This window comes from Theropithecus gelada, chromosome 6 (assembly GCF_003255815.1).
Source record: "Theropithecus gelada isolate Dixy chromosome 6, Tgel_1.0, whole genome shotgun sequence".
NCBI classification, from domain to species: Eukaryota; Metazoa; Chordata; class Mammalia; order Primates; family Cercopithecidae; genus Theropithecus; species Theropithecus gelada.
The window spans coordinates 52586868-52719446 of record NC_037673.1 but is presented as its reverse complement, the minus strand read 5'-3'; the positions used below and the strand labels follow the sequence as shown (position 1 = coordinate 52719446).

Below are 132579 nucleotides of genomic sequence, written 5' to 3'. Positions count from 1 at the left end.
GCAGTGTCGCGATCTCGGCTCACTGCAAGCTCCGCCTCCCAGGTTCAGGCCATTCTCCTGCCTCAGCCTCCGAGTAGCTGGGACTACAGGCGCCCGCCACCACGCCCGGCTAGTTTTTTGTATTTTTAGTAGAGACGGGGTTTCACCATGTTAGCCAGGATGGTCTCGATCTCCTGACCTCGTGATCCGCCCGCCTCGGCCTCCCAAAGTGCTGGGATTACAGGCTTGAGCCACCGCGCCCGGCCTCATCCCCAGTCCTTAATCCAAGACAGGTTTAACAGTTGGATTTGGGGAAAATGGTTCCAATTGGATGCTGAAGTCCACAGAACATTCCACAGTTTAATTCATTTGTTCTGCCCTGGCAGAGTTTATGACAGTTCACAGCAGTCCCAACAAAGTCAAGTGAAATGACCCATTGCATGTGTGAAGTGTCTTCCCAACTCCTTCCACTTTAGACCCATCAGCTAGCCAAATGAGTGAAATTTCATTTTTAGTCATGTCACTTATTTCTCGAAATTCTTCAAGCCATTCCCAGAAAGGCTTGGCATGATTTAAGATTCCAACAATCCCTGGAAAAGGTAAGCATCAGTAAGGGAAAAAAAGGATATATGATCTGATAGGTTTTTTTTAAGACTATGTTGACCTTTACAGAACAAGGGCCTTTGGTCAAAGAAAAATAGAAAAGAAACTAGATTCTTCTCAGCTGTCAGAGAAAGAATTTACATAGTCTTGGGAAGCTCACTGGAACATGTTAGGAAGGCCTAAAATGGAGATGCCAAAGACATAAACTGCCAAACTCTAGATGTGATGTAAACACTGTTTATGATGTAAAACAATACTGTATCTCATCAGTATTCTGTAAGACTTTTTGATGCTGGTGCTTTCTTGACTTTACACAAGTGTCAAAAGAAGCTGTTCATAGAACTAGATCATAAACTGTTACCTGACACTACAATTGTAAGACATCAATTGTAAAATGCATCCTGCTTTCAGAGGTGTTAAAATGTGAGAAAATGTGCCTCCTAGAATAGATGAGAGTAGTTTTGGGCCTTGACAGTAGAAGTGATTTCCTACTTGAGGAGTCCAGTTCCTGGCAAAAAAAAAAAAAAAAAAAGCAAAAAACCTGTGTGATTTTGCAGGCCTGATCATAGTCAATTACAAACACTTTATCTGACAGGCCTCACGGGTGAAAGTTGCTCTCTCCACTGCCAGTGCACTGCAGTCTCTGGAAGTCGTTACAGTCCCCTGGCCCACCATGACCTTACATGTAACTGCATTCCTGGCTAAGCTGCCTCCATTTAGAGGTATCCTTATCGGGAAAACTCAAAGACCATTTGCTCCCCCCGACTCACTGCTTAGTACTTTTGCACTCCTAACCCTTCCCTCTGCCTCCTGCTAGGCCTTGGGCCTATAAAACTGCCCAAGCCTTTTGTTTGGAGCTCTCAGACAGTGACACGACTCCTCTCTCTGTGCTGGTCTACTTGACTTTCAACTAGTGGGCCATTCCATGGGGACTGCGAGAGGAATGGAATGCAGCAGGTGCTTTCTCTGGTTTAGACTCTTGTTTATACTATTGCAATAACTGATGAAAAGCTGGACTGTCACTTTCATTTTGAATGTCCTTTAATCCAGTATTCCAACAACACCTGGCAGTTCAGCACTCTCTCTCCAGTTGAGCCACGCTCCTGACACTACTCAAGAGAATGCAGTAAAGCAATCTGAGCACAAAGCATGGAACAGTCAGAGGTTCTTATGTTTATTACCCAGGATTTCTATGGTATTCTTGTTTTCTGTGTACTCAAGCAAATGTTGAGCAACTGCCACTTATCAATCACTGAGTTGGATGTGCTAGATGTGATGAAACTCAATACTCAAATGGGAAACAATTCACAGCATTGTAGATACATAGTATTTGGATGACAAAATATTTGGTTCTTACTATGAGTGAGAAAGAAATTCAGGGAAGGGAGGGATCAATGTGAACTATAGTAATCAAGGAAAGCTTTGTGAAAGAAGGTCGACTTGAGTAAAGCATTGAACTAGTAAAATTTGGGTAGTACAAAAGACATCTGGCCTTTAGGGCAGAAGAATCCCATTCTCAAAGAACAGAGTGATTTTTTCACACTTAGGATATTTTGCAAGTTATATTTTCAAAATTAGATGTGCATGCCCCTATAACAATAAAATTGTTTCCTCTGCAGAGTGACATGGAATATGGAATGGGGCATAATTATTTTCAAAATTTCAACCTTAATTGTTTTGACTACATTCATGTTTAGTTTATAATGCCCAAATGCAAACCAATGGATTACAGAAACGACAGCTTAAAATTTTCCTCCACGATTGGTTAGCTAACCATTATGTGGCAATTAACATGCAATTTGACCAGAATTGCCAGCCATTGGGCTAGAAAGAGGCATTCTCCAAAAAAAGGTATAGCCATTCTGATCTAAGTATCTGTACTTTGCATGCTTATCAGGAATAAGTTTTTGAAATAAAGGTTTAACTTTGGAAGTCTGGCTTCCCTCCAGCTATCCAATTAAATTAGCTTATTTATTAAGCACCACTTTCAATTCTATTTTAGACATTTTAAAACTACGTAAATATTTTCAATTCACAAACATTTTTTGAGCACTTTCGCAATGCCAGGTAGAAGTCCCTGCCTTCCCAGAGCTTACAGTCTAAACTCAATCTAGACTCTAGAGTTGTAGTGTCAATGTGGTAGCCACTAGCCCCATGTGGCTATTAAGCACTTGAAACATGGCTAGTGCAATAAGAAATTGAATTTTAATTTTATTTAATGTTTCTTAATCTAAATTTAAATTTAAAAACTGAGACTTGATTCAGCTGTTGGAAAACTTTCAAGTATGTCTGGACAACTTGGGTGTGTGAATCTACTCTATAACTACACATTTCATACACTCTAAATACAGATCAAATATTTCCAATGATAACTTAGCATCCAAATTGAGATGTAAGTGTAGGCAAAATATGTACTAGATTTCAAAGATTTAGTACATAAATGTAAAATACCTCAATAATCATTACATTGACTACATGTTGAAATGACAGTATTTGGGATATATCGACTACATATATGGCTCACATTATATTTTTACAGGACAGCTCTAGAGTAACAATTTGCCCAAGAAAAGCTTAGACAACACAAGGCCACTTTATTACAAGCATAAGAATTGGAGAAGCTCTAGTGCACCTCAACTCATGATCATTTTCTTTCTGTTCCCCTTTTACCTTCTTCTTCCTCTCCTTCCTCTAACAATGATGTGCACTGAACTCTTAAGAGCTAGAAAGATTGCTGACCCAAGGTTTAAATGGTTTACAGTAATTTCTCATAGGTAGAGGATTTTAATACAAAAGAACAGTATAATGACTTGGCAACTCAAATATAGGAGTATATTAGTAGCCCAGTGGAAAAAAAGGTGTGAAAGAAACAGCTTTGCTTTTCCCCATGGACTGTCTTAGAAGTCATTTTCTAATAAGTCACTAAAACTACTTAATCACTTTTTTAAAGTTTTAAAATCCTAAGTTCTGGATTATTTATGAAAGATGAAATATATTATTCCAAATTGCATTTATTTTATAAATATCAGATACTAGATTTTAAAAATCATCATGAATGGAGAAGAGCTTTCAGCCAAGCATTCTCTACCATCACAGAATGGATTTCAGTTATCACTATCTTTACTTCCATGGTCACTCTCCTTCATGGTGCAGAAAGTGGAGAATGGGAAGGTGTCTTATTTAAGAACTCCTAGCAGTTTACACAGATTCCTTGAAATGTGAAGATCAAGAAGTCTCAATTTACTCAATTTACTACAGAAATCCATTGACCATCCTGGACAACAACCCATTTCATCAGATTTGGCAAAAACTGCTAGCTGATTCCCAGCTTTCTGAGCACACAGATAAGGCTACATTTCCCAGTCTCTCTTACAGTTACATGTGACTAAGTTTTTAACAGTGGAATCTGAGATGTATATGCTTATTTCTTTGCCTGACCCATAAAAATGTTCCACAAGTCCACCTTGTCTCTCTCCTCCCCAACTCCTTCCCTTTCTCTGGCTTGACGAAGAGAAGCATAAAGATCTTGGAAGCCATACCAGACTGCAGAGCCACAGGATGGAAGGAACCTGGATTCTTAAGTAACTACTGGGAATGACACCTATCTACCGGGAATACCCTTTTTGGACAGTCAGGTGAGCAAGAAACATACTTCTATTTTGTTAAGCCACTGAAGTTTTGGGGTTGTAACAGCAGCAAGTGTCACCCTAAAGATATAATGAGCAATCCAAAGGACTGTAATGTAGCCTAAGGATAAACTATTTTCACAACTGTTGGTATCACCACTGAACAGCAAGACAGTACCCCATCCTTTGATCCCAATGATATAGGAGTTAAAAAAATTATTTAGGCAGACAGTGAGGGTAAGGAAGTCCTTGATCAGGTTTCCCTTTTAATAAAAAGCAGCCCCCAAATCATTTCTTTTCTAACAAAAAGCAGCCTGTAAAATTGAGCTGCAGACGTGGAGAAGCAAGCTGGAAGTTTGCATGGGTGAAAGCTGGCAGCTGTGACAATAGGAAAAGGCTACCCAGAGGCTAGGCATGTTCAACACGGCGGCTCCATCTTCCCTTTTCTTTGTCAGCCATATGTACAGTAAGGAGCAGACAACATGGCACCAGCCAGGTAGAAAATCTGTTCGCATAATAAAAGATTAGAGTGGGGTGGCCAGCTTCTTTGATTACTATATAAACATCACACCTGGTTCAACCAATCTTTGGGCCCTATGTAAATCAGACACTGCCTCCTCAAGCCAGACTATAAAATCCTGTGTACTTCACTATGGGACCAGAAGACCCACTCTGGCATCCCTCTCTCTCTGTAAAAGAGAGAGCTATTCTCTTTTCTCTTTTGCTTATTAAACTTTCCGCTCCTAAATCCACTCCTTGTGTGGCTGCATCTTTGATTTTCTTGGCATGAGACAACGAATCTCAGGCATTACCCCAGACAAACAACACCGCTTCACCACCTTTTCTCCTCCCCTTTTATGTGACTGGACAGACATGTAAACAAGTGAAGAAAGAAGGAAACTGCCAATGAGCATATGAAAAGGTGCCCAACATCACTAATCATCAGGGAAATATAAATTAAAACCACAGTAAATGGATAGAATTAAAAACAGCAGTAACACCTAGTAATGGTGAAGATGTGGAGCAAACAGAACACTCTTATAATGCTGGTGGCTATAGTAAATGGTACAACCATTCTGGAAAACTCTTTGGCTGTTTCTAATAAAAAGTTATACCCTACGTTCCAGCAATTCCACTCCTAAGTATATGCCCAGAAAAATGAGTCCTTGTGTTGACCAAAAGACTTGTAGTAAAATATTTGTAGGAGCTTTGTTCAAAATCTGGAAACAATCCAAATGCCTGTCAATAGGAGACTACAAAAACAATTTGTAGTTATTCAAATGACACAATAAAAAGAAACTATTACACAAAACAACATGGCTGAATCTCACGGCTATTATATTGAACAAAAGAAGCCACATATAAAAGACAGATACTCTATGATTCCATGTAAATGACATTCAAGAACAGGCAAACCCAATTCATGGTGATAAAAATCAAAATAGTGCTCTGGGCCAGGAAGTTGACTGTAAAGGGGCAAGAGGAAACTGTCCAGGGTGATAGAAATGTTTCACATCTTGATTTAAGTGATGGTTACAAGGAGCATACATAGGTAAACATTCAAGCTGTACATTTAAGATTTGGGCATTTTATTGTAGGCAAATTTTATTTCAAATTTAAAAAATTAACTTTCCTAAGATCACACAATTAGTAATGGGATTCAAACTTTGGTTAATCTGAGTCATTTCACCAGAGTAGATTTCATTTTCCTAGTGAATTACATACACAGATGAGAAAACTACAGGTTTGTTACTATTTAAATAAGTGATAGCATTATTCTCAGTACATATTTATAGTATCCACACTATGATAAACTGAACTTATTTTGGCACGTATACCTTCTAAATTCTACTCCAAATGATAGTGTTTTCTTTGTGGCATCATAGCAACAGTAATTCTGTTTATAAAATTGAAATAATTATTGGAACCAAGCTTTCCACCTACCCAGATGACTGCTAGCCCAATAAAATATCTCAGCTGAAGAACAAACATGTTAAGATGAAATTGCCAGAACTTGTAACTGCAACAGTTAACTGGCATGAACACATTGGGAAGTATTCTTAGCTGATTGGCATAAGTGGATTATCATGAATAAATCTCCCGTGATGGCACACTTGATGAAACAATTGCTAGAGGAGGTATATAATAAGATGCCAAGATGGTCAATTAACAAGTATCACTCTTGCTGTATGATATCCCAAGGGCAAATTATATCATAATAGAGATTCAACCACTAGAGTTGGCAAAGTGATCACTGACTTCTCAAGAATCAACTCTCTAAAATCGACAAAGCAGTTATTGTAATACCAGAGTAAGACCTGAGCATTAAAATCCAAGTGCACCAGCATTCAGCTATGATACCGAGCCTCTTAATACGATACCGATACAGGGCTGCCTCTTAAAAATACTTTATGTAACTGTATGGACTTTGTGACTTCATCAGATGGAGATGTGGGGGAAAAAAATCTAGTTACTGTCTTCCTTTTACACATAAGCAAATCAAAGCCTAAAGCAGGTCATTGATACGCTAGGTACCACACAAGTCGGCAAATACAGCCAATGTTAAAGCTACTCCATAGTTGGAGTAACCTTACCTTGTTATATAGAAGCAGCTTCTCCTGCTACCCATAATTTTAAAAAATATTTTAAAGTGCTTTGATTTCTGTTGAGAATTCTTCAATCTCCCACATGGTAAGCCTCATCCCAAAACTAAAATTAAAACCAAGTTAAAATATCCAAGATGGTGGGATCGTAAGTTCCTATGTTCAGAAGGAGAGGGAAAAGACTTTTGTTTCTGAAAAAAGAATCCCACAGAAATATGAGACTCTACATCCAGAAAACTCTGATGGAGACAAAAGAAATCTTTCAACTCCTACAGAAAAAATATATTCCAGATGACCTACTTTGATGATTTGATAAACATCCCCCAAATTAGAGCAAAACAATTAACGGATCACTTAGGTAAAGATCTAAGAACTGGGACAAATCTCATTGGCTCACTTCAATGTCCAGCGTCAGTGTCTCCACACGCCAATCCCTGTTCCCCTGTCCCCTTCTGACAAGGAATCCCTCACGGCACCATCTGTCTCTAGAGCAGGGGTCAATGTGCAGTTCTCGGCTCCTTTGAGTGGGTCTGTTAATGGATTTCAAGGAGGTCAAAGGTTAAAGCCCCTGCAATTTTATGCAAAACTTGATTCTATAATTTATGTGATCCAAAGAGATCAGAACTGCTATTCTAAAGTGAAAGCCCGAGGAAAACCCGCGGGGCCAGCGCAGCTGCGCCGCGCCCCACCGTGCCACTCACCTGGGTGTGGCCAGCCCGGGCTCCCGGGGCAGGAACCGCTCCGTGACTCTCAGCTCAGTCCCCCATCCTACCCGGCCAACCTCTCGCTCCGCCCCTGGGAAGCCTCCCGCCGCTGGCTGGGAGACAGTCAGGACCCCCAGGTCAGGGCCGCCCGTGGGAGCCCGCCTCCGCGAGCTCGGGACGCGCGGGCGGAAGCAGCTTCGACGCGGCTCTTCACACACAGCCAGCCACCAGCCCACCCGCCCTGCGGCGTTCTCCCGGCCAGGGCCCCAGGACATAGGAGACTCCCTTCTGGATTGTTTCATGCTGGAGGTACTAGGTTCGCGCTTCGGTGTGGAACGGGGAATCTAAATCCTACAGTGAGCATAAGCACATACTGGCAAGTCGAAGTTTTTAGAAAATGCTTTAGAAAACGAAATACCACACTATTTTCAATACACTAAAAAAATCGATGAAGGCCACACCAATCAAAATGAAAAAAATGACTGCTCCCAAGTTAGGGCACTAACGAGAGAGAACTACGTAAACCAGCACAAGTGTGAAGCTATGGGGAAGGTGCGAGGAGAAAACTGAGCACTGCTGCTGTCCTATATAATAAAAATGTTATCAAGGCCAGGCACTGTGGCATGTACCTGTGATCTAGCACTTTTGGAGGCCAGGAGTTCGATATCAGCCTGGCCAACACAGCAAGACCCTGTCTCTATTAAATAAATAGGGGAAAATGTTCTCAGTGCAAACAATGAAATTAGAAAAGACATATCTACTCCACCCCCAAGATCCCAGGGACTGGTGGAGTAAGTAGGTTATCCATCCTGTGTGAAATCAGGTACCCCCTGACATTCCTTCCCCACTATATCAACATTATTCCCAAACTCTCACATATGTAGCTGGTGTTTACGATTCCACATTTTGAGCTTCCTTTTAGCTAAGGCCACAGTCTTTCACTCCTATTAAAATGCAAAGAATTCAAGGAAAAGTTAAGCCTTATCAGTGACGTCTCAACCTCTGCCTTCTCTTGAGAGCAGACCTTGAAATAATTAGAAAAAGGGCACTAGATTCTAAGGGCTGAGGGGAAAAGTACAAAAATGGAAGAACTTGCAGAATCTGATGAAAGCTGATCTTGAGTTGCATTAAATATACCAAAAGGACCCTTACAGTGGTTAAACTTACATGATTTTTTGACTTTATGATGGTGTAAAAGCAATATGCATTCAGCACAAATCGTACTGTGAATTTTGCTCTTTTCCCAGGCTAGTGGTATGTGGTAGATGGAGACTGTGATGCTGGGCGGCAGCCGCCAGACACAGCTTTTAGCCAGCCACAAGACCGCGAGGGTAAACCACCCAAACTCTACTGCGTTCTGTGTGGATGCCCAAGTACTTATTCTTGAGCCTCACCAGAAGAGGAATTGATTGCCCTGTCACCAGGGCATCCCTGTCATCCAGCAATTTTAGATGTTTCAAACATTCTTCAGCCCAGTGTGCTTTCAGTTGTGTACATTAATGGTGAGTGCCCACATACAACCAGTTTTTCACTTTCAGTACAGTATTCAATAAATGAGATATTCAACACATCTATGAAATAGGCTTTGTATAGATGAATTTGCCCAACTTTAGGCTAAGTGTTGTCAGCACGTTTAAGGCAGGCTAAGCTATGATGTTCAGCAGGTTTAGGTGTATTTAATGGATTTTTGGCTTACTGCTATCTTCGACTTACAGTGGGTTTATCCGGATGTAACTCCATTGTAAATTGAGGAGCATGTGTATATACAACATATAAAATGATTAAGGCTTAAGATTTCTGACACCAAGCAGAAGAAAAACAAACGATCAACATAAGACATGATTTCTTAGGTGAAATTCCAGGAATTTAAAAAGTACTAATGAAGCAGAAAATTCACTATTATTAAGCAACATTTAAACATATATAGACCGGGCGAGCTCTGGAGAATTAAAAACAATTGCTAATTAAAGGGTTGAAAGTAAAAAATATATACTAGAATACAAAAGATGAAAAAAACAGGAAAGATACAATAGAGAATTCAGCAGTTCTAGAATCTAATAGAAACTCCAAAAACAGAGAACAGAGAAAACTTGGGGAAAAAAAATTATCAAATACAAAAAACACTCCTAGAGACCAAGAAAAAAAAAAAAGACAATTTTCAAAGCACCCTGAGTACCACACAAAATTAAACGTCCCATTCATCGTAAAATTGAAGACGACCAATATCTTTTGGGATCTTTTAAGAAAATTAACATTGAACCTGGGAAGGTAATAGGAAAAAGGCATGATTTGTCTCCCAGAAAAACAAAAAAACACTTGGGTAAACAAATTGCTCAAAAAGTGTGTGATCCAAATTCAAAGCAAATTGGTATGTGGAATGGCTTTGAGCAGTTTTCATTTGACCCTGACACTTCCCATTCTCTCCGCAGACACAGAAGTCATAAAATTAGGAAGATAGTAAAGGTGAGGCAATCAAGACTGTTAATTGGCCCATCCAGTGAACAGTATTTATATAAACTCTGGCTTTAGATTTTCAATTTTAGAATCTGTGGATATAAGGGAGACTTTATGGTAACAGAAAATGCAAATGTTAACTTGGGATATGTGAATGTGCAGTTTACAGATGTTATGACATACAAATAGAGGACAGGAAAAGGTGCCTTTAAAATCATCTCACACAGTATACTTCTAAGGCGAGTCAGAGATTTGAGTTAAATCTTTATGTATCAACATCAACAGATGTCTGAAGTTGGTGAGATAAAAATACAGGTTGAGCATCCCTAATCCAAAAATTCAAAATTCCAAGTGCTCCTAAACCTGAAACCTTGAGCACCAAATGTGATGCCACAGATTGTCCACATGGGTGACAGAGATAGTGACACCTTAGTTTTGGGATGGCTCAAGGTACACAAACTTTGTTTCATGCACAAAATTACTTAAAATATCAAAAATTATCTTCAAGTTGTACATGAGGTATAATGAAACAAATGAATTTCATGTTTAGGCTTGGGGCCCATCTCCAAGATCTCTCATTATATATTATGCAAATATTCCAAAATCAAAAAAAAATCTGACATCTGAAATATTGCTGGTCCCAAGCATTTCAGATAAGGGATACTCAACCTGTATATGATGGCCGTGAACAGAAATGGTTAATAGTTGATTGTTGGATGTGGAATGGCAATTTGGAAGGGGAGGGGCAGAAGAATATTGCTTTCTATTACAAATGCTTCTATGGCATTTTATTTTCTAATTTATGCATGTTACTTTGATAACTTCTAAAGAGATGATTCAAACCTATACCTACAAATGAGGAGAGTAATTAAACATAGGGACATTTACAGTTCATCTGTAATGGTGGTAGACGTATGATACATTTCCTTTCCTTTTTTGTATTTGATTCAGTAACACTACTAGGTAATCTGACAAATCAAGCAAAAGCTGAAAAGGAATCAGTTCAGAAGGAGCAATCTGTTTAAAAAAAAAAAAAAAGCAATGAAAAAAATGAGACAAGACTGGCCTATACTCTTCCTAAATGAAACTAGAAAATTAAGACACACAGATATTACAAATAACAATCTAAACACCTTCATTCATTTAGCCTTTCCCAGAAGTGAGATAACAGAATAAAACTGAAATATGTCCTGTATTTTTATTAACTGAACTTTTTTTGAGTTTCTATGTTCTTTGCATTCTTCTATTAGTATATCCACATATACAGAACATTGATAACCACTGTGGTCACAGTAGTATTTTTCCTTGTCTATTTTTCACTATTTTTCATGTAGGCAACTAATCCTTCCTTGAGTGATCAAATCAGATTCCTTTTTGATTTCTGTTCCTTAAAGTCAACCCTTCAAAGGGTTAATATTTAACTATTAGTTTTAATATTTTATAATTCACATGAAGTTAATTTTGAATACGGCATGAGGCAGCCATCTACCCAGTTATCCTAACACACTATCTGTTGATATGCCTTCCTTTTTCATATGTGATGCCTCATTTATTAACTAAATTCCTATAACAAGATATACATCAGGGACATGTCACTTTGGATTGTTTAGGTGAACGGTAACAATACCAATCATTTTTGTTGCCCCAGTATCTACACCTCACTGGGTCTTAAATATTTGGGTTCATTCATTTAACAATTTATTAAGAACTTCGGGCTGGGCGCGGTGGCTCATGCCTGTAATCCCAGCACTTTGAGAGGCTGAGGAGGGCAGATCACGAGGTCAGGAGTTCGAGACCAGGCTGGCCAACATAGTGAAACCTGTCTCTACTAAAAATTAGCTGGGCACAGTGGCGCGTGTCTGTAATCCCAACTACTCAGGAGAGGCTGAGGCAGGAGAATTGATTGAACCCGAGAGGCGGAGGTTGCAGTGAGCCACAATCACGCCATTGCACTCCAGCCTTAGCAACAAGAGCAAGACGCCATCTCAAAAAAAAAAAAAAAAAAAAAAAAAAAAAAAGAAACTTCATCTATTCTAGGCATAGCAAGTTCAAGATATATAATGGAAAATGAAGAAAGACAGGGTTCTTTCATCAATCTTAAAATATGAATCGAAAATTTATGGAAAGAGTAAGCAGCGTTGTTTTTTGTTGATAAATGGGTTTGAGTCCTAAGATTAATTTTCATTGCCACATCTGTACAGTAATGTATTTTATAATTAATATTTAATTTATGTAAGACTTTGTTCACTGCATTGGTTACACAAGACACAAAAAAACAGTTTCAAAAATACAGGAGTGTGGGCTAGGATGTGCAACAAAGAAAAATTTAAAGTGCTGATGGAAAACTTAAGGGAAAAGTGTTTCATCCTTTATTTCAAGGAAAGATTGTATATTATAAAAACAAACATTGTTATGCCATTGAGTACAAAGCTCCCATCACAAGCATTTAACCATTTTCATCATGCATCTGATGATCTAAAAATCAAAATCACTTTGAAAGGCTTAAGTATTCTACTGTTTCTTAAAGATTATGTTATCACATTATAGTGACACACTACTGTTTTAAAGACTCAAGTAAAAATGAGACCCAGTAATTTTTAACCAAAAGTGTATCATACCCTATTTACTTGTTTTATAAGATCAATAAACACTATAGTAAGACTTGGCATTTAAACATTAAACATGTCTAAGCCCCCTGAAGAATATACCAGAAATAAGAAAGACATTTAGAATGCTTTAATATTTCTAGTTAACACCGTTTGAATCAGTAACTGCATTGTTGTAAGTTTTAGCATCTCACATAACTAGTCAGTAAGGATTTTTTTTTAAGTGTAGGAGTGAGAATACAAGGACAGGAGCTATGAGAATGTCACGTTTTATACTTCTGTTAAAAACTCAAAAATCAAAACTATTTTCTTCTCTGCATCAAAACCACAGACTTGAAGGATGTTTTGGCTTTAATCCCATGACTCATCATCTACTGGGTTGGGAGCTTGTGAAGAAGAAAACCCAGCTGTGTTCAAACTGCTCTTGCCCTGGTAATTATTTAAAAAAAAAAAAAAAAGAAACAAACATTTAATTTTATGACAGCTTTAAAGTTACATCACTCAGACTGAGAGCAAGGACTCAAAGTATCTATCATGTCTTCCCCAAATACACAAAGAACTTTATTCTCACTAAATCTGATTCACCTGAAAAAAGGCTCATGTCAAACCAGGAAGTCTAAATTGCACAAAATGTTTCAATAAAAATATTTGTTAAGTCAATAGTTTTTGACAAGTGGGGAAAACTTAATGCACTACACTCAATGAATCAGCATAAATATTTAATTAGCATGTTCATTGTTTCTATATAAAGGTGGTGCTCAGTCTATAAAAACCTGACATACCAGAAAAGACTTGTAGCCTCATGGCTGGCCACAGTGGCTCATGCCTGTAATCTCAGCACTTGGAGGCTGAAGCAGGTGGATCACTTGAGGCCAGGAGTTTGAGACCAGCCTGGCCAACATGGTGAAATCCTCTATTACACACACACACACACCCCCCCCAGCTGAGCATGGTGGCACATGCCTTTAATCCCAGATACACTGGAGGCTGAGGCACGAGAATTGCTTGAACCTGGGAGGCGGAGGTTGCAGTGAGCCAAGATCATGCCACTGCACTCCAGCCTGGACAACAGAGCCAGACACTATCTCAAAAAAAAAAAAAAAAAAAAAAAGAGAAAATAAAAGGCTTGTAACCCCAATAGGTCCTGTATTTTATATTAATTATTAATGTCAGAATTCAAAAATAATTCCATCAGAAATTTAAAAGATTCCAAATTAAAATTTAAAATCTGGGAAAGGAGACTGTTTAGGCATAAATCTCAAAGTTAATTCCTGACCTTTAAAACCAAAAATATGTATATACATAAAATGTTGATGAAATAATAAAGTAGCTACCTTCCAGGCTTGATTATTAAATATTATAGTTACACCTCACAATATTAAGCACAACATTTACAAAGAGTAACCAGAAGGTAAGTTCTGAATTTTTCCCTTCTACTAACCTTTCTAGTATCAACTGATGCAAACACGTTTCCTCTTGTACTACCGCTGAAGCCAGGAATGTATGTACTAAAGGCAATTTCTTCCAACCATGCAGGAACATCCTGTTGAGCCTTTAAAAAAAATTGACTTCATATGCAACATAAAGTCTTAAAGATTGGAAAAGTTTACTTGTTATATATATATGCATAAAATGTCTACTTTCAACAACGAAGTAAGAAAACTACCCATTCCATTTTAAAAGTTTAACTTACATCTGTCAATACTTTTACTAGAGGCTGTGCTAAGTGGTTATCCGATTCAAGATCAAAAAAGGAAATAGCTCTGCCAGTATTCCCACAACGACCAGTACGCCCAATTCGATGAACATATTCATCAATGGTAGACGGAAGATCAAAATTGATAACATGTTGCACATTTTCAATATCCAGCCCTCTGGCAGCTACTGAAGTAGCAACAAGAACTGGGCACTTCCCACAGCGAAAATCTCCAAGAGCTTGCTCCCGCTCTCTCTGTTCCCGATCACTTGAAAGAAAAGAAAGCATGTTATTAGAACAACTCTTAAAATCATTAAAGTGAATCATTAAAGTTCAACATACAAATTTCTTTTTAGTAATAGTAAGAATAGCAGCATTTGGCTGGGCACGGTGGCTCACACCTGTAATCCCAGCACTTTGGGAGGCTGAAGCAGGTGGATCACAAGGTCAGGAGATCTAGACCAGCCTGGCCAACATGGTGAAACCCCATCTCTATTAAAGATACAAAAAATTAGCTGGGCGTGGTGGCATGCACCTGTAATCCCAGCTACTCGGGAGGCTGAGGCAGGAGAATCACTTGAACCTGGAGGGGCAGAGGTTACAGTGAGCCGAGATCGTGCCATTGCACTCCAGCCTGGGCAACTGGGCGAGACTCCATCTCAAAAAAAAAAAAAAAAAAAAAAAAAAGAATAGCAGCATTTAACATTAACGTTCACTTCTTATATACCAAGTAGTATACTAATTCCTTCCAAGCTACCATTTTATTTAATCCTCACAATAATACTTTGAGTTGCAAAAATTATCTCCATTTGCAAATGAGGTAAAGTAACAACTAATATGTAGAGACAGAATACAAACTCAAGTCTGACAAAAATCAAATCCTATTATAATCTCTATGCTTTATAGCCTTAACATAAAATATACAACTACTTGATTAGAAGGCTTGCTTAAAAATATATTTTTAAAGTATAATTTCAGAATACCATATACTATGCAATATTTTAGGATCTACTAATAAAGTGCCAATAAAACTGTATTAATATGACATTTTAAAGCACTCCAATTTTAAAAAGTCCTAAGAAAGATTACATTTAGCAAAGGAAAAACTTGATATGGGGCCAGAGATCCTTAAGTGATATCTCTTGAGAAGTTTCCACTTCTTATGTTGAGGCTATCTAAGGCAGACCTTTATCTTACCCACCACAACCGCTTAGTTCTAAAAACTAAGAATGAAGACGAAAAATACTAGTTTAGTACTCCTGGGTATTACCCTTTTCCTCATATAAAGGACAATAACAGTTTATATCTGAGAGAATTCTGAATCCCAATCCTAGGATTGTATCATATTAGTTATATAAACTGATGTTTCTTAAATACCAAATAGAAGTCATTCCCCTAATAAGAAATTATATTCATCTACTCACCCATGAATACTTGTAGTTGATATTTTTTCTTGACAAAGAAAAGTTGCAATAAAATCTGCTTTTTTCTTAGTTTCAACAAAGACCATAGTTCTTTCATCCCCTACAAGACAAATGAAATTATTAATAGTCAAACTTCAAAATCAGGAAATGAAAAATAAAGCAGGGGTAGGAGGCAGTGCTTGAACAGGAAACTTTGTCCGCCACTGTATTTATTACCAGCACCACAGCCGGACCTGGTACATGAGAGGGACTCTAATTCTAGAATGGATGTCAAAGACACAAGGACTGTTTTCCTAGTTTAGGGATTTAAAAAATTAGCTCGTCCTTCCTCCTCCCAGGCCAACACAAGAAGTAGAACCTTAGGGAAAGGTAAGTCATATCTGCCTGCCAACTCTTAGTAGTATAAAATCGTCTTAGTCCTTTCCTCCCCTCCATTTCCCTCACTCTATAAATGATTTTTGCTCTCTGCCTCTCAAGATAATCCAATCTTTCATTCTCCTGTGATTGCCCGAGGTGTTTACAATAGTGGCATCTGACCTGGGGCTGCTTAATTCTATATAAACAGTGTTCCAAATATTATCTCTAATTCAAATCCCTTCATTCCCAAAATATTTTACAGATTAAAAAATTAAATGACAGCCTTATCCCAGGGTCTTAACTTGTTAAGGAATGTTTGTTTCTTAAAATATTTAACCAGTAGAAATTCAAGCATGGGCCGGAGATTTTCCCACACAGGGAATTTCCCTATAAAATGTTAGAGAAGAAAGATAATTTATAGCTTTAAAGCATATACAAATGTATTAGTGTTCATAATCACTCTCCCCATTTCTCTGTCAGCTCACATCATTTATTCAGCAAATATTGAGTGCCTACTAGATGCCTGTCAACGTTTCTGTTGGATATACAGAAATAAAAGCCCCTGCTTTCACTATGGGGAGGCAAATACATATTATGCATTTAGTACTAAAAAGGAAAAAATCAGTAAGATAAAAGGTCCAGAGATGATTACTTTAGATACTTTAAGATAGGCTTATTAGACAGGCCTACTTTAGATATCCCAATTAGATGGTATCTTAGTAAAGATTTAATAAAGATAGTGAACTGTGCAGGTATCTAGGAAAAGAGCTTAAGGAAGAGGGAAAGACAAGTCTAAGCCTCTGAGAAATGGGTGTTCTTATACTCATCAAACAGAAAAGAGATTCTAATGTGGTCTCCACATCCTGGGCAGAGGGAACAGCAAGTACAAAGGCCATGAAGCAGAAGTCTACCTGGTATATATGAGGAAGAGTAATGGGCCAAGTGTGGCTGGAGTAGGGAAAGCAATAGGAGATAAAGTCAGAGAGGTAATGGAGGCCATATCATAAAGGGCCTTTATGGCTACTGAAAGAACGTTTTTACTCTAAGAAGGGAAAACATGGGGTTTCGAGCAGAGAAGTAACATGATCTGATCTTTAACTGAGGATTTAAAGGATTCTACATATAATTTGATGGTACAAGAGGATTTTGCTAACAGAAGAGACGTATAGTTTGAGAAAGAAATCAAGAGTGACTCCAACATTTTCTGTTTGAGCAACTGGAAAAATGGAACTAACATTAACTGATATAGGAAGACTACAGGAAAAAATCATTTAGAGATGATATTTAAGCTTTAGATATCTATTAGATGACCAAGTAGCAAAATCAAAATGCTAACTGGTTCCCATAACAATGAGTTAAATCTTTGAATCGTGGTCCTTTTACATTTATTTCAGAATGATGATTTTATGTTTTATTAAAAATTCTGTTTCAACAGTTCCAGAGGTCATCCAACAAGATGCCCAAGGCTAAAACGGATTCATCTGACAGAGCCACATACATAGCACTGCTGAGCAGCTCAAGCCCTGGTCTTGTCTTTCCTTGGTTCCCAGTGTGAACTGCAAGTAGCAATAAAAATTTAACTCTGCTGATTCTATTTCTCTAGTTTTTCCCTACCAATTTTGTATTTGTTCTAGGTCAGACAATGAGCTGTTTCCCATTGGTGGCAGCAATGACTGCAAATTTAGCTTTATAAGACTATCTGATGATCTCTTTTGGGTGAAAAATGATAGAGAATCAATTCTGTTGGTCTATTTCTGTGTGTATTTGCCCCGTGAGCCAAAATCAACTAAGAATATAAAGAATTCTAGCTTTAGTTACTTGATCATAAATTTTTGTATTTCTGTGTTCACTCCTGATATGTGGCTGACGTGGTGGAACTGAGGCTATAAGTTATCTATGTGCCTGTAATTCAGAAAGGGTTTTATCATTATGTGAAATCAGTTGTGAATATCCTACGGAAGTGTTTTTTTTTTTGTTTTTTTTTGGTTTTTTTTGAGATGGAGTCTCGCTCTGTCACCCAGGCTGGAGTGCAGTGGCGCAATCTCGGCTCACTACAAGCTCTGCCTCCGGGATTCACGCCATTCTTCTGACTCAGCCTCCCGAGTAGCTGGGACTACAGGCGCCCACCACCACGCCCGGCTTATTTCTTTTGTATTTTTAGTAGAGACAGGTTTCACCATGTTAGCCAGAATGGTCTCTCTCAGTCTCCTGACCTTGTGATCCTCCCACCTCAGCCTCTCAAAGTGCTGGGACTACAGGCGTGAGCCACTGCGCCCAGCCCCTATAGAAGTATTAACACATTAAATTACAAAGTCTCTTAAAGGAAGTCTATTCAAATTTGTTTATAAAGATGAACAGAAGAGAAATGTTATCGAGGTAAATATTCCTAAAATATCAGAAAGTAAAGAAATTGAACTTGTAATGCTCTAAACTTTTGAAAAATATAAACTATGTTAAACTTTTGAAAAAACTTATTACAAGAATCAGAAACATTTGAAGAATCCAAGTTCACATAATTAAGTGAAATCTTTGGTAAATGAGACTAACACCTTTGCTTTAACAAGAAAAAAAAAAATCTTTTCCCCATTATCAGTGTTAAATTTAACACACTTATTTTACTTGGGTTTGTTTTTCCTAATGTATAGAGGTTTACCAGTGAAATAAGCTAGTATTATTCCTCCACGATGTTTAAGAGTATGAAAATGGAAATCTGTGTTCAACTAAATTTAGTCATTTATTCAATAGTATTTATGTTTTGAAAAATATCATCTTGAAGGTAATTTCCAAAATCTTCAGGTAACTGAAAACAGTAGACAATGCTTGTGTATGACATCTCCCAGTTTCCCATCTCCCTGCTCCCAATTTCCTTTATGAAATAGAAGTTACTATAATTAAAAGCTATAATTAACATAAGTGGTTGCAACTACGCCAGGAATAACAGTGACAGAAATAAAAACTGTAATTGCTTTTGTTTCAAGGAAAAAAAGTAGTTTAGTGGCTTTTAAACATTTTGGTCTCTGTCACCTTTAAACTCACAAAACATTGACAATCCTGGAGTTTTTTGTGTGTGTTTTGGTATTAAAAATTAACACCTAGATAACCTTTAAATAATTATTTGAACAATATTTGAATATTAAAATAATTCTTAGAATAATCATGAGGCCGGGCGCGGTGGCTCAAGCCTGTAATCCCAGCACTTTGGGAGGCCGAGACGGGCGGATCACGAGGTCGGGAGATCGAGACCATCCTGGCTAATATGGTGAAACCCCATCTCCACTAAAAAAAAAAATACAAAAAACTAGCCGGGCAAGGTGGCGGGCGCCTGTAGTCCCAGGTACTCGGGAGGCTGAGCCAGGAGAATGGCGGGAACCCGGGAGGCAGAGCTTGCAGTGAGCTGAGATCCGGCCACTGCACTCCAGCCTGGGCGACAGAGCGAGACTCCGTCTCAAAAAAAAAAAAAAAAAAAAAAAAAGAATAATCATGAAAATTATTTTTACCTTGCAGACCCCATTAGAGGATCTTAGAGAATCTGAGGGAGACACATTTTGTCCTAAAATGTCAGTTTGTTCCAGAACATTGAAAAAGCACAATGAAAGATAAAACTTGGAAACTGAATTTTATCTGCTTTGATTTATAACACTTGGGTCAAAATAAGCTATAAAAGGTGTTAATATTTTAGCAAAGGTCACTCAGTTTTGATGGAATTACTTTCTTGATTTACTGTTTAATGCTTTCACTTATAATATGAGGAGTTTTTTTTTCCTCAGAGCCATTACACTGGAGAAAAAGTTATTCTTTACCCTCCTTGTAATCAGCCTAGATCGCAGAGATTCTGTTGACTTTATTAGGTCTGATTGTTTAAAAAAAAAAAAAAAAAAAAAAGACTAAAGGGGAAAAAAAGAAGAAAAAAAGACTAAAGAGAGAAGGTTCCCTATTTATGAAAGAGCTGTGGTTATTTACAACCATGTTAATTTCTATGTTCACTTCTAAATGTTTTATTGTCACTTCAATTAAATTGATAACCAAATAGTTTCTCTCATACCCACGAATCCTACAATCAAATATTCAACTCTCCTCTGACAACTCCTTCTGTCTTTTTAAGATCAAATTATAAATTTAGAAGAAGAAATTCACCTAGAAAACTTTTGAGATTTCTCAGAGAGAGCCCCAAGAAAAGCACAAAGGTTTATTATTTCACCTTATAAAACAAGGGATTCTAGAAATTACTATTTTTTAAATGTATTACTATTTAAGAGTTGTATGGTAAGAGTTGTCAAACCAGAAAAGACTACACTTTTCCAAGATTAAAGAGAATACGTAAAATATTAATACATATTAATACAGGTTCAGCATTCCTAACTTGAAAATCCAAAATCCCAAACTTTTTGAGTACTGACATGATGCTCAAAGGAAATGCTCACTGGAGCATTTCAGAGTTTTGGATTAGGGATGATCAAGTGACAAACATACTGCAAATATTCCAAAAGTTAATAAAAAAAAAAAATCTGAAACATGGCCAGGTGTGGTGGCTCACACCTGTAATTCCAGCACTTTGAGAGGCCAAGGCAGGCGGATCACCTGAGGTCAGGAGTTCGAGATCAGCCTGGCGTGGTGAAACCCGATCTCTACTAAAAATACAAAAATTAGCTGGGCGTGGCGGCAGGTGCCTGAAATCTCAGCTACTCAGGAAGCTGAGGCAGGAGAATCGCTTCAACCCAGGAGGCAGAGGTTGCTGTGAGCCAAGATAATGCAGTCGCACTCTAACCTGAGAGACAAGAGTGAAACTCCATCTCCAAAAAAAAAAAAAAAATCTGAAACACTTCTGGTCTCAACCATTTTGGATAAGGGATATTCCGCCTGTATTTTTTTTTTTTTAAATGTATGCTTTATGGGAGTCCCTCATGATTTGTAAATTCCCTCACCATCCAAAGTATGTTTTTACCCTCAGGAGAAACACTGTTCAAAATTCTATAAAGTAACTCTATGGAGTTTCCCTATCTTTATCAAAGTCCTGAAGGTATGTTGCCTGATGCAACAGTACAGTGCTGCCCGTTATAATTTCACTTTTTAAAACGTCTATAACCTTACTTCTTTCCTAACTTGAATCTAGCATCTTCTCCAGTGGTTCTTCACTAGAGATGTACGTCAGACTTACACATGGCATTCTGTAAAAATATAAATGTCTGGACCCTATTTCTACATCTACAGGTGAACTCAGTTCCCATTTTGTCTTTCATTGTGCTTTTTCAATGTTCTGGAACAAACTGACACTTCATGACAAAGTAAGTCTTTCCCAGAGTCTCCAAGATCCTCTAAAGAGGTCTGCGAGGTAAAAACAATTTTCATAATTATACTACTAGGTCTATTTACTTTATATTCTTGATATGAAAAATTACATCTGTCCATTTTCATAAACAGGTTTCTTCTTTGAAAATAGGCTTAATCAGATGTTTTGCCTAGTATTTTTTTGAATGGCTTTATTACCTTTATTTTGCATGTCATAGAAAAAATTTTATCAGTAGCATTATTCTTATTATGAACCCTCCTCAGACCCTTGATATTTAACAATTACTGGTAACAAATTTACCATGATCATTAAATCTGTCATCTTCAGACAGCTTTTGTCTTCTTTAGATGCTTGCCCAAAGGCTGTGCTGTAAGCTATATAGATCAGAGTCTATATCCTAAAAGAGAGACTCCAAGCCTTGTGAAGTACTATTAATACTTCAAAGAACAGAGTCTTGGGTACAAGGTTCTGAAGTTGACTGCTTTGACAACTTTTAGACCCTATCACTGGACTGAGTGAGATTTCCAGGACTAGACAGAATCATGCAAGCTGATCCCTAACATATACAATGAAGAATTACATAAGGACTGAATGAGCTGATGGAGAAAATCTCTCTGTGGTCATGTGTTGGCAATACTGTTAATATTATTTTAATATTCTATTTTCTGGATATAAGAAGAAGCTTTTTGTCCTCTTAAGCTAGCTGTCATCTACACATTTTAGTAGACTGCTTTTGTAAACTAAAATCAAACATTCTAAAATCGTATCTGACCTTGCATCTCACTGACACCCCATCCCAACCCAAATTCAGATTTCTTAACTAAGTCTCCTTACTTTTCATGGTAGTTATCTGCAACAGTTAAATTAATCTGTCTGCCTCCTTTAACCAAGATATAAGTGGACAAGTTACCTGTGCAACTGACATCTCACCTGGATTTCATATTTGAAAACGGCATAGTAGGTACAACCAGATACTTTTTTTAAGGAACGAAGGTTGGCTTTCCTTATGGAATCAGTGCCTACGAAGACCTCCCATATAAGCTGGCCTGGTGCTTGTCTTACACGGCCCAGTCTTGGAGATCTTAAGGAAAGCCAGACACTTCCTGACAGGACATGAACCACAGGAAATATGGGGGACCTTTAGTAGAGTGAAATTCACTCCAATGTATACCTACTGCAGGTGAAACCTAGTAGAAAGAGTTTCTGAGACTTAGTTTCCTATCCCTTAGATAGCAAATAATCAAGGATTTTTAAAGTTCAATCTGACATTCCTTATGAAAACTTCCAGACAAAAGTTAATTTTGTGACTTTAGTAAAAGTCAATACTGCACAGCTCTAGATTTGCAAAACAAACTGAAGGAGGCCTATTTATTGTTAATGAACAATCTTGCTGCACCCATGCCAATAAGCAAGCCAAACACAAGACCAAACTTCTTGTCATCAAGACTCTCTCTGAGATTATTATGGTCATGAGGTAGATATAGGCTGTCAGAAAACATTATGGAAGAATTTGAATTAAGCAAAAAAGATCGCTGTCTAGCACACTCTTTGTGCCTTCTATAGTCTTTTTCATAACTGTTGCAATTGACAGCAATGCCAATGATTCTCAGTAAAAATGCAAATAAAGTTTTCCCCTGAAATGTAATTGATTATTGCATTTGAATAATGACCAGTTTTACATCTATCTCTTAAGTTAATTTTAGCATTCCTAATTGCCTAAACCAGGGGTGTCCAATCTTTTGGCTTCCCTGGGCCACATTAGGAGAATTGTCTTCGGTCACACATAAAATATGCTAACACTACTGATAGCTGATGAGCTAAAAAACAACAACAAAACAAACAAACAAACAAAAAAACTCATCATGTTTTAAGAAAGGTTATGAATTTGCATTGAACCACATTCAAAGCTCTCCTGGGCTGCATATGGCCTGTGGGCTGTGGGTTGGACAAGCTTGGCCTAAACATACATATATTTTTTGAATTCTCCTTTTGACTAGCTGTAACATCTTACTGGTTCCTTTGGTAACTAAAGAGCTCAATAAATTCTTTGATCCATGTTGACTTAAAATTATGAAAAAGGCAGTTTGGCTATACTACTCTAAAATAAACCTATATATTTAAAGGCAAAAGGAAAAAAATAGCATAATTAAGTGAAAGAGTAGAAAAAGAGATAAATTATATGAACAAAAATTTGTATAATTTGATGATATACTGGATGGATATTACATGCAAAGTTAAAAAGATATCAACTATGAACACTAAACCAAAAAAATACTTCACAGCTTAAATAATACAGAAGTATATCAATAGTGCTCATATATAATACATTGACCTTTTCTCAAGGGCAAACCAGTACTTCTGAAAAACTCTCCTTTTGGATTATTTGCAAAATAAACTTTATCCCACAAACTCATATATAAAAAAATCTTGGCCGGGCGCAGTGGCTCATGCCTGTAATCCCAGCACTTTGGAAGGCCGAGGTGGGCAGATCACGAGGTCAGGAGATCAAGACCATCCTGGCTAACACGGTGAAACCTTATCTCTACTAAAAATACAAAAAAATTAGCCGGGCATGGTGGTGGGTGCCTCTCTATCCCAGCTACTAGGGAGGCTGAGGCAGGAGAATCGCTTGAACCTAGGAGGCGGAGGTTGCAGTGAGCTGAGATCATGCTACTGCACTCCAGCCTGGGCGACAGAGCGAGACTCCATCTCAGAAAAAAAAAAAAAAATCTTAAGGTGCCTATATTAGAAATACGTTCTAACTTCAGCAAACCATATAGTGCTCATCTCTTCTGCATTAGCAGCATCGACTTATGGTGGGCAAGTTACTTGACCTCTCTATATTTGTTTCTTCATCCCCAAAACGGGGATCATGACAAAATCTACTTCATAAGGTTGTTTTGGGAATTAAATGAGCTAACACATGTACAATAATTAGAATGGTATGTGGCCCATAGCTATTATTATTTTTATATGCTATCAGTGTATATTATGAAACACTTGATGAAGCCAACCAATAAAATTTCTCAAACTCAAGATGAGTATTTGGTTTTTAAAAGTTTTTATAAAACTCAGCACAAACTAAAGACTAGAAGCCTGTAAGTGCTTTTAAAGTCACCTTTCCATTTTTTCTTCTTGCTCATTATTGGAAATTAAAAGATGAGCCACCTTCACACTCCTCTGTCTCAACACTGACATTCAAGCTGAAATGCAAGTACTAAAATGGAGGGTGTGGATGGGGAAAGTATAACATATAAGTAGATCTAGCCTGTGAGGTAATCAGAAGGTATTAAAATGAACATATTTAAAATTTTTGTTTCCAGTCTCAAAATAAGGCTATCTTAAACAACCAAACTAAAAAAACAAGACTTCAAAAATAAAAATTGGGCCAGGAATGGCAGCTTACGCCTGTAATTCCAGCACTTTGGAAGGCCAGTGTGAGTGGATCACTTGAGCCCAGGAGTTCAAAACCAGCCTGGGCAACACGGTAAAAACCCCATGTCTACAAAAACTAAAAAACTGGCTGGGCATGGTGGTGCATGCCTGTAGTCCCAGCTACTCAGGAGACTGACGTGGGAGAACTGCTTAAGCCTGGGAGCTTGAGGCTGCAATGAGCCGTGGTCATGCTACTGCACTCCAGCCCTGGCAATAAAACAAGGCTCCACCTCAAAAAAATAAAAATAATAAAAAGTAAAATTGGGGTGAGTACAGTGGCTCATGGCTGTAACCTCAGCACTTTGGGAGGACAAGGTAGGAGGATCGAGGCCAACAGTTCAAGACCAGCCTGGTCAACAGTGAGACCTCTATCTCTACAAAAAAATAATAAAGAATTAGCCAGGCATGGTGGTGCATGCCTATAGTCCTAGCTACTTGGGAAGCTGAGGTGGGAGGATTGCTTGAGGCCAGGAGTTTGAGGCTGCCGTGAACTATGACTACACAATTATTTCAGGCCAGGCAACAAAGTGAGACCACGTCTCTAAAAAGATAATAAAATAAAAATAAAAATTGATTAGGGGAGTAGAGGAGAAAAAAAATTTCCCACAGATATTGCGAAGGAAGACAACTAGATCTTAAGCCCCTTTTAGCTAAAAAGTTATTCAAATCTATGAATTTGGGAAGCCTTAGGAAGCAAGAACTAGGAACCAGAAACAGAAAAACAATCTGCTTTTGATGGAGTAATAGTGTGATGTAAACATGTGTCACTACTAAGCCTTTCTAGTTTCCTAAAACAAAAAATAGATATACTTCTGGTGGAATAGTTAAAACGCAGTCTCAAATCCTTCCTATTTTCAAACTTAATGGTGGAGAAAGGCCTGTATTTTTATATAATTTACCCAGAAAACTGAATCATAAAATTTTTTATAAAAGAGCTTTAGAGGGAGAGGGAATTCAAACAAACTTATTAAAAGTCAGACCAAACAATTCTTTAGTGATTTTTTAAAATTATTCATTAAAAAATACCATGACAAAAAATGTATCAACATAAGATACCTATGTTTCGTAGAATTTCAACAAGTTTTTCTCTTTTTGAGAACTGGCCAACTTGGAGAACGGTCTGCTGAACATCTCTACATGCTCCACCCACTTGTCCAACAGCAACAAACAGATAATTCGACTTTAAAAACTCTGCAGCCAACCTTGAAAAACAAAAGATTATTCTTTAACTTATCCTCTTCTCCATTAATATCCATAATATCCACTGAATTCCTGTAGGTGTTATCTCAATATTAATCAGACAGCAGATTACGACAGCTATAAGATGGTTGGTTACTTATATCACCCAAGTACTATTTTGAAAGATCAGTATAAAATATTAGGATTTTGCAAAATACATAACTACTAGAGAAAAAGTTTGTCACAGTATGTATATGGTAATTACAAGTGGATTTGCTATCCATGCAAAACTATATAAAATATGTGTATAACACTTAAAAAAAGCATGAACTAAAAGAAATACACTGCAATAAGCAGGAATTATTTTTTAGTAAAAACTGAAATGTAAGCCTAAGGCACAAATTCTGTTCTCCACTCATTGTTTTTATGTATGCTATTATTAGTTGTTTTCTGAAAATATTACCTATTAAATTACTCTACTTCAAATGAATGATTTCAAGCAAATCCAGATCTTAGGTCAGTGCTCTCTCTGTCGTGACACACATAGAAAGTAGTATTTGCAAGGCACAATTGGGCAAAACAAGTGAGACATGATGAAAGGCCCAGGGACATAGTGGAATCAGGATAGGTGTGCCTGCCCCAAAGGTTAAGGGTATCAATATCTTGACACATAGTTAACTCACTATCAGCATGCAACTGAGAAGTCTTGCTTTAGATCACATAGAAACATGGGGGAGTGGACAAAGTTGCTAATGAGAAAGATGAGTTTTTAGGGATAAATGGGGAGGTTCAAATCTCTCTTCAATGCTTCTCCCTCCTATGTAGCAGTCCCTTATTTACCAGCTGGCTCCTTCATGAAAATAGCTCAAATTCAGCATATCCAGAATCTTAATAAATCACTGCTTCTTCTTTCTCCTTACTTCATCTCTTATCATAAAAGCAAAGCTTTTTTTTTTGCCTTCTTTTAGAGTCACTCTCTCACCCAGGCACAAAAGTTAAAATCATCTGAAATTCTCCATCATTCTTTTCATTCACTAAAACTACAGAGTGTTTTGTGTCATGTGTACAAGGTACTGGGAGTAGAAAGATGAACATTAGCCTATGAGGTGATCACATCAAGTAGGAAAGATATATTTAAAAACCTACAATTTTAGTGTTAGAATAATGTTTACTGAACACTATGTTCCAAGAAATGTACAAAGTGACTTAAATAGTTTCTTTCACAAGATACACTGGCAGGAAATGGATGAAATGATTTAGAAAAAGCCTCAAGTTTGAGGCGGGGCACAGTGGCTCATGCCTATAATCCTAGCACTTTGGAAGGCCAAGGCGTGTGGATCACTTGAGTCCAGGAGTTTGAGACCATTCTGGCCAACATGGTGAAACCCCAAATCTACAAAAAATAAAAAATTAGCCAGGTACGTATGCGCACACCTGTAGTCCCAGCTACCCAGAAGGCTGAGGTGGGCCTAGGATGGCTTGAGTCAGGGAGGTCGAGGTGGCAGTGAACCATGATTGTGCCTCTGAACTCCAGCCTGGGCAACAAGAGTGAGACCTTATCTCAAAAAAAAAAAAAAAAAAAACAACAGTCTTCAAGTTTGAAGCTTCATCTAGGGAAGCAGCAGGCAAGAATGTGGAACACTAACGATTGGGGAAAGGCATTCTATGCAGAAGGAAAGAAGAAACAAGCACAAATAATGAGAAAAGTAAAATTCAGCTTTCTCAGCCAAGAGGAAATAGCTCTAGTAGACTAGAAACACATGACTCCAGGTAAGAAAGTAGCAGGTAAGCCTGAGATTATCATGTGCTAAAGAGTTTAAAAATCAGTCTATGAAGATGGAAAGATATGGGAAGGTTTATTTTAAATAAATGTCTAAAAGAATCAGATTTTATTTTGGCATTGCCACTAATGCAGAAGTGACACTAGAAGCAGGGAGACAGGTTAAAAAGCCACTTCCAGTGAGCAGGGCAAAACTGATAAGGACCTAAATTAAGGTGGGAAATAGAGAAGAAGCTAACAGATATGAAATATTTGAGAGATTACTGCTGTAATGGTTAATACTTGGTGTCAACTTGACTGGATTGAGGGATGCCTAGATGGTCAGTGAAAAACTGTTTCTGGATGTGTCTCTGAGGGTGCTACCAGAGGAGACTGACATTTCAGTTGGTAGACTGGGAGAAGAAAGCCCACCCTAAATGTGGGTGGACACCACCCAGTTGGCTACCGGCACAGTTACAACTGAAAATAGGCCATGAGTGACTAAGAAAAACACCCAATGTTTCTGGAATTCGAATTCAAACAGAAAAACAATTCCAGGAAAAAAAAAAAAAAAAAAAACCCCCCCCGCCCCCGCGCATACGAACCCTGACCAATCAGAGTGAGACACCTTGCTCAGGCCATGACTAGCCCCAATCATCTTGCGCCTCAAGCTTTGTTTGAATTTCGCGCCTAAAGCTTTGTCTAGGTTTCGCGCCTCAGAAGTTGCCTTTATAAGCGGCCTGTAACCAGCACTCGGGGTCCCTTGGCCATCCTGATGCACGGGGGACCCTAGTGCACTAGAAATAAAAGCGTCTCTCCGCTGTGATCTCGGAGTTGAGTGGTCTCTCGCGGCGACCCCTGCCCAAAGTGGAACTTTAACTTAGGTTCCAACATCTGGGGGCTCGTCCGGGATTTGGGGTCATCCGGGGACCCCCGACCTGTCTGGCGGAGACCCGAACGGCCCGGGCCACCGACTGCTGACCGGACGGACAGACTCTATCAGGTACTTTCGTTTTCATTCTGTCTTGCTGGCTTATTCTGGGGAGTACTCCGCCTGAGTAATTAAGTGGGAAAGGGGGACAGACGTGTCCGGCACCTTCCCACTTACGCCCCGGGGGACGCCCTGGCGGTTGTCTGGAGGAAGGCTGACGACTCCGTCAGCCTCCTCAAATCTGAAGGCAGGTCCTCCCTGCCGTCTGAATCCTTTGTGAAACTGTGGCGCCTTTCTTTGGCCGCGCAGCTCCTCTGTATCTGTTTGGTCTCTGTTTATGTTGTTGTCATTTTGTTCGTGTGTGTGTACAAGCCTCTGGACAGAACTATGGGACAGACACTGACGACTCCTCTATCCTTGACCCTAACCCACTTTTCTGACGTTCGAACACGAGCCCACAATCTCTCTGTGGAAGTCCGTAAGGGACGATGGAAAACCTTTTGTTTGTCTGAATGGCCCACCCTCCACGGCGGGTGGCCCCGAGACGGAACTTTTGACCTATCGATTATTTTACAGGTTAAGGCAAAGGTTATGGACCCTGGACCACACGGCCACCCTGACCAGGTGGCCTATATAATTACCTGGGAAGATCTAGTCCGAAACCCCCCTTCTTGGGTGAAACCCTTCCTCCCCTCCACCCTCCCTTCCCAGTCAACTCTCCTGGCCTTAGAGGCCCCAAAGAATCGGACTCCGGACCCGCATAAGCCAGTCCTCTCAGACGAGGCTCAGGGAGACCTTCTCCTCCTTGACCCTCTACCTCCCTCACCTCACAATCCCCTCCTAAGGCCTCCTCCTTACACTTCGCCCTCACTCCCTGCCATATCCCCTGTTTCCCCCTCTACCCCCTCAGCCCCCACTCTCTCTCCGGTTTCTTCCTCTACCCCTCCTCTGACCCCATCTCCCTCTCCAGCCCCACCCGAACTAACCCCTAGGATGCTGCCCCTGACGCCCCGCCTCTGCCGGGCTGGGGACCCAGACGGCCCCGCCACCTGGCAATCCTCCCTCTTTCCCCTCCGCACCGTCAACCGCACGATCCAGTACTGGCCCTTTTCAGCCTCAGATCTTTATAACTGGAAGACCCACAACCCCTCCTTCTCCCAAGATCCCCAGGCCCTAACCTCGCTGATAGAATCCATTCTCCTCACCCACCAACCTACCTGGGATGACTGCCAGCAACTTTTGCAGGTTCTTCTAACTACTGAAGAAAGGCAACGGGTCCTCCTAGAGGCCCGGAAAAATGTGCCGGGACCAGGAGGACTCCCAACCCAACTCCCCAATGAAATAGACGAGGGATTTCCCCTCACCCGCCCGGACTGGGACTATGAAACAGCACCAGGTAGGGAGAGTCTCCGAATCTATCGCCAGGCTCTGTTGGCGGGTCTCAAAGGGGCAGGAAAGCGCCCCACCAATTTGGCCAAGGTAAGGACTATTACTCAGGAAAGGGACAAAAGCCCGGCCGCCTTTATGGAAAGGCTTCTGGAAGGGTTCCGAATGTACACTCCGTTTGATCCAGAGGCTCTGGAACATAAGGCCACTGTGGCTATGTCGTTCATAGATCAGGCAGCATCAGATATAAAAGGAAAACTCCAAAGATTAGATGGGATTCAGACCTATGGATTACAAGAATTAGTTAGGGAGGCGGAAAAAGTATATAATAAAAGGGAAACTCCCGAGGAAAGGGAAGCCAGATTAGCGAAAGAACAGGAGGAACGAGAGGATCGTAGAGATCGAAAGAGAGATAAGCACTTAACAAAAATCCTGGCGGCAGTAGTGACAGAGAAAGGGCCAGGAAGAGAGGAGGAAAGGCGGAGGCGGCCGAAAGTAGAAAAGGACCAGTGTGCTTATCGCAAGGAACGGGGACATTGGATTAAAGACTGTCCCAAACGTCCTAAGGACCGGAAGAAACCTGTCCCCGTCCTCGCCTTGGGTGAGGACAGCGATTAGAGGTGTCAGGGCTCTGGAGCCCCCCCCGAGCCCCGTCTAACTCTCTCTGTAGGGGGGCACCCCACCACCTTCCTGATGGACACAGGGGCTCAACATTCTGTTTTGACAAAGGCAAATGGGCCCCTGTCTTCTTGCACCTCCTGGGTCCAGGGGGCAACAGGAGGGAAACTGCACAAATGGACCAACCACCAGACAGTCAATCTTGGAAAAGAGCCAAGAACTTTTTGCCTTTGAGTGGAAAGATCCTGAGAAAGGAATCTCGGGCCAATTAACCTGGACCCGGCTTCCCCAAGGGTTCAAGAACTCTCCCACTCTCTTCGACGAGGCTCTCCACCAAGACCTGACTGACTTCCGAACCCAGCAACCAGGAGTGACCCTGCTCCAGTATGTGGATGACCTCCTCCTGGCTGCACCCACCAAGGAGGCTTGTATGCAAGGCACTAGGCACCTGCTCCAAACACTTGGAGAAAAAGGATATCGGGCTTCCACCAAGAAGGCGCAAATTTGTCAGACAAAGGTAACCTATCTGGGGTATGTCCTAAGTGAAGGGAAAAGATGGCTCACCCCTGGGCAGATAGAGGCTGTGGCTCACATTCCGCCACCTCGAACTCCCAGAGAGGTACGTGAGTTCCTGGGAACAGCCGGGTTCTGCCGCCTGTGGATACCTGGTTTTGCTGAATTGGCCGCCCCCCTCTATGCACTCACCAAGGGGAACACTCCCTTCACCTGGCTGGCCGAGCATCAATTAGCTTTCAAGACCCTAAAGAAAGCACTCCTCTCTGCCCCAGCTCTTGGGTTATCGCATACATCAAAGCCCTTTACCCTCTTTTTAGATGAAAGGCAAGAGATTGCCAAAGGGGTCCTAACCCAGAAATTAGGGCCCTGGAAAAGACCGGTGGCGTACCTATCTAAGAAACTGGACCCTGTAGCGGCTGGATGGCCCCCATGTCTCCGCATCATGGCGGCCACTGCTGTGCTAGTCAAAGACTCTGCCAAGCTAACCCTTGGACAGCCGCTAACTGTGATTACCCCACATGCTCTAGAGGCCATAGTGCGGCAGCCCCCAGACCGATGGATTACCAACGCACGCCTGACCCACTACCAGGCCCTCCTACTGGACACGGACCGCGTCCGATTTGGCCCTCCGGTCACCCTAAATCCTGCTACACTGCTACCGGTACCAGAAGACCAACCGAGCTCCCACAATTGTCGGCAGGTGTTGGCAGAGACCCACGGGACGCAGGAAGACCTTAAGGATCAAGAACTCCCAGACGCGGACCACACTTGGTACACAGACGGTAGCAGCTATCTCGACTCAGGTATTCGGAGGGCGGGAGCGGCGGTAGTGGATGGCAACACCACCATATGGGCACAAGCACTACCCCCTGGCATGTCTGCGCAAAAGGCTGAATTAATAGCATTGACAAAGGCCCTAGAGCTGTCAAAAGGGAAAAAGGCTAATATTTATACAGACAGTCAATATGCTTTTGCAACAGCCCACACCCATGGAAGTATTTATGAGAGACAGGGTCTTCTAACCTCAGAAGGAAAAGAGATCAAGAACAAGGCCGAAATAGTTGCCTTATTAAAAGCCCTCTTCCTTCCTCGGGAAGTGGCCATAATCCACTGTCCCGGACATCAAAAAGGGCATGATCCAGTCGCAGTGGGAAACAGGCAGGCAGACCAAGCGGCCAAGCAAGCCGCCGTGGCAGAGGCACTAACTCTAGTCTCCGAAACCGACAAAGCCGGTCAGATAGCCATTAGGTACACCTACACCTCAGAGGACCAGGAAGAAGCGAGAGCCATGGGAGCCACGGAGAACAAAGACACTAAAAATTGGGAAAAAGAAAGGAAGACGGTCCTCCCTCAAAAAGAGGCCATGGCTATGATCCAACAAATGCACGCCTGGACACATTTAGGCAGCCGAAAGCTGAGATTGTTAATTGAAAAAACTGACTTTCTAATCCCTAGAGCCGGCGCTCTGATAGAACAGGTGACGTCTGCCTGTAAGGTCTGCCAACAAGTAAACGCTGGAGCTACTCGAGTGCCAGCAGGGATACGAGCCCGTGGCAGTCGCCCAGGGGCTTATTGGGAAATAGACTTCACTGAAGTAAAACCTCACTATGCGGGGTATAAGTATTTACTAGTGTTTGTAGATACCTTTTCAGGATGGGTAGAAGCCTACCCCACCCGACAAGAAACGGCACACGTAGTGACCAAGAAAATTCTAGAAGAAATTTTTCCTAGATTTGGACTTCCCAAGGTAATTGGGTCAGACAACGGGCCGGCCTTCGTTTCTCAGGTAAGTCAGGGGCTAGCCAGGATACTGGGGATTAATTGGAAATTGCATTGTGCTTATAGACCCCAGAGCTCAGGACAGGTAGAAAGGATGAATAGAACTTTAAAAGAGACCCTCACTAAATTGACCTTAGAGACTGGCCTAAAAGATTGGAGACGCCTCCTATCTCTAGCCCTCTTAAGAGCCCGAAATACACCTAACCACTTTGGGCTCACTCCCTATGAAATCCTCTACGGAGGACCTCCCCCTTTGTCAACCCTGCTTGACTCCTTCTCCCCTTCCAACCCTAAGACTGACCTGCAGGCTCGGCTGAAAGGACTACAGGCAGTACAGGCCCAAATCTGGGCCCCCTTGGCAGAACTGTACCGGCCGGGACATCCACAAACCAGCCACTCCTTCCAGGTGGGAGACTCTGTCTATGTCAGACGGCACCGTTCACAGGGACTGGAACCCCGATGGAAAGGACCCTACGTCGTTCTCCTGACCACACCCACGGCCATAAAGGTCGACGGAATCGCTGCTTGGGTCCATGCATCCCACGCCAAGGCCGCCCCGGAGACGCCCGAACCAACGCCGCCGGGGTCATGGAGACTCCGTCGCTCCGAAGACCCGCTCAAGATAAGACTCTCTCGCACCTAACCCCTTGCTTACCACTGGTCCTCCTTCCCTGCATCGCTTGTAGCAATCCCCATCAACCATATCAATTAACCTGGAAAGTAACTAATTTTGAAACTCATGAAGTCCTAAATGAGACTTCGCAAATTGCTCCTATAGGCACTTGGTTCCCTGACCTCTATTTCAACTTAGATAAAATAGCAATGGTAGATGACATGGAAGGGGGAGAATGGAGAAAACAGGCAAGAAGGGTGTCCATAAGCCGGAACGGGTTCTATGCCTGTCCCGGATTCCGGACAGGGCCAATGAAAAAGACCTGGGGAGAAATAACCTCTCTATACTGCTATAGTTGGTCCTGTGTAACCACTAATGATGGAGAATGGAAATGGGCCACGAAACCTTGGTACATAACCATGTCCTATGTCCAGCCCTGTACCAGAACTCAGTATTCGGCTAATTGCAATTTAATCCGCATCAAATTTGAAGATGCAGCAAGGTCTGACCCCCGCTGGACATCAGGGCTAATATGGGGCCTATATTTATACCAAAGGCCACTGTTTGGACTCCCTATCCAACTTAAACTAACAGTTAGCCCAGTCACACCTCCTGTCGCAGTAGGGCCAAACCAGGTTATATCAGAGGTGAAGCCTCCCCAGCCGAGAGCCCCGACTGCCACACCACCGCCCCTAAGATCCATCTCCCCCAGACATCCACCCTCGCTCCTAAAGGACACCCGCTTGCCCCCCGCCCCGGAATTGGATAATAGGCTCTTTAACCTCGTTAAGGGCGCCTATCTCGCCTTGAATCAGACAAGGCCAGAATCCACCTCCTCTTGCTGGCTATGCCTAGCGACGGGCCCCCCTTATTATGAAGGCATTGCCTCTGCTAATAACTTCACTAATTCCACTAATCCTACTGAATGTGCATGGGAACAGCACTAGAAACTCACCCTAGCTGAAGTATCCGGGTCAGGAACCTGTGTAGGCCAAGTGCCCACTAGTCACCAGCATCTCTGTAATGTAACCCTGACAGTACCTAGCACAAATCACTATTTAGTCCCCTCCGGGGCGGACTGGTGGGCCTGCAACACCGGACTTACCCCCTGTGTATCCACAGCTGTCTTCAACAGCAGCACAGATTACTGTGTGTTGGTGCAGCTTGTTCCCCGAGTATATTATCACACTGGGGACTCCTTTGAACTCCGGTATGAGCAGAAAGCTCTTACTAGAACTAGGAGAGAGCCCGTTTCTCTCACCCTCGCCGTCATGCTAGGATTAGGAGTGGCAACCGGGGTTGGGACGGGGACAGCAGCATTAGTGCATGGCAATTACCATCTGCAACAACTCAGGGTAGCTATAGATGAGGATCTTAGGGCCATAGAACACTCTATTACGAAGCTTGAAGAGTCTCTAACTTCCCTGTCTGAAGTTGTACTGCAAAACCGGCGAGGACTAGAAATTGTTTTTCTGAAAGAAGGCGGGCTCTGTGCGGCCCTCAAAGAACAGTGTTGCTTTTACGCTGATCATTCAGGAATAGTTAAAGACTCTATGGCAAAGCTCAGAGAAAGATTATACAAATGACAAAAAGAAAGAGAGTCTCAACAAAGTTGGTTTGAAAGTTGGTACAACCAGTCCCCTTGGTTTAGTACCTTAATCTCCACCATCTTAGGTCCCCTGATCTTACTCATGCTCATCCTGACTTTCGGACCGTGCATACTCAACCGCCTGCTCACCCTAATCAGAGACAGATTAAATATAGTATATGCTATGGTCCTGACCCAACAATACTGGGCACTCAGAACTGAAGAAGAGGCTCAAGATTGAGTCTCTGGGTCACAGAAAGAGGAGGGAATGAAAATAGGCCATGAGTGACTAAGAAAAACACCCAATGTTTCTAGAATTCGAATTCAAACAGAAAAACAATTCCAGGAAAAACAAACAAACAAACAACCCCCCCCCCCCCCCCCCCGCGCATACGAACCCTGACCAATCAGAGTGAGACACCTTGCTCAGGCCATGACTAGCCCCAATCATCTCGCGCCTCAAGCTTTGTTTGAATTTCGCGCCTAAAGCTTTGTCTGGGTTTCGCGCCTCAGGAGTTGCCTTTATAAGCGGCCTGTAACCAGCACTCGGGGTCCCTTGGCCATCCTGATGCACGGGGGACCCTAGCGCGCTAGAAATAAAAGCGTCTCTCCGCTGTGATCTCGCAGTTGAGTGGTCTCTCGCGGCGACCCCTGCCCAAAGTGGAACTTTAACTTAGGTTCCAACACAACGGCGCAGGCAGAAGAAGGTGGGGTAACTTTGCTTGCTGAGTCTTCCGGCTCTCTTTCTTCTTCCCATGCTGGATGCTTGCTTCTGCTCCTCCTGTCCTTGGACATCATACTCCAGGTTCTTCACACTTTGAACTCTGGGACTTGCACCAGCGGCTTCTTGGGGGATCTATCAGCTTCCTTGGTTTTGAGGCTTTCAAACTTGGACTAAGCCACTGCTGGTTTCTCTCTTCTGCAGCTTGCAGATAGCCTATCATGGGACTTTACCTTGTGATTGTGTGAGCCAATTTTCCCTAATAAACTTCCTATCTATATCTATATATATAATTGGTTCTGTCCTTCTGGAGAACCCTAATATCACTGCCACGTTGTACTGAGACAGGGTCTTACTCTGTTGCCCAGGCCAGAGTATAGTGGCACAACCATGGCTCACTGCAGCCTCAACTTCCCGGGCTCAAGACATCCTCCCACTTTAGCCTCCTGAGTAGCTGAACCTACAGGTGCATGTCACCACACCCAGCTAATTAAAAAAAATTTTTTTTACATAGACAGGGTCTCACTATGTTGCCCAGGCTGGGCCTGAACTTCTAGGCTCCAATGCTCCTCCCACCTTAGCCTCCCCAAAGTGCTGGGATTATAGGAATGAGTTACCGCGCCTGGCCCAAGTTGAGTATTTTTAAAAGTGGAGTTAAAAGACTGTGAGAGAAGAATCACCATGATTCAAAAATTTCTGGCTTCAAAAGATCACAATGCCAATAACCAGAATAAAGAAAACTGGAAAAAGGGAGCTGAAGAAAAATTGCATTCTATTTTGGACATGAACGTGAGTTACTAGTTATTCATCTGAGAGAAAAAACACCCCAAGAAGTTAAATTTGAAAGTCTGGGCCGGGTGTGGTGGCTCACACTTATAATCTCAGCACTTTGGGAGGCCGAGGCGGGCGGATCACCTGAGGTCAGGAGTTCAAGACCAGCCTGACCAACATGGAGAAACCCCAACTACTAAAAATAAAAAATTAGCCAGACGTGGTGGTGCATGCCTATAATCCCAGCCACTGGGGAGGCTGAGGCAGAATCACTTGAACCCTGGAGGCGGAGGTTGTAGTGAGCTGAGATCGTGCCATTGTACTCCAGCCTGGACAACAAGAGCGAAACTCTTGTCTCCAAAAAAAAAAAAAAAAGTCTGGGGCTACAGAGAGAGATTAGGAATACAGGGAAGAAATCTGGGAGAGTTACAGGTATAACTAGAAGCCATGGCAGAGTTACAGGTATAACTAGAAGCCAAGGGAACGGATAGACCGTAACTCAGGGAATATGCAGAATGAGAAAAGGACTTTGCACAGAATGATGGGCAACTGGTAACATTTAAGAGTAGACAATGAAGCAATTGAGGAAGAGTCAGGAAGCAAAGAATGTAAACAACCCAAGGTCAGATAGGAGCTTATTTTGTTTAACATATATCCCCAAAGCTTATAATCAAATGTGATTCACAAAAGATCCTCAACAAATATTACTGAGAGTAGTACACGTTTGCCATTTTGGGTGGTCAACATACAAATACTTTCCCATTTCAGGGTAAATCTAAAAAGAGTCAGGCTGCTAATTAGATAGTTACCAAAGCAAATGGTGGGAATGCAAATATCCCATCTCCAATTGAAAATACTATCCAGGGCAGGGTGCGGTGGCTCATGCCTGTAATCCCAGCACTTTGGGAGGCCGAGGCAGGCAGATCACCTGAGGTCAGGATTCCGAGACCAGCCTGGCCAACATGGTGAAACCCCATCTCTACTAAAAATACAAAAAAAAAAAAAAAAATTAACCAGGCATGGTGGCAGGCGCCTGTAATCACAGCTACTCGGGTGGCTGAGGCAGGAGAATCGCTTGAACCCAGGAGATGGAGGTTTCAGTGAGCCGAGACCACACCATTTCACTCCAGCCTGGGCAACTGAGCAAGACTTCGTCTCAAATGAAGAAAAAAAAAAAAAAAGAAAGAAAGGAAAGGAAAAAGGAAAGAAAAGGAAGGAAGGAAATACTATTCAACTGTTAAGAAATGATTGTTTTGTGTATCACTAAGAAAGAAAAATATCCTGCCAATTGACCTAATGCTGTCTTATGAGTTCTATTTTCCCTCAATAAAGAACTCTTCCTAACTTTACACAAAGATTTACCATATAAAAAATAGATCAATAACCAGCACCACTATTCAAGGGCTTGGGAATGTTTGATATACTAGCACAGGATCCCATGTAACATTCTATCAAACCAGGGGACCAACTTTAAAGCAAAAGAGGCGTTGGGACAGGCCCATAACCATAGGATTCACAGATAATATATACCGCATCACTCAGAAACTGCCAACCTGTGAGAACATTGGAACTGTCTGCAGAAAAAAAAGTTCACGGGCCAGTTTGGAGGCAACTCTTTATGAAGATAGGGCATTATCCAACACGACACAGTAATTCTTCAAATCAAATATCCATATATGGTGCATGAGTCTGGGAATCCAGGAAAGCAAGCAATACAGGCCCACCTACCATCACTCTCAATGACCCACTTGGGAAATCTATGCTTCCCATCCCTTCTTGTCCACCAACTTTACGTTCTATAGGTTTTGAGGTCTTGGTTCCCAAAGAGAAAACAGTTCCACTAGAGAAAATAGCAAGAGTCCTGCTGAATTACAGATGTTTCCCCACTTACAACAGGGTTAACATCCTGATAAACCTATTGTAAGTCCAAAATATCTTAAGTCAAAAATGTAATTAATACCTACGATAAACCATTACAAAGTTGAAAAATCATAAAATCATACGTTGAACCACAGGACCATCTGTATAAGCTTCTGTTGTTGCCTGGGCACTTCTGGCTCCTTGAGACAAGGGGCTGGCAGGAAAAAGAGTCACCATTCCAGTAGGGATGTGTCACCCTAATCTCTGAATTCACTAGACCACATGGTATATAACATGATCTTCAAATATCTGCCAATAATTGGTATATGAATTTTCTACCAAAGCCTCAGTTCTCCCAAATCCTATACATTTAGGTTTGAAAAGAAGGCATAATAAAAAAAAAACTTCATTTAGTAAGCACTTATTAAACCCTAGCTGCATTCTATGCAACACACACACACACACACACACACACAGTTTTTAAATAAAATGTGATGTTAACACAAAGCCAGGAATAAAGGTAAGAAACAATGGAAAATGTGGTAAACATTTTAGAAATACATCTACTTTTTAAACTACCTATATTAAAATCTTAAAGACAAATCTCTAAAAATAGGATATTCACATTGCTTCCACTTTGATAAAAGTATATATATAACCAAATTATTTTTAAGAAAAAAACTTAACCTTTGAATTTCCTCTGGAAAAGTTGCACTGAACATAAGGGTTTGGCGCTGTTCCTTTGATGGCATTCCTGGGCAAGAAATTAACTTCTTCATTTCTGGACCAAAACCCATATCCAACATGCGATCAGCTTCATCCAAAACTAAATATTTGATCTGTTTGAGACCAATCTTTAAGGATATTTTCAAAGGTAAAAGAGAAAATGCATATTAGTTTATGTTAAACTATTCTCCACAATTCCAACTGTTAAAATACTGTGAAGAACAAAGACTAGAAATCGGTGTATAAAATGAGAATTGTTATGCTTAGATATTACTGTATATTTCAGTTCAATTTTCTGTTATAAAGCATTTTTAAAATTAAGTCTAAAAGAAACCAAACATCTAGATCAACACTGTGCAATAAAACTTTCTACAATTACTTAAAAGTTCTATTAACTGCACCTTTTTTTTTTTTTTTGAGACAGAGTCTTGCTCTGTTGCCCAGGCTGGAGTGCAGTGGCACAAGCTCAGCTCACTGCAACCTCTGCCTCCTGGGTTCAAGTGATTCTCCTGCCTCAGCCTCCCAACATGCCCGGCTAATTTTTTTTGTTTGTATTTTTAGTAGAGACAGGGTTTCACCGTGTTAACCAAGATGGTCTCTATCTCCCGACCTCGTGATATTCCCGTCTCAGTTTCCCAAAGTGCTGGGATTACAGGCATGAGCCACCGCACCCGGCCTATCTGCACTGTTTAACATGTCAGTCATTAGCCAAAAGTAGCTAGCTATTAAGCACTTGAAACCTGGCTACTGTGACTGTGGAACTGAATTTTTAATTTTATCATTCTTAAATTGTTACATGTGGCTAGTGGTTACTGTATTGGACAATACAGATCTGGATTACAGTATCTCATAAAGTTAGACTCTAATGTAAGAAAGAAAATATCCTAACAGCATGACATATTCAAATATCTTCTAACTGGTAAAATTTTTTCTAACCTCTTTAAATCCTTAGTAAATTATCCATCCTCTAATCACTCGGGAACAATCAGGAACCTCTTACCTTCACATGAACATCTTTTACTATAGACAGAAGAACACACTTGCAAAGTGATTTTGGTACCACTATGAAGACGTTAGCAAGAAAGTAAGGTAGACATCTCTGGGTCCTTTTAATAAGTATACTAAGAAATGTGTGTTTATGCAGAAATAACATTTTTTTGAGTAACCTAGAGGGATTAAAAAGACTCTTAACGCGGCCGGGCACAGTGGCTCATGCCTGCAATCCCAGCACTTTGGGAGGCTGAGGCAGGTGGATCACAAGGTCAGGAGATCGAGACCATCCTGGCTAACATGGTGAAACCCCGTCTCTACTAAAAATACAAAAAAAATTAGCCAGGCATGGTGGCAGGCACCTGTAGTCCCAGTTACTCCGGAGGCTGAGGCAGGAGAATGGCGTGAACCCGGGAGGTAGAACTTGCAGTGAGCTGAGATCGCGCCACTGCACTCCAGCCTGGGTGACTGAGCAAGACTCTGTCTCAGAGAAAAAAAAAAAAAAGAAAAGACTCTTAACTCAGAAGGACCCTTTAAAGAGTTTTTAAAAAGTGTATCTGGTTCATTAAGGTGAACTGAAAGTACTGATTTAGAGATGTAAAAATATGGTATATGAATTCCTAAATAAGTACATGGCCCTAAAATCTTTTTAAAGATTTAGAAAATTAACAATCCTGGTTAATATCATTCCCATGCTTACACAGGAGACAGAATTATTGATGCCACAAAGGGTTTCTTACAGGAGAAAAACTATTTCCCCAAGACATGTATGAAACCACATAAAAAGTTATTAACTACATTTTTCCCCCAGCGTAGTGGGACATAGAATATGGATTCTGGAACCAGACCCAGATTCTAACATTAGCTCTATACTTACTAGAGCTAACTGAGGGATTTTAAAAATAAATTACATAATCTCAATGAGTTTGTTTTCCCGAGTATAAATTAGAAAACACTATTCCCTGTTGCGATTATCTTGAGAATTATATAAGAATGCATTCAGCGAATGTGATGGAGGCTAACACATAAATGGTGCTCTAGTAAATACATCTGTCTTTACCTCATTCTTTCCTTTTCCCATACCAAAAAAAAAGGATCAATCTCACAACTTCATTATTCCTATATGGCGTACCTTTTCTTTGCCTATGATATCCATCAGTCTTCCAGGAGTAGCACATAATATATTACAGCCTTGTACTATTTGTCGAATTGAATGCCCCAGCTGGGTTCCCCCGTATATAACAACAGCTCTTACACAAGTCCTATTAACAAGAAAACTAAATGTTACTTTCTAGTTATTTAAAAATTAGGCATCTGTTTCTAACAAGATATAAAACAAAGTCCAAAAAGAAAAAAAGTTCAACTATCTTAAAAAAATATTAAATTATGGCTGGGTGCAGTGACTCATGCCTGTAATCCCAGCACTTTGGGAGGCCAAGGCAGGCAGATCACCTGAGGTCAGGAGTTTGAGACCAGCCTGGCCAACATGGTGAAATCCAGTCTCTACTAAAAATGCAAAAAATTGGCCAAGCATGGTAGCATGTGCCTGTAATCCCAGCTACTCAGTGGCTGAGGCAGGAGAATCGCTTGAACCCAGGATGCAGAGGTTGCAGTGAGCCAAGATCCCGCCACTCTACTCCAGCCTGGGCAATACAGCGAGTCTCCACCTAAAAAAAACAAACAAAAAAAATGTGATATTTTACTTGATTTTTTAAAAATTACAATACTTTTGGGGGAACAGGTGGTACTTCATTACATGAGTAAGTTATTTAGTTATTTAGTGGTGATTTCCGAGACCTTTTACTTGATTTAAAAGCCTGAAAGCAACATGGTACACGAGGATTAGCAAGATATAAACACTGAAATAAGCAATCCACATGTTTTTCCAAAAGATCTATCAGGTTTGATATTAAAGTGATTTTGACAAGCATGGAAAAAAAATAAAATCACCTGTGGTGGTTTTAACATACATATACAAATTATTCAATATATTCCTTCCTTCAAATATGGATTCTACCTTTCCCCTTCAGTGTGGGCAAGGCTAGCCTCATGAGTGTGCAACCTGTCCAGTCACACAGAGTTCCAAGTTTAGAAGAACCCTGTGCTTCATTTAACGCTCTGCTGTCGCTGCCCTAAAATCTGTAATAATTTTACAACAAAGGACCTGCACTTTCAATTTTGCACTAGTTCCAATTATAATAACCACTCTGAGTGGGGTCAAACTTAGTGACTTGCTTCTTACAATGTGGCAGAATGACAATGTGTGACTTCTGGGACTATTTCATAAAAGCTATTACAGCCACCTCTTTGTTCTTACTGATCACTCAATCTAGGGGAAGTCAGTGCCATTTAATCATGCATCACTATGGAGAGATCCAGTGAAGCCCTCAGATGACTGGCTTGACATCTTGTCTGGCTGACAATCTTGTCAACCAGGATTGGTTGACATCTTGTCTACAATCTCATAAGAAACTCTTAATGCAGAAGGGTTGTTCCGCAATTCCTAAGCCCCCCAAATGGTGAGACAGTAAATGTTTATTGTTGAAAGCAACTATGTTTTAAGGGAGTTTGTCAGACAGACAGCAATAACTAGATGTTGGCAAAAGGTATACTGAAATTGGACTTCTGATACACTGCAGGCACAAATACACATTAATTGCAAGCTTTAAAATAAGTTCCTGCTCTTTAACATTAAAACTGATAAAACTCTATTCTAAGAAAATACTTAAAATAGAAAACTTTTTCTTTTTTTTTTTTTTTTTAAGTCAAGGTCTGTCATCTAGGCTGGAGGGCAATGGCGCAATCACAGCTCACTGTAGCCTCGACCTCCCAGGCTCGGGTAATTCTCCCATCTCTCAGGCTCCCAAGTAGCTGGGACTACAGGGGTGCACCACTACACCTGGCTAATTTTTGTATTTTGGCCTCCCAAAGTGCTAGGATTACAGGTGTAAGCCATCATATCTAGCCAAAACAGAAAAACTATGTAGCAAGATATACATTGCAATTCTGTTTACAATAGCCCCAAGTTAGAAAGAACCTAAATATCCCAGAATAGAGAAATAAAATGTATGCACATGGGCAATTTAAAAGTCATTAAAAATCAGTTCTTATTATGCAATAAGCATTTTCTGTATTATAAAGTTTTACGTAAAAGAATAGGAAATTATTAGAATACCCTGAGTTCATTTTTAAATATACATTAAAAACTACCAAGAAATAATACCAGTATGTTCACTATTTTCTACTTCTAGTATTATCTGTTTTTTAAATTAAAATTTTACTTTTTTAGAGACAGCGTCTTGGTGAGTGTGGTGGTGCAGTCACAGTTCACTGCAGCCTCAAACTCCTGGACTCAAACAATCCTCCTGCCTCAACCTCCTAAGCTCCTAGGACAACAGGTGTGCATTACCACGTGCTGGCTAGTTATTTTATTTTTTGTAGAGACGGGGTCTCACCATGTTACCCTGGCTGATCTCGATCTCCTGGCCTCAAGCAGTCCTCCTGCCTGGGCCTCACAAAGCACTGGGATTATAGTCATGAGCCACCAAATCCAACCTATTAACCTAATTTTTAATAAGCATGTTTCTTTTTAAAAATAAAAAGGATTCCGTAAACAAGATAATAAAAAAGTATACTTTAAGTAATGCTAAAAATTACATGAGTGCATTATTACTGAGTTCTTCCAAAAGTGAGGGGAAAAAAATCTCTAAAGAAAAAACTATTTTGTGAGTAGCATTCTGATGTACTTACCCAAAAGAAAATTTTCTGGCTTCCAAATAAATCTGGTTGACCAATTCTCGAGTTGGTGCTACAATAATACACTCTGGTTCCTGCAACTCTTTAAAACGACTGGCCGTTATTCCATCATGCATCATATGAGCCAAAATTGGGAGGAGAAAAGCCGCCTAGAAGTTAAGTTGCCTACTTTACAAACTTATAGCACATCACTTTTATCCCTATGAAAAGCTAATCCTCATGTCCTTATAGCCTTTAGACTCTACTTTCATCCTACTGGGAAATTTGAGATGAAAAATGAAAACAAATTTCATTTCAATGTGTTCTTAACATTTAGGTCTTTATGCTCCTATTATACAATATAAAATTTGGTAAAACTAATCTACCCTATCAAATTTTTTCAGTGTATTTTTAAAAGCATACCCATGAATTCTAAACAGATCAACATTAGCCTATTTACAGAGGAAAATAATAAATGTAATTGCTGCAAATCATTACAGTGAACAATTACTCTAAGTTAGTCCTTTTGAGATCATAAAATCGTCATTCAGAATGGATGACAAAAGTGGTCCACAGAGCAAAAACTTAGAAATCATCATTTGTATTACTGAACACATTACCCTTACTGAAGTTACATCTGGCAACAGAAATTTTGTGCTAGAGTTTTCTCATTTAAGCAAATAAGACACTTGCTAAACTTCACCTCCAATACCATATGTAACACTCTCATCAGCTGCTATATAATACCTATATTTCCTTACAATTCTACTATGAAGGCTTATTAAGACTAAAATAGTATGACCTCATGGACTCTATGATCATAGAAATAAGAGTCTCATCTCATGGAGTCGTAATTAACACACAAATTTCCCAGATTAGTCCTAAAACCAACCTGGTCTCATCAGACTTTTTTTATAATTAGCATAACCTGAGGTCACTGAATACTAAGGAATCATGCACAATGCATGTAACTGTTTCTCATTCTTTATCTTTTGACTTCAAGAGTGTACCAGCTATAATACAGAAATTACTTTCTCCCTCTCTCACTGTTTTATAATCTCTGCTTTGACTTTCAGACACTTTGTTTTAGATACTACCATGCTTCAGAAAGAGCTGCACACAGAAAAGATTAAACATCTATGGACTGCAACACTACCCTAGAAATAGTTCAGAATTCTTTCTTTAGAAGTACACAAATCCTAATAAAAATCAGAAGCAAAACCATCAATACTTATGACAGGTCACTGAAACCATCTACAAACCTTCTACTCAAAAGAAGAAACCAAGTTACTAAGGAAGAACCAAAGCTCAAAAAACCTAACAGTTTGGACATGTGGGGAAGACTTACAGTCTTCCCAGACCCTGTTTGAGCACAAGCCATCAAATCTCGTCCTGCAAGTATGATAGGAATACTGTATTTTTGCACAGGAGTAAGCTTAGTATAACCAGCTTTAGCAATGTTGTTATTCAGTGTCTGACAGAGATTAGCTTCTTCAAAAGTCTGAAAATTTAAAAAAAAAGCAGTGATTACATTCTATATATCATATGCAGATCATTTATAAGCATATTTCATTCAAGCTACTTTCCAAGTTCTGTTTAATTCTACTTTACATACTAAAGTGACTTTAGTAACATGCCCCCACTCAAATATTCAAAGCCTGTATATTATAATATGATTTAACAGAATCAGGAAGTATTCCCCACAAATGGTGGTTTTCAAACATTTTTCCTGTCCCCTTAAAACCTATGAGATATGAAGAATTCTGCTAGTAATGGCTTGTTCTAAGTATAATTATCAATAGGAGACAGAGGGCTCCCCCTCTCAGAAAAATCACTGCCCTAAGACACACTTTCTCATAATCTTGGGGAAACATCTTGAATCACTAGGAAAAGTATTATATTAAGGAAGTTTAAATAAAATTCTCATCCTGGTACAGGGAGTAGGGATGAAATCTATTACTCTCTTTTGACATAGCAATTAATTCTATTGTAGATGGTAAGACATCACTCTCAATTTCCAACCTAAGACCTTAGATACGAGAGGTGAAATTTGTGTGTTGATATCAGCTTTACAAACTATATAATGTATTTTAAAAGTAAAGTTTGCTACACAGCCAATACAGAAACAATTAATTCACTGACCAGAATTGCTGGTGGTGCATCATGTCCAGACACTTCCACAAGAATAGTGTCGTATTTGTCAAAGTTTATGCCTGTCTGATAATGTGCAAAGATGGAGTCCTCATCCTCAGGTGGAGGCGGCGGTATGTAGGTCACTTTTGGTCCTTGGAATTTAAATTAAAAACATAACGTACGTTACAGAGACTAAAAGAAAATATAAGAGAAAATAGACAAAAATTGACAAGATAAAATTTTAAATACTATGGAACTTCCCACTGCTTACCTTTAAAGTTTTCACTGCTCAAATTTTTAAAAGATAACTTTGTTTTTAAGTAAAATACTTAAGCATTTTTATTAGAACACAATATACTCCCATGTGAGTCACATAAACGTTAATATACCTTGAGTATCATTACTTTCTCCTCCTTCTGCTTCTGACTTCCAAGAATCTTAAAGAGGATCAAATAAAAAAGATATACATGTTTTTTTAAAATTGAAGGGTAAAAGAACTCTCACTACAAAAATTAAATACCTTGTTTCAGGAAAACTTACTCTTTCCAGAGCCTGTTATTACTTCTTCATTTAAACCTTTGTAACCACCTGTTAAACAAATTCATAAGTGACAATTGGTCAAGATGCAAGGTTGTGCACATCTTTATTTTCGTTGCTTGTCTTCAAAGAGAACAAGTTCTAAAAAACTTTAAATTCCCTTCTTATAAATACTTGAGACAATTAAATAGAATCTTGTACCTTTTTAGTTTCTGTAGTATTCAAAATGATTTTATGTAGATGAGACTATTAACATATCACTACATTTTGTTTAAGCTGTTATATTTCTTTCCTAATCAGCAAAGGAATGTATTTTCTAAAAGAACCTGTGTTGGGGTGTGTCCCCAAGACCATCCCCAGTTCAATAATTGCTAGGAGGACTCACCAGACTCAATACAGTCATACTTATCATTTATTAGTGAAAAAATAGGGAGTACAATCAGCAGAAAAAAAAGGTGCACAGACCCAGAGAAAACCAGGCACAAGTTTCCAAGTGTCTTCTACTGCAGTTACACAGGATGTGCTTAGCTCTCCCAGCAATGAGCTGTGACAACACATGTAAACTCTACCAGAGAAGAGTATTAGAGACTCAGAAGCTCATTAGAGACTTAGTACCCAGGGTTTTTATTAGGGGCTAATAATGTACTCACCTTCTGCCTGGCACATACCAAATTCCAGACTCCCAGAAGGAAAGCAAATATTCAGTAAAAACCACAATGCACAAATGGTTTAGGCACAATGAGTTGCTCTTACCTATTAGGGTATTGGGAACCCATCCCAAATCCAAGTTTTCAGATGCTAGCTGTGATGGTTAATTTGTGGTGTCAGTTTGATCAGATTAAGGGATACCCAGGTAGCTGATAAAGCATTCTTTCTGGGTATGTCTGTGAAGGTGTTTTAGAAGAGACTGGCATTTGTATCAGTGGACAGAGTAAGATCGACCCTCATCCAACGTGGGCAGACACCATCCAATAGGCTGGGGGCCAGATAGAACAAAAAGGCAGAGGAAAGGCAAATTTTCTCTCTCTTCTGCAGCTGGGATACCCTTCTTCTCTTGCCCTTGGACATCAGAACTCCAGGTTCTCTGGCCTTTGGGCTCTAGGACTTATACCAGCAATCCCCCGCCTCCTGGCTCTGCCCCACCAAGAGGTTCTCAGGTCTTTGGCCTTGAACTAAGAGTTATACCATCAGCTTCCCTGGTTCTCATCATTCTCAGCAAACTATCACAAGGACAGAAAACCAAACACCGCATGTTCTCACTCATAAGTGGGAGGTGAACAATGAGAACACATGGACACGAGGAAGGGAATATCGCACACCAGGGTCTGTTGGAGGGTGGGGGACAGGGGCAGGGATAGCGTTAGGAGAAATACCTAATGTAAATGATGAGTTGATGGGTGCAGCACACCAACATGGCACATGTATACCTATGTGACAAACCTGCATGTTGTGCACATGTCCCCTAGAATTTAAAGAAAAAAAAAAACTTTACTGGTTCCTTTGGACTTGAACTGAACAACACTACCGGTTTCCCTGGTTCTTAGCTTGCAGACAGCCTATCATAGGACTTTCTCAGCCTCCATAATCTCATGAGCCAATGCCTCTAATTAGTTCCTTCTCATCCATCCATCCATCCATTTCCTCCCTCCCTCCTTCCTTTTGGTCTGTCTCTATAGAGAACCCTAATATACACTAGCCAAGGAACAGCCTTTTAAGTAAGATTTTCAATTTCATTTACTGATGAATTTTTTATGAACAATCAGGCCCGTTAACTCCTTTCTATATACTACCTTTCTGATTTTTAGATAACGAGTAATCTGTTGTGCCACTTTTAGGTACTATGACTGCATTAGATTCAAGAGCTAATTAGATATAACACTTTTTCTACGTGAACTCTAATTTCCTTATCTTGTATGTCCACAGGTCTTGAAATCCTCCTTCATATAAGCTGCGAATATTTGTAGAAGATTTGGTTTAGCTAGTCTTTCATAAACTTTTTCTATATTGAAGAATCCAAGAATCAGCATGGGTTGGGGGAATGTCACTCTGAATACTCTCAGACTAATAATTATTACTGAGAATCTTCAAATACATCAAGCAAGCTTCACCAATTTACTAGTCTGGAGAGCATTTAAACTTTTATATGACACTGAAGTATTTATACTTTGAAAAAACTTTAAGGTCGGGTGCAGTGGCTCATGCCTGTAATCCTGGCACTTTGGGAGGCCGAGGCGGGCAGATCACCTGAGGTCAGGAGTTTGAGACCAGCCTGGCAAAGGTGAAAGCCCATCTCTACTAAAAATACAAAAATTAGCCAGGTGTGGTGGCAGATGTCTGTAATCCAGCTACTAGGGAGGCTGAGGCAGGAGAATGGCTTGAACCCGGAAGGCGGAGGTTGCAGTGAGCCGAGATCGTGCCACTGCACTCCAGCCTGGGTGACAGAGTGAGACTCTGTCTCAAAAAACAAAACAAAAAAAAAGATAAAAGAAAAAACTTTAAGAGTAAAAAATTATATATTGAGCTAACTTTATCCTTCAGATCAAATCACATAAGTATTCCGTAAGAAAAAGCATATGGTTTTTGTCAGGCCTCTGAGCCCAAGCCAAGCCATCAAATCCCCTGTGACTTGCACGTATATGCCCAGGTGGCCTGAAGTAACTAAGAATCACAAAAGAAGTGCAAATACCCTGCCTCGCCTTAATGGATGACATTCCACCACAAAAGAAGTGAAAATGGCCGGTCCTTGCCTTAAGCGATGATATTATCTTGTGAAATTCCTTTTCCTGGCTCATCCTGGCTCAAAAAGCTCCCCCACTGAGCACCTTGTGACCCCCACTCCTGCCCGCCAGAGAACCCCCCCTTGACTGTAATTTTCCTTTACCTACCCAAATCCTATAAAATGGCCCCACCCTTATCTCACTTCGCTGACTCTTTTCAGACTCAGCCCGCCTGCACCCAGGTGAAATAAACAGCCATGTTGCTCACACAAAGCCTGTTTGGTGGTCTCTTCACATGGACGTGCATGACAGTTTTAATAAGGATTTGTACATATTATAACTCAGTCTTTAACTTCCACACAGCATCCCATTTCGTGATTATTATTTTATTAAACAGTTGTTTTTTATTTTGAGATGGAGTCTCGCTCTGTCACCAGGCTAGAGTGCAGTGGTGTCATCTTAGCTTACTGCAACCTCCACCTCCCAGGTTCAAGCAATTGTCCTGCCTTAGCCTCCTGAGTAGCTGGGACTACAGGCGTGCGCCACCATACCCAGCTAAGTTTTGTATTTTTAGTAGAGATGGGGGTTTCACCATGTTGGCCAGGATGGTCTCGATATCTTGACCTTCTGATCCACCCACCTAAGACCTCCCAAAGTGCTAGAATTACAGTCATGAGCTACCGTACCCGGACTTAAACAGTGTTTTATTTATGAATTTCAGGTGATTTTCAGTTTTTACTTATTATAAATAACATTTCAGTGAACATCCTTGTACATGTATTTGCAAATACATCTATAGTATATAATTCCTATAATGGAATTGCTGGATCAGAGAGGCAATAACCTGGAGAGTATTAAAGAACTATCTAAAACAGGCTGTGTAAATTTATGTTCCTCACAGTGTACAAAAGCAGTAAGTTACCTTTAACTTCAAAAATTAGTTTCCAACCAGTGAAGTACAGAAAAAAATTAAATTTGGAATACAATGATTTTAACTTCTTTCAGGTAAACAAAATAAGAACTTACCTCGTTCACTTCCACTGCCACTTCTGCTTTGAGAAGTATCACCATTACCTATAAGGCATTGTTTTGCAAAATATTTAGATAACACACAGTTGCTACTCAAGCACACAAACCATGTGGTTATTTCTATTCAACGAAGTTATTACTTAGGAATTCCGGTCCTTTAACCCATCGATCTCTTAATTGTAGATTTAACTATTTTTTTTTTCTTTTTTTTTGAGGAGTGCAGTGGCACGATCTTGGCTCGCTGCAACCTCCGTCTCCCGGGTTCAACCAATTCTCGTGCCTCAGGCACCTGAGTAGCTGGAACTACAGGCACATACTACCATGCCCAGCTAATGTTTGTATTTTTAGTAGAGATGGGGTTTTGCCATGTTGGCCAGGCTGGTCTCGAACTCCTGGCCTCAAGAGATCCACCTGCCTCGGCCTCCCAAACTGCTGGGATTACAGGCATGAGCCACCAGGCCTGGCCTCTAGGTTTAAACGTTAACCTTAACCTCATTTGAACATTTTTCATCAACTGTGTTTTCATTTTCACCTCAAATCACACAAATCATTTTCCCCTAACTCAGAATCCTTTATTCCTCTAGTTAATAATTCACATCTCAAATTAACTGGTAGATAACACAGAATAATCCACATTGCACAAATTTTATAAGGCAGACAAAATTGTCCACATATTTTTACCTACAGATCTAAAAGCAGAGACAATCATAAGCCAAACTAATATACTTTAACATATATATTAGGTTTACTAATCCTAGTGCTAAAAACATATATCAATAATTAATATTCAGTAATAAGTTTTATTTCTCACCTGTGCCACTTAATGCTGGTCTTCTAGAACCAAAAAGGCCACCAGTGCGCTGCATACATTCGTCTGGGTCTAAGTCATTATCTTGATTTGCAGAAAGTAAAATTAGATTATATTACTTTGAAGAAGTTTTTTTAATCGTTCACAGAAAAAAATCAAGTTATGCTATCAGAAGTTAAAAGATGCAGGGTAAAATAGAAAAATGCTATTCTGGTTAAACTAAGTATTGCGCACAGGAATTCTCTACAAATAATGTCCTTCAATGACAAACTACTTCCTCAAAATGTATTTAAAATATTTCATAAATTAGGGCCAGTATTATGCCAAAATATGATACAAGCAAGTTAAATCTCTAGAAACTGCCTGAGAAACTTCACATTGCATCATTTCACTACTTATTCTTCAAAGTAGCACCCCTTGCCCCCACTGTTGCCAAATCAAACCTTACCAGTCCTGCACAGTACCCTTCAAAATCCCTAAACTTCTGTCAAAGTGACAATTCTCTAATCTGCTACACATCTCTTAAATCATTATTACAAATTTATGTTTGTAATCTGTCCTCCTCTGTTTAGAGGCACATACATTCCAGCAGTGACCTCTGAAGTCAGTACCTTATCTCTGAAAAATGATGGCTGGAAAAATTTAAGGTAGAAAGCCACATTAGTGAAAGAAGGTATGGGGGGAGGTAGAGCCACATAGAAAGTCACCTGTTTATAAGGTCAGCCATATTATCAAAGCTCTAAAACAATGAATAGTATGTAATATTAAAGAATTGAGTCACTCAAACTTATTTTTTAAATTCATGTATTTCAACCTAACCAATATGCAATTAAATCTGTCTTAAAAATAATGTTATAGATAATGTGGGTGATTAATGTGTATTAGTCACTAAGCTAAGCTATTCTCATATAATCCTCATAACAACCTTCTTTGATATGTATTCTTTTAAATCATTTTCTTTTTAACAGATGAAGCACATCATTTGCAAATCCACTACTAACTTGGACTTCCTAGACCAAATCCTCCACGGCAACCTCGGAAACTACCTCTTCCACCTCTTCTGGATGGCCCTGAAGCTTCTGAATTATTTCCATCTCGATAGCCTATAATATTAAAACACACACAAGAACAACACAAAACAACAACAAAGAAATCTTGGGGACATGGTCAAATTTAATTTAAGCCTTGAATAATTCAGTAACTTTAAACAAGTATTTTAAGGCATTGTTATCAAAAAGAAATGACATTTTGACCTATAAGTGTTCAACTTTACTAATATAAATAGATATGGCTACAATTTTTTAAAACCTCATTGCTTGCTTTGAGAATAGAATCTAAAAATCACCTAAAGGAAAAAGTGGCACTTGAATTAATACATTAAAAGTCACCAAAACTGCACCATTAACTGGATTTCCACAATACACAAAAGAATTAAATAAATCCGGCCGGGCGCGGTGGCTCAAGCTTGTAATCCCAGCACTTTGGGAGGCCGAGACGGGCGGATCACGAGGTCGGGAGATCGAGACCATCCTGGCTAACACGGTGAAACCCCGTCTCTACTAAAAAATACAAAAAAAAAAACTAGCCGGGCGAGGTGGCGGGCTCCTGTAGTCCCAGCTACTCCGGAGGCTGAGGCAGGAGAATGGCGTAAACCCGGGAGGCGGAGCTTGCAGTGAGCTGAGATCCGGCCACAGCACTCCAACCTGGGCGACAGAGCCAGACTCCGTCTCAAAAAAAAAAAAAAAAAAAAAAAAAAAGAAAGTGAAGAATTAAATAAATCCTAGACTTCTACCTGCTCCATATAGAATATAGTAAACGTCTTACTCAAAGCATAGACATGCAGACACATATAAAGTCTGATTTCCAGGTACAAACAATTTTTAATTGAATTGAATTCCAAAAGATTAGTAGAAACAGTTCAAGTAAAATTTAATTGCACATAGGGCAGACTCATAGGGCAGAACCAGATTAATGCAAAACCAAAGTGCCAACTGGGCAGGAAATAGAGACTGTTCAGTTTGTAAACTTGCAACTATTTACACCTAAAGAGAATGATGAATAAAGAGAAATTCTATATATGCTATTTCTGAATATTAGAGTATACGTATTTTAAAACCTATTTAAAAATGAAACAAAACTCTTCAAAAAATTTATTTTCTGGAAACTTTTCTGTAAAGGTATAAGTTATTTTCATGAAAGTAAAAGAACATATAACACATATATAAATTAAAAATATAATAAAATGAAAGCTTATCTCCACTGCCCAGCTTAAGACTAAAATGTTTCCAATATATTTGCAGCCTGTGTTTTTCTTTTGCCCTCTGCTTCTCTTCTCCCTGAGCACTCCTTCCAACTAACATCCAACCAGCCAATATCCTGAATAGTTTTTCATTTCCTTGCTCTTAATTTCATCAGCTACGTATATAGCCTTAAGCAACATATTAGCATTATGTTAGAGTTTTATGTAATGGAACTAAAACATATTCTTCTTCCACATCTTTTTTTTTTTTTTTTTTTTTTTTGAGACTAAGTCTCACTCTGTCACCCAGGCTAGAGTGCAGTGGCGTGATCTTGGCTCACTGCAACCTCTGCCTCTAGAGTTTAAGCAATTCATCCTGTCTCGGCCTCCCGAGTAGCTGGGATTACAGGCGTGCACCACCATACCCAGCTAATTTTTGTATTTTTAGTAGAGATGGGGTTTCACCATGTTAGCCAGGATGGTGTCGATCTCTTGACCTCAGGTGATCTGCCCACCTCGGCCTCCCACAGTGCTGGGATTACAGGCGTGAGCCACTGTGCCTGGCCCCACGTCTTTTTCCTTTTATCCAACTTTGTTGATGTATGAAACTACTTCATTCACTTTTACTGCTGAACACTCTATTGTATCTGTTTCTATTTCACTTACGTCTATTACCTTTTTTATTTCTAAGTTTTCTTCCTTCTCTTTTAACTACTTAGCTTGAACATTTAACTCATTCTTTTTTCTGAGAAAAGAAATATTTAAACTATTTTCAATCTAGTCGTCTTCTTACAAAGCTGTCCTACTAGATTTCCTCTATTAGCAAGTTTTACATTTTATCCTTTCTCTGATGCATTTAAGGCTATAAAATTTCCTCTAAGAGGCAGCTGCTTTAGCTATATCCTCAGAGTTTTCCTGTGTTCTGTTCTTACTGTTATTAAATTCTAAATATTTCAGGATTTCCATATGAACTGTTATTCATAAACTAAGAAATTCAGTTTCCAAATCATGAAGGTTAGACTTATTGATTTCTACTTTTATCTTAATAAGAGAACATGACTGATGATATATCCACAGCATATTTTTGGCCTTAAAAGATGATCAAATTGTACATATTTTCCATATATGCTGGAAAAATATGTGATTTATAATTTTAGAGTATATGATTCCAAACAAATATTAAATCAAGCTGAGTAAGTGGCTTTCAGATCTTCTATATTCTTACTAATGTCTATTCTGCTGTCTCAACTTACTAGGATTTGCAAAATTTTCCTTATGTCTATTTTTCTTTGTCCATCTTAGTATATTGTTAGATTCGAACTATGTTCAGAACTGTAATGTCTTCCTGATAAATTTCTTTATCCTTAATAATTCTACCTTACAGTATACTTTGTCTCCTATTTCTATACCAGCTTTGAGTTATTGAACACTTTTTTCTTTTTACTGTATTATTTTTTTAAGTTTCAGGGTACATGTGCAGGATGTGCAGGTTTGTTACATAGGTAAACGTGTGCTATGGTAGTTTGCTGCACCTATCAACCCATCACCTAGGTATTAAGTCTAGCAGGCATTAGCTCTTTTCCCTAATGCTCTCTCCCCGCTGCCTGCCCTCCCCCGACACCTACAGCACCTGGTGGTATTCCCAGGCAGTCCCCCATCCAAGTACTAACCAGGCCCAACCCTGCTTAGCTTCCAAGATCAGACGAGATCGGGCACGTTCAGGGTGGTACGGCCATAAACTATTTTTTAATTTTTTAAAAAAAGTTTTTTTTATAGAGACAAGATCTAGTTTCTCAGGCTGGCCTTGAATTCCTGGCCTCAAGAGATTCCTCCCATGTTGGCCTGCCAAAATGCTAGGATTACAGGCATGAGCCACCATGCCTGACCTCTTGACTTTCAACTCCATACCGAAACATGCTTACCTATATTATAATTACTGATACATGGATCTTTCATTTCTACCATCTTTGTGTTTTCTCTTTACTGAGTTTTTTCAATGCTTTTTGTTCTCCTTTCTGTTCTGTTTTCCCCAAATGGTAAGCTATGTATTTTATTTTTTACCTATTTTCACCATGGATATTTAGTAAATATTTAAACTATTTTCAATCTAGCTTCCTTCCTACAAAGCTCTGTCCTTCTATTAGATTTCCTGCATTAGCAAGTTACATATTTTATCTTATCCCTTCTCTGATTACTCTTCAATTATACTTAAGAAATATTTTTCCTTCCAACTGAGCTGGCAAGAATTTAAATCTTTTCATTTGCTAGTATTTTAGTTCACTTTTATTTCTAGAACCCCTAAATTAATAGTCATTATTGCTAGTTTATTTAGTCAATACTTATTTAAGTTTACCAATAGGTTTATCTGTTTTACAATTTTTATCTTTTCTTCGCTCATTATTGCTTCGTTTCCTATGCCTTTCTTCCTGCAATCAGTTGTCTTACTACTGTATACAATTTAGTAGTTCTTACTCAACAGTCTGAGAGTATTAAACACCATTTTTATCTGAATGGCATTATTTCTCCCTGGCACCTAATTATCTGAATATACTTATTTGGGTTCAGAGCTATTCTCCTTCAGCATTCTGAATATACTATACTATTACATTCTGACATCTACCTTTACTGAAGAAAATTCTGTTGTGAATACAATGTTCTTCTAAAGGCGAATCTACCTTTTTTCTCTAGTAGTTTTATAGGTTTTAAAACTATAATTTCAATACATGCATAAGGATACAAATTTTTAAATTTAATTTGCTGAAGACTCTTGTGCCTCTCTAACTCTGGAAAAGTCTCATCTATTCTCTTTGAATATTCTTCTTTCCTCTCCTTCTCCCATTTTCTGGCCTCTCCTCAGGAGACAGTCATATGCTGGGCCACAGGTCTTATTCTATCTTCCATACCTTATTTATTAACTGCTCTCACTCGTGTTTTCCATTTCCAAGTTTAGAGAATTTTCACAGATCTATCTTTGGATTCATTCTCTTCATCTGTGTTTAATCTTTACCTTTAATCACTCTGTTCTTTTCTGTAAATTTCTAAAAATTCAAATTGAGCCCTTTTCTTTTTTTTTTTTTGTTTTTTGAGACAGAGTCTCGTTCTGTCACCCAGGCTGGAGTGCAGTGGTGCGATCTCAGCTCACTGCAACCTCCACCTCCTGGGTTCAAGTGATTCTCCTGCCTCAGACTCTGAGTAGCCAATATCTTGAATAGTTTTTCATTTCCTTGCTCTTAATTTCATTGCCTGCACCACCATGCCCAATTAATTTTTGTATTTTTAGTAGAGATGGGGTTTTAACACATTGGCCAGGCTAGTCTCAAACTCCTGACCTCAGGTGATACACCTGCTTGGGCTTCCCAAAGTGCTGGGATTACAGGTGAGTCACTGCGCCCGGCCAACATTAACATATTTTCTTAAAGTAACATGAGTCCTTCCAGAAGGTATAGTCTGCATTTCATAAGGGACAGCTGACAATCTCTTATAACTCTTAAAGATGTTTGGTGACATCTTCACAAAGAAATTAGCTTATAAATCATCTAACCTTTGTATAAAAGAAAAGTGAACATCTTTTATTCACTTTTTAAAAAGTACTTACCAGATAGTTATTATATTTCTACATACTAACAAATAAAATGAAAACGTTAAAATGATATGTATCACTGACATCAGCAAAAATGGCCAAGTAAGGAACTCCAAATTCCACTACTCCAAAAAGGCAAGGAAAAAACTGGGCAAGAACTGTCAGAATTAACTTTTTCCAAACTCCAGAAATGAATCAAAGGCTTGAAGCAACCCAGGGAATATTTGTTCAGTCAAGGCTGACTGTTGGTAAGAACAGCAAATTCCGCAGCATTTTAACTTACCCAGTTCCATCTCTCGGCAACTCAACTTGTAAGTATATAACCAAAAGATTTGAAAACAGGGACTCAAACAGATAACTGTAGGTGAATGTTCATAGAGGACATAGAGGACTTACTCACAATAGACGGAAAGAAGAAACAATCCAAGTGTCCATCAATAGATGAATGGATAAATAAAATGTAGTAAATACATTATATTATTCAACCATTAAAAGAAATGTAGTTTTGATGCATGTTACATCATGGATGAACACTGAAAACAAGATGCTAAGTAAAATAGCCAAATACAACAGGACAAATAATGTATGATTCCACTTGTAATGAAATACCTAAAACAGACAAATTTCATAGAGAACATGGAATAGAGGTTACCAAAGACCAGGGTTAAGGGAGTATACAGGGAATTGTTCTCTAATGGCATACAAAGTTTCTGTTTGGGTGATGATAGTGATGACAGAATACTGTCCACTTAAAGGCAAAAATTATACACTTAAGAATAGTTTATATGGAAAATTTTATGTTATAGAGATCTTACCACAAAAAAAAAGTTGAAAATATCCCAAGTTACATGAAAACTATTAATCTATAAATCCAAGGAACTCAACTCCAAGGAGGGTAAACCCAAAAAGATCCACATCTAGATACACTAATATAAAACATCAACAAATGGTGCTAGAACAATTGGGTAACCATATGCAAAAGAATTTGGACCCCCACCCCACACCATCTATAAAAATGAACTCAAAATGCATCAAAGACTTAAGTGTAAGGACTAAAACTATAAAATTCTTAGAAGGAAACAAAGGAAAAAATCTGCCTGACTCTGGATTAGGCAATAGTTTTCTAGTTATAATACCTAAAGAACAAAAAAAGATAAACTGGGTTGGATAAAAATTTTAAATTTTAGTGTTTCAAAGGGTACCATCAAGAAAAGGAGGCCGGGTGCGGTGGCTCACGCCTGTAATCCCAGCACTTTGGGAGGCCGAGGTGGATGGATCACGAGGTCAGGAGTTCGAGCCATCCTGGCTAAGACAGTGAAACCCCGTCTCTATTAAAAATACAAAAAATTAGCTGGGCATGGTGGCGGGCACCTGTAGTCCCAGCTGCTGGGGAAGCTGAGGCAGGAGAATGGGGTGAACCCAGGGGGCGGAGCTTGCAGTGAGCCAAGATTGCGCCACTGTACTCCAGCCTGGGCGACACAGTGAGACTGTCTCAAAAAGAAAAAAGAAAAGGAAAAGACAACCCACAGGAGGTTATTAAACATTTGCAAGCCAGATGCAGTGATTCATGCCTGTAATCCTAGCACTTTGGAAGGCCAAGATGGGAGAACTGCTTGAGCTCAGGAGTTTGAGACAAGCCTGGACAACACAGTGAGACCCTATCCTACAAAAAATAAAAAAACTAGCTGGGCATGGTGGCACACGCCTATAGTCCCAGCTACTCAGGAAGCTGAGGTGGGAGGACTGCTTGAGACCAGGAGGTTGAGGCTGTCGTGAACCATGACTGTGCCACTGCACCCCAGAGTCTGGGTAACAGAGCGAGACTCTGTCTCAAAAAAAAAAAAAAATAGACAAATTAAAAAAAATAAACACTTGCAAATCATGTAGCTGATGATACTCATATTGAGAATATATAAATAAACCTTAAAACATAAAAAGACAACCCAATTGTTGAAATGAATGAAGGATCTGAACAGACATTTCTCCAAAGATATACAAATGGTCAATAAGCACATGAAAAGCTGCTCAACATCACAGTCATCAAAAAACGCAATCAAAACAACAATAAGGGCTGGGCACTGTGGCACACGCACCTGTAATCCCAGCACTTTGGGAGGCTGAGGCAGGCAGATTGCTTGAACTCAGGAGTTCAAGATCAGCCTGGGCAATACAGTGGAACCCCATCTCTACAAAAAATACAAAAATTAGCCGAGTGTGGTAGTACATGCCTGTAGTCCCAGCTACACACGGGGTTGAGGTGGAAGGATTATTTGAGCCCAGGAGGTTGAGGCTGCAGTGAGCCAAGATCGTGACAGAGCCCTCCAGCCTGGGTGAGAGTGAGACCTTGTCTCAAAAAAACAAAAAACCCATAATGAGATACCACTTAACACTCAGTAGAATGGCTATATTTAAAAAAACACCAGTAACAACTAGTATTGGTGGATGTGGAGAAATCAGAACCCTTATAACACTGAGGGTGGGAATATAAAATGGTACAGCTGCTACAGAAAATAATTTCACAGTTCCTCAAAAAGTTCAACATTAAGAGTTTAGCATATGACACAGCAATTCCACTCCTAAGTATATACTCTAGAAAAATGAAAACATAGGTTCACACAAAAACTTGTACACAAATGAATATAGCAGCATTAGCCATGATAGCCCAAAAGTAGAAACAACTCATTCATCAGCTGAAGAATAAACAAATATGATGTAACCACACAATGGTAGAGCCCTCATGAATGGAATTAGTGTTCTTATAAAAGAAGCACCAGAGAGCTGCCTGGCCTTATCCACCATGTGAGAAAACAGAGAGAAGACATCATCTATGAACCAGAAAATGGGTCCTCACCAGACAATGAATCTGCTGGTGCCTTGATCTCGGACTTCTGACTCTCCAGAACTGTGAGAAACAAATTGCTGTTCTTTACAAGCTACCCAGTTTATAGCATTTTGTTATAGCAACCCAAATTAAGATAGTTTTTTCTTCTGGAAATTAAGCTGATTCTAAAAATCACACAGGAATGCAAAGGACTAAAAATAACAGGCAATCTTGAGGTTTTCATTTGTTTTGTGTTGCTCTAAAGGGATACCTGAGAGTGGATAATTAATTGGAAAAAAAAAAGTTTATTTGGCTCACAATTTGATATCTGAAAATGTTCAAGATTGGGCATCTGGTAAGAGCCCCAGGCTGCTTCCACCCATGGCTGAAGGTGAAAGGGAGCTGGTGTGTTCAGAGATCATATGATGCAGAGGAAGTAGAGGGTACCAGGCCCTTTTTAACAACGAGCTCTCAAGGGAACTAACAGGGAACACATTCAACACCCCCGCAAGGAGAACAGGTCTATTCATGAGGGATCTGCGCCCCCATGACCCAAACGCCTCCCATTAGACCCTACCTCCCGCTCTGGGAATCAAATTTCAACATGAGAAGGACAAACATCCAAACCACAGCCCTTGAAAAACAAGCACTTGAAAGACTTACAATGCCAGATATCAGGACCTATTATGAAATCACAGTAATTAGATTATGGGGCAATGGTACAAAAATAGAAAAACCGACCAATGGAATAAAACCTAGAGAAACAGATACACATACATAAGCCACCTAATTTAGGACAGAGACAGCCCTGTAGTGCAGAGTGGAAGGGACAGTCTTTTCAATAAGTGATACTAGGTCAACTGAACATCTATATGGAAAAAAATGTATATTGATTCCTACATTACATACAAAAATAAACTCCAGATTAATGCCAATTACTTATTTTTTTTAGACGGAGTCTCTCTCTGTCACCCAGGCTGGAGTGCAGTGGCACAATCTCAGCTCACTGCAACCTCTGCCTCCCGGGTTCAAGCGATTCTTCTGCCTCAGCCTCCTGAGTAGCTGGGACTACAGGAGTGCGCCCGGCTAATTTTTGTATTTTTAGTAGAGACGGGGTTTCACCATATTAGCCAGGCTGGTCTCAAACTCCTGACCTCAAGTGTACTGCCCGCCTCAGCTTTCCAAAGTACTGGCATTACAGGCATGAGCTAACACGCCTGGCCTATCTGTATGAACTATTCTTGCAACTTTTAAGTTTTAAATCATTTACAAATAAAAAGGTAAAAGTAAAGATACTCAATAGAAAAACAGGCAAATGACAAAAGATGTCCAGATGTCAAAATGGCCAATAGACATAAGAAGTGCTCCACATTCCATTAGTCCAAAAACATAGAAATGTAATACATAATGAGTACACCACCACACAACTAGGAGAAAGGTTAAAATGAGAGAAAAATAAAATACCAGGCATTGGTTAGAATGTGAAAGTGTATCTTAAACGCTGAAACATTTGACAATACTATTAAAGCCAAAAATATATATAGCCTATGACCTAGCAATTCTTCTTCTGAGTATGTACTAATGACACCCAAAAGAATACTAGAATGTTTACAGAAGCACTTTCATAATGGCCCCAAACTGGAGGTAATCCAAATACCTATCATTAATAGAACAACAGTAAAACAAAAGAATACTAAACAGTAATAATGATCTACAACTGCAACAAACACACTAAGAAGGTAAACATAAAACACTACATATGATATGATTCCATTTATATCAAGTATAAAAATAGACAAAATTATTGTTTGCTGTTAGAAGGCTTAATAGAGATTTTCGGGGTAATGAGTAATTAGTGAGTAAAAAATGAACATGAAAAGGGGCTTTTGAGGTGCTAGTAATTTGTATTTCATGACCTGAATGCTGGTGAACACACTGAACTCAAGTGAGTTCAGTTTGTGAAATATAATTGAGCTACACATTTACGGTATATGTACCTGTCTACATATTTTAATACAAACATATATACACACATGTATTTTCTGAGCGACCACTATACACAGTCTTCCTATCCTCAAATGTATACATCTACAGAGAATGGGAATCAGGGATACCCTGAAAAATAGCTGTGTCCTTGCTAATTATCTTACACTAATCTATAATCTAATTATCCTACACTTGCTACAGGACCAAGCACATAGAGCTGCAAATGGTTTCAACTGCCTCATTTAAATATGAATTAAATTGATTTAAAGTAAATGTTAATGTTAATAGTACAAAAGATATTCACTGCTCTGAAGAAAAAAATTTCAAATATGAGCTATGTTTTAGGAACATTAAGTGCCAAAAATTGCTTGCTAAAAAAAATATGGTAAAAGATGAGTCTTATTTTTTCTTAGCTTAACTTTCTCCCCACTACCACCCCTGTCCATAATTACCGTAAGAAGTAATTAAGGAGACAGTCTTCCCTCATTCTGAAATCCACAAGTCCTACCTTCACTAGGGAGGGCCTAATTCAGCCAACTACCTACCTAATGGGCAAAGGAAAAGAATGTCACCAAGGTGCAGCAAAAATTCATGTATGTGATTACTATAAAACCTCTTAACATAGATTTGCACATCCGTAGCAATTTTATAATAAGTTCACTATATTTTTCATATGTTTTGTTGTCATTGCTATTTTAACATGACTGCCCATACGTAATCAAGAATTAAGCATGGTAATTTTTGATACTATCTCATCTCGAATTCAATAGAAGCTGAATTACCAGAGTATGGTGAAATACTGCTAGACTTGAACAAAAAATAATCTACAATTTCTTCCATCCTCAAACTTCCAATGACTCTATTCAGAGACAAAGACATCCCCAGTTCATCTAAACCGCGACTGACCAAGATTCACATTGTCCCTCTTCTGTAATTTATAGCACGTTTCTTCTGCAATTTATAGCACGATCATGGTGGGGGGAAACAACAGATCAGTGATATCAGCAAGTAAAACAAGGACAGGCACGGTGGCTCATGCCAGTAATTCCAGCACTTTGGAAGGCTGAGGCGGCAGCTCACCTGAGGTCAGGAGTTCAAGACCAGCCTGGCCAACATAGTGAAACCCCGTCTCTACTAAAAATACAAAACTTAGCCAGGCGTACTGGTACATGCCTGCAGTCTCAGCTATGAGGGAGGGTAAAGCCACAAGAATCACTTGAACCCAGTAGGTGGAGGTTGCAGTGAGCTAAGATCACACCACCGCACTCCAGCCTGGGTGACGGAGTGAGGCTCCATCTCAAAAAAAAATTAAATTAAATTAAAATTGTGCTCTCTATTCTGTTCCATTGGTCTAGGCATCTGGTTTTGGACCAGTACCATGCTATTTTGGTTACTGTAGCCTTGTACTATACTTTGAGCTCAGGTAATGCGATGCTTTCCAGCTTTGTTATTTGTGCTTGGGATTGCCTTGCCTATTCATGCTCTTTTTTGGTTCCATATGAATTTTAAAATTGTTTTCTTTTCCTAATTCTGTGAAGAATGTCATTGGTAGATTGAATCTGTAAATTGTTTTGGGCAGTATGGCCATTTTAACAATATGGTGGATAGCAATGCTACTGATTTTTGTACATTGATTTTGTATCCTGAAATTCTGCTGAAGGAATTTATCAGATCAAGGAACTTTGGGGCAGAGACTATAGGGTTTTCTGGGTATAAAATCATACCATCTGCAAACGGGAATTCCACACACCTACAGCCATCTGATTTTTGCCAGGGTTGACAACAACAAGCAATAAGGAAAGGATTCCTTATTCAATAAATGGTGCTAGGATAACTGGCTAGCCATATGCTGAAGATTGAAACTGGACCCCTTCCCTAGACTGCATACAAAAATCAACTCCAGATGGATTAAAGAATAACATGTAAAACCTAAAACTATAAAAACCCTGGAGATAACCTACAAAATACCATTCTAAACACAGGCCCTGGAAGATTCTGTGATGAAGATGCCAAAAGTCACCTTGACAGAAGCAAAAATTGACAAATGGGACCTAATTAAATGAACAAGCTTCTGCACAACAAAAGAAACTATCAGCAGAGTAAACACACAACCTACAGAATGGGAGAAAATATTTGCAAACTACGCATCCAACGAAGGCCTAATATCCAGAATCTATAAGGAAATTAAATGTACCAGCAGAAAAACAAACAACTCTGTTAAAAAGTGGGCAGTGGACATGGACATGTTTCAAAAGACAACATACAGCCAACAGGCAGATGAAAAAATGCTCAACATCACTAATTATTAGGGAAATGCAAATCAAAACCACAATGAGATACCGTCTCATACCAATCAGAATGGTTATTATTAAAAAATCAAAAAATAACAGATGCTGGCAAGGTTGCAGAGAAAAGGGAATGCCTATACACTGCTGGTGGGAGTATAAATTACTTGAGCCATTGTGGAAAGCAGTGTGGCAATTTCTCAAAGAACATAAAACAGAACTACCATTCGATCCAGCAATCCCATTATTAGGTATATACCCAAAGGAATATAAATAATTCTACCATAAAGTCACATGTACACATACGTTCATCACAGCACTATTCAAAATAGCAAAGACACAGAATCAATCTAAATGCCCACCAACAGTAGACTGGACAAAGGTAATGTGGTACATACGCACCATGGACTAACTACTATGCAGCCATAAAAAAGAATGACATAATGTCCTTTGCAGGAACATGAATGGAGCTCCATTATTCTAAGCAAACTAATGCAGGAACAGAAAGTCAAATCCTGAATGTTCTTACTTATAAAGTGGGAGCTAAACACTGAGAACACATGGACACAAAGAAGGGGACAACAGACACTAGGGCCTACTTTAGAGTAGAAGGTAGGAGGAGGTACAGGATCAAAAAACTACCTATCAGGTACTATGCTTATTATCTGGGTGATGAAATAATCTGTACACCAAAACCCCATGACCTGCAATTTACCTAGATAACCAAAACCTACACATGTACCCCTGAACCTAAAAGTTAAAAAAAAAAAAGAGTGAAAGGAGGGGCACCTACTGAATACTCACTCAAATATTAAAAGCAGAAAACATATACCAAAGTATTTTCCTTCAAAGGTTTTGACCATCAGTATTTTTCATCCAGCTCCTTCAAAATCAGTTTTACCAGTTTAGTGTCTCTGTGTTAAGCACAAATTGTTCCAAAATGTGGTCCTTACCGCCTCTCTTGGAAAAGCCTCTGTTCCGTGTTGGATTATCTTCACAGTCATTACTAGACTCTTGAATAAAAGTTTAACATGTAAATAGCATTTAATTAACTTAAATGATGCAATATATAAAGAATAGCACTGTCACAAGATAAATTAGTTAGAAAACAAAATATTTTCATAAGTTAAAATATAAACATATTCCTTCAAATAATTTTAACAGATATATAAAGACATTATTCAGAGTCAATTCCCTATGCAAATCATCTCATGTATCTAAATATTAATTGTTCTTATATGAAATTGAGAACCTACTATTTGCCAAGCATTATACTAGGGAAAACAAGCCAAAAAAAAAAAATAAGAATTTCATAAATTTCAGTTTGACCAAAAATGATTTCAGGAATATCTAAACTATTAAGTAATCAAGTGGTTCTCACATAAGGTCCATAGACCACTAGACTGTTCTATTTATAATGTCATATCTTTTCTGTAATTTACTTTTTTTTTTTGGAAATGGAGTCAAGCTCTGTCTCCTAGGCTGGAGTGCACTGGCACAACCCCTGCTCACTGCAACCTCCACCTCCCAGGTTCAAGCGATTATCCCTACTGAGTAGCTGGGATTACAGGCACGTACCACCATGCCTGGCTAATGTTTGTATTTTTAGAAGAGATGCAGTTTTGCCATGTTGGCCAGGCTGGTCTTGAATTCCTGAACCTCAGGTGATTCAACCACTTTGGCCTCCTAAAGTGGTGGGATTACAGCCGTAAGCCACCACACCGAGCCAATTTACCATTCTTAATAAACTTGAGACATTTGCGCTTTCTTAAATATATGCAAACTTTCCCCCATTCATCCTAATGAAATAATTTGGGGATATCCCAGCTTTTCCATTTTTAATGATATTAAGAAGTAACATTCCCAGAGTTTTAAAATAGTGGTATGAGAGATTACTATACTGAAGGCGGCCTGAAAACTACCTGGAGAGTTGGTTAAAAATAAATTCCTAGGCCCCATTCCCAGAAATGTTTATTCTGAAAGGAATGATTTTTTCAAAATGTAAAAGTTCTATGTTATTACTGTATCATCAAGCTTTCCAGAAGATTCCAAAAAAAGTCACATTCAGGAATACAAAGATGGTTTCAAGGGATCTTTGTACTTGTCATCTGGGAACATTAAGTCAAAATAATGAGAGCAAGTGACTAAAGAGCTTGCAGGCTATTAGCTAAGTTCCTGTGTAAAAGTCCCAATCCATTTAACAGCTAATATTATTCTACAATAAACAGTGACTCAAAGCTCTTGTTGCAGTCTCCTATTTCAGCTGCAGCTGACAACCGACAAACAATCCTGAAGAGCCATTAACAAGACAACTTTCTGGAAAGTAGGACTTAATACAATGTAGAAGGGCAGGAAAGAAATAATTTTTGAAAAGTTGGCCCTGGAATAACAATGATGATAACTAGTATTTACTACCTTAGAGAAAAAAAAAAAAAAAAACTATTAATCTGGGACCTGGCAAGGAAAAGAGTCTCACAATATCTTTGGCCAATTATTTCCCTAAAATAAACCTATAGTTACTTTGATCACAGTGGGAATAAAAATAGAAAACATTAAGAGAAGTTGGGTGATGGGTACGTGAAAAACCTCCGCACTATTTTTGCAACTTCTTATGAATAAAACTATTTTAAAATGAAAAAGTATTTTAAAAAAGAAGTGATCTCTATAGTTAGGAAATAAAGCTAAACACAAACAAAAATGAGATAATGATCCCAAGATTAGTTACAACCTATTAATTATATAAAAATAACACATGGCCTGGTGCAGTGGCTCATGCCTGTAATCCTAGCACTTTGGGAGGCTGAGGTGGGTGGATCACGAGGTCAGGAGTTTGAGACCAGCCTGGCCAACATGGTGAAACCCCGCTCTACTAAAAATACCAAAAAAAAAAAAAAAATTAGCCAGGTGTGATGGCAGGCGCCTATAATCCCAGCTACTCGGGAGAATCACTTGAACCCTGGAGGCAGAGGTTGCAGTGAGCCAAAACTGTGCCATTGCACTCCAGCCCAGGCAACAGTGCGAGACTCTGTCTCAAAAAATAGTAATAATAATAACAACATATAAAGAAAGTATGTACCTGGCACTGTTCTAAATGTATCACATGTATTAACTTTTTTAAAGTTTCACAAAAACCTTGTGAAGTAGATATAATCATCATTTTATAAAAAGGGAAAATGAAAAACAGAAAGTTACAGGCTTTTTCAAGATAATATAATTGCCAGGAGGAGGATCTGAGTCTCACACCTAGGTGTTCAAATCCAGTATCTGAGTTCCCTATCATTACAATATACCAGCTTAAGCAAAGTAGATTACAGGGGGAAAAAAATTTAAAAACATACTATTCATTTGTGTCCAGAGTAAAAAGTTTCTACTGTGAGCTCGAAACTTGGGCTTGTTAACAATCAGGATAATGAATGAATTCAATCCATATATATATTATATACTACATATACATATATTTAATATATAATATATATTTAATATATAACATATAATATATAATCATTTGAATGGCATATATTATATTTTATATATAAATTTATTTATCCATAATATATTATATAATATATGTTATAATATATAACATATATTACATATTATATAATATATTATAATATATATATACTATTTTAGGTGAACTAAGAAGGAAAAAAGAAGAAAGCAGGCCACTTCAGAGAGAAGTTCTGTCAACTGCTATCAGAAACTGGAATTTGTATTCAAAAGCTCTTTGGCCCACCATCTCTAGAAAGGGGTCAAGTAGGTAAGAAAGGTCTGTGTATAAGCAGAAATGATCTTGAATATTAAATGAGTTCAAAGTTGAGAGATCAGCATAGAAACAAATAGAAATGGAAAAGAATAAAAATGATGGTATTTTTCTTCTCTCACAAATACTAGTTCTACGTCATATATGTTTTCATTTGAATGGGATAGGAGAAAAAAAAGAGAAGTAGGGAGAAAGAGACTGGCAATAGTTTGGAGAAACAGTCTCGTTTGATAATTAAAATCTGGCCTTATACCAAAAGTGTTTTAAGGTGATCAGACCTAGACTTGGTTTTGACTTTGGGAATCAAAGTGTTTAATAAGATCAAGCTTCAAATATTTAATGAAGAAAGATAGATGACATGAGTGTTTATCATGAATGTGTCTGGTATTGAGCTGTGTGCTTTTACACGCATTCTCACTTAGTCTGCCTAACCATCTGTGAAATGAATACCTTCCATTCTATGGAATAGAAAACTGGCTTAGAAAAATTAAGCAGCTTGTTCTACTTCAACTAGCAGGTAGCAAGGCAGAGACAAGTTTGAAGCCAAGTTTGGCACCCTAAAGTGTTCTATGTTATAAAGATTTTATACATCAATGGTTACCAAACACAGGAGGTATCAGAATCACCATGAATGCTTTTAAATACAGGTTCTAAGGCCTCACCCAAATCGACTCAATCAGATTTGGGAATGCACTGTTTATCGTGGTCCATCTTCTGGTATCATTATTTTCATCATTCTCTGTATTCCTGTAGAGTTCAGTACCTTCAATGGAAATGTCTTTAATTTCAGCACTGATTTACATTCTCAAGAAACTTTTTCTTAGATTTATTTGAATCTAAACATGACCCTATACATCACAAACTGTATTTATATAGAGAGTGAAGTTTCACTTCTTGACTACTTTTTACTATCCCCATTTTCTTAAATTTCAGAGCATTCAAAAGTCGTACCTCATGGATTAAGGCAGATGGCAACAGGCCACGTTAGTATGCCTGAATTCTTTATGTACAAAGTAGTAATATCCTTGGTTAAGGCTTTGGATATAGCTATGTCATAAAATCTGGTTTAAATAAGTTAGAATTGGCCCAGACTAAGAGACTTAATCTTCATTTCTCTTTTTTAGCATGTACTCTTGACATTAAATTTTAACACACAAAAATATTGACCTTACCTCTCCAGAAACCAGAGCTATCACCATCTTCAAACTTGCTGTTTGAAAAACCTATACAAAATATAAAATGAAACAATTTCCTGTACCTCTGTGGTAATAAATAATAATAATAAAAATAATAACCACACAGGGATTACTAGTTATGAAGACTTTTTAAGATAAGCAGTACACAACTGTATACATAGCTATCACATGCAAATTCACTCAGGCTGTAAACAATTTCTGCTTTGTGTCAGTTTATCAACTCCATTCTCTTAAGGTTAAAAACAACTTTCTTTTCAGCCAATTCTATATTACCTCAATTGTCACATACTCCTCTATATGCACATCGGCAAAACAGAGGAATATGTCAGTGTAACCACTATATGTTTTCTATTTCAAACCATCAAAATTCTCAAAATTTTACAAACTCAATCTCTTCATCTGCTAAGGGCAATACAACTAAATTATAATCCAATAACTCAATGATTTTCTCCTCAATAACATGAAAATCTTGTTAGCTTCTTTTTGTTTACTCTTTTAAAAAAAGTCATCAAACTTACTTGTTTGCTTTCAAACTTATTTCCTAAAAACCTACGTCTAAGAGTTATGCATCTCTGGAGCATACAGACAGGTCTCTAGGACTAATTTTAAAAAGTATTCATCAGTAATCTTTCATAAAATTAAAAAATGTTTTTAATAAGTTTAAATAAAATAATCTTTAGTGCAAAGGCACTCAGGGAATATATACCTTCAAATTAAATGTCAATATGGAATGTCTGTCAATCAGTATTTAAACTCAATTATTAAAAAATCACTCAAGTTTTGATTGTAAGATATCATAACCAAGTAATTACCTCTGTTTCCAAAACTCTTTCCAACTCCAAAACCACCCATTGTGGATGTATTATCTCTTTTATTAGACTCACCAGCATCTGAAAAAGGTCAGATTAAACTCTTTAACATACAAAATTAAGTGTGTCATCATCAAAAACTAAGAATTAAATGAATTCCCGGCGTAAAGGGACTTCCAAGGATGGGAATAGAGTAGCATAGAAACCTAAAATTAATTAACATACCTGCAACTTAAAAGAAAAACTCTTAAATTATGATACCAAGGTAAAAACAAATCTACTACTGGTGAAATACAGCTTTCTACTTATTGGTATTATATTGGAGACCTTCAAGCAGGAAAATTCTGCTCCATAGTTTTCTATATGTTGAATTCTCATCCTGATAGAGCCAGCTATTATACTCTGCCCTGTGTGAAAGTCATTGCTATTGAAAATGCTATACTGTGTCCTGTTTAACTGTTCTATTTTTTATTTTTCTATTTCTTATATTTATCACATCCTTTCCACTTTTAAAATTAAAACAAGGGAATACATAAGAGAAAAACCTAAGACTACCACTCCCCTCCTGGCCTCCGCATTTCACCATACTATTTTCCCATACTAACTTTCTTAGCTTTGTTTCTCACTATGTAATTCTAAACACCCAACATTTTAATTCACACCAAACAACTCCAAAACTCCACACTGTCAACTGCTAATTTTACATCTTTGTACATGCTATTCCTTTGGCATAGCATTCCCTGCTTTCCTATTTGTCTTATCAAAATTCATTTCATTCTTCAAAAAAACAATTATGTGAAGTCTTCCTTTAGCCCTCCAGTCATAATTTATCCTTCTTCCACATTCCCACAGCATACTATCTGTACCTTTTTAAAGGAGTATTTCTTTCCATGTGTTTCTCTACCACTAAATTAAAAATCTCAAGGGCAGAGATGTGACAGCAAGAAGCAGGATTATTTAAAATAAAAAATTTTAAAAATAACAGGAGAGACATCCAAAACAGCATAAAATGACGCTTTAAACTATCACTGAGAAAAAAAGTAAAGCATTCCCTGTGATCCCTATATACTGTCTTACTTACCTCTGTAATACCCTTGTAGAGGGGAGTTAAAAGGGATCTGTGTAACTTCTAAAACCACAGGTAAAATTGTGTATGCCCAACTATAAAAGTATTTTAATCAGATTTCAAAGATGTGTGATTCAAGAAGTCCAAGCTACTTAGACATACTTCACAGGACATAACAAGCTAGTCGATATTTTAAGCAATTAAGAGTCAACTTCGAAAACCACATTATTAGTTATGCAAGTTCTACTGAGAAGAAAATCAAGATTGAAACTATATAGGCCAGGCGCGGTGGCTCACGTCTATAATCCCAGCACACTGGGAGGCCGAGGTGGGTGGATCACCTGAGGTCAGGAGTTTGAGACTAGCCTGGCCAACATGGTGAAACCCCATCTCTACTAATAATACAAAAAAATTAGCTGGGGGTGGTGGTGCACACCTGTAATCTCAGCTACCTGGAAGGCTGAGGCAGGAGAATTGCTTGAACCTGGGAGGTGGAGGTTACAGTGAGCCGAGATTGTGTCATTGCATTCCAGCCTAGGCAACAAGAGCAAAACTGTCTCAAATAAAAAAAAAAAAAAAAAAAAAAAAGAAACTATATAAAATGTTGGAAGAATCATACGGAAAGTAAGTTATACTCATGGGTCTACAAATGTCCCAGGTTATAGAAAATATAAAGCTAATTGTTTAAAGTATTAACAACTGAGAGTTCTGATCAGAAATTTTATGTGTATTTCAATCTAAAACATGAAAATAATTTGTGGTAAAATCTGCCTCAGTGATGATTTTCTCACTGAAAAAGGTTTTATTCAATAATATTTAGAAGACTGTATCAAAATATCACATAACCTCTACTAAAATGTAATTTTAAAATATATCTAAATACTAAATATGCTCCTAAATATATTATTTCTAATGTCAGTAGTAGCTAATAAAACCTCATTTGAATCTCTTAGCACAATTACATTGTTCAAATAAGCAATGCATCTTAATATGCAGTCTTAAAAACCAAAATATATGTGATATTTGATTAATCATTTCCATTAGTGGCAGAAACATGTCAAAATATAAGACTCAAATTTGCGTTCACTGTATCTAAAGAAATTTTCCAAATGTCAAATAAAACATCATGCATCTTTTAGTTTCCACAACAAAAATATCTGAAAGTATCAATAAAGTTTTTCAAAAAATAACATCTCATAAATTCAAGAATAAGTGTCAAGTATGTTTACCAAATAGCCCTAGCTATAGCAACCCCTAAAAGGAAAAAAAAAAAAAAAATGACCATAGGGATTTTCAAACAAATTTAACTTGAAGTTCTAATATGTTATTGCACTATAATAAAATACAGCACATAGTATTTCTAGCATGTTAATATTAAGTCTAAAAATGCACTGTAGAAAGAGGTTTTGCTGTGTCATTATCTGTCATATCAGGTGGTTGTTCTAAAATTTAAAAATCCAATAATGGCAAAATAAGTTCTTAAAAAATTAATACTAATGAGCTAACACGTTTCCTATACTGCCTTTTCTTGAAAAATATAAAATTCAAGAAAGAGTCCTTCTCACCTCTAATCCCTGAAGCTTTTACAAACATTCTTACCACGTCAATTGATGGAAATCAATATCATAAACACGTTAAGAAGCAGCTCTGTGAATCATCCGTCCATCCAACCCATCCATCCCTCCAACCAATCTGTCTAATCAACTTAACACTACTCCCTACTAGCCCAAAGAAGTAAAACAGCAAAAAGAAAATGAACTTGGAAAAACGATGAACTCATTATCTCAACACCAAGTCTACTATACACTGAGTTACAACAGATTTAGTTTTGTGCCAAACGGCTATGAAAGCCTTTGTATATACAATTAATCAACAGTTCAGGAGATTAAGGAAAGACAAAGATGCTTACCTCTGTTTCCAAAATTCCGCCCAGAGGCAAATCCACTTTTCATGAAATGATCTCTTCGAGAAGGTCCATCATCCATTTCTAAAGCAAACAACATTTTGAAGTCAGTCAAATAAAAACAAGTATCGAGTACTTGCAAACCTTAAGCCTTCTCAATGTGCCACATGTGGCAAAGAAGAAATTTTACATAGCAGTAAAAAAGATGACAATCAGCCCGGTTTAAAAAAAACGGCTATATGAATAGCTCTCCAAAAGAAAAATAAATTGTGACTAAATCTCACTCATAAAGAATTAGAAATCAAAAGACAGCAATTTTTAACCTCATAATTGAATGGAAAACAGTCCTTTCCGTTCCCTGAAACAAAATAACAAAATAAATAAATTTTTAAAAAATGGAAACCAGTCTTAAGTTTGCTAATAGCCAGAACAAAGACACAGGGAAACAAGCATAAAACATACACTGTATTTAGAGTATAAACTGGATCAATCTTGATCCTAATTTAAAAGGCATATACGCTGAAAGTACAGTAACATGAATTTCTCCTCTGGATACAATCACATGGTTATCCAGAAAGACACACAAAAAAAGTTTTTATAAGCATTGTCTGTAATACCAAATAAATGATCAAAGTGGAATAAAGAAATTATGGTCATCCATACAATAGTATGCACATAGATTTCACAGAAATATACAGCATTCCACATTAAAGAGCTCACATTCTTCAACAATGGAGAGTGTTTACAAACTGGCCATGTAGAAGGCCATAATGCAAATTCAACAAAAGAGTTCAAAAATCAATTCATATACATGAGATTCTCTTATCACAATGCAATCAAATCAAAAGCTATTAAATATGAGACAAATTGTTTAAAATCCCATTTGGTGACATATTTTTAAAAACACTTCTATATAACCCACAGCTCAAAAAAAAAAAAAAGAAAAAAAAGCACACAATGGAAGTTTAAAAATACTTCAAATTATATGATAAAAATGTGACTTTATCAGTATTTAAATATTTACGCTAGAAAATAAGAACTCAGTAAGCTTAATAGCCATCTCAACAAGAATACTAGAAAAACAGTAAATCACACAAAAGTAAAGGAAATAAAGAATGAAAATTAATAAAATAGGAAACAGCTTTGGGAGACCAAAGTGGGAAAAGATGCTTGAGGCCAGGGATTTGAGACCAGCCTGGGTAACATAGCAAAACCCTATCTCTACCAAAAAAAAAAAAAAAAAAAAAAAATTAAGTAGCTGGCTGTGGTGGTGCACACCTGTAGACCCAGCTACTCAGGAGGTTAAGGCAGGAGGATCACTTGAGCCCAGGAATTCAAGGCTGCAGTGAATTATGATTAAATTACTGCCCTCCAGCCTGGGAAACAGAAAGAGACCTTGTCTTTCTGTCTGTCTGTCTCTGTGTCTCTTTTTTTTTAAGGAAACAAACGTAATATAATGGCTCAAAAAGGCCAGAACTTGGTTCTTCGAAAAGACCTATAAAATTTGCCAGGGTAACAAATTACTAGAGGACCAATAAAGGGGGTGAGGGGAGAACAGATACAAAGATACAAATGAACAGTATTAGAAACGTGTTTAAAAAGAATCTCAAAGATAGAAGAGAAAGACAACTAGAGAACTTCTCTGAACAACTTTATGCTACTAAATTACAAGAAATGAAAAAGTTCCTAGAAAATTAACTCACCAAAAGTGATTCAAGAATCAATAAAAAACCCAACTTTCCTACAGAAGTTAAATCAGTACTTAAATTTCTGCATCAGAAAGATGCAGAGATCGTGTTTTACAGGTGAGTTCTATCAAACTCTCAAAGGACAAATCATTCAACTGTCACACAACTCTTCCAGGAAACAGAGAAGTAACTCACTAACTCATTCTACAGACCAACATAACCTTGATATGAAAGTTCAGAAGAAAATTATAAACCTCTTACTCATAGATACAAAATCTCAAAAACAAATATTAGCAAACCAAACCCAACAGTAAATTGAACGGATAAAATATATTATAACTAATTGGGTTTATCCCAGTTTGCAAGGGTATTTAACATTACAACATCTAAAAAAGGTAACATACATGAATAAAAAAAAAAACTAATCTCTCCAAATAAAAGTATATGACATATACTTTTTGAAAGTCATGAAAGTATTTAACACCTTTCATGACTTCACATATACTTAGCAAACTAAGGAATGATGAGTTTGTTCATAACAGCAAAAAAGGAAACAACCCAAATGTGCATAAGAATTTTTTTGTTGTTTTTGAGATGGAATCTTGCTCTGTCGCCCACGCTGGAGTGCAGTGGCGCGATTTCGGCTCACTGAGACCTCTGCCCCCTGGGTTCAAGCAATTCTCCCGCCTCAGCCTCCTGAGTAGCTGGGACTACAGGCGTGTACCACAATATCCAGCTAAATTTTGTATTTTTTTTGTAGAGACAGGTTTTCACCACACTGGCCAAGCTGGTCTTGAACTCCTGGCCTTAAGTAACCCACCCACTTCGGCCTCACATAGTGCTAGGATTACAGGCGTGAACCATCGTGCCTGGTGGGTAATGTTCTTACAAGTAGTGGTGGTTCAAAACATTAAGCTTTATGGTTTTCCACAGGACTTTAATACATTAGATTTTTTTAATGAAAAATTCTTCAATAAAGATTCTACAATAAAGTCACAGGGTAACAATTATTCTTGGGAATCCTACCTCTCACTAGTTGGAAAAGAAGTCATTTTATGAAAAGATACTTGCAAACGCATGTTTATAGCAACACAATTAGCAATTTCAAAAATATGGAACCAGTCCAAATGCCCATCAATCAATGAGTGGTGTATACATACACAATGGAATACTATTCAGCCAGAAAAATGAAATGAAATAATGGCATCTGCAGCAACCTGGATGGAACTGGAGACCATTATTCTTAGTGAAGTAACTCAGGAATGGAAAACCAAATAGCAGATCTTTTCACTCATAAGCAGGAGCTAAGCTATGAGGATGCAAAGGGTAAGAATGATACAATGGACTTCGGGAACTTGGGGAAAGGAGTGGGATGGTGGGTGAGGGATGAAAGACTACAAATTGGGTACAGTGTATACTGCTCGGGTAATGGGTTCACCAAAATCTCACAAATCACCACTAACGAACTTACTCATATAAGCAAACACCACCTGTTCCCCAAAAACCTATGTAAATAAAAAATACATTAAAATGATGGTACAAAAGTATAAGGTTCTAAGAAAGAATTAACTCAGTTACCTTGTTATTAGCACACAATCCTAAGGAAAATATACAATTATTTCCTTTCCATTTTTTAGTAGTTTTAAATCTCACAGTAGTTTCACATGTAAATGTGAAAGTTTACATTCACTTTCATGAATGTAATGATATGCTGTCATTGATATATATCATGGCAGTCCCCATAACACATACATAGCAATAAAAATAAGCCCCTAATACCAATAAATGATGGAGTACAGATGCTCTTCCTGAATGCTACGAAATCCACGAAAATAAACCAAAAGAAATAAAAATGAAGTCCATTTAAAATGAATTTAGTGTTAGTGTACACAATCCCCAACTGACCACAAAGAATATCTCCCAACATAGTTACACTTGGACCAAATCCAAAGAGGCTCAAATATTGAACAACTTTAAAAAAATCCATATACTAAAACCACCAAGCGAAAGAACCCAATTATGTATGAGACTTCAGTATGAGCTCTAGGACTCTATAATCTTCCAACCTTTCTTCACAGTGATTTGCCTAAACCAGAATGAGGAAAATTAAAGGAAGATGAGAAAAGACTTGGTGGCAAAGAGTTTTGAAACTATTTAGTGGTGCTTAGGGCTGCCAGCTGTCCTGACTTCTAATCCCTTTCATTATCCAAAGTAGCTAAAATACTAAACACCTAGAATTCAGTGTCAAGTCTTTCAAGTAGAGACCTCAGAGTATAACAGTAATGTGCATTCAAATTACCTGGTGATCTCATTAAAACATACATTCTGATGCAGTAGTCCTGGGTGCGGTATGAGATTCTTCAGTTCTAACAAGTTCCCAGGTGATGCCAATGCTACTGTTCTGTCAATCACATTCAGAGAAGATTTTTATATCCACCAAAAGACATGAACTAGAAAATATTCTTAAGAGAACCATTCATAATAGGCAAATACTGGAAACTATAAAAATGACCATCAATATTTTAATTTATGGTATATTTACATAGGGAATATCATACATCCACGAATAACCTACAACTACTTCTAACAACTTGGAGAAAACCTCAACAAAAAAAGAACATAATGTATGATGCCATTTTATATGACTGCCATTTATAGGGAAAACTGATCTATGCTGTTAGAAATCAGAATAGTAGTCACCTCTGGACAGAAGCACAGTGCCTGGAAGAAAAAGGAAGGCTTCAAGGGTGCTGTTAATATGCTGTTTTTCTTAATCTGAGTGCTGGCTTTCAGGGAGTGCTCACCTTGTGATAATTTAGTGAGCTGGACATTTATGCTGTGTATCATACTGAAATACATATTGAATCTATGTGTACACTATGCTTCAATAAAGTTGAAAATAAAAAAAAGAATCTGCCCTGGCCTAGACAGTTTTATGAACAAATTCTATATAACTTATAAAAAACAGGTAATTTTCACATTCCAGAGCTTATTGGAAAACATGAAAAGCTTGAAACCAAAATCAAGTGAGGACAACATGACAGAAGAAAACTATACACCAATCTTACATTAATTCAGAAGTGCTAACTAAAATATCTAATTTCATCCAACACTACAATAAAAGAGCCATGTAAGGCTTAGCCCAGGAATAAAAAGTTCATTTAAAAATTAATTTACTACATTAACAGACATAAGGGAGAAATAATAGAAATCAGTAATTCTAAAATGCCATTTGATAACATTCAACTGCCATTCCTGAACAAAACAAATATTCAAGTAGAAATGAAAAGAAATTCTCTTGGCATGATAAAAAAAAAAAAACCAACTATTAGTAGCCTAATGCAAATATCACAATTATAAAAATTTGGGAGTATTCCCATTGAAGTGAGGAAAAGCCTAGACGTTTGTTATTTCTAGTACTCGTTAATGAGCTGTAGATTTTATCCAATGCTTTAAGACAACAAAGAACAAAATCATTTAAGAGATGAAATTTGCATCACACATCAACAAGGAAAAGACAGGATGCTTAGATGGTGCTGGAAAAACTAGGTTGCTATGTGGAGAGAAATAAAATTGGATCCCTATTTCTCACCATATTGAAAAAAAGGGATTCAATGGTACATTTAAAAATTGGATTAAGAAAATGTGGCACATATACACCATGGAATACTATGCAGCCATAAAAAAGGATGAGTTTGCGTCCTTTGTAGGGACATGGATGCAGCTGGAAACCATCATTCTTAGCAAACTATCACAAGAACAGAAAACCAAACACCGCATGTTCTCACTCATAGGTGGGAACTGAACAATGAGATCACTTGGACTCAGGAAGGGGAACATCACACACCGGGGCCTATCATGGGGAGGGGGTTGGGGGGAGGGATTGCATTGGGAGTTATACCTGATGTAAATGACGAGTTGATGGGTGCAGCAGACCAACATGGCACAAGTATACATATGTAACAAACCTGCACGTTATGCACATGTACCCTACAACTTAAAGTATAATAATAATAAATTTTAAAAAAATAAAAAAATAAAAAAATAAAAAAATAAAAATTGTTAAGATGGTAAATTTTGTGTTATGTCTAGTTTACCACAGTTCACAAATGCAACTCCTCAATAACTAGAGGCCCATGGCCAGGGCTGACCAGAAAAACTTTAATGTCAAAGATCCTTTTTTGTGAGTCATTTAGGAATACTCATACTGCATACACTATGTCTTGATTTCACACTGAAAGATGGCCACCATGATTAAAAAAGGGTGAGTTCAGATGATTAAAAGCTCAATGTGAAAGGCAAAAGTCTAAGGAAGATAATGTAGGAGGCTACTTTTTGACAGAGATGGGGAAGAGTTTCTTAAACTACAAAATCAAATTCAGAAGCAAAAAAGTTATTTAATAACTTCAGAATTAAATTTTTGATTAATAAGGCATATCATGAACAAAGCTGACAGACATCAGAATGGAAGAAGATATTCAGTGTCTAAATCAGGAAAGAGCCTAAAATCTAGAATATTAACAATGCCTGCCAATCAACAATAGGAAGAGCTAGCTCAATAGAAAAATAAACTAAAAATATGAACAGGCAACTCACAAAAGTAGAAACTTACAGAATAACAACATGTATATGAAGAGACAGCCAGATACATGCATATTAAAGCAATGATGCTGGGCATGGTGGCTCATGCCTATAATCCCAGCACTTTGGGAGGCCAAGGCAGGAGGATCACTTGCGCTCAGGAGTTCAAGATCAGCCTGGGCAACATAGCAATACCTCATCTCTGCTAAAAATTTTAAAAATCAGCCAGACATGGTGAGCAAGTCTGTAGTCCCAGCTACCCAAGAGACTGAGGCAGGAGGATTCCTGGAGCGTGAGAGATTGAAGCTACAGTGAGCTATTATCACAGCACTGCACTCCAGCCTGGACAACAGAGCAAGGCCCTGTTACAAAAAAAAAAAAAAAAAATTTTTTTTTACTTTATACCCAAATAGACTGGCAAAAATTAATTAAAATTAAAAATGTCAAATGTTGGTGGGAATATAGGGACTATGAGAACCCTCACAACCTAATGACGGGAGTATAAACTGGTATAGCTATTCTGGAGAGCAATTTTTGAAATATTTAGACAAATTAAGTCCATTACCCCTTTCCATAACCCTGTAATTCTACTCTTGAGTCCACTATTCAAAGTAATTCTCACTCTGGCCCATAAATAAACATATACAAGAATGCCCATCCTATGGTAGCAGAGGGGAACAGGAGGTAATCTCAGTGCCTATCACGGAGGGAAAATAGGGGTAGATAAAACTTGGTGATAAAAGTATATGAAATACCATGCAGTCATTAGAAATAAGAAAATCAATTATCAATTAGGAATATATCTTAAACAGTGACCAGGAGAAAATTAAAAAAAAAAAACTTAGGCACAATAATTTTTCTAAGTTAAAAATACACACCAAAATATGCTCAGAAAAACACACATTTAAAAACATACACAGAGCACCCATGTCCTCCACCCTTCCCTTCTGTGCTGATGCTGCCCGGCTCGTATCAGCCTCTAGCCTGCTTTCAATTAGTTGTGGAGTTCCAATGAAGAAATATTTGAGGTTAAAGTGGAAACCACCAAACAATCTGTACTATCAAGATCACGTTGGAAGACGTGGGAATGAATGATTGAAGGAGATGATGACCCAGTTCCTCTATCAAATGTTAATGAAGCAATATTTTAAAAGGTCATTCAGTGGTGCACCCACCATAAAGATGACCCTCCTCCTCCTCCTGCAAATACTGAGAAGAAAAGTGAACAGATAAAAATCCTGTTTGGGATCAAGAATTCCTGAAAATTCACCAAGGAACTCTCTTTGAACTTACTCTAGCTGCAAGCTACTATCAAAGGTTTGTTACATGCAAGACTGCTGCCAATAAGATCAAGGAGAAAACACCTGTGGACATTCCCAAGACTTTCAATATCAAAACAACTTTACTGAAGGGGAGGAAGCCCACATACACAGAACTAATGGTGTGAAGAAACGCAAAATGTGCCTGACACTGTAAAGATTGTTCCAAATACTAGTTGCACTGCTCTAGAGTTTATAATTATTAATACAAAAAAAGTAGACAAATACAACAGCAAATCGACTGCATTAGCAGAATACTGTCATTGTATGTATAGTTTGAGTACAGATTCCAAACCTAATGCTGAGTTTCTTCTAGTGTGATTAAAAGTTGTTGTTTTTTTTTTTTTGCCCTGAATAAAACGAACTGCGGATTCTCTATAGAAACTAACGTTTTGGTATTTCCCTCCTTTTGTAAAGCAATTTCTGCCTAGTTTGTAATCCAGTTAACTTTAGTGGCCTTTTAAAAGTTAGCATTGTAAATAAAACTTGCAAAAAGTTTTCTGGAAAAAAAAAAAAAGACACACACACACAAAATAATTGTTCCTTTGGGGAAGGGGAGGGCAAGAAACCCCTGAAACTTCCTCCCACAAATAGCTTGTTTCAAATCAAACATGAGTAATGAAGAAATAAGCAAAAGCAACATAGGAGCTGTACAATATAGTGAGGACAGAGAGGGAGGAAGGGAAGGCTGAAACTAGCATATACTTAAATCTCAGAGACTAGAGGATCCTGCTCTCCCAAACAAAACAACCCGGCCCTGGCCCGATTACTTCACAGTAGAGCCCATCAGTGCATCCCTGCACAGAGTTGAGTTTCTAATCAGCATTTTAATGATCCACCCTCAAAAACAACAAGGCAACTAAGGTTCAGCAGAATTTTTTTTTAAGAGACAGGGGTTCACTCCATCAGCCTGGCTAGAGTGCAGTAGTGTGATCAATGCTCACCGTAACCTCAAAATTCTATGCTCAAGCAATCCTCTTACCTCAGCCTGTTGAGTAGCTGGGATTACAGTTGCACATCGCCATGCCCAGCTAATTTAAAAAAATTTTTTGTACAAACAGTATCTCACTTTGTTTCCCAGGCTGGTCCTGAACTCCTGGCTTCAGGCACTTCTCCACCTCAGCCTCCCAAAGCAAAGGGATTACAGGCATAAGCTACTACGGCTCCTATTGACATTTTAAAGCCAAGTAATGTGAAATTGTTTTCACTTAATTTTGGAAATAATCAGATAATACCAGTTGTTTAGAAGGGTTTCCATGACTATTAAATAAAAGCAAGATATAACAGGATTCCATTTCTATAAAATACAGAATGAAAAGAAGCAGGTCTAAGTACAATTTTAAGAGCATGAAAAGGGTATGGAAGGTAAGCATGGGTAAGCAAACCAAAAGCAAGACAGGTATTTATAATAAAAGGAATATATGTATTATATTATGCCAGTGGTATACGATCATGTATGTGGAGAATATACACAGGAATCTAAAAAATCAGAGTCAATAGACATCAAATGGTGGCTAAATTTAGGGGCTAAGATTTCAGATTTTATTTATCCCTTTTTACTTTTTTTAAAACAATAAGCATATTTAGGTTTTGGCTTGGCATACATTCACTGGACTGGTTTACATTTCTCTAATAAGAAAATTTTCATTAAAAAATAAAAAATTATGAAGAACTACAAAAAGTACTTGTTATCTAAAAGAAGGTAAGCAGGCAATCAATATTTTTCATTAGTGATTTTCATTAGTGATTTCATTTCATTAGCCTAAACATTCATAGGTCTAATGCTAAAAAAAACTTAGCTTTGGCCGGGGGCGGTGGCTCACGCCTGTAATCCCAGCACTTTGGGAGGCCGAGGCGGGCGGATCACAAGGTCAGGAGATCGAGACCACAGTGAAACCCCGTCTCTACTAAAAATACAAAAAAATTAGCCGGGCGCGGTGGTGGGCGCCTGTAGTCCCAGCTACTCAGGAGGCTGAGGCAGGAGAATGGCGTGAACCCGGGAGGCGGAGCTTGCAGTGAGCCGAGATCGCGCCACTGCACTCCAGCCTGGGCGACAGAGCGAGACTCCGTCTCAAAAAAAAAAAAAAAAAAAAAAAAAACAAAATAAGTTTTTGTTGGTGGTTATTTCAGTCTAGTTTATTGAAAATTCCAATATAAAACAGTGTTATGTTTTAATATACTATAGATCTAAGCTTTCACTCCTTTACAAATAATGGCTTCTGTTCGTACCTCAAAAAACCAGGGTTCTCCTAGCGATCTATGCAAATAGACAGGTTAAGAGGCATCGATTACGTTTACCCATTTGTCTTTCTGGAATACTCTACGTACACACAGAGTTTATATGGTAGAAGCAAAATTAGCCCTTTGCTGGGGTTTCAGCAGGCAGGATTCCAAGAACTTCTAAGAATCTGAGTATTTCTGTATTAAACCACTGTGTTTAATGTTTATAAAAGATAAATATGTTTTGAAAATAGCAAAAGCATCTCTTTTAAACTTAACTTTTGTCAAGATATTTACCCTGAACTTAAGAAAGATCCTCATGAGAATGAGATTTGCTTTAACTTGATAAACTAACTCTCAAAGTATCCTCACATTTTGGAAACTACCTCACCACGGATATTTTCCAACATAGGCCAGGTTTCAGTAAACATGCAGCTCCCTTAACCATAAAATGTTTTACCTCATCTGCTAATTTTTGATAAGAGAAATGATAAAACTACTACCTGATGCCACCAGGCCCTCTCCTTTTATGCTAGTCAGCCTTAAAAATAGTAGTAACTCAATTTAGAGACTCATAGTAAAGTCATAGTTACTCGAATTCACCGAAAGTAGATGGTGGTTGCCAGGATCAGGGGAGAGGAGGAAATGGGGAGTTATTTTTCACTGGGTACGGAGTTCCAGTTTGGGAAGACAAGAAAGTTCTGGGGGTGGATGGTGGATGATGGTTACAGAGTGATGTGACTGTACCAAATGCTGCTGAACTGTACACATTAAAATGATAAATCTTACGTTATGTATACTTCACCATAGTTTCTTAAATGTTTTTGTCTTGTTTTGTTTTTAGAGACAGGGTCTCACTCCATTGCCCAGGGAAGAGTGCAGTGGCATGATCATAGTTCACTATAGCCTTGAACTCCTGGGCTCAAGCAATCCTCAACCTGCCAAGTAGTTAGGACTACAGGCACAGGCCACCATGACCAGCTAATTTTTAAATTTTTTTTTTTTTGGAGACAGAGTCTCACTCTATCGCAAGGCTGTAGTACAGTGCCACAATCTCGATTAACTGAAACCTCCGCCTCCTGGGTTCAAGCGATTCTCCTGCCTCAGCCTCCCAAGAAGCTGGGACTACAGGCACGCAGCACCACACCCAGCTAATTTTTGTATTTTTAGTAGAGACGGGGTTTCACCATGTTGGCCAGGATGGTCTTGATCTCTTGACCTGATCCACCTGCCTCAGCCTCCCAAAGTTTTGGGATTACAGGCGTGAGCCCACCAGGACCGGTCTAAATTTTTTGTAGACATAGACTCCAACTATGTTGCCCAAGCTGGTCTCAAATGATCATTCGATCTCCAGGTCTCAAATGGTCTTCCTACTTGAGCTTCCCAAAGTGCTGGGATTACAGGCATGAGCCACTGAGCCTGGTCAAAATTATTTTAATGCAGTAACAATTGCATTTCATCCTGCTTTGGACTTCAACAATGTGAAAAACTACTGCTGTGAGCTCAATTTCCCAGCCTAGTCCTACCACTTCCACCCATCTTCCCATCTACATCCACTCTGTAAAACAGAGTTGGACAATCCAAGGGGAAAAATGATGGTGGGAGGGGCAACCAAAGTGAAAAGTTCACAGTGAGGTTGGGAGGAGGGTGCATCAGGAAGGATATGGGTTCCTTTACCTTGACACTTGTTTCTATTGTTCTCCTAAGACCTTTCCCAAATTAGTTTTCTGATCCCAAAGAAACTCACAATATCCTGATGGTATGGCAGATTTGGCTTAAACAATTATTATTGTGACAGGTCATCACCATTGTAACCTGCTTCAACAACCTTATAGTCCTATATTCTACTCCCTTATGTCAGGAACCCTGATGATGATGATGCCCTAGCAGCCTGGAAGCTGAATGTGCAACTTCCAAGTTGGGCAAACGTTTTATAGTAACCCATTAAATCAAATAATACAGTCTATACTTTCCCCTCTCTCAATTCCTCTAACTAGAAGTACCCCCATTCCACAATATCCAAATCAGAAGGAACTTTCACTAAATTTGTTAAAACACCCTCTACAAGATGTCTACTAGTCTGCTGCTCTTCATTCACTAGATGAAACCCTTAAACTAAAAAGGGTTTTACCGTTTTCCAAACATAACACATACCTGATGATGAAGTTGGAGTCCTGTTAAAATTGTCTCCATTTTCTCCAGAAGAATACCTATCCTGTAAGAAGGAAGAAAGAAAAGACTAGTTTCTGACTTTGAATACAAATGTGTCATTTATTTCACAAATACTAGAAAATTGTAACAATTGGGCTTTATTCAGAACAAAATAATGACATACTGTAAGGTTTTCTAAATCACTGGATGTTTCTTTACTAATTATTCCAAGACATCTTCACTTTAACATTGTATATATAATACTAATATATATCACTAGAACAGTGGTCAGAAAACTACAGCCACAGGCCAAATCTGGTGGGCCACCTGATTCTGCAAACAGTACTGGAGCACTGCAACAGCAAAGTTGTGACAGACAAGTAAGGCCTATAAAGTCTAAATTATTTATTATCTGGCCCTTTATAGAAAGGGTTTGCTGACACCTGACTTAAAACAAAAGTTTAGTCATTTAAGTCACCCATATTCCTGAAAAGTACAATCAGGATGGGTGTGGTGGCTCTCGTATGTAATCCCAGCACTGTGGGAGGCTGAGGCAGGAGGATCACTTGAGCCCAGGAGTTCAAGACCAGCCTGGGCAACATGGCGAAACCCTAGCTCTACTAAAAATACAAAAAGTTAGCCAGGTGTGGTGGCATGAGCCTGTAGTCCCAGCTACTCAGGAGGCTGAGATGGGAGGTTCACTTGTGCCTGTGAGGCAGAGGTTGAAGTGAGCCAAGATCACACCACTCACTCCAGTCGGGTAACAGAATAAGACCCTGTCTCAAAAAATAAAAATAGAAAAGAAAATATAATAAAATATCATTATAAAATCTGACAAAGTAATACATGAATAAACCAACACTGGTCAATATACACTACTGTGTGCTGAGTTCCATGTATTACAGTATATTCATCAATACTACAGCGTATTAGTGATTTAACACTAATCTTTGTTCTAGAAAAGTACTACAGAAATTTTTAAAACCTCTACTGCATTTATAGTGAAACCAATTAATGGTACTCTCATGTTTTAAAAAGGAATTCACTGGCCGGGCTCAGTGGCTCACACCTCTACTTTGGGAGGCCGAGGTGGGTGGATCACCTGAGGTCAGCAGTTCAAGACCAGCCTGACCAACATGGAGAAATCCCACCTCTACTAAAAATACAAAATTAGCCGGGCATGGTGGCAGGCACCTGTAATCCCAGCTACTCAGGAGGCTGAGGCAGAAGAATCGCTTGAACCCAGGAGGCAGAGGTTGCGGTGAGCCGAGATTGTGCCACTGCACTCCAGGCTGGGCAACAAGAGCAAAACACTGTCTCACACCGTCTCAAAAAAAAAAAGATTCACTGTAAAGTAAATTCACTTATGGACTGAAAACAATTTATATACGCAACCTGCCACTGCACTACAACTACAATGAAAAGGTATATCCTCAGCTATAGCATCAGAATATTCATGGTTAATTTTAATCAAATTTGCCATAGCAGTAGCTGAAGACTGTCTTTGCTCTCAAATACTAACTGTTCCACTTTCCCTACTTTAGGCTAAAGAAAATTATTTACTATTAACACACAAGCATTACATTAGCAGTGGTCGAATTACTGCTGGATTTAGAAAATTCAACTTGTTATAAAATCAATAGCTGAATGCAGGTTAATTTTGGAAACTTCCAACATTTCTCTGGACAGCTCTAGATTAAGGACAATTTGAGTAAATTTTTTTCTCACTTCTAACTCTTAGGGTGTCCTTATTATCAATCCACACCTTTACTCCTTCTCACATAAACTTCCTTTAATTATGGCAAAAGTTCAGAATAGAGCTCCGAAATTCTTGCACATGACAATCAGAATTTAATAATTTAAGAATGAAAGGAAATCTACAGATGATCTCTTAATCAACTGACTATATTACAACAGTTAAAATGTTCCTTCAAATAAGCTCATTTAACTAAGTCCCAAACCTAGAGAGAATGCACCAAGATAGGCATCTTTAGCTAACATCTATTTACTACAATTTCTTTCACAAAGACACTGACTTTTAAAACTACTTTAAGGCCGGGCGTGGTGGCTCAAGCCTGTAATCCCAGCACTTTGGGAGGCCGAGACGGGTGGATCACGAGGTCAGGAGATCGAGACCATCCTGGCTAACCCGGTGAAACCCCGTCTCTACTAAAAAACATAAAAAACTAGCTGGGCGAGGTGGCGGGCGCCTGTAGTCCCAGCTACTCGGAGGCTGAGGCAGGAGAATGGCCTGAACCTGGGAGGCGGAGCTTGCAGTGAGCCGAGATCGCGCCACTGCACTCCAGCCTGGGTGACACAGCGCGAGACTCCGTCTCAAAAAAAAAAAAAAAAAAAAAAAGACTCTGTCTCAAAAAAAACAAAAAAAAAACCTACTTTTAAAAAGCTCAAGAGTCGTCCAAACATTTTTCTGAGTCATCATGAAGAGCACAAAGATAACAACATACTTGAAATGCCTTGGGGTTTTGGTAATTGCTACAGTAAAAAAAAAAAAAAGTTCCAGTTTATTACTACCACAGACATTAAAACAAGAACAATTATCCAATATTTTACATTCAAAATCTGAAGACTTTTTTCTTGTTTGCAATGCTCAACGTACTAGAGTGAATAGAGCCATAAAAAAAAAAAAAAAAAGACTGGTTTTACAAGTGTTACAAAACACTCTTACACTAAAGAACTGAAACACTTATTATTACTCTTCAAGCTATGGAACTTAATATCCCACATACGTCCAACTTACAAATTCCAAGATGAATTTTGAAAAAAGACATCAAAAATAATTTCCAATAGAATTTTATCATGAAAAACCTTAACCAGCTGGGTGCGGTGGCTCACACCTGTAATTCCAAAACTTTGGGAGGCCAAGGCAACCAGATCACCTGAGGTCAGGAGTTCAAGACCAGACTGTCCAACACGGTGTAACCCCATCTCTACTAAAAATACAAAAATTAACCAGGCATGGTGGCGGGCGCCTGTAATCCCAGCAAGTCAGGAGACTGAGGCAGGAGAATCGTTTGAACTCAGGAGGTGGAGGTTGCAGAGAGCCAAGATTTGCACCACTGCACTCCAGCCTGGGTGACAGAAAAAGTCTCTTTCTCAAAAAAAAAAAAAAAAAAAAAAAAGCAAAAAAAGGAGAAAAGGGGTCACAGCAGATGAAATTAAGTTAAAGATTTTGAGATGAGATTACCCTGGATTATCGGCATGAGTCCTAATTACCATCACAAGTGTTCTTATAACAGAGAGGTAGAGGGAGATAACACAAAGACCCACAAAGGAGGTGGCAATGTGAAGACAGAGCCAAGAGATATGCAGCCACAAGCCAAGGAATGCCTATAGCCACTAGAAGCTAGAAGCAGCAAAGATTCTGCCCTAGAACCTCCAGAGAAAGGGCAGCCCTGCTGACACCTTGATTTTTAACTTCAGGCTTCCAGAACTATAAGAATAAATTTATGTTGCTTTAAGTTACCCAGTTTGTGTTAATTTGTTATAGCAGCCACAGAAAACTAATACATTGGCCTTCTTCTTGTTGCCCTAATACCCCAAGTTTGTTCCCTCCTCCTTCTCAAAGGTTCCTTGAGAACCTGTGCACATGATGTCCTGCTGGGACTCCTTTAAGTCTCAGGCTCATGAGTCACTGTCTCAGAGAAGCCTTCCCTCTCCAACTAAATCCATCCTACACTAGTCTCACACACACATTTCTCTAATTTTTATAGTACTTTTCACTATAATTATTTGGTTCTCAAACATGCTTATTCTGTCTTCTCCAGTAAAATACAATGTAACAGCAAGCACCTTATGTTCACCACTATCTCTCCATCACCTACTAGAACTCAAAGATATGCTGAATGAATCATAGGTCTTGTCATTAGCTTACCTCTTAAAATACTTAGCTGTAAACCATTATTATCTCTCAAACCACCCAAATGCACCAATTTAGAAATTTCAAATGTTTAACACATAAGGGTTCTCATATGCAGCTACAAATAAAAAGGGCATTTCGATGAACACATTTTTTTCACCTGTATTCTTATTTTCAATTTTGGCATATCATAATACGTTTATTTTCTAATCTCAACAATTATTACTAACCTTGCTACTGCTGCTTAATAAAATCATAATTGTGGATGGTCTAATTACTCAATTACTGTTTCCACTTTAACCACAAGAGATTTTGCCTTCTGAAATGTGCCACAAAAATGGCAAATAGATCAGACAGAAGTGATCACTATACCAGCTTACTTTCATGGTCAGTTAACAAGAAGCCTTACAGCTAGTAAGTAAGCAACGGAATTATCTAATATACCCACCATACCCATCCACTCTAACACTCACCCCAATAAGCCTGCAGGCAATGTGCAAATGCCTAACCGTTGAGATTTCTGGACTATATAACTGCCAGATTATCAAATCTTTCTTAACTTCACATCTTTCGCTATTCCATCCCCAGGTGGTACACTCACTTTAAAATCTAGAATTGAGAAGTTCTACCCAAAATTCTATCAGTTCTACTAGAACAATGACATATTATTTCAAAATTATATAAGTGTATGTCAATATTAAGTCTCCAAATAAAGTTCCTGAGAAGCACTCAGAAAAAGATCATCACAGACAAAACTGCTATAAATTTAAAAGAGAAGGCCAGCTTTTTCTTGAAAACCAAATTCAGTTAGAACAACAAATCAAAATGGTGTCTTTAAAAGAAACGGAATAAAAGACTTTAGATTTCTTCTACATAAAAATGTAATGTATTCATCTCTAGTTTCCGCATTTTTTTTTTTTTTTTTGAGACAGAGTCTTGCTCCATTGCCTAGGCTGGAGTACAGCTGCCCAGTCTCAGCTCACTGCAATCTCTACCTTCCGATTTCAAGCAATTCTCCTGCCTCAGCCTCCCGAGTAGCTGAGGCTACTGGCGCGTGCCACCACGCCCAGCTAACTTTTTGTATTTTTAGTAGAGAAGGGGTTTTGCTGCATTGGCCTGGCTGGTCTTGAACTCCTGGCTTCAAGTGATCTGGCTGTCTCAGCCTCCCAAAGTGCTGGGATTACAGGCATAAGCCACAGCACGTGCCCATCTCTGCACTTTTTATTCAACCTAGGAAGGCAAATAAAGATCCCGATTGCACCATGTTCCTTTGAGTCAACTAAGCCCAAGAACTAATGGCACAACCAGCACAACACCAGGTGTTAAGTTTGCAGACAAATGCAAAAGACATACTACAAATTCACCCAACACAAATGTATTAAGCATCATAAGGTAGACTTGTCAACATATTCAATTTAGTCTTCCCAAGGTGAAGAAACTATGTTATTGAATAGCATAAAAATCCCAAAAAGGTAAATCTGAAAGATTCGACAGTCATCCTTAATTTCAGAAACCCAATGCAATAAATATGCACAACATGCTACAGTGCAGCATGCTGCTTAAACACTTCATGAAGACAAAAATCTTAAACTAAGAAAAAGAAATGGACAGATGGCTATTAAAACCAGGGGGAATAAAGTATGTACCTGTGAATTAAACTTTGTATTATAACAAATCTATTGAGAACAAGGAAGTAAAAGAACTATAAAAAATGTCCTCTGAACAAGTAATTCCATTTTTGAAAAAAATCACCAAATTAAAACAAATAAGATGTAAACATTAATGACAATACCAGAGTGAGAAGTTAACACCACTGAAATTCCTACAGAAGTTGTAATATGGAATAGTTAGTGCTGAAGTGTGAAAAAAGATGGATTCAAAAGTTACTATCAGATGGCTGGGTATGGTGGCCCATGCCTGTAATCCCGGCACTTTGGGAGGCCAAAGTGGGAGGATCACCTGAGGTCAGGAGTTTGAGACCAGCCTGGCCAACATAGTGAAACCCTGCGTCTACTAAAAATACAAAAAAAAAAAAAAATTAGCTGGGTGTGGTGGCACACACCTGTAGTCCCAGCTACTTGGGAGGCTGAGGCAGGAGAATCGCTTGAACCTGGGAGGCAGAAGTTGCAGCCAGCCGAGATGGCACCACTGCACTCCAGCCTGGGCAATAGAGTGAGACTCCATCTCAAAAAAAAAAAAAATTACTGTTATATACTATCATCAAAACTATATAAAACATGTTTCGGCCAGGCACGGTGGCTCATGACTGTAATCCCAGCACTTTGGAAGGCTGAGGTGAGTGAATCACCTGAGATCAGGAGTTCAAGACCAGGCTGGCCACCAAGGTGAAACCCCATCTCTACTAAAAATATAAAAATTAGCTGGGCATGGTGGCATGCGCCTGTAGTCCCAGCTGAGCAAGACTGAGGCAGGAGAATGGCTTGAACCCAGAAGGCAGAGGCGGCAGTGAGCCCAGATTGCACGACTGCACTCCAGCCTGGGTGACAGAGCAAGACTCTGTACCAAAAACAAACAAAAAATGTCTGGAAAAAACAAAAGAAACTTGACTAAAAAATTTAACAGGAGTGCTTGTCTATTGGGCAAGATTTGTAGGTGACTTTCTCCTCTTTTCCCAAAAAAGCTGTAATATTTTTATGATGAGAGGAGAACTATAAAAAGATAACACAGTCCAGGTGCAATGGCTTGCGCCTGTAATCCCAACACTTTGAGAATTTTGCCTGAACTCAGGCGTTGGAGACCAGCCTGGGCAATATAGTGAGATTTCATCTCCACAAAAATTTTTAAAAATTAAAAAAAAAAGGTAACATGTTATTTCTTTAAAAAATTTCCAAGACAAGAAACATGATAAATTTATATTAGCATTTTGAGTATTTTAATATAAACGTCACATATAGATCAAATTCAACTAAGACAAAAGATTGCATATTTTATATTTTTGTCTAAAATAAGAATTTCCACTAAGGCAAAACTTGAAATCAAAGTGTCAGAACTGACATACACTCAAACTGGAAATTCTGAAGGAGGAAAAAAAAATCAACTTGTAGAGACACCATCAAGTAAGTAACACATACAAAAATAATCTCTTATATTATCTTTTAAAGTACCTTCTATTAATCTTTTTAAAGCCAATTTCCAAGTCAGAACTGAAGCCCAAAAAGCTTACCCCACTGTCCCCTGCTAAATTACAACGTAACTCCCCAAATGTCATTAAGAAAAAAGATCTGAAGATTCATACAAACTGACGTTACCAACTCAATCAGCCTAGTATCATTTATTCTGAGAGCCCTCCTTGCACAAAATCAATTCTCAGAATTCAAAATATCTCCCAAAACGTAATTATTGTTTTCAATTTTCCATACAAGGGTCTTTCACTGATATCAACCACATTTGTCTAAGTTTGCTTTCACCTGAAGAAGTCCTAAATCATTGAGATTTAAATTAGGTCATTAATATTGTTACATCTATTTTAGTTTTTAATTATCAAATTTTCTCAAGCTATTGTATCCTATACGAGGCGTAGCTTGCCTCTTACTCCCCATATAATAGTTAATAACAATCACATGGAGATAAACACTGGCACAGACTGTATAATTTAGAACCCTCACCACAGTGATTTTCAACTTTGATAAAATCCATAGCATTTAATAACTCAACTTTAAATGTTATTACCTTCTCAAATATGGGAACATAGGAAGACATGTGAGGGTTGATTTCTGCTTCCCAATCTTCATCTCCCATGGTGGCTTCAAGTTCTATTCAGGAAAAAAAAAAAATGCATATTTGGACTCAATTAGATCAGAATCATAACTTTAAAAGTATAAACTCATTGTTTCACATACACCTCTTGAAACTACCCAACTAGGTGCTGATACCCCAGAAGCTTTTTCCAAATAAGGAATTAGGTCTCTTCTTATCTAAAGCTGGCATTTATCTCCTTTTTTATCTTTAAAAACTAGTCGAACCTCTTACCTAGTCTAGCAATCACCATGTTCCCAGCGAGCCTTACGCTTTTCCCAAAAATCTGTTCATAGAATTTATCTCCTCCCTCAAAGAGTCTCCAAACGACTTATTGAATATTAAGGGAGAGGAAAATTTTTTCAGAAACTACTTAAGATTTCTCCCTTCCAGATTATCTCCCTTCCAGATTAACGTCTAAGGTGGACAGGATGTTTGCTTTGGGGTGTTGGTGTGCGCGGGGGCAGGAGTACGGGAGTTGGCGGGGAGGTGGCAATTGGGTGAAGAGGGAGGCCTTGGATTTTAGTGGGAAAGGGAAGAAGGGTAGGGTCGCCCAAATCCTACCGACAAAGGACAACCAGCTTCAACTAGGAGGGTTTGTACACAAATGGTACTAGGACCATCTCTGTTCAGAGAAACCGCAGTGTAGAGGCCGGGAAGAAGGCCCCTTTGCCTCCTCTGCAGGCCTCAAGCCCAGACTTTGGGCACCCAGGGGACTCTTGAGACCCTGAGGCAGAAAGACTCCGAAGGACGGCTTCGAAACCCCGCCTACCCCATCCACTCTTTGACCAAAGGCCGGTTACTGGGGAGCCCGTACGACCGAATTCAGGCCAGTTCCCGCAGAAAGGCAGCCCACTCACCTCTCCGCTGTTTGCTCTCCCAAGTCCTCGCAGGCGCCCACGCGGCTTAAACGGCTGCACGTGCAAGACGCCCACTGCGTCAGGTGCGTGCTCCAACAACAAATGGCGTCTGTTAACGATTGGCTGGTGCCTAGCGCCACCAGCAAATCATCGCTCAGATGTCCAGTGGCGTCCCGCCTCCACTTCTAGCCTGCGCATTCCCTAAACGCTAGCGTTCGGGTACCTATGGCGACGCTCTGGCCTCCTTGCCAAATGGCCTGTTGGGCCTACGAGTACAAGGCTGGCCGAGGGCCCACTCATGTCCACGTTCTCTGGTGGGGTCCTTATTCTGGAGACGCTCTGGATTTTCCGTGTGCAAGCTCCACAAGCCAAAGATGTCCACCTGCCTTTTTCTAACAAAAAAATGATAGTAAAAGGGGAAAGGGATAATGCTCTCCCTACTCGGCCTCTTCGGTGCTCTCTCCCATTTTACCCATCGCAGTCCCTGGGCAGTTGGCCCCTCGGGTTCTGCATTTCAGAGGCTCGCTTCACATCCGGGGATTCCAGGTGCCTCAAAGTGCAGCTGAGGCCCATGGAGGAGGTGCATTCCCTCTTCCTTCCAGTAAGGGGGGCAGGGATAAGACTCCGTCCAGCTGGTACCCTAGGAAGTTGTAAAGAAAGTTAGACTCGGCTGGGCGTGGTGGCTCATGCCTGTAATCCCAGCACTTTGGGAGGCCGAGGCGGGCAGATTACATGAGGCTACGAGTTCGAGACGAGCCTGGCCAAAAATGGCAAAACCCCGTCTCTACTAAAATTACAAATATTAGCCGGGTGTGGTGGCGGGCGCCTGTAGTCCCAGGTACTCAGGAGGCTGAGGCAGGAGAATCGCTTGAACCCGAGAGGCAGAGCTTGCAATGAACAGAGATCTGCCATTGATCTCTACCTGGGCGACAGAGTGAGACAGAAAAAAAAAAAAAAAAAGCCTGTAAGAGTTGGGGGGTCCACCACTTTGGAAGAAAACAGGCTCTGCTCCAGAAGGAGGGAGGAAATTGTGCTAGCATAGGTCATTCATCAAGGCTTGGATTTGTGATCCACCTGTTTACATTCCTTCCGGCATTAGCCAAAGTGGCCAAGGGTTATTCTGATACTTCATGCTGCCTTCAATCAGATTTTCTTGTTCTGTCCCCAGCCCCCAACCCCAAAGCAGGTAAAATCCCTCAGTATTTTCCCCAGCCCTTCAAAAAGCGTGACCATGGGCTGTTTTAAAAGTGTAGTTCTCAGAGGCCAGGCGCGATGGCTCACGCCTGTAATCCCAGCACTTTGGGAGGCTGAGGCGGGCAGATCACGAGGTCAGGAGATGGAGACCATCCTGACTAACAGGGCGAAACCCCATCTCTACTAAAAATATAAAAAATTAGCCAGGCGTGGTGGCGGGCGCCTGTAGTCCCAGCTACTCGGGAGGCTGAGGCAGGAGAATCGCTTGTTCAAACCCGGGAGGCGGAGGTTGCAGTGAGTGGAGATCGCGAGACTAGGCAAAAAAAAAAAAAAAAAAAAAATTATATTTAACAAAGGTCAAACCAAAATACAGTTCGATATAATTCATTTTAAATAATTTCCATTTTTAAACCAAATTTTCACATCACATACCCTCGAGGCATGGTGGAGGAGAGCAACCAATCTTCAAGGTTCTGAATTTGTATTCAGGTCCTCTAAGGTATTTTAATTCCATTCAAATTAGAGATTGTTCTTGCAAAATTTTTAATTCTATGGGAAAATATTTACTAAGCAGAAAAAGCAAGATATAAAATCATGTAGAGAGAATGACAACTAGGTTTTTTTTTTTCAAGTATGGAAAACTTGGGCAAATTTTCTAAAATGAAGACATTTTTTAAAAACACTTAGCGAACATTCTCTGCTATTCACTCACTTGGAGAGTGCAGATTCTTGTTGCTCTCAGGTATTGCAATAAAATGACTCTTAATGAAAAAGTCTGCATGTATAATGTGTGAGAGGAATCCTTGGTTAAGAAAAAGTGAATTCTGATGAGAAACGAAGTTCAATAGCATAAATAAGCAGTGGATAAAAATAATATAATTTAAATATTGACCATGAATAGTGAAAAAAGACAGTTTTGTAAAGATTTGCTTCTTCATGTGTGTTCCAAGAAAGTGAAGCTAATATTCTATTTTCTGATTCCCTCTTATAGATCTTAAGTTAGTGTTAGTGATGTTCTGTAACATAGAGAAAAGGTAGGAATTCACTTAGTTGTAAAATAAGGCTTAAATGAGCACCTACTGTACACCAGGTACCAAGCTAGGTGTTAAGTAAAATTGGCCCATATCTCAAGGAACATTCTAGTGGAAAGAATGGCAGTGGCAACTGGAATTTAAAATCTTAAGACTGCTGTGTCTAATGATTAAATAGAAAGCTCAGATGAAAAAAACTTTATTGTATACAGTTCCTCCAAATTCTCTAAATCCCATAATTAGAAGGATTGATTAAAGCAAGACAATTTCCTCAAAGAAGTCTCAGTTTTAAATCAAAGTTTGTAGTTAAGACCCTTCACACTTTCGAAACACTAAATTCTCAAAGTTAATACAAATAAAGAGAACTGATATTTTAGTCTTTTTATCTTTTCAGCGTTATCTTCATCTTATTCAAATAATGATTTTTTATTGATGTGGATTGTGCCTAGCGCCACGTCAACACTGTTAAAAATTGTTTTAATCCACCAGTAGGCCAAAATTAATCACCTCAAATGGTAGAGTATATGTTCATTCTTAGATACTATAAATATTTGAGAATAGTTAGAAAATATCAAGAATATTAGGTACACAAATATTTGAGAATCTCTTACTATGCAAAAAATCACAAATACTAAAGATAAAATATGAAATACAGTAGGTTGGAGGCCGGGCATGGTGGCTCATACCTATAATCCCAGCACTTTGGGAGGCTGAGGTGGGTGGATCACTTGAGATCAGGAGTTCAAGACCAGCCTGGCCAGCATGCTGAAACCCTGCCTCTACTAAAAATACAAAAATTAGCTGCGCATGCTGGCGGGCATCTGTAATCCTGGCAACTCGGGAGGCTGAGGCATGAGAATCACTTGAACCCGGGAGGCATAGGTTGCAGTGAGCCAAGATTGCACCACTGCACTCCAGCCTGGGCAACAGAGCAAGACCCCATCTAAAAAAAATAAAATAGAATAAAATACTGTAGGTTGGAGCCCTGTAAAATCAACACAAAATGGAGGGGATGGGTATAATGATGGTAAAAGATACCATGATGCTAGTACACACCTGAGGAAGAAATTCAACAGAGAGAGGTGTTCAGCATACCAACCAGGATTCAGAGAAACTTCTGTATTTTATTTTTCCAGTAATGGCTAGGGCAATATTTACTAAGGTGCGGTATACATACCACTGAGTTAAGCAGTTCATGGACATTTTCATTTTGATAGTTATTTTAATGTTTTTATTTATTTATTTATTTATTTTGAGACAGAGTCTCGCTCTGTCACCCAGGCTGGAGTGCAGTGGCCCGATCTCAGCTCACTGCAAGCTCCGCCTCCCGGGTTTAGGCCATTCTCCTGCCTCAGCCTCCCGAGTAGCTGGGACGACAGGCGCCCGCTACCTCGCCTGGCTAGTTTTTTGTATTTTTTAGTAGAGACGGGGTTTCACTGTGTTAGCCAGGATGGTCTCGATCTCCTGACCTCGTGATCAGCCCATCTCGGCCTCCCAAAGTGCTGAGATTACAGGCTTGAGCCACCGTGCCCGGCCTATATTTATTTTAATATGTGTTAGAAAACTAGCACAGCAAATATGATTTCAGAAATATAATTGCTTAGACTGAAGCTAAAGTAAATGTTTTGTTTTAAAAACTTACTAAATTAAGAAAACTGGGCCGGGCGTGGTGGCTCAAGCCTGTAATCCCAGCACTTTGGGAGGCCGAGACGGGCGGATCACGAGGTCAGGAGATCGAGACCATCCTGGCTAACACGGTGAAACCCCATCTCTACTAAAAAATACAAAAAACTAGCCGGGCGAGGTGGCGGGCGCCTGTAGTCCCAGCTACTCGGGAGGCTAACGCCGGAGAATGGCGTGAACCCGGGAGGCGGAGCTTGCAGTGAGCTGAGATCCGGCCACTGCACTCCAGCCTGGGCGACAGAGCGAGACTCCGTCTCAAAAAAAAAAAAGAAAACTAAGGACCGGGCGCAGTGGTTCACGCATGTAATCCCACCACTTTGGGAGGCTGAGGCGGGTGGATCATGAGGTCAGGATATCGAGACTGTCCTGGCTAACACGGTTTAACCCCGTCTCTACTAAAAATACAAAAATGGTAAAATCATGAAGGTGGTATTCAAATGACTGAAGTTTGGGAAACACTGGTGCAAATTTAAAAGACTCTAAATCTGGGGGCTGACCACTAGAGAAGCGTTCTCTATTATGAGTAAAGATATTTAATCAGCACCTGTTCTGATTCCATGCTTACCTAGCAACTTCTTTACTAATCACTCAACTTCCCTAGTGATTGGATACTGGGAAAGGAGGTGCCATAAATAAGACAGACAAGCCTTACTTGCTCCTTATTATGAATTAATACATTGAAATTCTGGTTTAGAAATCAGTCTTGTTTGAACTTAACTAGTGTTCCTGAGAGGTCCTGTTTGCAAGCAACCAGCCTTCCTAGATGACATAACACAATCTGTGGCACCTAAACTCTGTTATCAGTGTGTTTAATGAGAGCTTAAAGTAAGTGAAGGATAAACGTCAAACACTGTGTCAGGTCACCTTGAACAATACTTCCTTAGACTAAGGGGTCTTATTGGCCCTTTGTCACAGAACAGTGGTTGACCAGTGAACTATGGAATTTAGTGAACAGTCACTAGGAAAGCATAGTACCCTAGGAGGAGAAATAGTGACCAGACCCTGTCCATGAACCTTGGCCAGGAATGAATCTCTTTTTGTCTGCCTCTCTCAAGACTGAAGGATTACAGCTTTCAAATAGGAGGAAAGTCACCAGCAACTGGCTGTGAATTCAACATTGGTAATCTCTGATTGTTCATTTATTAGCCATATGACCTTGGGTAAATTATTTAATCTTTCTCTGTAAAATGGAGATAACCAGGGTCATCAGATACAGATATGGAGGTTGTATCCTGCAAAAAGGCACCAAACCAAAAGGCAAGAAATAGCTGAACCCTCCCTGCCTGCTCTCTACTGAACAAGCCGGGCACCTGCACAGCTGCATCTACTCATATGAGGCACCATTCCAATTCTCACAAAGGTTAAATTCCCTCTATTTAAAATACTTAGAATTGTTTCTATTTCCCTGATTGGTCCCTGATTGATACAGGGGTTTTATTGGAAAACTTCTTTGCCTGAAATCTGTCTTTTGGAATTCTGAAACTTTATTATAGAGTGCCTAATAAAAAGACTATCAATTTAGGACCTCACAAGGAGTTATCTACACTTGTTCCTTCTACTTCCTCACCTTTCAATCCTCAATCCACTGCAATCTGACTTCTGTCTCATTGCTTTATTGAAACTGCTACTGGCAAGGTCACATTGACCTCCTTGTTACCCTACTGGCAGTTTTCAGTTTTTAACCTAGGGGACCTCTTAGCAGTCAGTGACACCGTTGACCACTTCTTTATGAAAATACTCTATATGTAACTAGATAGCCATATGGAAAAAAACAAAATCTGACCTGTTTCTCACATTATACAGAGTAAGAAATTCACATATAAGAACAAAAATACTATGCAAAAACTAGAAGAAAACACTGATGAATTCTTCTGTCCTTGCAAAAACTTTTCTACCTATGATTTAAAATCCCAAAGGAATAATTGTATGTAATATGACTAAGTAAAGGCTAAAAAATAAAACTTCATGGCAAAAAATAACTATAAGAAAGCCAAAAGACAAATGATAAGCTGGAGAAATATATTTTCAACATACATCCAGTAAAAAGATTAAGATCTGTAATATGGAGAGAGCTTCTAAAAGTAAAAAGAAAAAGATTAACAAATCTCAAGAAAAATAGGCAAGAGATATAAACAAAGAGTTCACAGAAGAAGAAAAGCAAATAGTCCTTAAATAAATGAAGAAAATCTCAACTTCGTTTTAAGAGCAATGCAAATGAAAACTACACTGAGAAACAATTTTTCACCTATTCGAATGGCAAATGTTTGATAATGCACTCTGTTAGAAAGCTGTAAAGTAATAGGCACTCACATTGCTCTTGGGAATGCACCATGGCATAACCCTGAGGGAAGGGAATTTGACAATATCTAGCAAAATTACACATGCATTTACCCTTTGATCCAGCAAACTTTCTTCTGGAAGTTATCTCACAGATACACTGGCAAAAAACACGAAAGGATTTTACACAAAGTTATTCACTGCAGAACCAAAAGCTAAAGACTGAAAACAACCAAAAACTTCCTCAACAGCAGGGCAAAACATCTACCAATGGAATACTCTGCAGTTATTAAAAGAAAAGAGGATTATCTCTATACACTGCTATGGAGTGATTGCCAGGATATATTATTGGAAAAAAAACCAGAGTAGTGTGTCCAGTACGCTAGCTTGTATCTACAAAGACATATTTGCTCATTTTTATTAGGAGGATAAACCGAAATTAATAAAATGGAAAGAAAAGAGGGAACCAGCAAAGGATAAGAACGTGTGCTAGGCCGGGTGCAAAGAGATTTCCCAGCCAGCAAATCTCTTTCTTACAGCAGAATGCTAGCTAACAAATGTAGAAGAACTAATAGAGGAGTTTTTTAGTTACCATTTTGCAACTATCATACTAATATTTGATTCTGGCTTATTTAAAACTAGCAGCTGAAAGTTTGATGAAAAAAGGACATTAATAAGGTCTTATATAGTGTCTCCTCATGAATTAGTTATCAATTATAAAGAAAAAATAATAACTGTACAGTGGAGAAACCTGGAAGATACTATCTTAACCAAGTGACCAAAGTTAGTAGTACTGTTCTGGTGATCTACTGCTGCATAACAAACTACTCCAAAATTTGGTGGCTTAAAACAATTTATTATTATCTTTCTTGGTTCTGTTGATTGAGGCGGCTCAGTTGGGATCTCTCATGGAGTTACATTCAGATGTTGGCTGGGACTTGATTCATCTTAAAGTTTGATATCAATTTATTTAACATTCAAGATGGCTTCTTTCTTGAGCTATCTGGTGGCTGGGATACCTGGAACAGTTGGGTGGTGGCCAGGCATCTCTCTCTCTCCAAGTGGCTAGCTTGGGCTTCCTCACAGTTGGTGGTCTCAGTCAGACTTCTTATGTTGGTGGCTTACCCCCAGAGTGAGCATTCCAACCAAGCAAACATTGCAAGGACAAAATTCCAAGAGACCAAGGCAGAAGCTGCAAGGCCTCTTCAGATCTAGTAGAAGAAGAAACAATCACATCTGCCACATTCGATTAGTTAAAAGAAAGTCATTGGGCCAGTCCAGATTCGAGGAGAGGCAACAACATAAGGCCATGAAAACTGGGGACATAGTTCACTGAAGAACTTGGAGACTAGCTATCAATGATGATCAATATGCATCATGTGCCTCCAGATATAATGCAATAAGAAAGACACTATAACACTCATGTGCTATTTCTGCCAGAAATGTTTAACTTGAACCTCATCATGAGGAAACTTGCGATAGATTCGAATTAAGGGACATTCTACCAAATAGCCTATACTCTTCAAAAATGTCAATGTCATGCAAGACAAAGAAAGCCTAAGGAATTAATTCAGATTAAAGGAGCCTAAAGAGACATGAAGACTAAATGCATGATTAATCCTGGGTTAGATGCTGGATGAGAAAAAAAGAATGCTATAAAGGACACTATTGGAACAATTGGTGAAATTTGAGTTAGGTTTATAGATTAAATAAGAGCACTGTGTCAATAAAAAATGATCTAATTGTAATAACTGTACTGTGAACATCCTTGTTTTTAGGAAATATACACTGAAGAATTTAAGGGCAGAGGCATATTGTCTGCAACTTAATCTCACGTGGTTTAGGAAAAACTGTATGAGAGAGAGAGAGAAAGCCAGGAGGGGTGAAGAAGGGAGAGAATAATAAAACAAATATGGCAAAATGATAACAATGGGTAACTCTGGGTGAAAAGTATATCGGAATTCTTTGTGCTATCTTTGCAAAATTTTTACAAGTTTGAAGTTATTTCAAATTAAAGAAAATATTTTCAAATGACCAAAACATATCAAAGATATTTTAAAATTTTATGACTTCATCATTAACGATGCAAAAAAAGGTCCAAGTCAAAACCCAAATACCTTATTGGCCACCTTTGCTGGATGCTAGGGAATCAACCAATCTTGAAAACTAGTAAAAAGAAAGAAGCGGCCGCGTGCAGTTGCTCACGCCTGTAATCCCAGCACTTTGGGAGGCCAAGGCAGGTGGATTACGAGGTCAGGAGTTCAAGACCAGCCTGGCCAATATGCTGAAACCCCGACTCTACTAAAAATACAAAAATTAGCTGGGTGTGGTGGCATGCACCTGTAGTCCCAGCTACTTGGGAGGCTGAGGCAGAAGAATCGTTTGAACCCAGGAGGTGGTGGTTGCAAGTGAGCTAAGATCATGCCACTGCACTCCAGTCTGGGCAACAGAGCGAGACTCCGTCCTCCCACCCCCCCCAATAAAAAGAAAGAAGCAAATGTTTATACTACATTTCCTAAGCACACTTTATCTTGGGGTAATCAAACTGTTGAGGGAAAATTCTTCTCCTTAGAAGAATTCCAGCTAATAAACGAAACATTCCTCTCTATTTTCTAGGCCAGGGATTGGGAAACCAAGGTCCTCAGGACAAACCTAGCCCAGCACCTGTGGCTGTAAATAAACTGGAATACAGTTGTGTTGGCCCGTTTGTGCTTATTATAACAAAAATACCTGAGACTGGGTAATTTATAAAGAACATAAACTCACAGTTCTAGAAGCTGGGAGTCCAAGATTAAGGCACCAGCAGGATCAGTGTCTGGTGAGGGCTCAGTTTCCAGTTCCAAGATGGCAACTCATTGCTGCATCCTCTGGAGGGAAAGAACACTGTGTCCTCACATGGCAGAAGAGTAAAGAGAGCAAACCTACTCTCTCAAGCCCCTTTTATAAATGCCCTACTATATTCGTGAGGGTATAGCTCTCATAAGCATCACTTCCTAAAAAGGCCCCACTGAATTTTGGAGGTAACACGCATTCAAATCATGGCAACCGTCACCCCATTTGTTTGCATATTGTCTATACTGGTTGCATTCACACCATAAAGGCAGAATTTAGTAGTTATGACAGAGACTACATGGCTATTGGGCTTAAAATATTTACCACTGGGCTGTTTACAGAAAAAGGTTGCCAATCCTTGCTCTAGTCCAGGAGAAGAATGGCCAATGACCTCCAGTGCCCAAACTGTGAGGGCACTATTACAAACTCACAGGGACATCACAGGGTATTTTAAATTTCTGAGGAAACAACAGTGACATCTGTCAGAAGCCATGTGAACTACCAGCTTGAGGTAATTCAAAGTTTCAACATTAGAGCAAATTACATTCTTTTGACTAACCTATCTTTGCAGTCAGGTTTTCAGTGGTAGATATGGTCTCAAGAAAGCGTTGTGCAGAATCCAGTTACGAACAGGAAATGAGGGTAGTGGTGTCCCACCTGATTTCAAGGTTTCAGAAATTATGAGGTACCCAAGAGGTATAAACATCCCATTAGTAAGCAAATGTGGTTATTTAAGGATGAAATTAAAGTATTATTCTTTCAATTTATGTGTATACTTTAAAGTCGCTACTAAGTTATTAGGACATAAATACATATGTTAAAAGTAATAGCAAAAACCATAATTACTTTTGCACCAACCTAATATTAATTTGTTTGACCCTAACTACTTAATAAACAGAAATGTTAGGTACTTCTTTTGACCTATGGGAACTGAGAAAAAATTATTCAGACACTAAAGGTGCCATGAACTTCTGATCTAGTGGATGATCATCAATGGCTGCTGAAACAATTAGGTGAAAAGCAGATGAGGAACTTTGTTATAGACAATATTTGAGCCCACTGAACAGCCTTAATCTCACAAAAGAAAGACCCCCAGAAATCGTGTGCTTCCCAAAGTGTTACAATAGAAGTACAAAATACTATCTATAAAGGCTTGATTTTAAAAAATCAAGTGTGAATATGATCAATTGTTCAACTATCCAGACTTAACTACCAGCCTACAGCAATTAGAGGGAATAGAGAATATTAAATAACATTGCAAGGATATAATCAGCAAAATCTAGACTACAAGAAATTTTACTGGAAAAAAATACTTCAGTTTCTTTAAAAAAAAATGTAAAGGTAAAAAAGAGGTGGTTAACTTAGGACTAAAGGGGATATAAGAAACATAACTAATTGCAATGTGTGAATCTTGTTTGGATCCTGACTCAAACCAACTGAATTAAATTACAATACAATTCAAGAATTTGTAAATTCATGATACTAAATGATACTAAGTAAATAATGTTTTAGTATGATAATTATATTGTGGTTATAATTTTTTAGATGAGTCTTTTGTTGTTGTTTTGAGACAGGGTCTCACTCTGTCACCCAGGCTGGACTGCAATAGTGCAATCTCACTGCGCCTCAACCTCCCTGGGCTCAGGTGATCCTCCCATCTCAGCCTCTCAAGTAGCTGGGACTACAGGTGTACACCAACATGCCCAGCTAGTTTTTGTATTTTTGGTTGAAACAGGGTTTCTCCATGTTGCCCAGGCTCTTCTTGAACTCCTGGACTCAAGGGATCTATCTGCCTCAGCCTCCCAAAGTGCTGGGATTACAGGCATGAGCCACTGCACCCGGCCTTAAAAGAGTCCTTTATCTTTTAGAAATACATACTGAGGGAGGTTCTGCCTACCTGAGGCCGCTGCTGTGCGGAGACCCCCGGGTGAAACCACCGTCATCATGTCTGACCAGGAGGCAAAACCTTTAACTGAGGACTTGGGGGATAAGAAGGAAGGTGAATATATTAAACTCAAAGTCATTGGACAGGATAGCAGTGAGATTCACTTCAAAGTGAAAATGACAACACATCTCAAGAAACTCAAAGAATCATACTGTCAAAGACAGGGCGTTCCAATGAATTCACTCAGGTTTCTCTTTGAGAGTCAGAGAATTGCTGATAATCATACTCCAAAAGAACTGGGAATGGAGGAAGAAGATGTGATTGAAGTTTATCAGGAACAAACGGGGGGTCATTCAACAGTTTAGATATTATTTTTATTTTTTTTCTTTTCCCTCAATCCTTTTTTATTTTTAAAAATAGTTCTTTTGTAATGTGGTGTTCAAAACGGAATTGAAAACTGGCACCCATCTCTTTGAAACATCTGGTAATTTGAATTCTAGTGCTCATTATTCATTATTGTTTGTTTTCATTGTGCTGATTTTTGGTGATCAAGCCTCAGTCCCCGTCATATTACCCTCTCCTTTTTAAAAATTACGTGTGCACAGAGAGGCCACCTTTTTCAGGACATTGCATTTTCAGGCTTGTGGTGATAAATAAGATTGACCAATGCAAGTGTTCATAATGACTTTCCAATTGGCCCTGATGTTCTAGCATGTGATTGCTTCACTCCTGGACTGTGACTTTCAGTGGGAGATGGACGTTTTTCAGAGAACTGAACTGTGGAAAAATGACCTTTCTTTAACTTGAAGCTACTTTTAAAATTTGAGGGTCTGGACCAAAAGAAGAGGAATATCAGGTTGAAGTCAAGATGACAGATAAGGTGAGAGTAGCTAACTCCAAAGATGGCTTCACCGAAGAAAAGGCATTTTAAGATTTTTAAAAAATCTTGTCAGAAGATCCCAGAAAAGTTCTAATTTTCATTAGCAATTAATAAAACTATACATGCAGAAATGAATACAACAGAACACTGCTCTTTTTGATTTTATTTGTACTTTTTGGCCTGGGATATGGGTTTTAAATGGACATTGTCTGTACCAGCTTCATTAAAATAAACAATATTTGTAAAAATCATTAAAAAAAAAGAAAGAAATACATACTGAGTTGCCAGGCACAGTAGTACACACCTATCATCTCAGCTAATTAGGAAGCTGAGGCAGGAGGATCCCTTGAGCTCAGGAGTTTGAGGCCAGCCTGGGCAACACAGATAAGTGATATCTGTGATAACACAGATAAGGCAACATCTATAAGTGATAGATACAGGGAATCTCTACCTAGTCCTTAAATGTTGGGTTTTTTTTGGAATTTGTTCTCAATTCCTGGCCCCATCCTTTCTTTGTCTTGAGTGATTTTATCTTCTCTCAGTGCACACGTGTATTAATCAAAAATGTTTTAGGGCCTCTGGCTACAATGGCACCTGCAGTAATCCCAGCACTTTTGTAGGCTGAGATGAGAGGGGTCACTTGAGGTTAGGAGTTGGAGACCAGCCTAAGCAACATAGGGAGACCTCGTCTCTACAAAAAATTTAAAAATTAGGCAGTTGTGGTGGTGTACACCCGTAATCCCAGCTAGTCAGGAAGCTGAGTAGGGAGGATCTCTTGCACCTGGGAGGTAGAGGCTGCAGTGAGCTGTGATCATGCCACTGCACTCCAGCCTGGGTGACAGAGTGAGATCCTGTCTCAAACAAACAAAAACAAAGTTTTAGTGGCTATGATGTTATGATACATACTGGTTTTTGTCCATGGTTCCTGACCCCTATCTCCCATAGTCATTGTTATAATGTTGGGGCACTTAAGGCCTTAGGAAATAGAATCTCTCTTTCTTTCTCCCATCTTCCTTTTACCTGCCCAAGCCAAGACTGTAATCTGATTGTGGGTCAAAAGACCCTTAATCCAGAGAGCGCCCTACCCCACACCTTAGAGGAAAGAATACAACACAGAGAGGCCAAGAAAAGTCTGAAAAGACAAGCCTTGCTGGGTTTAAATCATATTTTCTTGTCTAGTCACATTTCTACACAGTTGTCAATCATGCCTATGCAATGAAGCCTCTATAAAAACCCAAAATGAGAGGGATCAGAGAGCTCCTGGATACCTGCACATGTGGAGGTTCGTGGAGGTTCCTGGAGGGTGGTGCACCCAGGGGGTACATTGAAGCTCCATGCCCCTTCCCCTATACCTCACCCTATACATGTCTTTATTTGTATCCTTTGTAATATCCTTCATGATAAAACAGTACATATAAGTAAGTGTTTCTTTGAGTTCTGTGAGCCACTCCAGCAAATTAATTGAACCCAGAGAGGGGGTCACAGGAACCCCAACTCGAAGCTAGTCCACCAGAAGTTCCAGAGGCCTGGACTTGCAACTGGTGTGGTGAGGTTGGGGGCAATCTTGGGCACTGAGTCCTCAGCCTGTGGAATCTGTTGCTATCTCCAGTATCAGAATTGATTGGAGGACTCCACTGCAGAATTCATTGCTTGCTTGGTGGTGGGGAGAAACCCTCACACACTTGGTCACAGAAGACTTCTTCTGTGTTGATGATTGTTGTCATGGTAGCGTGAGAGCAGAGGAAAAACATACTTTGAGAGTTTCTCCCAAACAGTAACAAACCTTATTCAACTCACTTTAAGAAAAAAAAAAAAAAAAAAAAAAAACAGTGAAGGAGATTTATCTTGAAAGAATACAGAATGAAGATCAGAGTTATAGGAACCAAGACCTCAGTTCTAGACTTAGTGCCACTGCTCTAGTCACTCTATCTCCATGCATTGAGCAGAGATGTCTTTGTTCTAAAGACAGGTTCTCTTTATGCTGCAGTGAAAATGATGACTACCGTCAGCCCCAGAATCACGTTCATCTAGTTTAGCCATCTGGTGAACAAATAAGCAACTCCGGGAAGAATTTTCTTTCTCTTCCTGTCTACAGACCAACTCTAGGGAAAGACTCTGATTTGCCTTTTGAGTCATGTTCCCCATATGGGAGGATGACATAGAATGACGAGGCCTGGCTAAGACCAAGGGAGAAGGGTCTACTATCAGAAGAAAGGGAAATTTTTACTGGGCAAATAAGAGTAGCTATCTCAGTTCCCTAAAGAAAGCTACAGTGACCCCTTGCAATGTTGGTAACTCTCAAATGTAGAGTTCCACATCTTGCCACCCAGCAGCCCACTAGATACCTACAATCAGATGTTTTATAGCTGCTCTTCACTCAGCATTTCCAATGCTGAATTCATCCTCTCAACCTCTCCTCCCAATGTTTACCCTCTTTATTCTCAATCTCAATGAAGGATACTACCATTCATAGACTTGTGCAAGCCCCAAACCTGGGAATCCTATTCTTTGCTCCTCAATATCCATCACTCCCCACATTCAGGTAGTAAAATCTGTCAATTCTACCTTGCTTTTCTCTATCTTGAATATGCTAATATCTTATACGTTGAATGCTCATTTATCTGTTCCCCACTGTCACTAATGTAGTTTAGTGGTTATCACCTCTCATCTAAACTACTCCAGTATCCTTTTCTGACTTTTTGATTTAAAGTAGTACCCTCAAAGCATTATACTGTACAATGGCACCCAGTTTACTTATGTAACAGAACTTACCATAACATCTATTTATTAAATAAAATGTTCACTTTTAATTGTTATTATTATTGTGTTTCTCCTTGACTTGAATATTAGTTCCTTCTTGGAAGAGACCATGTCATTCCAATTCACTTGTAGTAGATTAGGGTGTCTAAATCAACTTAAACTGGTGTGGTGAGGTGCGGGGCAGACTTGGGGACTGAGTTTTGTCCAACTAAGCAGGCACAGAGTTTTTTACACACAGAGTTTTTTACAACTTATATTTATTGCTAAATAAATACGAATTTTCCTCTTAACAAGCAGGCATAAAGTTTTTTACAACTTATATTTTATACTTTTATATTTTTACAACCTATATTGCTAAAAAAACAAAAAAAAACAAAAAAAAACAAAAAAAAACCTCTATGCCTGCTTAGTCAGACAAAAATTACCATTAAACAGGTAGATTTTGTTAGAGGAAGGAAATGATTGGAGAAAAAGTGTGGCACTCAAATTTTTCCCTCTATTAATCTTTTTTTTAAATTAATTTACATTTTATTTTATTCTATTTTATTTTATTTTATTTGTTGAGGCAGAGTCTTGCTCTATTGCTCAGGCTGGAATGCAGTGGTGCAATCTTGGCTCACTGCAACCTCTGTCTCCCGGGTTCAAGCAATTCTCCTGCCTCAGCCTCCCAAGTAGCTGGGACTACAGTTGTGCGCCACCAGGCCTCGTTAATTTTTGTATTTTTAGTAGAGATGGGGTTTCACCATGTTGGCCAGGCTGGTCTCGAGCTGCTGGCCTCAAGTAATCCACCCACCTCGGCTTCCCAAAGTGCTGGGATTACAGGTGTGAGCCATAGGGCCCCCACTGTCCCCCCAATTAAACTTACCGTGTTTCATTAACCTTCTTGAATCTGAAGTTTTATTTTTCACAACATTAGGGGAATTTTCCAGCTTTTATTTTTATTTATTTATTTTTTTGAGACAGAGTCTCACTCTGTCACCCAGGCTGTAGTGCAGTGGTGCAATCTTGTCTCACTGCAACCTCTGCCTCCTGGGTTCAAGTGATTCTCCTGTCTCAGCCTTCTGAGTAGCTGGGATTACAGACATGCACCATCATGCCCGGCCAATTTTTGTATTAGGTTGTATGGGGTTTCACCATGTGGGCCAGGCTGGTTTCGAACTCCTGACCTCAGGTGATCCACCCGCCTCAGCCTCCCAAAGTGCTGGGATTACAGGCATGAGCCACAGGCCCCGGCTGTCCCCCCAATTAATCTTATTGTGTTTCCTTAACCTTCTTGAATCTGATGTTTTATTTTTCACAACATTAGGGGAATTTCCCAGTTTTTATTTCTTCAAATATTCTCTCTCTCCTCATTTTCTAGGAAAATAATTTCATTTATGTTCGAACTTTTGATATTGTCCCATATCAAAAGGGTCCCTGAGGCTATTTTTTCCAACTTTTACTTCACTGTTGTTCAGATTATATAATTTCTGTTGATTTATCTGCAAGTTTACTGACTCTTTTCTGTCACTTCCATTCTGTTGTTAAGCCTATTCACTAAAAAGGTGAATTTTAAAGTTCAGATATTAAAATTTTCAGGGATTTTTTGTATGTGTATATACATCTGGTTTTTAGTTCTCTGCTAATATTTCCTACTTTTTCATCATTGTGATCTTATTTCCCTTTCCATCCTTGACTTAGTTTAAATAGCTACTTTAAAATCTCTGTCTACTAATTCAAACATCTGGGCATCTTAGAACTGGTCTCTCTGTTAGTTGTCTTTTCTCTTCAAATTGGGGTGTTTGGCTGGGCGCGGTGGCTCACGTCTCTAATCCCAGCACTTTGGGAGGCTGAGGTGGGGGGATCACCTGAGGTCAGGAGTTCAAGACCAGCCTGACCAACAAGGTGAAACCCTATCTCTACTAAAAATACAAAAATTAGCCAGGTGTAGTGGTGGGCGCCTGTATTTCCAGCTACTCAGGAAGCTGAGGCAGAAAAATCACTTAAGACCAGGAGGTGGAGGTTGCAGCAGTGAGCTGAGATCATGCCACTGCCCTCCAGCCTGGATGACAGAGTGAGACACTATCTTAAAAAAAATAAAAGTCTCATCTGAGACAAGGCAAGTCCCTTCCACCTATGAGCCTATAAAATCAAAAGCAAGTTAGTTACTTCCTACATACAATGGGGGTGCAAGCATTGGGTAAATACAGCTGTTCCACATGGAAGAAATTGGCCAAAACAAAGGGGCCACAGGCCCCATGAAAGTTCAAAATCCAGCAGAGAAGTCAAATTTTAAAGGTCCAAAATTATCTCCTTTGACTCCATGTCTCACATCTAGGTCATGCTGATGCAAGAGGTAGGTTCCCATAGTCTTGGGCAGCTCCACCCCTGTGGCTTTTCAGGGTACAGCCTTCCTCCCAGCTGCTTTCATGGTCTGGCATTGAGTGTCTGTGGCTTTTTCAGGCACATGATGCAAGCTGTCAGTGGATCTACCATTCTGGGGTCTGGAAGATGGTAGCTCTCCTCTCACAGCTCCACTAGGCAGCGCCCCAGTAGGGAGTCTGTGTGGGGGCTCCCACTCCACATTTCCCTTCCACACTGCCTTGGCAGAGGTTCTACATGAGCACCCCCACCCCTGCAGCAAACTTTTGCCTGGGCATCCAGGTGTTTCCATACATCCTCTGAAATCTAGGTAGAGGTTCCCAAACCTCAATATTTGACATCTGTGCACCCGCAGGCTCAGTACCACGTGGAAGCTGCCAAGGCTTGGGGTTTCCACCCACTGAAGCCACAGCCTGAGCTGTACCTTGGCCCCTTTTAGTCACCGCTCCAGAAGGAGTGGCTGGGATGCAGGGCACCAAGTCCCTATACTGCACACAGCATGGGGACCCTGGGCCTGGCCCACAAAACTATTTTCTCCAAGGCCTTGGGCCTGTGATGGGAAGGGCTGCCATGAAGGCCTCTGACATGCCCTGGATACATTTTCCCCATTGTCTTGGGGATTAACATTCTGCTCCTTGTTACTTATGCAAATGTCTGCAGCCAGTTTGAATTTCTCCTCAGAAAATGGGATTTTCTTTTCCATTGCATTGTCAGGCTACAAATTTTCCAAACTTTTGTGCTCTGCTTCCCTTATAAAACTGAATGCTTTTAACAGCATCCAAGTCACCTCTTGAATGCTTTGCTGCTTAGAAATTTCTTCTGCCAGGTACCCTAAATCATCTCTCTCAAGTTCAAAGTTCCACAAATCTCTACGGCAGGGTCGAAATGCCACCGGTCTCTTTGCTAAAACATAACAAAAGTCACCTTCGCTCCAGTTCCCAACAAGTTCCTCATCTCCATCTGAGACCACCTCAGCCTGGACCTTATGTCCATATCGCTATCAGGCTTTTGGTTAAAACCATTCAACAAGTCTCTAGGAAGTTCCAAACTTTCCCACATTTTCCTGTCTTCTTCTGAGCCCTCCAAACTGTTCCAGCCTCTGCCTGTTACCCAGTTCCAAAGTTGCTTCCACATTTTCAGGTATCTTTTCAGCAGCGCCCCACTCCACTGGTGCCAATTTACTGTATTGAGTCCATTTTCACACTGCTGATATAGACATATCTGTGACTGGGCAATTTACAAAAGAAAGAGGTTTAATTGGACTTACAGTTCCACATGGCTGGGGAGGCCTCATAATCATGGCAGAAGGCAAGGAGGAGCAAGTCACATCTCATGTGGATGATGGCAGGCAAAGAGAGAATGAGAGAGAAGCGAAAGTAGAAACCCCTTATAAAACCATCAGATCTCATGAGACTTACTACCACAAGAACAGTATGGGGAAAACTGCTCCCATGATTCAATTATCTCCCACCAGGTCCCTCCCAAAACACGTGGGAACTATAGGAGTACAATTCAAGATGAGATATGGGTGGAGACACAGAGCCAAACCATATCATACACTTTGCTGTTCTTGGGAGGCGGTGGTGTCATATAAATGTCTGGTAGAGCTAGTTGGTTTATGTGTTGTTTGAGACTTCAAATTTTTTGTTGATCTTCTATCTGGGCCTTTATGGAATGCAAGGTGTTGAATTCTTCAACTATTAGGGTAGCACTGTCTAAAATTACATCTTTATATATTATGTGCTCGTTAATATAGATTTATAATTATTCTTTTATGCATTTATTTTTTAAATCCTTTTTCTTAAAAAAGAGGAATTACAAACCCAAAAATAGAAAACTACTTACTTTTAATTTCACCTATGTAGTTATCTTTACTGATGTTCTCTATTTCTTCATATGGCTTTGAGTTACTCTCTCCTAGCCTCTTTTCAGGCTGAAGGACTTCCTTTAGTATTCCTTGTAGTTATGAACTCCCTCCTTTTTTGTTGTTCTAGGAACATATTTATTTCTCCTTCATTTTTTTAAGGATACTTTTGCCAGATTCATGATTCTTTTTTGGCTTTTATTCGCAGCACTTATGTCATTCCACTGCCTTCTGAGCTCCATGGTTTCTGATGATAAGTCTACTGTTACTCTTAATGAAGATTCCTTATACATGACCAGTCATTTCTCTCTTGCTGTTGTCAAAATTCTTTGTTTTTGTCTTTTAACAATTTAATCACAATTTGTCTTGGTGTAGATCCCTTTCAGTTTATCCGCCCTGAAGTTCATTGAGCTTCTTAGATGTGTAGATTCCTGTCTTTCATTAAATTTGGTAATTTTTCAGCTATTATATCTTCAAATATTCTTTACACTCCTTTCTTTTCTCCTCTCCTTTTGGAATTCCCACTATGGAAATGTTTGCTTGATGGTGTCCCACAATCCTTACAGGTCTTACTCATTTTTCTTATTTTTTCTTTCTGTTCCTCAAACTGTATACTCTTGATATATCTTCAAATTCCCCAATCTTTCTTCTGCCTGCTCAAATCCACTATTGAACCCCTCCAGTGAACATTATATTTCAACTATTGTGCTTTTCAACTCCAGCAACTCTATTTGGTTTCTTTTTATAATTTCTACCTCTTTAACAGTAACCTCTATTTATTGAACAATTCACCTTTCCTGGTTTCCTTTAGTTATTGTCTATTATTTTCTTTGTTCTTTGAGCATACTGAAGGCAATTGACAATGTCTGGGCTTCCCAAAGGAATGTTCTTTAAAAATTTTTTCCTTGTAAATAAGCCATACCTTGTTTCTTTGCATGCTGCATAATTTTTTGTTGTTGAAAATTGGACGTTTTGTTTATAATGTGATAATTCTGGGTATCTGTTCCTCCCACTCCCTACCAGGGTTTGTTATTGTTGTTTATTTCTTTTATTAAAAGTCTGGAACCAAAAAATAAAAAGATAAAAGCCCAAAATGCGAGAAAACACTCCCAGTCTTTGCCAATTAGCTGTGTTGCAGCACCCCTTCAATGCTCAAATAAGTAGTTTACAATGCCGCCTTAGCCTTCACTTCCTGCTTGCATGAAGGCTAAAGGTCAGTCAGAGGTGAGAGTTTACGGTGTTCTTAGGTTTTTTCTGAGTATGCATCCAGACCAGGGCATGCCGATGGCCTTCTAGATTCCCCAGAAAAAAATGAAGCTTTCCAAAGCCCTTATTCCCCCAAGTGTCTCCTTCTCCAGCCTCTTCCTTCCCAGGATTTTTGTCTGTTTATTGCTTGCCCTGGCTTTCATACCATGCTTTCTGTGACACTGGCTGTTTGCCTCTAATGTTTTTGACAAACACTGCCTGGGAAGCTGCCTGAGCCCTGAGGAAGCTCTGAGGCAGGTGAAACAAAGGCAAGCCCTTGAGTTGAACCTTCAGGAAACCATCAGAGAGGTCAAAACACACCTACAATTCCTTGAGGATAAGGTCCATAGTGCTCCCTCTGGAGCCAGCAACCCACACCAGGAATGTGGCTGCCATCTTAAAGGCCACTGCCAGCTTGAAGAGTAGATGACCACAGAACTCTCTTACAAAAATTCAGCAGTTTTTTCTTCATTACATGTTCTCCTGGCTTTTGTGAGGTGTTTTTTTGTTTGTTTTTTTTTTTTGTTTTTTTGTTTTTAATCAGTTTCAGAGTTTCCAAAAAAGGTGCTTCTGACAGTTTTGCCAGCTTATTCATTTTTTAGTTCCCTACTTTTTTCCCATTTTTTGCTGACATAATTTCATACTATTTACTTTTGTGTTTCCCAGCCTTGCTTGAAATTATTTTCTCAGCCTGGAATGCAGAGAAAAAAGAAAGCTTGCTATCACTGAAACTACCAAAAGAATGTATTACTGACTTGTGTTACTTGACTGGCCCTGACTTGAAGGCAGGGCCAAAGAGCAGTTCAAAAAGTTTTTGAACAATAATACCATCAGCAAAACAACTTTTATCTCCCTTAAAGACAACATTCATTAAATCGTTTGCCTTGCATTTGTCAAGCCCTCCATAACAGATGCAATGTTTGAAAGCACACAGGCTTTGGGATAAGATCTTAGCATGAATTCCAGATCCTCTGCCACTTAGTAGTTGTTTGGCATTGTACAAGGCACTTAAATTCCCTGGGACTATTTCCGTATCTGTAAGACAGGAAAAATATACATTTCTAGAGCTGTGATAAAGACTTAAAGAGATATTATCATTTCCAGAACTGTGGTAAAGACTTAAAAAGATATACACGTAAAATTCTTGGCATTCAATATTAGCTATTTGTTAAATTTGAATTTTTATTCTGTCTCCCATGCCGGAGTGCAGTGGCACAAACTCAGCCCATTGCAACCTCTGCCTCCTGGGTTCAAGCGATTCTTCTGCCTCAGCCTCCAGAGTAGCTGGGATTACAGGCACACGCCACCATGCCTTGCTAATTTTTGTATTTTTAGTAGAGACGGGTTTCACCATGTTGGTCAGGCTGATCTCAAACTCCTGACCTTGTCATCTGCCCTCCTCAGCCTCCGAAAGTGCTGCAATTACAGGTGTAAGCCACCGTGCCTAGTCTAAATTTGAATTTTCAAGTTTAGGTTTTTTGTTTTGTTTCGTTTTGTTTTTGAGACAGGGTCTTGCTCTGTCATCCAGGCTACAGTGCAGTGGCACCATCACAGCTCACTGCCGCCTTAACTCCTGGCCTCAAACAATCCTCCTGCCTCAGCCTCCCAAGTAAGCGTGACTACAGGCAGGTGCCACCCTCCCTAGTTAATTTTTTGAATTCTTTTGTAGAGATGGGGTCTCCCTATGTTGCCCAGACTGGTCTCCAACTCAAGTGGCCTCAAGTGATTCTCCCACCTCAACCTCCCAAAATGCTGGGATTACAGGCATAAGCCACGGAGCCGGCCTAAATTTTGAGTTTTTGTCTGGCATTACAGACACTGTTTTTTTCTGGTTTAAACAGAAAAAAGAAAAAGAAACAAAAAGAGCTACTGGCTTCCTTTGTAAAAAGAGCTTAGGGCTGCCACATGCTTTTCAGGGACTGACCCTGAACTGATTTTCATAACACATACAATAATTTTACTTAGACTGTACGTTTACTTGGGGAGGTTTTGGGGAAAATTGCTGGGTATGTGGGGTGGGCCTCTAAAATCCTTGTAAAGCCGCTTTTAGCCTAGAGACTAACTTGCAAACACAGTTTTAAAAAACAAACCCAAATATCTAGACGACGGAGGGAGCATGCCAACTCAGCAGTTTTTTCAAACCAGCTTCCCTTTGCGTCTGTAGGGTCCAAGGACGTAACTAGATCACACAACACGCGCCAGGAAAGCCCAAAAGAGGGGTGATCCCTCGATGGAGGTGCCGCATCAGCGTTTTCTCACGTGGCCTCCGGGGCTCTATGAATGGCAAGAGATCGCATTCCTTCTACTATCCCTCCCGGCCTCCAGCCGGGACAAGGAACTGGAGCAAACTCCGGGCTGCAGTTCCGATCAGACTTGCCTACCTAGGCGGGCGGGCTGCCCAGTCTCCTGAAGCCTTGGGGCTGGGCCCTGCGGTGATGGGCGTGCTGGCCGTCGCAGAGCCCTCTGGGAGTTGTAGTCCGTAGCGGCGAGAGGTTTGACAGCGACCGCCGGCTTGGCGCATTCAGAACTCCAACCCCCGCCGGCCCCCGCGGCCTAGTCTGTTGCCGCTTCCTGTTTGGACTGGGAGTCCCGCGGTCGCAAATTGTGAGAATTTGGGAAGGGAGTCTTCATCTTCTCGTCTAGTTCTCCGAGGTTGAAGGCTCGGCCTGCTCAGGTAGATCACGTTCCCACGTCTAGCATACTCGCCTCTCGGGGAGGTGGGGAGGTATCCGAGGGAAGGCGGCGGGAAGGGTTGAGGTTGGGGCGAAGCCGGCTGTCACCTGGGATAGTTCTTCAATGTAGCGCGTCAGAACCGTAGCTTCTTTTGGGGATCGGGGAGGCCAAAGCCTGGAGCCGCGGAGACTGCTCCGGAGGCACGGCGCGCGCTCCTCAAGGGCTCAGTGAAAGGAAGTCAGGAGTCCCTCGGGGTCTGAGGGAATCCGAGTGTATGTGGGAGTCAGTGTCAGCTGGAGCCTTAGGGAAAAGATAGGGTTAGGGTAAATGAACACCCTGACCCTCGGGTGAGAGAAGGAGGGAGCAGGAGAATTGGGGGGCTTGTAGGAATGGGAGCACCCTTCTTCCTCTCTCTTGAGACAGGGTCTCGCTCCGTCGCTTGGGCTTGAGTGAGGTGGCGCGATCACGGCTAGGAGCACCTTTCTCCATCCCGAGTTGGGGAGATCTAGGGGGGAACATGAGGGAGGAACCCCCTTTAGGCCTTGAGCTAGGACCACAGATGGGGTGAGGGCCATGACTGGTAAGCCCTTGCCACGCTTTTCACACGACTCAGTTGTGAGAATGAGTGTGTCGATAGTGGGTAGCTTGACATGTCAGCATAGTAGAGCTGGAAGAGGGGTTTGAGAGCAGCTAGTCAAGCGCATTCTCCTCATTTTACAGAGAAGGAAACTGAGGTCCACCGAGTTGGAGAAACCCACTCAACACCAGGTAACCACTTAATGGCAAACTTGACTAAAACCTAATTGTTATGACTCCCAGGCAGTGTCTTATCCATTGCCGAGCTCCGTCCCCCTCGTAGATCAGCACACTATAAGTTGTACCTCCACTTTGTTTTCTTTTTTCTCCCCCCCCCCCCCCGCCCACCTACACACACAGAGTCTCGCTCTATCGCCCAGGTTGGAGTGCAGTGGAGCGATCTTGGCTCACTGCAACCTCCGCCTCCCTGGTTCAAGCGATTCTTGTGCCTCAGCCTCCTGAGTAGCTAGGATTACAGCTGCCCGCCACCACGCCCCAATGATTTTTATATTTTTAGTAGAAATGGGGTTTCACCATGTTGGCCAGCCTGGTCTTGAACTCCTGATCTCAATGATCCTCCTGCCTTGGCCTCCCAAAGTGCTGCGATTACAGGCGTGGGCCACCGCGCCCGGCCCCTTTTTTCTTTTTAATATTTTCAGACATGACAAAGATCTGACATATGTAGGATAGCAGGCAGCTGCTGAGGAGAAAGGTTTTTTAAAAACGTTTCGGCCGGGCGCGGTGGCTCACACCTGTAATCCCAGCACTTTGGGGGGCTGAGGCAGGCACATCACGAGGTCATGAGATCAAGACTGTCCTGGCCAATATGGTAAAACCCAGTCTCTACTAAAAAAAATACCAAAACTAGCCAGGTGTGGTGGCGCATGCCTGTAGTCCCAGCTACTCACGAGGCTAAGGCAGGAGAATCTCTTGAACCTGGGAGGCGGAGGTTGCAGTGAGCCGAGATCGTGCCACACTGCACTCCAGCCTGGTGACAGAGTGAGACTGTCTCAAAAAAACAAAACAAAACAAAAAAATGTTTCAATAGGTCAAAATAACCCATGTCCTAACTTAAGAAAAATCTCTCTGCTTCGTAAACAACTACAAACTTCATGTTAAGATAGAAGGTTGGGCCGATTGTGGTAGCTAACACCTGTAATCCCAACACTTTTGGGAGGCTGAAGTGGATGGATCATTTGAGGTTAGGAGTTCAAGACGAGCCTGGCGAACATGGTGAAACCCTGTCTCTACTAAAAATACAAAAATCAGCCAGGCGTGGTGGTGTGCCTCTCATCTGTAATCCCAGCTACTTGGGAGGCTGAGGCAGGAGAATCACTTGAGCCTGGCAGGCAGAGGTTGCAGTGAGCCAAGATTGCACCACTGCACTCCAGCCTGAGCCACAGAGCGAGACCCTGTCCAAAAAAAAAAAAAAGTTGTCATCTATAGTTTCTTTGTTTCTAAGAAAATAAAATTTACCTTTCCTTCCCCTAGACCTCTGAGAACAGCTAGACTTAGATTTCTTTTCTTTTCTTTTCTTTTTTTTGAGATGGAGTCTTGCTCTGTTGCCAGGCTGGAGTGCAGTGGCGCGATCTCGGCTCACTGCAACCTCTGCCTCCTGGGTTCAAGCGATTCCTCTGCCTCAGCCTCCCAAGTAGCTGGGACTACAGGCACAGGCCACCACACCCGACTAATTTTTTTTTTTGTATTTTGGTAGAGACGGGGTTTCACCATGTTGGCCAGGATGGTCTCAATCTCCTGACCTCGTGATCCGCCTGACTCGGCTTCCCAAAGTGCTGGGATTACAGGCGTGAGACACGTGGCCAGCCAGTTAGCCTTAGATGTCCAATCACAATCTTAAATACTATATATTTCAGTTACATACATAAAATAATATACTTTTAATTGTGATTTTGTAATACCCTTAATATTTACAATAAAGGGTAAACTCAGCATAGGAGGATGGAATACCAACCTGAACTACAAATTAAAATAGTAATGTTTAGTATTTTTTTTTCTTTTTGGGGTTCTTTTTGCTCTGATACTCAAGCTTTAGTGCAGTGGCACTATCATAGCTCACTGTAACCTTGAACTCCTGGATTCAAGCAATCTGCCTGCTTCAGTCTCCTGAAGCGTTGGGATTACAGGCATGAGCCACCACACTGGACCTATATGGTATTTTTTTAAAAAGTATATATGGGCATAAAAGTTTAAAAAAAAATCACTTAGAGGTTAAAAATGTCTACCAGGCCTGCATTTTATAGCATACTTAAATTTCTGTCCTTTGCTAGGGTTCTTTCTTTCTTATCACTTAAATATAACTTGAGAACATTTAGTGTTTCCAGTGTAGAAGGAGAGATTCTTTGGTACCATAGCATTGCTTTGGTAATTTCTTTGTGAGACCACACTATCTTCCAGCACTGTCAAATTTAACGCCTTTTGAAGCATTTATTGATCAGGTTGGAAGCATGTTCCAACTGTCACATCAGAATAGGAGCATTATAGATCCTATCGGCTAACCAGTACATGATTCATCAGGAAGCAATTTAGGTAAGTTTGTTATTGGAGTTTATAGCTGTTACAGACTAATACGGAAGAAAACATATATACATAGCATAACTGATATACATAGCATAACTGATACACATAGCATAACTGCTTCCACCAGGGTGCCTTTTTTGTGGTGTGATTCCATTTGCTTTTATGTTGGCATACTACAGAGGTAAGTAAACTATGACCAAATTTGGCCTGCTGACAGATATATTTTTTTCATAAAGTTCTATTGGAACACAGCCATGCACACTTAGTTGCCTTTCAACAGGTAGAACTGAGTAACTGCAGAAACTATATGCCTCAAAAAGCCTGAAATATTTATTATCAGACCCTTTACAGAAAAAAAATATGTCAACCCCTAGCCTAGTACACTGAGCATAAATGTAGTATCTGAAACTCTATAATATACACAGAAGTATTCAGTAATACTCATTTTTAGTCTCTGAGAAAGAACATATATAATAGTTGTATGTGGGTCCATAGTCACATTTGTTTGAGCACAAGCTAGTGTATTCTATTACAGATTGATGCTAGCATCTTGGCATAGATACTATAGATTTGTTTTTGCAAAGAATTGTGAAAAGACATTTCTGAGCCTAGTATAGAAAGGGCTGATATTCTTTGAGATACACCAATAATCACAGTCAATACCTTTTTAAAATAATGTCATACCAGTTTTCTTTGATTACTCTCTATGTCCTTTTTATGGAGAGAAGTGCTTCAGTCCAGGCACTACATTTTTTGTTCTTTTAGAGACAGAGTCTCCTTCTGTCACCTGGGCTGGAATGCAGTGGTGCCATTGTAGTTCGCTACAATCTCGAACTCCTGGGCTCAAGCACTTCTCTCACCTCAGCCTCCCGAGTAGCTGAGATTACAGGCATGAGCCACCATACCTGGCTCAGTCACCAACATTTTAAATAAAAGTTGAAAGTACCAATCAAGATGTTTAGTGAGGATCTGGTCTCTGCTTCCAAGATGGTGCCTTGATGCTGTGTCCTCACATGGCGGAAGGGATGGAAAGACAAAAGGGGTCTAGCTAGTTCCCTTCAGCCCACTCCATTCATAAGAGTTCTGCCCTCCTGACATAATTACCTCCAAAAGGGTCTACCTCTTAATACTGTAACATTGGCAATTAAGTTTCAACATACTAATTTTGGAGGGGACACAAACATTCAAATCATAGCAGAACTCCATACTAAAACCAATCTTAAACAATTACAGACTCATTTAATGACTTAGGTTTGACTTAGTGGTCTTGTATCTGGGACTTTGTTTTAAAACTCAGAGATTGAGTGAGATGTTAAAGTGATTATGTCTGGGTTTTGTTTTGTTTTGTTTTGTTTGAGACAGAGTCTTGCTCTGCAACCTCTGCCTTCCAGGTTCAAGCAATTCTGCTACCTCAGCCTCCCAAGTAGCTGGGACTACAGGCGTGTGCCACCACTCCTGGCTAATTTTTGTATTTTTAGTAGAGACAGGGTTTTACCATGTTGGCCAGGCTGGAGTATGTCTGTTTATGTTGTCTTGTATATTTAGCGCAAATTATGTCAATGTTATGTCTGACAAATTAATGTTATAGAAGTATTTAGCATTTTAGTTAATCATTGATAAACTATTCTGCATTATCACCTATGTAATATTTGCTATGCAACTCTAATTTACCTCTCAACGTAATTCATCAAACTTCAGAATATTTTATACTTCTCATCAAGACATTCAAAAAAACTTTAAGACTAGGCATGGTGGCTCATGCCTATAATCCCAGCACTTTGGTACTTTGGCAGGCTGAGGCAAGAAGATTACTTGAGGCTAGGCTGGGCAACATAGTGGCGCACAACTGGGGTCACAGCTACTTGGGAGGCTGAGGTGGGAGGACAGCTTGAGCCTGGCGGGAGGAGGTTGCAGCAAGCCCAGATTGTGCCACTGCACTCCAGCCTGGGTGACAAAGTGAGACCCTGTCTCAAAAGAAAGAAGGAAAGAAAAGAAAGAGAGAGAGAGAGAAAGAAAGAAAAGCATATCTGTAGTCACCTAAAATTCTCAGGAGCAACAAGTATAGTTGTTTCTGTTGTGATAAAACTTGTACCATCTACAAAAAAAAAATTAAAAATTAAAAAATTGAAATAAAAAATATTCCACCTTGGCTCTGTGTGGGGAAAAAGGAGAAGGCATTAAATTGCTGTTGAAAATTTGAGATCGTGCTAGTTGACTAATTGAGACAACTGCAAATTACCAATTTTCTTTCAGTTATTCTTATTTACTTGAATATTATAAATCTTTGAAAGGCACCAGGGACTTTGAACTCCTCATTTATGATTTGTTATTTAAAATCATCAGTTTTCTACTTATTTAGAATAAATAGCTAATTCTACTATGCCACAGAACTTTGGATTTGCTCAGAACAAATACACATAGGTGACTAAACTGGAAATTTTAATTCCTCAGTGGCCCTCACATTTTTCCCAAACCTTGATTTCACTTTTTGGTAAGGTTCACTGAAATCCAAGGATCTTTCTAGATTTCTCCTCTTTCCTGGTTTCTTCACTTTCAATCTTTAAGTAAAGTATTAATTTCCAGAAAGTGAAAGGATATTCTCTCTCTAAACTCACCCACATTCTCAGTTTAGTTTAGGAATGAATACTACAGAGTATATTGGTTTACAAAGTAAATTAGAAAGTATAGCCATATATTTCTGCCATTGTTTAGGCAGATATGTTTTTACTACTCTGACTTGGCTTCTGTCCTTTCCCTTGTTTCACTGCCACTGGAAGGGTTGTTGCTGGCTAAGGAAATATTGAACCTTGAGACAAAAACGTTCAACAAAAGAAATTTACCTAAACTAGCTTGCTTCAAGAAAAACAGATTCATGGTGTTTAATGTGTAATCCGGATACCCAGGCATGAAGTTTCACTCATTCTAGTCTTGATTATGTCTTAAAGAGTTTGACGCCAGCCGGGCGCAGTGGCTCATGCCTGTAATCCTAGCACTTTGGGAGGCCGAAGCCGGCAGATCACAAGGTCAGGAGTTCGAGACCAGCCTGGCCAATATGGTGAAACCCCGTCTCTACTAAAAACACAAAAAAATTAGCTGGGTGTGGTGGCGGGCATCTGTAGTCCCAGCTACTTGGGAGGCTGAGGCAGGAGAATTGCTTGAACCTGGGAGGCGGAGGTTGCAGTAAGTCGAGATTGCACCACTGCACTCCAGCCTGGGTGACAGAGCGAGACTCCATCACACACAAAAAAAAAGAGTTTAAGGTCATTTGCCATTATAGCTATTATTTTATATTTATAAAACTAAACAAAGAAGACCTGATTTTCAGATGCTTCTTTTGTCTTCCAGCCTAACTCCTCCTTTTTAAGGCAGACATTAGAGTATACTGGAAATAGCATTTAGAATCAAAGTGACCTGGTTTCAATCCCAAATATGGTTTTATTAGCTTAGTGATTTAGGACAAGTTACTTCTCTGAGCTTCAGTTCCTTTTCCTTTTCCTTTTCCTTTTCCTTTTCCTTTTCCTTTTCCTTTTCCTTTTCCTTTCCTTTCCTTTCCTTCCTTCCTTCCTTCCTTCCTTCCTTCCTTTCCTTTCTTTCTGTAATATGAAGGTAATACCCATTTCCCAAATTCTAAAGATTACTTGGATTTAAACAATAACATGTAAAATATTAGGCCAGTATTAGGCATTCAATAAATAAATGTTAGTTCCGTCTCCCACTATCTTCTATTAACTTGTCTTTTTCTCTCAATTTTCCCTCATAAATGACACCAAGTTTTGTCTTTTTGATATCCTTTAGTGCTATCTTGTTTGTGGCAGTTCAATAATTCTGTTATATGAAGGTCAACCTTTTTATTTTTCTTACCTTGCTAAGTTTGCTAACTTTATACTAAAGGCATGTAGATATGTCAGCTGATTTTGTTCAGGCCGCTAAATTAAGCCAATACATATTTTTTCTTTTTCTTTTAAAAAAAGTTTCTTCTTGTATGTCCTTCCTATGAGTAATTTTTCTAGTTTTAAACAGCCAAATTCATAATAAAAAGTGATAGTTATGTTTATTGAATATTCACTGTGTACCAGGCACATTATATGTATTATCTCATTTTCATCCGAAACCCTGTAAGACTAGTGTTTTTATTATTTCCAAAACCCGTGAATCTTAGGGAATTTAAGTAAGTTGTCCAAAGTTGCACAGTTAATGAATGGCAGAGCCAAGATTCACATGCGGGCAATCTTACTTGTGAGCTGTCAACCACCACATACTACTTGATAGCACCAGAATAGCCTAAATCTCAAATTACCCAGTGTGTATAATTCAAACAAATTAATGCTTTGCGGTACTTTCTCAAAGTGCTTTTATCCGTTGTTGGAGATTTAGGAGTGATAAGGTTCTGGCTACTTATCAATATTAAAATTTTTCTCTGACATTTCTTAACAATTATATAGATTGCTGTTCTTCCCTACAATATAAAACTTTTATTAACCTTCATTAAGTTCAAAAATAATAATAGCAAACTTTTACACAGTTTGGTAAGTGGTTGACATTGTTCTAAATGCTTGTACTTACTAACTTACCGGTTTTTTAAAATTTCATGTGTTTTAGAGTTTCCTGAACAAGTTTTTCCCAAGTTCTATATTATTCTTTTTGATGAAAGGATACTGGCTTCCCTACAATCATCTTTTCAACTTCTAAAATGTTTAATTTTTTGAATTGAGAGAATGCTTTAAAAATCTGTAAAGCTATAATACAATTCTAAATGGAACTTCTCTACAGTATGTTTATTTCTTTCCTAAGCTTTTAATTCTGGTGCTACACCCAGGTTAATTTAAAACATATTTTTTGTTGGTATTGTATTGTATTTTATTTTTTGAGACAAGGTCTCACTCTTCTGCCCAGACTGGACTGCAGAGGAGTGATCATAGCTCACTGAGACCTCAAACCCTCTTGCTCCAACTGTCCTCCCACCTCAGCCTCCTGAGTAGCTGGGACTATAGGCGAGCACCACCATGCCTGGCTAATATATATATAAAATTTTGTAGAGATACGGTCTTGCCATGTTGCCAGGGTTGGTCTCGACTCTGAATCTCCTGGCCTCAGAGGGTCCTCCTGCCTTAGCCTCCCGAAGTACTGGGATTACAGGAATGAGCCACCATGCCAGGCCCATTTATATAGAATGTTTTCATTTATTACATCTGGGGAATCATCTTTTCAAGTTAATTAGTCAATTTGATAGTTTTAAACTAAGAAAATTTAACAGATTCCATCAATCCTAACTTCATTCCATCTTTTTTTTTTTTTTTTTTTTTTTTTTTTTGAGACGGAGTCTCGCTCTGTCACCCAGGCTGGAGTACAGTGGCGCGATCTCCGCTCACTGCAAGCTCCGCCTCCCGGGTTCACGCCATTCTCCTGCCTCAGCCTCCCGAGTAGCTGGGACTACAGGCGCCGCCACCTCGCCCGGCCAATTTTTTTTTTTTTTGTATTTTAAGTAGAGACGGGGTTTCACCGTGTTAGCCAGGATGGTCTCGATCTCCTGACCTCGTGATCCGCCCATCTCAGCCTCCCAAAGTGCTGGGATTACAGGCTTGAGCCACCGCGCCCGGCTACTTCATTCCATCTTAATGTCATAAATTGGAAGGTTAATTTTGAAAAATTCTGCCTTTTGGTTTTAAAACTTAAGACCAAACAAGTCAATTGAATTGTTAATCAGTTTTATTATGTAAAGGAAGGAAGAGAAAGAGCAGGCTTTTGTTTTTTGCTTCTCAACTATTTTAATGAAATTAACAGTAATGAGTAACTTTATCTTAGTTGGTCCCATCTTAGTGGGATTTTCATAACAATTATTGAATAATATACTTTATAGTCAAGAACATTTTTATGCTATAGATTTTCAAATGTGTATAATACATTATATGAATCTATGTCTCAAAGAGTCAGCTTATTTATTCTTTTTACCTTAAAAGAATACATTTTGCACTGATCTATTACTAAGCTAATTTGACAGCTAGGGCTAGCAGTTGGTGTAGATTTGAGCTAAAGGTGAAATGAAGAACTGAAAATGGGAATTGGTTATTAGCATCCTACTATGTTTTATTATTCAAGTGATTTAGGACAAGTTACTTGAGTTCTCTAGGCTTCATAAATGATTTTTTTTTTAACTTTATTGAGGGTAGGGATCATGACTTAAATTTTTTTTTCTATGTTTTTCAATACCTCAGTATATTGTAGGGACTTGTTGAGAACCTGTTGAATGAATATATTGTTCGGGGTTTACCATTACTCAGTATTTTAGTTGTCACATCTTAAAATAGATCATCATTTTTACCATCACACTCCTTTCATAAGATGTAGAAATGAAGCCCTTCTTGTTTGGAAATAGTGGTATTTTGGTTTTACTTTTTTTTAAGTTACTGTTGTAAGGTACTACTTTAATATTTTTATTTAACTTTGTTTGTCTTTAGTAGGACTAAGTTAAAGAGAGCTTTGACTTGCTTAAACGTTGGGCAGAAAAGCAGAAGAGAAAAGGGAAGTGGAAATCAAAGCAACAGAGAAAAGAAAATGCACATATTTGGCAAATAGAACATGTTGCCAACATCTGTATCACATAATAATCAGTGGCAAGTTGACATCATTTGCCTAGATGTTCTTTACTGAAGAGAATTTTTTTCACTTAAAAAAGGAAAAACCTCAAGAGGCTGCCTATGTTTAAAAAAAAAAAAAAGAGCAAGTGTTTTCATTTGGTTTTTGATGGGAATGATAATACATTTGAACATTTATTTTCCCATTACAAAGTACTAAATGAAGTCAGACATGGTGGCTCATGCCTTTAATCCTAGCATTTTGGAAAGCTGAGGCAAAAAGATGACTTGAGATCAGGAGTTCAAGACCAGCCTGGGCAACATAGTAAAACCCCGTCTCTACCCAAAAAAAAAATTAGCCAGGCATGGTGGTGCACACTGAGGTGGGAGGATCACTGAAGCCCAAGAGGTCACGGCCGCAGTGAGCCATGGTCATGTCGCTGCACTCCAGCCTGGGTGACAGAGTGAGAACCTGTCTCAAAAAAAAAAAAAAAAAAAAAAATTATGCTAAATGTAATATGTGTAATCTCATTTAATCCTCGAACATTATTTTTTTTTAATTTTGAAGATGCAGAGATAGTTTCATGGAGATTAAATGGTTAGTGCCAAGTTACACAGGTAGTGAGTGTTAGATACAGGATTTCCAATTCAAAAACTTTATTTTCTTCCTACTGTTTCATAAATGTTACATTTAGAAAATTAAGAAAAGTGGACATATGAGTCCATTAAACAAATATGGCAACAATAAAACTGTACTTGTTGTGTAGTCTGGGCAGTAACAAGAAACAGAAGAAGGTGAAAGATACAGGGGACTGAGAAAGAAATGGCAAGGATCAGGAGAGACAGCACACCATAGTGGTAAAGAGCACAGGCTCTGGATTTAGACTACCTCATTTTTAATTTCAACTCTGCCACTTACTAACTTTGTGATCAGTTACTTCTCTGCTGTGTATCCTTATCTATAAAATAAGGATAATAATAGTAACTTACAGGGTAAGTAATAAAGCTACATCCTTTGCTTTTACATGTTAAGACCTATTTATTTCATCAGCATCCCCGACCTCTACCCACTGGGTGTCAGTAGCACTCCCTTTAATTCTAACAACAAGCTGGGTAAGGCCAGATTCCTTATTACCCTTTTCTACAACTCTTGACATGCTGTGTAGTGTAGAGTGTAAGGGGATAAGGATAGAAGCAGGGAGCTCCATTAGAATGCTGTTGTGGTAATCTTGGTAAGAAATGATAGTGATTAGATTCTGGATATATTTGAAGGAAAAGCCAGTAAGATTTCCTAATGGGTTGAATGTAGACTGTGAGGAAAAGACGTAATGAGTGGTTCCAAGAATTTTGGCCTGAGCAGGTAGAAAGAGATTTTATCAACTGAAATAGGAAAACACTAGGTGGGGTAGTTTTGGGGGAAGAAAATCAGAAATCCCGTTTTGGACATGTTAGGTTTGAGTTGTCTGTTACATCTAGCTAAAGATGTTGAGCAGGCAGTTGAATATACAAGTCTGAAATTCAAAAGAGAAGTTTAGGCTAGAGATATTAGCGTGGAAGTTGTCATTGCCTAAATCAACAGAACTTTCTACAATGATGGAAAAATGTTTATATCTATACTGTCTAATATGGTAGCCACTAGCCACATGTGGATTTTGAGCACATCAAATGTAGCTAGTGTGACTGAGGTACTGAATTTTTTAATTTTAGTTAATTTAAGTAGCCACATCTAACTAGTGGCTACTGTATTGGACAGCACAAGCTATGATAGTAAAACCATAAGACTGCATAAGATTACCAAGAGATTGAGGGTAGATCAAGACTGAACCTTGGAACTCTGCAACTGTAAAGGGATCTGAGAAATGAGAAAGCATCAAAGGAGGCAGAGAAGTAGGAGGGACCAGTGAGGTAGGGAAAAAACCTGGAGGCTTAGTGAATCCAGCTTATCAAGGAGGAAAGTGATCCTTTTGGCAAATATTTCCAATAGGTCAAGTAAGTTAAGGACTGAAAAATAACCCTTGGGGTTACCGATATGGAGGTCTTTAGTGATCCAATAAGAACAGCTTCTGTATTGTGATAGGAAAGATATGATTAGCATAGGCTGAAGAAGGAATGAGAGGATCTTATTTATCCTGTGCTTTTTACTTTTTTTCCCACCTATTTTGTATTTTTTCTCCTCTTTTGCCTTCCTTTAGTTCAGTTATTTTTTATCCTTCTTCTTTCCCCTCTACTAAATGTAAGGTTATACACTGCTTTCTATTAATAGTTACCTTAAAATAACATCAATGTGTGTTATTGATCTGGACAACATAAGGACCTTTGGACATTTTAATTCCAAGACCTTCATCTGACTTTTTTTTTCCCCTTTTGGTCTGGAATTTTAATTCTTTTTTTCTTTTTGTTTTGTTTTGTTTGTTTTATTTTTTTGAGATGGGGTCTCACTCTGTGATGACCAGGCCGGAGTGCAGTAGTGCAATCTTGGCTCACTGCAACCTCTGCCTCCCTGGTTCAAGCGATTTTCCCACCACAGCCTCCCAAGAAGCTGGAATTACAGGTGCCCACCACCACGCCTGGCTAATTTTTATATTTTTAGTAGAGACGGTGTTTCACCATGTTAGCCATGCAGGTCTCAAACTCCTGACCTCAAGTGATCTGCCCACCTCAACCCCCCAAAGTGTTGGGATTACAGATGTGAGCCACCATGCCCAGCCCTACTTATTTTTTTCAAACCCTATAATATTTATTCCTTACATTCATTAAATTTCATAAATCTGTAGATAGGTACCTTTAATGATCAGCCATTATCTCTACAGATATTACTTCTGTCTTCTTTCTTTCTGATTCTCCAATTACATGCTTGTTAGACCTTCTCATTCTATCTTCCATGTTTCTTAAACACCTTCCACATTTTCTGCCTTTATTTTTCTCTCTCTGCCACATTCTAGGTAGTTTCTTCTGACTTATCTTCTGTGTTATTAATTTTCTCTTCAACTTTTAAACTCATTCATTGAGTGTTGAATTTTGGCTCTTGAATTTTTTTTCCCTAAAAATTCACTCTGGTCCTTATTTAAACGTACTAAGTCACTTTTTGAAAATGTCTACTTTTTCTGTTATTTAAACATAGGAAATATTATTGTTTTATATTTTTATTCTGTTGATTTTTATAGTTGAAGTTCTCATGGGTCTGTTTCTGCTTTTGTTTCTTGTTCTCACTCATAGTACTTTATTTCCTGCTATGCTAGGTTATTTTTGACTCACTGTTTGTTGTCCTTAAATGATTGTTAGCAGGACTTCTTTAAGGCCTACGATGAAGGTGTGTCTTCACAGGAAAGATTTACATTTGCTTCTATTGGTTACCTAGAAGTAAGTGCTACCAAGCAGGTTAATCTTAAATTACATTCATAGCTTTCAGTGTTCCTTGCAAATTCTCATGAGGTGCAGTTTATGGTAGTAAATTATCAGTTTATGGTAATAAAAAAGCTCATACACACATATGCTGTGGTCAGTAGTTTGGGGTGTTTTTTTAATTTATTTTTTTGAGATGGAGTCTCGCTCTATTGCCCAGGCTGAAGTACAGTGGTGCGATCTTGGCTCACTGCAACCTCCACCTCCTGGGTTCAAGCTATTCTCCTGCCTCAGCCTGCCGAGTAACTGGGATTACAGGAGCATGCCACCATACCTGGCTATTTTTCTATATTTTTGGTAGAGATGGGATTTCACCATGTAGGCCATACTGGTTTTAAACTCCTGAACTCAAGTGACCCACCCACCTTGGCTTCCCAAAGTGCTGGGATTACAGGCATGAGCCACCCCACCTGGCCAGTTTGTTTGGGTTTTTTTTTTTTGTCATTTTTTGTTTGTTTGTTTTGAGACAGGGTCTCACTCCGTCACCCAGGTGGCTGGAGTGCAGTGGCACAATCATAGCTCACTGTAGCCTCCAAATCCTGGGTTTAAGCAATCCTCCCACTTCAGCCTCAGCCTCCAAAGTAGCTGAGACTACAGGCATGTGCCACCACCCCCAGCTACTTTTGTTTGTTTTTTAGTGGGGATGAGGTTGTGCCTTTTTTGCCCAGGCTCATCTGAAACTCCCAGCCTCAAGCAATCTACCTCAGCCTCTCAAAATACTGGGATTATAGGTGTGAGACACTATAGCCTCTGGTCCATTTTAAGAAGACTTCTTTGTAGTTCCCTTATGAGGGAATAAGCTAAAGATTTTTAAAGTATTTTATTCAGTATTTTTAGTTTTTTTCCTGCAGGAAAAATTAGTCCAAATAGCCTAATCTGTTTTATTACTGAAAATGAATTGCCCCACTTATTTTTTAGTAAGCTGAAAAATAAGAAATAACTCCATTTAAGGTTAGCAAGTTTCTGATACGTATTTCAGGCATATACCTCATTAAGATATCTTCAGCAAATTCCAGTATTTTTCCAGTGTCTTATTCATGAATATTTATTAGTTATGGAAAATAAAATATTTTAAAATTAAACTAAATTATTTATCTTCTTTGTGTAGGACTAACTTCTTCAGTGCTTACAGTGTGAGAAAAATGGCAAATATGAATAGTGATTCTAGGCATCTTGGCACCTCTAAGGTAGATCATAAAAGAGATCCTGGACCTATGAATATCCAGTTTGAGCCGTCAGATCTAAGATCCAAAAGGTAAGCATTTAAAATAAAACACTTATTTCATAATTAGAGTCTTTAATGATTAAAATACATCTAATTATAACCAAACATGTATAGATTTGATTATAAAATATCTGATTTCTTACAGGATTTGTGTGTGTACATGTGGAGAGAAGTAAATAGGAATACTATATACTGGTTTATATTTGATTTTTTTTTTTTCCCCACTAAACTCAACATCTCTGTTGGGGGAGGGGTTGTGGTAACTTTACAAAGTAAGATACGTTAATATAATTCGTTTAACAAATATGTATTGATTACCCGCTTTGTGCAAGGTAATATGCTAAGTGCTCAAGGTAGAAGAGTAAAAGTAGTAGAAAATCTTTACCTTCATCGAGGTAAAATTTCAGAAGATGGTTTAAAATAATTTGAGTTTAAATTTTATTTCATTGTATACCTGTAAAACCCAAAAGAATCCATGAAAAAATTATAAACAGTAAGAGAATTCAATAAAGTAGCTGCTTACAAAACAGGCAAAAATAAATAGACTGCCAATGAGAAAATGGAAGAAAAAATAAAATACATAGAAATGGTCTTATCATGAATGTGTAAAATCTACATGAGAGAAACTAAAATGCTTCTGATGTAAAATGAGATTTAGAGTATTTCATAAAATCTGAGATGCTACTGATTATAAATTGCATTTTAAAAAAAATTTAACACTAAGGAAAACTGCTGCCCATACCTCTGATGCAATAACCTCTTAGGACTTAGAGTTTTTGTTTTGTATTTACTGAAAGAACTCTTGGGCCATGCACGGTGTCTCATGCCTGTAATCCCAACACTTTGGGAGGCTGAGGTGGGTGGATCACTTGAGACCAAGAGTTCAAGACTAGCCTGGCCAACATGGCAAAACCCCGTATCTGCTAAAAGTGCAAAAATTAGCTGGGTGTGGTGGTGCACACCTGTAATCCCAGCTATTTGGGAGACTGAGGCATGATAATCACTTGAACCTGAGAGGCAGAGGTTGTAGTGAGCCAAGATCGTACCACTGCACTCCAGCCTGGTAACAGAGCAAGACTCTGTCAGGAAAGGAAAGGGGAAAGGGAAAAGGGAGAACTTTTGGACTTATGTGATATTTTATCCTATATTTCTTATGCAGTTATAAAAATGAAAATAGAAACAAAGTATATTGATTAAGGTATTACACCTCACATTTAGAATATGATTCTTCTGAATTATTTTTTGATGTAAAGTCATCAAAATAGGTGTTTTCCCCACATACACACAGAATTGTCCTTAGTGCCATTAAGAACCCTGGTGCTGTAACATTTCCTGAAAAGATTTTCTTCCAGGTCATTGACATTTAAGTTCTGATGCTTGCACTTTCCTGATCTTACCAGAAGATGTCACAAAAGGTTTTCTAACAACAACATGACCCATCTATCTTCCTCAAATGGTCTTTTAATGGTTTGTCTAACGTGACCAGGGATGGCAGTTACCTGTCATGCCATCAGGAATAACTACTATTATATTGTCACTTGCTGACAGTGATTTTTTTTTTTTTTTTTTTTTTTTTGAGACAGAGTCTTGCTCTGTAGCCTGCACTGTAATGTGGTGCAATCATGGCTTGCTGTAGCCTTGATCTCCTGGGCTCAAACAATCCTTCCACTTCAGCCTCCTGAGTAGCTGGGACTACAGGTGGGTACCACTGTGCCCAGCTAATTTTTTAGAAATTTTATTTTGTAGAGCTGGGTGCGGTGGCTCAAGCCTGTAATCCCAGCACTTTGGGAGGCCGAGACGGGCGGATCACGAGGTCAGGAGATCGAGACCATCCTGGCTAACACGGTGAAACCCCGTCTCTACTAAAAATACAAAAACCTAGCCGGGCGAAGTGGCGGGCGCCTGTAGTCCCAGCTACTCGGGAGGCTGAGGCAGGAGAATGGCCTAAACCCGGGAGGCGGAGCTTGCAGTGAACTGAGACCCCGCCACTGTACTCCAGCCTGGGCGGCAGAGCGAGACTCTGTCTCAAAAAAAAAAAAGAAAAAAAGAAATTTTATTTTGTAGAGAAGGGGTCTTGCTATGTTACCGGGGTGGTCTTGAACTCCTGGGCTCAAGCAATTTGTCCATCTTAGCTTCCCAAGTAGCTGGGACTACAGGCGCGCACCACTGCACCAGGCTAATTTTTACATTTATTTTTTGCGGACATGGCGTCTCACTTCATTGACTGGGCTGGTCTTGAACTCGTGGGCTCAAGCAAGCCTCCCACCTTAGCCTCCCAAAGTGTTCGGATTACAGGTGTGAGTCACCACGC

General features: G+C 39.3%; 2 protein-coding genes and 2 pseudogenes across 10 annotated transcripts in view; 2 read left to right on the top strand and 2 right to left on the bottom strand.

Annotated features, from left to right (window-relative positions):
• Positions 1–12690: 12690 nt before the first annotated feature.
• Positions 12691–93373, bottom strand: DDX4 (DEAD-box helicase 4). Of its 5 annotated transcripts, none has more exons than XM_025387596.1 (22): positions 93271–93370; positions 92345–92427; positions 84781–84841; positions 72825–72902; positions 69853–69930; positions 69017–69067; positions 65035–65094; positions 52172–52273; positions 51174–51254; positions 50360–50407; positions 46620–46667; positions 46469–46516; positions 46089–46231; positions 45295–45447; positions 43962–44116; positions 41344–41473; positions 39183–39349; positions 25831–25976; positions 15696–15795; positions 14269–14539; positions 14017–14127; positions 12691–13004 (listed from the first exon to the last, which is right to left on the bottom strand). In XM_025387596.1, the coding sequence occupies exons 2-22, from the start codon at positions 92411–92413 to the stop codon at positions 12927–12929; spliced, it is 2178 nt and encodes a 725-aa protein (XP_025243381.1). In that variant the 5' UTR covers positions 92414–92427; positions 93271–93370; the 3' UTR covers positions 12691–12926. The 5 variants fall into 5 exon arrangements, with proteins under 5 accessions (XP_025243381.1, XP_025243383.1, XP_025243385.1 ...); XM_025387598.1 differs by lacking the exon at positions 93271–93370 and adding an exon at positions 93183–93250; XM_025387600.1 differs by lacking the exon at positions 52172–52273 and having other exon boundaries at positions 93271–93373.
• Positions 55028–55149, bottom strand: LOC112627153 (annotated as a pseudogene).
• A 10797-nt stretch (positions 93374–104170) lies between the features above and the next one.
• On the top strand, positions 104171–105301 carry LOC112626359 (annotated as a pseudogene). Its single transcript, XR_003119873.1, has one exon. The product of XR_003119873.1 is annotated as a small ubiquitin-related modifier 1 pseudogene (transcript).
• Positions 105302–115837: 10536 nt separating this feature from the next.
• The window catches only part of SLC38A9 (solute carrier family 38 member 9), an 87171-nt gene continuing 70429 nt past the window's right edge, over positions 115838–132579 (top strand). For 3 of the 4 annotated variants that reach the window (XM_025388004.1, XM_025388008.1, XM_025388007.1), the window contains exons 1-3: positions 115838–115956; positions 116676–116723; positions 130152–130298. In XM_025388004.1, the coding sequence (XP_025243789.1) occupies positions 130186–130298 (113 nt within the window). In that variant the 5' untranslated portion in view covers positions 115838–115956; positions 116676–116723; positions 130152–130185. Of the gene's footprint in view, positions 115957–116675; positions 116724–125524; positions 125681–130151; positions 130299–132579 lie in introns of all 4 variants that reach the window. The other variant, XM_025388002.1, reaches the window with a different exon arrangement.

Excerpts from the sequence above, each read along its gene's own strand:
- DDX4 (XM_025387596.1), bottom strand. The coding sequence starts at position 92,413 with ATGGGAGATGAAGATTGGGAAGCAGAAATCAACCCTCACATGTCTTCC. Across the intron at positions 65,095-69,016 it reads TAGCTCTGGTTTCTGGAGAG|AGTCTAGTAATGACTGTGAA; the intron begins GTAAGGTCAATA and ends CTTTTATTCAAG. Across the intron at positions 46,668-50,359 it reads TGGCAGTGGAAGTGAACGAG|GTGGTTACAAAGGTTTAAAT; the intron begins GTAAGTTCTTAT and ends TTTGTTTAACAG.